We start from the raw sequence: 114,689 nt of genomic DNA on the forward strand, positions 1-114,689 counted from the left end.
TTTGCATAAAAGCCGCATAAACACAGCATTGCATCCTTGGGCGTGATGGGAAAGCTAATAATTTGTTTTCTATCTAATAAGCTTACACACCTGCTTCACAGAAGATGTCAGTGAACAAGCGAGTACATTCAATATAATACACTCCAACTATCAAAATAATCTTCTCCAACTATACCAATTTGTAACAGATGACGTTGGGAAGGCAAACAATAATCATAACAACCTTTCATGTGTTGTTCATGATTATCGATACCTCCCCCCCCCCCCTATACCACGACTGCGCTACTCATCAGAGTTAAGGGTAATTGACCATCATGTGTCTTCACCGCTTTCACGTGTGGACCCCTCAGTAAAACAGCGCAACTATATTTAAAAGTATTGATTGATAATGGTTTATTGGAGCCAACATGCAAAATAGTAGCCCGAAGGCTAAATTATAATGCATCACATAAAAAACGTATAAATTACATCAAACAACAGACATTATATAAACATTTTAACAATATGCTGACACCATTCCTGCCTAGCGGTATATTATCGTACCCTTACTTCTATGCTAGTAGTTTGATTTTGCATTCATAGATTTTTTGGCATCATGAACAATTTGCTTTCATGCTTACAAAATGCAAAACAAAATGTACAAACAAAAGGAATAGACAATTAATGAACATCAGGAGGAGAAAAGAAACCGGAGAAAATTCATGAATGAGCAGTACAAACAAGTTTGCATGGGCACTTACTCTGTAATCCCACTACTTCAGAGTTATTTGTTTTGTTTGTTTTGTCTTTTTTTAAATGGGTGAAGCGACGACCTCGTCTATCACAAACGCATGAATGTTCTTCTAAAGCCCCGGTCACACAGCACTCCACGTCCAAATCACGTACAAAAAGTTATGAAAATCTGGTGGACGTGGTCGTAAGTGGTAATATTTTTGGTCAATTTTGGTTTGGCCGTGCTTTGTACGAGATATGGCCGTTGGCGGCTGTTCCACTGCTGAAGCACTGCCTAAGCACAGCTAACCACGTCCAGCCACGTGTGTGTACGCGGAAAAATCCATTTGTCAGCGATAAGCCGCTAAACACACGCTATTTCCCGTGATACCAACGCGTAACACGCGTCAGATGACCGTGCTCTGCCCATGGCAGACCGCTAAACTTTCGCGTCTCCACCGCGTCTCCCCAAGTTTTAATCACTGCCAGAACACGGATTATCACGTTCGTTTCATGTGTATTGCACGTCTTTACCACGTGTGCCGCCCGTGGAATAAAATTTTGAGCAGTTCAAAACTTTTTACCGCGTCCGACGCCGTTCCGATTTTTCCCCGCGTCCTCCCACGTCTATAAATCGACCGTAGCTCGTCTTAAACTTGACATCAACGCAAACAACATCGTCTGCTTCACGGGAGACCACTTTTTGACGTGTTGTCGCCGTGATTAAGCCGTAAATCGCTGTGTGACCGGGGTTTAAGGTATGTGACTCAAATCTTCGTATCAAGATATAGTTCCGCACTATATGATTCGCAACTGGGAATTTCAGTAGGTTTATGTTTTTGCCTCCCACGGAAACGTAGGATGAGGTCCGTCATACATTTCTTTTTGATTTGATTGCTCTCTGTGCATGTCATTCTCCCTTGCGTATTTCTGTATTTTGTAAGATTTTCTGTGCAAATGTTCCTTCCTCTATTTTTTTGTCGTCGTTTTAGGACATTACACTTGTTTTCGCACACTGCTGCGCAAGTTTACGCTTTAACCCTATAAAGCCCAAAGGGGGGGGGGGGCACATTGTGCCCCTACCAGATTTTCATTCGCCACTCATTCACCCCGAATCCAATTTTAACCAAATTTGGGGATTTTTCCTAAAATCTTATTCGGAACATTTTGACATATAATTCAGCTATATTTGATATTACTGGTTGCCATGGCAACCATAAACTGACAACTATGTCAGTCAGATTTTGCGTATTATTCTGTTCCAATTCCAATTAACAATATCATAATGTATTAAATAGGCGTTTCTTGGCTGAAAGTTGCTGAGGAAGAAAAATGTGAAGTAATTAAGGCCCTGAAATGTTTTTCCTATCATTTCCTAATTTGTTCTTCTGTGACAACGGCATAGACGATAGATATAATAGAGATACTTGAAAATAACAGTATTTTCCAAAGATTTGTTTCATTATGTCATATTTTGTGTCATTTTTATTCCTTCACCCAAGTTCTATACCTCTAATATAATTTGTTTATCACATTATCAATCTGCAAACTTAAAATTCCAATATCATGGGAATATGAAATATGATAACCATGCATGTAACTTTCCCAAACAATACATCACAGGTCTCATAATGTATTTCTTTATTTTGTTATGAATAGCGGCCCCATGTGGTGACCTTGAGAAGTTTCAGCCATAACAAATAATGAGGTTTGACTTGCACATTATTTGTGGCAAATATGAAAAATATTGGTCTATGATAAGACATATATACTGGGGATAAAGAAATTATACAGAAAAATCATGTTTTTCGCATATTTCCTGTGTATTTTTTTATATTTTGGTAAATAGCGCCCTCAATGGGTGACCTTGAAAAATTCAGGTATGCGGTCATGTAGAGTATGAGTTGCTCTACACTGTAAAAACATCGGTGTTAGATTTAACACCACGGGTGTTAAATCTCACACCGATCAAACTTCAATAAAGGACCACACCCACAGGTGTTGCACTGTGATGGTGTTGAAAAGTGTTCACTTGACACTTCGTGGTGTTAATTTGACACTGTACCTTATGTTATTTTGACACTGTACTGGTGTTAATTAAAAAATGACACCACATGGTGTTGATTTGATATTTGCTGGTGTTAATATCAATGGTTTAACACCCTTCCAGCTTCAATAAGGGACCACACCAGCTGGTGTTACTTTGGTGTAAATTTATTTTCACATTTTTTCAAAAATCTAGTATTTTAATGTAAAATTCTTGATCGTCTTGTTTAAATTAAAAATCAACAAGAAGTGCAGTTACTAAGAAACTCTTCAAAAAACAGTTTAAAATTAGGAAATGACACCCGTAGGTGTTAATTTAACACCATAAATGAGCACCGAAAATTTAACACCAGCTCGGTGTTCACTATTTAACACCGGACTTTTTGCAGTGTACCCATGGGCCAAATATGACGATGAAACATCAAACAATAACAAAGTTATATGGGGGGGGGGGGGACGGTGGGCCGGGCAGGGTCAAAATAGCTTGGGCTTTATAGGGTTAAGCAGTTTGTAGTGAAAGTGACGTTGGTTGTGTTTATTTTTTTTTATGACCTTAAATAGACTACTTATGAACAGATGTCTTTTTTGTTATGCATAATATAATAATAAATAGCAGGGCCCTATGGTAGAGCAGTGGCAACACTGAAGAGGTTACCCTGGGTATCAAGACCTTATTATCATCATTATTATCATTATTATCATTGTTATAATTAGTATTATAATCATTATTGTTATTATCATTATTATTATTATTATTATCATTATCATTATTATTATTATCATTATTATCATTATCATTATTATTATATGATATATGTGTCAGGGGTTTTTTAATCTATTTTGCGCTGTTTTGTTTTTCCAAGCTGTCAGATATTATGTTTGCAAAAGTGGGATAGACTAAAGTCCTGTTTGCCTCGTTGATAAGATGTCTCACAGCGGGGAAACTACCGAGCACGCAATGTTTTGGTCCCAGAAACACGTCTAATTTTCAATGTGATAACACCTCCAATCAAAGTCACTCTACACCAGACTCGAATGTTTTTCTGCTCGTTGACGAGGATCACCTGAAGAAAACGCTGCGATTTGCGAATTCGATATTCCAATGTTTGATGCTCCATTGGAATAAGCTCAAGCATCATTACGCTATTCGTGCCTTCTTGGGACTTCCATGCAACATGTGAGAGAGGTCGTATTGAAGAAAATATGTAGTACGAAGGTATGTCACGTATTTCCTTATTTCGATGATAGCCTTTGAAAAATCTTGTGATGTTTGATGTGGTCTTGGACATTATCTATGCTTCTTTTGCGATAAGTGTATTTTCCTGTGATAAACAATGGCTTAGATATTTTCTGCGGTATCTGATTTTGATTTCAAATTGTTGATTGCTTCTGTTTTTTAAAACAGTTCTGACTTGACTGATTTCCGTCGTTCTGTCGACATCATCTGCATGACAAATAATGGACATAGAAGGTGGACGATATTTATCGGGAACGCGACGTCCAGCCAGGGTCTTCGGAAGATGTTGGCCCTGTCATTGCCGAAACGGCTCGACGGGATCGAATGAAGTAGAGGTTCATCGAGGGACTGATCCAAACACCGTCACGGTCCAGATTGTCCTATCGCCTGGTGGTGACCCAACGATCGCCGAAACACTCCGGACAGGAGATATTGGAGCGGAGGAAGCCGAAAATGAGTCACGGAATGGTTCTCGTCACCAAGCTTCGGCATCTGTTTATGTGTGCATGGGAGAGGAAGATATTGTGGTAGACGCAGAGCTGAGCGATGTTTTCCACACCAACAGTTGCCAAGAACATTTGTCTAAGATTGCTCAGACAATAAGTTCACGTGACAGTTTTCACCAGCTAAAGACTGCTCTACAGAGTATCGGTAGAAACGTTTCAGAGGTGCTTTTGACCATCTTTGCTATGCCGATGCGGGTGAGGCAGACGTTGTTTCGCCGCTCTGCCTCCTTTGATGTGCGCGTCAACGTTTCCACACGGCAGCCGTCCGAAGGCGTCACGTCGAGAGCGTCCCTCGATCTTTGTGGATCCCAGAACATGGATGCAGTTCCCTACCAGCTGAGAAGGATCCTGAGCCGTCTGCTCGGGCGCACAACTGTCACGGGGAATGACTGGCGAATGCTCGCCGACAGACTCGGCTTCGACCCGATAATACGCGACTTGGAAGACGTGGCGGAGCCGGTGATGGAATTATTTGCAGTGGCGGATGAGCTCAGATGCCTCTCCAGCCTGGACGACCTAAGGGCCCTCCTTGAAGATATGGAACGTTTCGATTGTGTATACGAAATCGATCAGTTTCGTAATAACCGAAATCAGCAGAAGAAAGAAGAGGAGATGTAGCTCCTCTTCATAACTTAGGAAGGATAGGTGTGATTATTTTCCCATAGTGGTTGTTAATGAAGTATAGCGGAGTAGAGCAACGGAATGCTCATATTATGCGAAATGCAGGAAAAAGGTCGCTCCTGCAAACTACCAACAACAGCAGATTTTGCCCAAAGAATAAAGAAGTGCAGAAGGAACGGAATGCTATCCAAAGGCAGGTTGCGACAACCCCACTTGCTTACACATGCGCGGCAACACAAACTCATGAATGGGTTACCCGCCTGCGATCTTGCTTATTAGAGTATTCATCTTCTGATTAAAGGGAGAAATATCTTTTGTTATGCCTTGATATAAAACTTGTGTGCCGTCAGTCAAAATTTCAATCAGCTCCATCTAATTCAGTGATCTCTTGTGGATGCTAACTTCACAAAGAACAACGTCACCATCTGTTTTAACAATTCTGGAGTGGCGCAGCTCCTGGCTATGTAGAAGACCTGATGATTTACACTATAATCGAATGCTATCGATATACGCAGCTAAAAAGTATACTTGCCTATTGCGAATCGAGTCCTCTCAAACCTCATCTGTCATGTATTCGTTGCTTGAGCACATTCACGCAGTCAAAATTCGGACGTTACATTACAATTAACTTTAATGCAAAAAGGGGGTCGTTCATACGAATCGTCAAATGTTTTAGTGGTATAATGGAAAACTGATAGCCTTGCTTGAAGAAGCCCTTTGTATTTGATAGACGTCATCATCATAATCATCAAAATACACCAAATGATGCGTGGATCAGCCTCAGCCTCAGCTATCATTCCCCTTCTCATTGGGATGTGAGAGTTTAATCTGATTGCAGACATTTGTTTTTACTCTGCCCAAAACTCACAGATCAAATGCATTGCAATGTTCACAGTTTCATGCACTTCAGACTTTGATGGTCATAAGTTTCAGATTTTTTTTTCAGAGTTTTTATGCAAGTTCTCTCCAAGCCCTGAACTTAGCACGTATATACCCTACATACTTCAAAGTAGTTTAAAGGTCAGAGGATTTAACCAACATGCAAGTTGGCACGTGTTTTTGGTGAAAATTGAGTGCAAGTTCCTTATAAAAATTACAGTCATGTATCAATGCTAATCAGCACCATCAAATGTGCACGTCTGTAAGCCAAAGGAATCCAGGCACAGCTAAACAAATTTAGACTTTACCTTTCTTCCATGGCCGTAGATGGGGCTCATCGTGATGTAATACTATGAATACGATTCACAGCATACAGGTCACCGTTCTCTTGGGAAACCGAGTAGTGCTATTTCTCCTTATAATAAAGTTTTTTCACCCCTACGCACTTTCTTTTACCCCTACGCACTTTACAGGGATTGTTATTATTATTTTTTGGTAAACTTTACATTTACTAGTCCAGATCTCACAATAGGAAGTTGCTCCACCAAATCTTGATATAAAAAAAAGTAAGCGAGGCTCATAAAAGTCAGCATTAGCAACTGTACAATTAATAGTTTCATTGATGCTGTGATGGGATGCTATGGAATCTTCACCATAATTATCATAATGGGGTAATAGGCAAACCGGAAAATTGATTGGGGTAATGGTGTTGATAATGATGACGATCACTAAAATGATTATGATGATAAACACTATACAGTGATGACGATTATGATGATGACAATGATACTGATCATATTGGTATTGATAAAGACAGTGATAATAAAGACAGCTATTACTTCAACTGATCTAATTAATGACTTGAAACGCCAATATTCCAAGAGAATCGAAGATGATTACGAACATGGCTGTATATGGTTCCCACTTCCCAAGGAATCGCTCATCGTATTATTCGGGTTTTTTTCAATGAAAATTTGAACCAGTGTGCATGCGTCTACCTAGACGCACAGTTTCATAAAATAAAAAAAGCACTGGCAACATATTCATATCATCGGAAGACGGAAGTTGAGGAGAAGCAGTGGCAAAAAGAAAACACATCATCTTTGAACAGATGGAGATCGCATCTTTGAATTTGTCGCGTCTTTGAGAAGGAAACTCGGGAAAAGGGCGGTCGACAACACCATAGAGTACAAAAATGTCTTACAGATTGTTGCTGTGTGCAGCGGTTGTTTCATCACTCACTCACTTTACCTTGTCTATGTAGTCTGTTTTTAATTTTCTTTAAACCAGACAGCTATATTCTTATAAAGTGAACAATGTCAGAGCATGAAACTATTGCAATAGCACACAGTCAGACAGTGGTCGTAGCTTTGATGTTTCACAAAGTAACACCACATTTATCACATGTTTATCATGACGAATGCTTTTATCATTATTTTGCATAAGAAATAGACTCTGGAGATATGACTTCCCCTGTGGTTAAATAAATCACTGCAACAGCGCTCCTAACTGTCAAACTAGTAGTTGCACATTTTATCTTATGTATGAAGTCACGTATGTTTCTCACACCTTATTGTGTTTGTTTTTTTCCAACAGCGCACCGATAAAACGGAAGTAGGACCCTCGTGAAAACAAATGTGTACTTTTGTTGGTACTCGCTACGGGACTTTTCTTTTTTAATCTGCAGCGTTTTCTTACCTCTAAACATACTGCATACATTGTGTTATCTTTATGAACTCAGGCTTTTGTGTTATGTTTATTCAAGAAGATTACAGAACACTGTTTAATTGTACACATCTTTTGGTTGCTATTTTGTTCATCCATGTCAAACAATGTTCTTCTTAACTTTCAGTGCTATCAAGATCTGATTTCTTTTGATATTTCTTCATATTGCCTTGTAAAAAAAAAAAAATAAGTCTAAAGTTTGGAAGTGAGGTTGTTCAGCTAGTTCGGAATTACCCCCATTTGCTTGGTAAACATGCGGCACAACCACGCGGCTTAACGGTGATCAAGGGACATGCACAGAAGGGAATTTCTTTCACTTATTCTAAGTTAACTTCATCAAAAGTTTAACAGGTTGTAAAAAGTTCATTTACTCCGGATTAACCCCATTTGCATGTGGCACAATCACGAGTTGGTGATCAGGGACCACTGCAAAAGGGATTTTTATTTTCTTTAATCCGCTATTATTGTAAATATCAACAAGTCGCCGGTCGACGATTATAAAACACAACTTTCGTGTTTACAAATATTCGTATATCTCTATAGTTTTCCACATTTACGTTGTATGATGGGTCAAAATACGAGTCAGCATAAATTGCCTTTTTCCCCTCATAGATGTTAAGAGAGAATAAACAAGACGAGTTAGTCTGATGAGTTGAAAACGCAAATGACGGCTTGATCCTCCTCGAACAGTCACAGATGCAACAATGTAAAAAGCACAAATAACCACTTTTTTGTTTTTCTTGCATGAAGAGATACTGAGTTTCATCTAAACAGGTTATTTCAGTGCTACTGTCTCGGCGTGTGTCGGAGACTCTTTGAAAATCTTCGAATACATTGGTATACACCTTAATCATTCCTCGGAACATAATATATCGCATGCATGATCAATTTTGCACGAGAGAGAGTGAAATGTGCGAATAAACATGTATATTTCTTTTTAGATATGTAATGTCACGCCCGTGTACGTTAGTGCGCATGTTCACAAACACGTGATGTACTGTGTATGAAGAATGTGTATGCAGACAATCTTTACAGCAGCAGTTATAGTACCTAAGTCGTGTCAAATTCGTGATATATATCCGAGACGAAAGAGGTTTGCATTCGCTCTGCAAGTAATGAGTGTTATGGTATCATACCATGATGATCTTTTTTTTATGTCACATGAATTGAACGTTTTATAAGCATTGTTGTAGTGTCTGAAAATGAAAAGCCGCACATTATATTGTGTACGTTTACTGGAGTATAACCAAACACAGGGATGGATTTTCACTCGAATTTGATGTCATTATGGATATACTCCAGTTTGCTTGGATAAATGAATATGGTACATGTTGTACATATAGGCCTATCTCGTTTACAGTTTAAATAGAACTCTCTATATCTACTTATTATACTAGAAATAACAGCACCACCACCAACAACAATGATGTGCCGATTGTGGCATCGTGGTCATGCAGAAATCGGAACTGAGTTATTATACTACTCATAGCAAAGCTATTGTTTGCTTTGTACGATGATGTAACTACATGTATCCGTGCCGTCATAAATGCATGAGACCTTGGACAGTGTTATTGCACTATATGGACATAAGAGTTCTGACATGGTATTGATACCCGGGGTTTACCCCCGATGCTTGTGCAGGGATTATGAGCATTATATAGCAAACTTTCGTAACACTTCTTCGCGCGTGTTTTGTATAGCGCAGAAGCACGTCGCGTTTTTGCAAATGTTTCTGCGATACCCATGCCACATTGATCCATGCATTTATCCTGTATATACGGGTATGATATAATAGTGTAGTATATCATTGTAGTGAATGTGAGCATTTATCGTTCACGCCTTATCCTATATCAATGATGTGATAAAAGATATTTTGTCTTTGGGAAGATTAAGTACGATAACAGAGTTGGAAATGGCGACATTATGTTCTCGTTGTGAATTCAACAGCGTATGCGGAGCGTTAGTATTACTGCACACTGAATAGGCAACAAAGTTTTCTGAAAAGAAAAATTATACTTACTATGGCATGAATGACATATGCATGAAAATATGAGGGTCTGACGACTTGGAAAGGACGCCTTTGTTTTCATATTGTCGTGATTATTGTTGTTTGAGTTCTGTTTTGAGTTCTACTTTTAGAAAGCCCCATTGTGGTTGCTGTGTTGCTCATATAACATTCTCCATTATCATGAAAAAAACAAAACTGCACTGCAGTAGGTAAACGAACTTCCGTCAATAGTGAATGATGATTTGCCTTGTCTGGTTCTGTTAATATTTATGTGTGGGATCAGTACTGCTAAAAACTAAAGCCCGCCGCACACTACACGATTTTGCCCCGATTCACCGGTCTTAAGACCTTAAGACTAGAAGTGTGACGTCACAGTCGTGCCAGTTTCTGGTCGTAAGACTGGGTCTTAGCGCCAGTCGTAGAGATTTGACATGTTGAAATTCTACGACTGGTCGTAGGCTTTCAGCCATTCACAATGCAGTAAAATGCAAGCGCACGCAGCGCACTGCGCGCGCTTTACAGTCGGGTCGTATAGTGTGCGGTGTCCGGTCGTACGACTGGTCTTAAGACCCAGCTTGGCTTAAGACTTTAAGACCAGTCTGATCGTGTAGTGTGCGATGGCCTTTACTTGTCGGTGCCGATGTTGCTAACAGTCTCTATTTTTACCATTATGCCATACTGATATTGAAGGCAGAAAAAAAAAAGTTTTCGCCATGTATGACGATCTGGAGGTCACATGCACTCCTCGTTCCGAACATGAAATCTCATGGCTTACTTTAGATTTTGTGACACTTGTGTTTCAGTTTTATGAATCAAATGTGTACAATGTATATATATATTTGTGTGTGAGTGTGTGTATTAGCGTGTGTGTATGTGTGTATGTGTATGTGTGTGTTTGTGTTTTGTATCATGCAATACTGATATTGAAGGCACTGAAAAAAAAAAAATGTTCGCGGTGTATGACGAACTGGAGGTCGTTCATGCAATCCTCATTCCGAAACATGAAATTCCGAAATATGAAATATCACGACTTACTATTGTGTAGCACTTGTGTTTCAGCTTAATGAATCAAAGTGTGTATAGATTACATTTGAGTGTTTGTTTGTTTGTGTGTTTGTTTTTTGGTAGTATGCCATACTGATATTGAAGGTAGAAAAAAAAGTTTTCGCCTTGTATGACGAACTGGAGGTCACGTGCTATCCTCGTTCAGAGCATGAAATGTCATGGCTTATTACGGATTATCCAAGTTGTCCGATATCTTTATTTTAGCTGTATGTATCAAGTCATGTGTATCTATTTGAGTATTTCTTTTCTTTTCGTTTTTTTTTTTTTTGGGGGGGGGGGGGGGTATTATGCCATACTGGTATTGAAGGCTGAATTCAAAATCGCCATGCATGAAGAACTGAGAAGGTCATATTAAGTTTTCGTTCCGAACATGAAATATCACGGCTTACTACAGATAATACATCACTTGTGTTTCAGCTCTATGATATATGTAGTATATAATATATTCGAGTGTTTGTTTTTAATTTGTATTATGACACACTGATATTGAAGGCATTAAAAACGAAGTTTTCGCCATGTATGACGAACTGAAGGTCACATGGAATCCTCGTTCCGAACATGAAATATCACGGCTTACTATAGATTATCTAACAATATTGTCCTTCAGCTTTGTTATTCAGGTGCTTATATATTGGATTTTTGTTTGTATTTTGTCCTTTATTATAATTATAAACAAGTGCATTCGCATGTTTTTGTTATTTTATGCCATGCTTATATTAAAAGGTAGAAGGGGAAAAAAGTTTTCGCCTCGTATGACGCACCGGGGTCATAATATTATTATGCGATCCTAGTGCTGAACATGAAGTATCATCTCTTATTACATTTTCTGTAATAAATGTGTTTCAGCTTTATGAATCAGTGTTCAAATTTTCGTTATTTGTGTCTATATTGTTGATGTAACCATGTGTTTTCTCATATTTTGTGTTGTTCTCATATTTTCTACAATATTTATGTAAGTGATTCTCTGTCCCACCTGTGTATGTAGTTCGGAGTTAGCTCATGGGCGCATTGGTACGAATGACCTTTCTCTTTTCTCAGTCGGTTAGGGGCACTTCACTCGTTTTAGAGCGACATAATGCATAAGTTTTGCAGAACAATTTATGGGATTCACAGTCCTGTTCAAACAAAGAACAGAGTTGCGTAGACCAGATGAGCAGAACGATCCGTCAATTTACACTTGGGAAAGCATCCATTTCATTATTTTGCATTGAATGTATTGACAATCTCTTTCTATTCATATTGCCAAATACCACTTTTGCTGTCAGGTAGATGTGCTGGCAAGCAGCATTTATAAGTATCTCACGAATAATCATTACATTACAGATGCTTATCCCAGTGAATTTAAAAACCATTATGCCTGTTGGTCCGAATGACCTTGTTTCTGCTCATGCGCAAAGTAGAACTACGAACTGGCTTATAAAATAAAATGCTTCTACTTCTAGATAAATAGCAGTACAACAGCAGATACTACTACTGTTACTAGATACCCCCACTTCCATTACTACAGCTTATATTACGACAGCAACTGACAACAGCAATCGAGCTGTCCCTATATAGTTCAATCACTTCTGTATTTGCTCTCAACACTCCCCCCCCCCCCCGTGTTTCTTTATAGAATTAGGCGTATTCATCTCATGAGCATAATAAGGATAATCATGAAGGTAAATGACCATAAAAAGAAATTATTAATTATCGTAACTTGTTATTGATAACAAGTTTTATGAAACGGGGCCCAGGTTTCCAACTTTTTTTTTTTGTGAGACAATGAGAAACCGCTCATGAAATATGAAAGAGCATATCTTAGAGGAATACAAAGTTTATTCGATGAAAAATGGGTTTGAATGGCTCAGATATCCAGAAGCAAAGAGGACCTAATAAAAGGTTGGATTCACCTTTTATTATATAGGACCACTTTGTGTTACGTTGTTTTTGGATATCTCGGCTTCAACAGATGCTCGTCAAATAAGATTCGAATTCCTATTAGAAGTGTACCCTCTTTGCAGACACATGATATTTCATATAAGTTGTATTTCATTAATTATCTCGCAAAAAGTTTAAATCTGAATTCCCACCTACCAAAATTATACCATCCCTTTCATCATCATTGTCACCACTGGACAATATTGTCATTTTTTCTCACCTATTGTAATAATCTTCCTGACATTGACTTATCATTCTCATCCATAACACGATCGTGGTCGACGTAGTTGCCGTCGTTTTAAACTCAAGGAGCACAATTTCATAACCAAAGAATATTACACGCACACACACACTGAACCGTCCGAAGTTAAGTGCAACTGTTACCAGTATTTTATTTTATTCCGTCTTTGCTGCATCAGCGCACAAAAGTACAAAGTCAGAAATAGAGTCAACATCGAAAATCAGTTGTGTAACTACAAGGTGCTCCGCTGTGAGGTGCAAGAAGTTATAACCGAGTTGTTGTTTTTTTTTTGCAAACAAGTAATAAATTAAATTGATTTAGTACATTCTAATTGTGAAGTGATAATTGGCTGCCAAGCACTTCAAAAGATTATGAAACGCAATATACTTGGATAATGATGATAACGATGATAGTAAATAAAATACTGGTGAAAAATCAAAAGAAATGATCACACTGAAACTTCATGATAATTAGAATAATAATAATAATGATGCCTTGTTTATCCAGGGTAGCCTCTTCAATGTTGTCACTGTTCTACCAGAGGGCCCTGCCATTATTATTATCCCAGCGTTGCCAGATACCCATTTATATACAAAATTGCATCTGGGTCGAAAGGGACGTTGTGGGTAAAAACATCTTGTCCAAGGACGTAAGCACGGGGCGGGATTCGAACTCGTGTCATCCCCGATTGGGAGTCGGGAGTCTTATCCACTATGCCACAGTGCCCCGAATATAATCATCGTCATCATCTTCACAATTTAGGCCCTAAGTGTAATCAAAATCAGCATTGCAGTTGAAATTATGACTACAATAGAAAAAACAACATGACTATGATTTTTTGATCCGTTTCGTACTTGAGATTTTATTTTTATTTTGCTCAAACGTTAGTGTCATTATGGCTAAGTTTACTTGAGAAAAGAGCCAAGTAATATGTAATCACCTACCAAGGGACATATCAAATACATAGTGACGCACCACTTGAAGCAGCGCCATTTGTTATTCATATCGGAACATATAAGTGCAATGAACTTGATGGCAAGATTTATTACGGCTAACCAACGCTGCATGTATGCCGCTTCGATTTACACTCTGCTAATCTGGTCTATCGTATCGCAAAGTCATCAAACACAATATGCCAGGTTTTTTTAATTATCATTCTATGTATGCATAATATTGATGGTGGATTATTGTCCATGCAGGGACCTGGCTTTGAGCCCTCTGATCAAGCTATATTCTGTGTCAAATGATATACTCTTAATTTTTGAAATCAGATTTGCTGCCCTCAGTGCTACTAGGTAGGAGAAACTTAGTGCTCCTAAGTCGTTGGGCAAGTCATGGCTGTTGTAAGGAAAAGCCAATGGTTGGATTGACACATGGAAAATCTAACTTGTAGTGAGCCATTGCATTTAAATGATACAGCAACGCTCTAATGGAATATACCTCAACATTTGTGGATTCAGCAAATACAGCAATTATATTGATAGAATGAATCTCTGTAGTTTGAGGAAAATCGCACAACTAGTTTAAAAGTCATGAATTTTGCAATAATTTTGGTGCTGCAATTCACACAATGTACAAAATTACAATAAATCTTTTTTTTAAAGAAAAAATACACATAAGTATTTTCTTCGAGTTACTACTGACAAACAACTATGTTGGGATTGATTGACAATTTTCCCTTCCAACTGAGGGAGGAAAGTCGAGTGCTGTTTCATCATGTTAGAAAAACGAAAACAATAATATGATATTATTACCTTTTTGGGCTATTGATGATAATCTAGATAGCGAGCTGTTGTAGCCTGCTTATTCAATTATGACGGCACATGGATTTCGTAACTTTAAAAATTCATAACTGTTTTGTTTACTGTTTGTTAACTGTTGCCATTTTTTCCTCAAATTACACTGATGTGCTCTGACATAGATTTCTGCATTCAGAAAATTTAGAAACTTGCATAAATTGATAGGCGGAGGCATAACCTGGAATAAGGCCTACCTACTGCTACCTCAAAACATTTGCGTCAAAGCATGGACCTACAACGTTGTAGGTCCATGGTCAAAGTAGGAGCGAAATCAACATCAGTGTTTAGTAAAACAGTGACTGCGCTTTCACAGACAAACTGGTACAAAGTCGTGTACATTAATGCAGTGAAAAATACCATTCTATTCACACAAAGTGCGCAAAACAGAGACAACATATTAAACACAAACAAAAGAATGAATTCAGTCCCACAGCTGAAGTTAAAATACAAGAAACCCACATCAATAAAATCTGTCCTTGGCATTTGAGAGTAGGCCCTAAAAGTGCAGGGATGTTGATCTTTTCCATCTGCTGAAACAATTAGAGTAGGAGAGAACCGCCATGAACTGAAATGCCAAAAGTATAATCGTACACGCAATATCGCCATTGAAAATAACGCCTCTGATCTGGCTCAAAGAAACACAGCTCACGATCAGATCTCGCAGCAAAACAATATCAAAATTAGGATCTGTGGATTCTTCCATGCTGAACACTGTTACCAACGATGGCACAAAGACTAAATAACAAGCATCTAAATGCGAAATGTTTTTCTTTCTTATGCTTTATACACAATGGAAATCACATATTGCTATTCTTATTGTAGCAATGTCTTTGTCAGCGTCATTAAATTTAAGTACTTTAATCAAAATGTTAACCATCTAGTTCCATCTATACCCTGATCTGCTGATAGTGAAAGTGGAATGAGGAAGAAGGAAAAAAAAAACTACACTCAGACTTTTGTTGTAAGGGAATGATTTGCGGTCACAAGTGAACTTGTCTTTACTCCTTGCCGCTAATTTGGAATGTTGGAGACATTGTGAAGTGATGTTTTTATAGGAGTCACAAGCGTTCGTTTTTTCCGATATCTATTCGAAAAGCTCAAACTGTCGATGCTTTCTTGACGATGACTTATTATCTCTATTATTGGTCTTCTTAATCCAGGGTAGCCTCTTGAGAGTTGCTGTTTTTCTACCAAAGGGCTATGCTATAATTAATTGCTATTACTAGCATATCATTGTCAAGTATCCATTCACCTGGGTCGAGAGGAAAAATGGTGGGTAAAAACATTTTGACTACTTAAGTCGGGAGTCTCATCTATTCATAACAGTGACTCCACTTATTACCTGAACATAGCGTTCCCTCTGAGTGGGATTATCATTTTTATTTTAAAGATAATCATCTGACGATTAAGATCTGAATCATTAACCCGACATTCTCGAACAAAAGGATGATTTTCATGATAGAAAAAAAAAATGACAAGGGCTATCAGATGACTGAATACATTAGAATTTAGCTGGATTTTTTTTTCTCCAGGTGTGCGGCAACGAGAAGAAAATATAGTTTATCAGACTTTTTTTTTTAAATCTTTGAATACTTCTGCCTTCTCCTGGTAAGAATGATGACTGGTGATAAGCAATTTGAGTTGGTTGCAAGCTTTTCAGAGATAAATGACTGAATTCAAGCTATAGGCTATAGGCTTCAAGCTCACTGATGTAGAAGTTAGTCAGTCCCCTTCCCCTTTTTTTAATCCTCTTGTATTATCGTCCCAACTTAAAAAGGGTCTGACGAAAAAAACAAACAACCAAACAAACACATCCCAATCACATGCACTTCAATTCATATAACTGCGATGCTTTCATTGTTAACAATAAGTTGCAACGAAGATCATAAGATCATTGAAGATATATTTGCTTTCAGAAGAGTTTGTTTGTTTGTTCGTTTGTTTGTTTGTTTGCTTGTTTGTTTTTTGCGCGCATTGTCAGGAACAAAATGAGGATTTCTTTTTTCCCCACTGGTTTTAGACACAGATGAATGTCAAGCGACAAAGGGCAATGTATACACAGGATGCTGTCATTCGTTACGGCTATAGCGACTTTCTCATTCAACTTGGGATGCTAGCTCGACAACAATGATGTTCAATTATTGAGTACGAATGTTGTTAACAACCTTCGGTCATCACTCAGGCTTGGGATAGAAGATAACAGTGCGCAATGTACCAACATACCGGTAATTATAACTACGGCGAAGAGGGCGCACTTACCTCAATCGCCGTCGGAGCCAAGTATACACAGATTTTTGTGCCAACTCGTTTCAGTTAGCCACAGCATGGCGTATATCTACTACTATATTCCTTTGGTAAATTCTTGCGTAATAAAGGATCATTCTCCAATGATTTTACTCACTGAAACAGACTTTGTGCTAGATGGCTCTGAATCATGTCATTTTGCTTCAGTCATTTCATGTCATTTCGCTTCAAGCATGTCAAGAAGTTAAAGACAAGGAAGCTAAATTAGGGGCATTCAAAGGAATCGTACAGTTTTGGTTGAGACCTATCTTCGGGTTTCTAACATATTTTGGTGAGACAATGACAAACCTCTTAAGAAATATGAAAGAGCATGTAATTCAAGAGGGATCCAACGTTTATTTGATTAAAATTGGCTTTGAAATGGCGGAGACATCCAAAACAGAGCAATCCTATAAAGGTGGGACCCGCCTTTTATTAGGATCGCTTGCTTTACTTTGTTTTTGTCTCAGCCATTCTAAAACCAATTTTCATCTAATAAACTTTGAAGTCCTCTTAGCAATGCTTAGAATGATATGTTGTGTATTATCTTATAAGTGTTTTCTTGGTATCTCGCAAAAAAATTAAAAGCCCATCTTCATCTCAACCAATACTATACAGTACACCATCTCTTCAAAGTATGCTTCATGTTTATGAACACGTTAGCCAACCGGCTTCAACGCAGTCCTGACAGTTGCAATGAGAGGAGTGCCTCCACCTATAACAAGTTCCAAAAAGGTATACAATGTAGTACCACATTTCTACCACTCAAAACATGTTCTGTGTGCGCGGAGAAATATGCGTGAGTGAAATAAAGAGTCGCATGCTTGCTTTTCCAAAGTATACTAATCGACTAAAGTTTGTGAGAGTAGTGGTACGGTACTGTGAATTAAGCCTCCATCCCCCCCCCCCCCCCAAGAAAAATGCCGTATTTATCGGAGTAAAACTGTAAGAGTCAACTAGAATCCCTTCTACTGATCACGTGTTTGGATGGATCTAATAACAGTAGATTATGGCACTTGAAGGTCAGCTGGTCATAAACTAATGAGGTCCCCTAACATCGCTTGTAAAACTTACTTTCGAAAATGTATCGCGTATTGTGTAACAGGAGTTTCATGTCGAGAAGCTGCTATTCAATTCCCGAGATTTATTAACTGCGAGTAGATCAATTTAACCGACAAGACCGATTGTAGAACTGGAAGGAAATAACTGGGAATTTAATGATTATTAATTACTCTTGAAGGAAAACAAAATAAATCAAATGCAGCTGTCTTGAATCAAAGGCAAATGATTGTGTTCTCGTATTGTTCATTGTGATTGTCCGTCCAAATGAATCGGAAAGTACAATGGACTCCCGTTATGACGAAGTCCTTGGGACCGGCAGTTTTCTTTCGTTCTATCGAAATTTCGTTATAACCGAACAATGAAAAAAAAACAGCAACAACATAGAGCAAGTAATGTTGCGGCCTGAATTTTTACCTTGTTGCAACCGGAATTTCGTTATAACCGTGTTCGTTATAACGGGAGTGCACTGTAACACCTTTCTCTATTCTTGGTAAGGTCATGTGTCAACATCATGCCGGCATACAACGTAGAAAGAGTAGATAAAATTAACAGTTATCTAAGTGTACCACATATTAAAATGTTTAGTTTTTTAGGCGCATTATACAATGTGTTAAGCTGCCGTGTCGGGTCATGGCTATGGTGAAAAATTAAATCAAGATCAAGTTAAAGATTTACTGATCGTACATTTCAAAGCTTAATTACTGAGTAACACTTAAATTGAATGATCGCACGAAATGTTCGGTTAGCACCAGGTACTCGATCGTTGCTATGCCTACATGTGCCAGATTGCTGCATGATTATGATCCCTTTGACGAGGGTTTACTCGTTGATGACATCAGCAGTATGTCACTTCTATCGTGGGTGAGGAGAGGACGAGGTGAACACGGCTGCTCTTCAGGTTTGTGGTTGCCATGGTGAGCTCCTCCACTTTCCGTCGATGCCTGGAGGTTAGTGCAAACAAACGAGATACAATGTGAACAGCATTTTGTCAGATAATTATATCAATGTATGAATCGCGAGTGAGGATTTACTGACACAGAAATGTCAGAATGAATAAAGACACAAATTATGTATTACCATTGTACATACAAGATTGCAGAAGCACATATGAGATTCTCAGTGTAACTCTCCCTGTTCTCAGGTAAAGGTGACGTCGAATGTATTAGGAGTGACTCCGGACAGACAACCTTCCTGGAATGTCATTTGTCAACCCAAACTACAACATGAGCCCTCTCACACGGGGTACGGCAAAACATGTAGTATCTCCATAGCAACCCACCATCCAAGAGCCAGCTCGCCGGCCACTACATAATAATAATAATAATAATAATAATAATAATAATAATAATAATAATAATAATAATAATAATAACAATAATAATGTCTTATTTATCCAGGGTAGCCTCTTCAGTGTTACTACTGCTCTACCAGAGGGCCCTGCCACTATTATTACCCTAGCGTTGCCAAGTACCCATTTATACACCTGGGTCGAGAGAGACATGGTGGGTAAAAACATCTTGTCCAAGGACGTAAGCACTGGGCGGGATTCGAACTCGGGTCCTCCGATCCGGAGTCGGGAGTCTTATCCACTACAAGTTGTATGACACCACATGATGGAAATGATGACAGTGGGACAGCTAGCTCATGACGTAGCAGTCATGTTCTGTGGTTATATTTCATTGCGACGCATTCTGTGCAAAATCAATTTGTATGTAAAATATTGCGCGGCAGTACTAAATCTTCTCAAAGAACATACAGTGATACATTTTATCGCTTTTGATCTTGCAGGAAACCATAACAGTTGCAATGGCGCTGAAGATATGCTATTTTGTCTCTGCTTCAGGGATATCACAATGGAAATTATGTTATGTAAATATATAAATTTTTTTTTCATGCTGCCATGTTCATTCTCTGATGGGAATGTTATTTTTGGCGACAATTATAACAATGAAAGATGCCAATAATGATTATAATAATAATTCTTATCATTCTAATTATAACAATGACAACATAATCCAGTTATAGATTTATCGTTAGTACTTATATCAATATCATCATCATTAATGTCATTATTTATTTAATTGAGAACATTCAAAATCGACATTGGATTTCCTGTTTCGAATTAGACTGTTAGAAGATGTCCATTTTCACCAATGGGCTGAGAGGGATGTGGTAAGTGAAAAGTTTTGTCCAAGGATGCACGCATCGGGTAAGATTCGAACCAGAAACCTTACCTTTTTATGTCAAGAGCCCTTATCCACAACACAAACGTGCACCCGCTGTTCAAACCACTTCCTTCCAGTCCTTAAACTCTGTCAGAAAGTAATGCTCACCTCAATTGCATGTCCTCTATTCTATCCTGGCACACTCTGTGCATTCGCAGAGCCTGGGCCGTTTCGTCCTTGATCGCCGCCAGAGCCTTGCGGTAGTTGAGAAGTATTGCGTTCCGAGCTGCATGGCTCTGTATCCAGGGAGAAGGCAGAGAGCCAAATTGAAGAGTATGCGGTACAGAGGAAGAGATGTTATTACTTCTAGTTTGATGTTTCATTTGAGTGGTTACATTTATGTTTACGTGGTTATCAAAGAATCATACCAACAAGCAAGCAATCACGGGATTCACGGGATCGACGGGGTGAGGTTCCCTCTAAAGGACTGGAAAGAATGAGAGTACACGGTCTTCTTTTAAAAAATGAAAGCTGCTGCAATGTTAACCCTGTTCTACCGGAGGGCCCTGTAATCATTATTACCCCTAGCGTTGCCAGGTATCCATTTATGCACCTGGGTCAAGAGGGACACGTTGGATAAAAAAGCATCTTGTCCAAGGATGTAAGCACTGGACTGGATTCGAACTCGGGTCCTCCGACTGGGAGTCAAAAGTTATTCCCTAAACCCTAGCGCCCTCAACCTTCACGGTTAGCAAGGCACTCAAACAACACACAACAATCTGGCAAGATTGAGATTCCCTTGTCCTAATGAGAGAGTGAAAAAAAAAAGTTTTTTTTTTTTTTCTGGACTGTGCCGGTTTGACATGAGTAATGGAACGGTGTGTGCTTTTCAAGATCAGATAATCATTCAGTATGATATGAATATCCCCATCACGGTTTACGGGATATCAACAGTGCTCATAAGATACCAGTAAAGCAGGTTTAGAAATGATGCAAGCGTGAGAATAATCACTTGACCATTCTGAAGAATTCTTTATCATTACTTCTAAAATGGTTATCGTTGTATTCTCTCTGTTCTACTAATGCATTTAACGGATCTGATTTTCTGTCAGATTGAAATGTAATACTTGATTTGTTTTATCATATGAATCTTCCCTTCACTATAATTAGGACAACTATGAAACATGCACTCTTCCATACTCCACACACACACACACAAAAAAAAACTGTCCTTGCTTTTGGATATCATTACTTTATCCTCTGTCAAAATTTATTAACTACTTTTTGTAATCACTAAATCTTTGAGACGTCATTCATTATTGGGGAATAATGTTTTTTTTTTCTTTTTTTTTTTTTTTTTTTTTTGGGGGGGGGGGGGGAATGGGAGTGGAAGGGATGGTAGGGGTGGGCAGAGGCATCAATAAATTAATCATTTCATAGTTAACCTTGATTGAATCGCCAAAGCGAGCTTCTGCGGATAATTCGTTTTCCTCGTCTCTCCTCTTGAATTTCCACTGCCAAAGTTTGTCTCTGTATCTCTTCTTGATTGGAGGGTTGATGTCAGGCTTAAACCTCACGACGTAGAGTTTAGGGACGAAGAGGCAACCACAGAGGGCGATATTCGATATCATGAGGCCGAATGAGATGACGTAGGTTCGATAATGGCGGCCGCTGGGCAGGACGAGGTAGATAGCCAAGATGGCTGTCCACATCATGGCTGCTATGATGAACGAGAAGAAGACGAACTTCCCTTCCTGGAAATTCTTGTCGCGATTGCGGTTGCCGAATGCTACGAAGATCCCCAGGATATCAAGGGTCAACGCGTAGGCTATCAGGACGACCATCCCGTCGAAGTTACCCGAGCTGACGCAGTCTATGTAGACTATGCGCTGGGTGCGGTCCACCAGGTGGGCAACGACGGGCCGACTGGCCAGTATCCACAGAAGGACAAGGAGGCCGTGGACGAAGAGGACGGCAATCATAGCCAATGTCCAATTGTTTAATTGCACGTGTTTGCGATGATATGTGGTGTACGCAGCAATGATAAGGCTTCCTTCCGTAGCAGATAACGGCAGTAGCTGCGTCGCGGCGACGCCAAGGCACGCTACGTCCGACGCGGGAATGACCGAGAATGTCGCGGTTATGAACGACGCCATGATCCCGACCATGATCAACCTCCAGGAACGGGCGAAGGCGTGAAAGATGATGACCGTGTTCTCCTTCAGTGTGAAGATGACAGCGATGACGATGCACACGAGCCACCCTGCAACAGCCAAGGTCAGGGCGGCGATGCTGATCGCGGAGCTGGGCGTGGCATAGCTGTATGGCAAGTCGAAGCAGTCAGTGTGGTTCTCGTTGGACACCTGCTCGTCCTGGCAAATGAGGCAAGTTAAGGCATCAGTTTCGTTGGAGAAGTAATTGTCGGGACACGGGACACACTGCCAGCAGCAGCTACTGAAATCTAACGTAACTCGACGCGTACCAGCCGGACATAACTCTCCACACACCGAGCTAGGAGAGTCTCTCGACCACGCACAGGTGTCTCGCGACGGCCAGTATACATCGTCAGTAATTTCTACTTGTCCCCTATCGTTTCTCCATTCACCGACTTGTCGAAGTGTAAATCTGTTCGAACAAGGGGAAGCTGGCTGCAAGTTGTAGAAATCGTACCAAGCAATGGCCGCCAGATTCCCACTGGGGTCTGGCCGAAGTCTGTATCCAGAGTACCCCTGGAAGCTTACGTTTTTCATGCAGGCGATGAGATTTTCGCCCGTTACAGCCGCCGGTTTTTCCGTACAATCTTTGTCACTACAGCCTAATGTTTCATGCAGCGCGCGGGCTACCACCTCTACGGAATCCAGCACAGCGGATATCAAAGACTCATTGGTGAATAAATACGTATCGTTTAGAGACTCGGTGCCATCGCATACCCTCAAGCCTTCCACATTTTCACTTCCATCGGGTACATGACAATTGAAAACGTTTTCCCAGAACTCGTTGAAGAATGGATCCTTGTACTCGAGAGAGGCCGGCGTCAGGTCAAAGACGTACTCGTCATACGCGGGTATTACTTCCGCGTGAGGAAAAAGTCCCAGCATGCCGTTCGTGACGCGAGATATCACTGGATCTTCCACGACTTGCGATGATCCCCATCCATCACTGGCAATCCACACATAACCTGTGACATTGCGCTCAGCGAAATACGTGAGCAGGTCAATCATGGGAGCCTCGTTAGCGAAGGCGACGATCACTCGCACCTCTGGGATTTGTCTGTAGCGATGGAATGAAAAATGGAAATGGAATCAGACATATCAATGTTATGGTTGTTTCTGGTTGTTGGTAATCATATCCAATGTTACAATGCAAAATTTACCTACAGTACAACTTCTGGCGTTCAGTGCTGCAATGGATGCCGTGCAAGAACTACTACTAGGGCGTGGAAATAGAGAGAGAGAGAGAGAGAGAGAGGGGGGGGGGTGTAGATAAACCTATATACGTGAGCAGTTGTGAACGCACTGACCTGCAGTATTAACGTCCTTGGTATAAAAACGTATGGATGACTAATAAGATACTTACGTGTGGTATGAAATGTTATCTACACAAGTACATTTTTACTCCAGAGCAATGCTAGTTAAGCCCGCCGCACACTACACGATTTTGCCCCGATTCACCGGTCTTAAGACCTTAAGACTTGAAGTGTGACGTCACAGTCTTGCCATTTTCTAGTCGTACGACTGGATCTTAGCGCCAGTCGTAGAGATTTGACATGTTGAATTTCTACGACCAGTCGTGAGCTTTCAGCCATTCACAATGCAGTAAAATGCAAGCGCACGCAGTGCGCAGTGCGCGCGCTTTACAGTCGGGTCGTATAGCGTGCGGTGTCCGGTCGTACGACTGGTCTTAAGACCCAGCTTGGCTCAAGACTTTAAGACCAGTCTGATCGTGTAGTGTGCGGTGGCCTTTAATTGCTCTCTTTCACAGCAATTTCTGAAAGTACTGGTACATTGTAACGCTTGAGCTGCCTTAAAGGTCCTGTTTACTTTTGGGAGCAGTGATTAAAAAAATGTTCAAGATATCACATTCGATGCAAATGTATTGGTCAGTTGTATCACAAAACATCCTACCACATAAAATTTTCGCAATAAACCCTAAAATATAAGGAGATATCACTATTTTTCTCAATAAACCATAGCTGTAGACGGTTTAGTCTGAAAACATATTTATTATAACTATTGTTCACATTTTGCACATTCAACAACACTTAATATGTAACATCGATCATACTGATTCAAATCTTTACATTGGTTGTTTCTATCCCTAATTCACATTTTAGAACTATTTTGAGGTACTAATACTGGGTTTTTGTTTCATCAGCAAATGGTAAATTATGCCTTTAATACTCTTTATGGCACTAATGTTATCAAAACACAATTACAATCTGTTACAGTTCTTTCATCTATTCATCTACTGATAGCCAGGCTATGCACAGTCTCTCAACGGCAAGTGACGCCAAGAAGGACGAGAATTGATAATTATAATATCTATACTTCTGATCAAATGTCCCCCAGATTTACGCATTAACACCTTTTGAAATTGTGGGATTGGTGACTTTATAGGTAATGGGATATACTTGTGGACAGAATGTGCATTGTTCTCGACCAAATACGAATAAACCAGCGAAGGCCGAGAAGTGATGTCAGTAAGTGTTGTCGAAAATACGAGGAAAACGGCACCTGAGGTCGTTTAATATCTCTTCATATCGTAAGCCAGTGTCGTCAGTGTCGAAGATCTTGGAGTAGGCGACGCAGATATTCCGCTCCAGCGCTTTGTCTTCGAACAGGTGAATGCCGCTGACGCCGTAGGCGCCGTCGTCGGTGGCGAGCACGGCCACGGTCTCGAACTGGAAATGGCTCACAAGGTGGGCCATGGCTTGGGCCTGATAGGTGTCCTCGGGAATGGTGCGCGTGAAATATCTGGAATGTCAAGAAATGCACACAACAGAGTTCTTGTAAATAACAGAACAATTTCTGAAGCGAGAGCTAATTTGTGGAATTGTATAAAGGTACCTCTCCTTGAAGAAACCACTAATCTTTTATTTAATATCATGACTTCACAAGTGACAGCTGGTTTCATGTAATCATTTGTTTTTACTTTTTTCCACAAAAGACTCATTCTTTGGCAAGATGGAATGAATACTTTTCCTGAGCGTCCTCTGATGATGGTAGAAGGAAAAGAGCAGACATTTTGCTCTGGTTGATTTAGCTTTCTACTCATAGTTGTTACCTTATTGCATCAAGTCATCTTTCCTGTCATAACCTTGGTCCTTGGTCTCAGAATTGTCAGTTACAAGTGTTCACTTAAAAGAGACAAACATTTTCGACAAAAGTGAAATATCTAGGAATTTTTGTTCATTTTCCTTTCAGCTTTAACTTGAAGCGTGTTCCATTTGTGAAGTCAACATATCAAATAAACACCAATATTTCAAATTCGCAATAAGGTAATGCAGAGGTTTTAATATAAGATATCGATAAGCATGAAGCTACATCCAAGTTTGAACGTTTAAAATGTAGTATTGTCGTTTTGCACATCTTCACATCTACCTTGGAAGTCGTTCTTCACATGACGTAACTTCCGATCAATAAACTGTATTCAGGACTCTTGAGTCGAACCTTCGTCACCGATTGGTCCGAGAGCACAAACGGCATAGGCTGTTATGGTAGATTTTATTTTAGATATTGATAATGGCAACAGCGGCTTTCCATACTCACTCATATCTGGACTCGCTGAGGAAGTCACTGGTTGCCGCATAGCTGACCTGGGGGAGTTTGAAGAGGTTGAAGAGACTCGCCACCGACACCGCCGAACTACTCGTTCCTGGTCCAACCACAGCCACGATGTCGTCAATGTCATTGTCACTGTATATGATTTTGATATACATAATGACACATGTTAAATTATTTGATAGGATTTAACTTCTGAACTTAACATTGTATGCCTGCGTGTGTTTCAGTGTGTATGTGCGTGAAAACTATTTCACTCGCCATCTGTTACAGCTATGACAAATGCATAGAAGGAAGATCCTATGAAACTACCGATATGCCGAGGAGATTATAGCGACTAAAAGATAATGGCTGTTAGGGATATCATTAGCTTAAAAACCCGGATGGAGGAGAAGGTTGGCCATATTGAATCGATCGATCGACAGGGGGCGCTGTGGCATTGCGGATAAGACTCCCGACTCCCAATCGGAGGACCCGAGTTCAATTCCCTCCGGCGTGTTTTTTTTAGACGGCGCAGATTGGGGAACCTAAAAATCTATTGGGGACCCTATCCCTAAACCTAACCCTAATCCTAATCCTAACCCTAACCATCAAACCCTAACCCTAACCCTAACCCTAACCCTAACCCTAACCCTAACCCCAACCCCAACCCTAACCCTAACCCTAACCCTAACCCTAACCCTAACCAAAAACCCTAACCCAACGTTTTTCCCATAGGTTTAACACGCGCCATGCCCCAATCTGTGCCGTCTTAAAAAAAAAAAACGCTTCCCGCCCAGTGCTTACATCCTTGGACAAGTTGTTTTTTATACCCACCATGTACCTCTCGATCCAGGTGTAAAATGGGTACCTGGCAACGCTAGGGTAATGATAATGGCAGGGCCCTCTGGTAGAGAGTGGCAACACTGAAGATGCTACCCTGGGTAAATAAGTACTTATTATCATTGTTATTTACTATTATTTATCATTATTCGCTGCCCACGGAGGTGTAATCGAAAACCACTACCGTACCATTTACCCTTATTCTATACTGCGTCAGAGTCAGGCCAATATTGCAATACCTTGTCGAGCATTATGATTAGCCTAGTTAAAGGAGGTAGACTTATGTCTTCCTTATTTCTTATCCGATTTTGGTCATTATTTCATCGTTCTGTGGGGAATATTTTTCTCTTTCTTTTGAAGTTTATTTATTTCAGGGGTGAATTTCCTCTCTAAAAGAACTGAGAGACAAGAGGGGATGGAACAAGGATCAGTTTGATCATCGTGAAAGAATTCTTCTATTGCTTGTCTTTGTAAAATTCTTTCTTTGCAACCAGTATCAATGAATTTGATCAAGTTTACCAAGTTGAAATATTACGCAAGACTCGTAATAACAACACTGTTGGAGGTCTTTTTATAATTATTTTTTTGCACGGACCTGTTTAATTGCTTTCTCTGTATATTTGGATTTATGCAGCGTTAATGAGATGAACACTAGCTGCTATTGGTTGCTCTGTGTAGGCTCCTATGTATCCGTTTCTTTTGAATTTATAGTTCTTTCATATTCATAAATAATAAATGGTGATGGGTATGACAGAACAATCTGAAGACATGTGTGTGTGTGTGTGTGTGTGTGTGTGTGTGTGTATGATCGTGCGGGCAAGGAGTGTGCAAGCGAATGACATACGAGGTAAAGTAATGACGTATCAACTTTTGCAAACATTCTATTCATGAACCCCATTTGACATCTTTATTTTTTTTTAATCTTATACCAGGTGCGTGGGTGCATTTCATTACCCTAATGTTCCAAGAAATGGGATGAGATCAGAATCTATTTCCATCTCTACGTATCACACAGTTGCATTTTTTTTCATTGGGTGGTATCACCGCACAGGCATACCTCCAGGTCCATTCCCATCAATTTATCATTTTCTATTCGGAAAAAAAAAAGAGTGGGACAAATCTATCGGATGCGCACTGTTAAGACCGGTCCCATTAGAGATTACGGAATATCAAAGTGCGCGCGATTTAATCCTCCGAGAGATTGGTTGTATAAGGTAAAACCGCCAAAATGAGTATGTATAGTGAGTGGTATACGTTGTATACGTCAACATTGAATATTATTGACCCAAGCAAAACAAAAAATACAATAGCAAACGAAATAAAATTCATCTTACGTTGGACATTATAGAGATATGGAATAACGAATTCCGTGCTTTGTTTTTTTTTTAATTATCCATACAAGGAGACCTGTTTTGTTCAAGGAAGATTTATGGAATAACTGTTTGTTGCTAAAGAAAGATAGAATACCCGCCAGTGATTGATTTTGCTTTCACTATCGTAAACTGCAATGACACCACCTTCCAATAGTTGCAGACACTTTTGCTTACTAGGCCCGTACAATGCCCTTCTTGGCATTGTTCTTAATGGATGCTTTCAATGTGCGAGGTTCAGGGACAAAAAAGGGTCTAAGAGGGTAAAACTTCGCAGTAATTCAAGCAATGATGGTAGCCCTTTTGTGATGGACGCACACGATGCACGACGCAAGACGCACGACGCAAGACGCACAACGCAGGACGCAGGACGCATGACGGACAACGGATGCCGGACGATGACGGAGCGCAATTATATCTCGCATGAGCATTTGGCTCAGAAGAGCTAATACCAGCAATAATGCTTTTCCCTCACAACGATAACTCGCAGTTAACCTGACTGCAGCTATAGAAACTATCAGGGAGGTGGATTCCACCTCCCTGGTACTATAAATTATGCGGAATTTCAATAAACCTTCGGGTACCTGAAAAGGTCTTTTCTTTTCTTTTCTTTTCTTTTCTTCTCTTTTGTCTCGGCAAGATTGCACTCACTTTTCGATTCTGTTTGCCCATTTCTTGAATTCAAGTCTTAATTACCTTCTCTTTTTGTCCATTACAAAACCCAACGTCTGCATGGTCTGAGGCTTTGAAAGCGATAGGAGGCATAAGATATTTTGCTATACACGTACGCCGCCACTGTCGGCTTTAGCCTAGACGAACTAAATTGAAGGATTTATCCTTTTATCGGTCTTCATACGGCTCTCATAAAACATAATCAAGAAAACATCAACCCGTCAAACCAGTATTGATGCTCTCTTATTTTACGCGTTTAACGTTTAATGCTGCGTACCTCCCTGTAAACTGCTCGACCACATCAGTGAAAGTGAACCAGTACTGTCATATTCGGCGGATTGAAAAAGAAAAATTGTGGGTAGCGTTTTCCACTATCCCATCTGGATAGATGGTGAACAATCTCCAATAATGGTGATAATAGTATTACTATTATTATTATTAATAATAATAATAATAATAATAATAATAATAATAATAATAATAATAATAATAATAATAATAATAATTATAATTATAATTAGTATTATTATTATTATTATTATTATTATTTTTATTATTATTATTATTATTATTATTACTACTACTACTACTACTATTAGAAGAAGAAGAAGAAGAACTATAAAAGAAGAAGAAGAAAAGACCTTGCAACATACCCGTCACATGATGAGCCTTGAGTCTTGATGAAATGAACCGAGTTTCGGACCGCAATGTTTGGGTCTGCACATGTGTCGTAAATGTCGAAACCTGTGAAATTTTAAGTTGTAAAGAAAACAAAGAGAGACATGTAATCAAACTCCTTTTTTTTCAAGAAAAATTTTGTTAGAGAGAGTTTACTTAAAAGCAAAGTGATCACTTGCCTGACATTCATACAAATTAACTTCCTCGCTTACAATGAATAGCATGATATTCTAAGTTAAGAGAATGAGGAAAACCTGGCATGCATGATGCGAAGAAAAATCTAGACGAGAAATTGAAGAAAAGAAGAAAACGTGTTTAAGGGCAAGCAAAAAGCAAGCAAGCAAACAAAAAGTTTCCGTATGTTATATCAGGGAGGTGCGTTTCACCTCCATGGTTATATTCTAATCAGCATATACTACCACCAGTGATGAGCAAACACACGATCTAGTGACGCCACAGAAGCATCACATCCGATTCTGCGACGTTGTGAAACTCATCTTATCAGTCTCAGTCCCTGAACAGTTTGTGGCTCCGACAACTCGTGCGTTCAAATCAGACGAGTATAGCACATCCTGTGAGCACGTTCATGTGATCGAGATATCGATGTTATCAATGTCATCATTCAAAAATTAGATACGAAATCTTTACATGTGCTGATGTTCTTTTACCCATTGAAATATTGTTAGCCCACTCTCACCTAATGATTCAAAAAAGGGAGCCGAAGAGTTGTGTGAAAGGTGACCTTGTTTTAAGCATTCTTTTTCCATTTCGTAGTACGCTCCTGTCGCACACTTCCTGTCTTTTTCTATAGGCACCAGTATAGATAACAGGATAATGTGTTTATTAAACCTAATCACAAAAGTTTCTGTCAACAGATGGATAGCCTTTCACATTGCGTATAACAGGTTTACATCAGAGGTCTAGATATTATCGCATTGGAAACAATTCATGCAGTGAAAATGCGGACTTAGTTCCACAACATCTTCCTGTGAATTCAAAAAATTGTAGGACGTTTTCAATCCTTTAATCATGTATTGTGAAAGCATTTTTTGATTATTGCAGTCTGAAAATTTTTCGCGTCACCATGATATGCGTTTCATCTACATTTTCTATAATATAGAATCGTTACAATTATGGCCACAGTATCGACGCTTTAATATTGTAAAGTAAAATATACTCGTACCAACATACTGAAATATTTTGCATATTTAACAATTGGAAATTCCTAACGAGAAGCTTGTCAAGTCGTGTGCCCTAGATAGCAACAACTTATGCATGCAAACTAGATTTCAAGTATTGTGGCGAAGACACTCAGATAATTATCATACAAGTGGATATAGAACATCATATTAGTAATTCCCCAGAGCAAGCCGAAAAAAAAAAAATCCATAAATTTGAGTGCACAAGTAAACCGACATAACGTGTAATTATTATCAATCTGCCTGTACGGCTTTGTGACGTTTGTCATGTTAATGAGTGATACAAATGAAGTGAGTACAGTCATGAATAATGTACGAGTTCAAATTCAGCATTGCTTCACAGAGATCATGCTTATTAGTTGCACTTATTTAATCGTTTCTCTCTTGACAAATAAACAGTGTGTTCTTTTCACAGTAGTAGCGCTGGTTTAAAAACCACAAATCGCTGCGAAAGGCCCTGGCGCGAAATATCATTTGCAAATACAGTCAAACCTGTCTTAGCGGCCACCTCTCTATAGCGGCCACCTGCCTATAACGGCCACTGAAAATTCCCCCGAACGCAATTGCTGTATTATAGACCCTCTATATAGCAGCCACCTGCCTAACGCGGCCAGCGGCCACTCATTTTGTCTCCCGTGGTGAATATCAACCTGCGTACAGCGGCCACAAAAATTGAGTTGATCCATTAAATCAGCAATGAGTACGATGTCTTTTACGTTCATTGCGTGATTTCTACCGAGTCCTTGCTCAGTCACAATCACACAGACATGATTGACAAAATTAATGCAGCTCTTTGCCACGAAAACCCATCTTACCACCAACTTGACTAGATTAGATCTAGGCTTCAGTAATGCAGCCCTGAATAGATGCTACAAAGGCAAAGGCAACTCCTAATAACAACTTAGACTGTTACCGAAATGCAGACTTATTAGTGTTTAAGTCCCTTTCAATAAGGACAACATGGTACTTGTCTGGGTATTGTTTCTATAGTTTACGTAAATTTTTACACATTATCAATCCTCCATCGAACTCAGCTCTCGTGAACCCCGTTCATGCCAACCGGTATACAGTGCACTCCAGTTATAACGAAATGCTCGGGACCGGCAGTTTTCTTTCGTTATAACGAAATTTCGTTATAACCGAACAAATACGATCTATAACGAAAACAAGGAAACCACGTATATATATCATATTATTCTGCTTGCTGAATACTCATCATACACTGCAAAGCTATGTGAAATGTGATGAGATAACTGTAATACAATAATAAACGCAAGTTCCCCTCAGAAACTGTGCGTGACACAAGGAGCGAAGACACAGTGGTGTGAAGCGTTCACCCATGCAGAGACGCTATAAATGCTTGTTCCGCTACGTATTTTCGAAAGCAATTCGCATTTCGTTATAACGGAGCACATTTCTTTTGTTTTTCTTTGTCTGTGGCGCTCGGAAAAGACTTCGTTATAACGGAAATTTCGCTATAACCGTGTTCGCTGTAAGCGAATTTTGTACCATAGACTTTAATGGTGATAATTTTGGGACCGGAAGATTTACTTCGTTATAACGAAATTTCGTTATAACCCTGTTCGTTGTAACGGGAGTGCACTGTATAGGGATGAACCAGAGCACTTCTCAGGCCCGAAATATTATTTTTAACATCAAAAGAATAGAAGGAGGCAATGATCAAAAAAAAAAAAAAAAATGAAGTGAATTGTACAACGAAAATCCCCATAATAGCAGAGCTGCTGCACATGCAAACTTATATGTTGGTTGTTTTTTTTTTTTTTTAAAGAATAACATGCGGTATTTTCGGCTACTATAAAATGCAAGTAATGAAATTCAAAATGGCCGCCAACCTGTCTATAACGGCCACCTGTCTATAGCGGCCACTTTTGTTGTTTCCCTTGGGTGGCTGCTATAGACAGGTTTGACTGTAGTCTTAAAATCCTCTGGGGTGCGTGCCCTAGCTTTGTCATCACATCTAAGAAATAAAAGAAAATCTAAATATCAAATAATCCTTGCCCTTCACTTGATTTCTCTTTCGGCGGTGCCGGTGTCTTTAGTGGCCCATCCATTTCATTGTGCTTAAGTCCGCCCTTTTTTTTCTCTATTCCCCCTCCCTTCCACCTCTCTCTCTCCAACCATTCATCTCAAGATCATTCATCCACTCATATGCGGATCCAGGCTTTGCTCTTCCCGAGCGATGGACCGACCGATCGTTTGATCGATAGACGTCGATCTGTTAAAAGCACTTCGAAAATGTCAGTCGCCCGATGAGGGTAATTTGCGTCGACCTCCGACGCCAATTACGGTGTCGTCATTGATGCCAAAATTGGCGCTGATTCATTAACAATAATTATTTTGCTTGCAAATGTTACCACTGACCTTGACTTGGCATGTTGCATTAATAATCCATATACCTGCAGTTCGAATAGGCCACGATTGGATGTTAACGCATGATTTTTTATCCGTTTAATATCTCAAGTTCACTCTCTTGTTTTTAATGGGAGTAAATGCATTTTGTCATTACTTACATTTCATCAGCTGCTTGTATAGATGCCAGTGTACACCGTACGTGGCAATTGCATGCTGACACGCATTATGGATTCCGTTGGTGTATGTGTGCACGTTTTTATTATGAGCCTTGGACTTTATCAGCTTAAAGGGATCGTACAGTTTTGGTTGAGACCTAATTTCAGGTTTCTATTATTTTTGGGTGAGATAATGACAAACCTCTTATGAAATATGAAAGAGCATGTAATTCTATGAGGAATTCAATGTTTATTTGATGAAAATTGTTTTTGAAATGGCTGAGATATCCAAAAAAAGAGCTATTCTAATGAAGTGTTGGACCCATACTTTATTACGATCGCTTTGTTTTACTTTGTTTTTCGATGTTTCAGTCATTCCAAACCCGATTTTCATCAAATAAACTTTAAATTCCTCTCAAACTGGTATTTTCTGTACTACGTCATAAGTGTTTCCTTGGTATCTCGCAAAAAGTTAAAAAGCCCAATTTTCATCTCCACCAATACTGTACCATCCCTTTAAAGTTCAAAATAGTATGTAGACCTAATAAAGCTCCACGAGTTTCATATTGCATCCGACTTTCTTTTTTTTTCCATTTAATACTGCCATTATGTATCGATTTACTTGCCAGTTGAGCGATGGGTATGCATGCGGACATATTTTGTGTCATTATTTTTTTTATATTAGTCGGCATACAATCTTCTTGCATGACCCTTTTAAAGCAATGGCCGATGGATGTGTTATTCAAGCGAATGGGCGTTTAGCTGATGGATAAGTTACGATTTTCAGTGTGACGTTAGGATGTGTCTCGCCTATGAACGGTCAGTTACATCACACACTCGAAGCCTCAATCTGCACGTAATGCGAAAGGCAGGTATATTTACGAAGCTATCTTTGACAGTTTGCGCAGAACATGCTGACTAACCATTAACTTGACATGCAAAATGTAACCACTCGATCTGACCATTTATCGATTTTGCAAAGATCAGTTACACCCCATGGCTGGAAAAATGTAAAGCATATCAGAAAATGGTGTGAAAGCAAATTGTATCGCTTAATGCAGGAGGTTTAAAGTAAACTTTGTTTTGCGTTATATTTACAGTATTCTTAATAAAAGGGAAAAAAGACCTATCAATTTACTGAAAACTGTATAGCGATAACTCACTTAGAACACTAAGGGATATGTCGGACTCAATAAGGATGGCCTACTGCACACATCACTTTCATAAACATATACCAAGAGTCAGATTCTGTCGCGCAAAATTTTAAGTCTCAGCCGTAAATGCAATTTATCTTCTCATTGATTTTTCCACAGTACTTATAAAAAACAACAACGTATTTCTGTATCTCGATTCCGTGCTGAAAAGCTATTTCTTGGTCTTTAACAAAGGACGTTATAGAAAAACAATTTGAAAACATTTGTTGGAATTTATTTACTGCATCTTTTACGAAAAAGAATCATTCTGTAGCCTCTACTATATTTTGTCGCGGTGACACGTTAATAATTGTTTTGGATATAAACTCCAAATTTTATTGTCCAAGAATGGAAATTCATTTTGCCCAATTGATCGTGGGCCCGGCAGCCACTGAGCAGCGCCAGATCGACGTTGCTCTAACCTTTTCAACTGTTGAACGGCAAACAAGGTAGCAGCAACTCCCATCTTTTAACGTCTTTTGGTGTGACGCGGCCGGGGTTTGAACCCACGACCTCCCGATTGTGAGGGCAGCCGCTCTACTCACTGAGCCAACACAAAAGCCCTTAGTGATTATGTCTGTAAATCAATGACAGCGCCCACTCTGTTCATCGACTCTCAGATGAAACAACATTTAGATGCAATTCAAGAGTATGAGCTCTGCGTAAATAATGTAGCAAATTATTCCGCATGGATAGTTCTGCGGAAAGTAAGAAGCCTTTCAGATCTTAGGCTGATCGTGTTTGAGTGTGACAATTAGTACTCAATATGTGCTAATTTATAACCTGAAACAATGTAACTCTTTTGGAAACGTGAATAAGCAGCCTTTTTTGAATACTACTATAAAAGTCATTAGACAATGCATTCATGCTAAGATGTATTTATATCCACAGATAGTTATCAGAGGTTAGATTCATCATTCCACCACCTGGCATTATCTGATTATATATAATCGCATCTGCCCCTGTATTTGTCGGCTTCAGACCTGCACACGTCCTGTGGATTTTTTTCTACAGCATCATCCAAAATAAATATTTGCCGAACGGATCAGACCTTCCACCACGCGATTTCTCGCCAGTAACCAAATTTAACCGAATGTATCAGAGATCAAAGCACATGCGTATACAATGATGGCGAGCACACCGGAGAGTTTTAAAGAGAGTATAATACTAAGATTTATAAAAAGAGATTAGCATAACGTTATTGATTGTGCGGTTTTCTATACCAGTAATGAAAACAACGATCTCATTCAGAGATGGAAGTCACTTAACAATGTGCTTAATGCTCGCGAGTCCTGTCATTACCCTAACACAGTCCATTCTCACACCAGAGTTGTATATTAACCATTTGCAGAAACAAAATCCCAGCTTTAGTGCTTCAAAATAAATTTAAATTGTGAGTTGGGGATGGAAATAACCAATGTAAAAATTTTCATCAGTGTAATCAATATTATGTATTGTTAAATGTACAAAATGTGAATAGTTTCATTAAAATTGTTTCTAGAATAAACCGTCTACCTTATGGTTTATTGAGAAAAATAGTGATATCCCTCGCCTCATTTTTTAGGCCTGATTGCAAGTTTTTATGGCAGGATGTTTTGTGATACTATGACCTACACATAAGTATGCATCAAACGTGATTAAACTCGAACATTTTAAAGTCACTATACTCTCAATGGTAAGGAGCTTTTAGCAATTTGCCTTAGCCAGTTTGTCCAAGATTGTATAATACGCACTGGTACAGGACCTGGACACGGTGTATCTAATGTTGGTTTCATAGGAGTCGGGAACTTATGAAGCAGAACATTGTATACTACGAGAATTAACACCAAGTATCAGTTATGATGATATATAATGAACCTCTTATGACCATACCATGACTAGCGGTATACGTCGACTCCCATTCGAGACGGCAATTACAAGGTGATAGGTTTGGGGTTGTTTGAATTGGGTTTTTATTTCTGTGGTGGTGTTGGGGGTGGTGGTGCGGGGGGGGGGGGACAATTGCCAAATACCAATATCACGATATCAGTTACACGAGCATGGACTCATTTCCCATTGCTGGACTAACAAGGACGAGTATACATCACATCGGATTTTAATCATTATATTATTACTGCATACTGAACGTCGCTAAGCATCCACTGCACATGGAATTTTTTCTTATTTTATCATGTATTGTGATCTCAAATAGTCAATAACTATACATTGACCTTTCCTGCTGGAATCCGTTTGGATTTGGTTTGACTGCTGCGCAGATTACTAAAACGATGTTATGGAATGGCCATGCAGATAATTATACAACCACTGACAACGTTAAGAGCGTCGGAAATTCTTCACGTGACCAACACAGAAACCATTTGATGTTATAAGCAAGCAATCGCTGTCATTCGTTCGATCAAAATGGGTAACTATGATAAATATAGTATAATATGATTCATGGCTTCCTAAAAAACATTTTTCTATGATTGGACCCAAAGGTTTGTTGTAATATTCTTGCGAATCTGTTACTCGCTAACACTTAGTTGACGCATCCCTACCCATACCCCCCCCCCCCCCCCTCGTCACCTCGAATTGTATCGCTAAACTATCAACGTCCTGTCATTCACAAACTGTCATGGACTGCAAAGGTCGGTGCTATTTGCTGTTTAAATGACTTGATGATGATGCAGAGTAATTGTCGAGCAATCACCACGGCAATGCAAATATTCTCAGAGCGCTTAATGCCTTGTTAATGCGGAAGTGCATAGCAGTGCCGTTAATATTTCACAAAACGATCCCATGCAGGCGGGCTTGCCAAGTGCTCCGTTGGGATTTCGGCTGATAATTATGTTGTTTTTGTCTATGTAGAAGGTCTTTGTGTATCCGTGCACGATGTTCCACAACTCTGTCGCTTGATACATTGCATTCGAAATGCAATAAACACTTATGTGAAAACCTTTAGACGAGAAGAATATAGCGCGTGTAATGATCATGAGAATGGCGTGATCGTATGATTACATAGATTAATATTTCAGTTGTATTATTGTGGAACAGTGTTATTTCTTGGAATGTAAGTTGTATGTTATTACAAGACTAGAAATGTCGCTTTGGCGACTGGTATGCCTCCGCCATAATGCATGATTTTCCCAATAGGTCTAGATAGTACATGTGGACAATGTGTGATTACATTTTCACAAAATTGGCAAAATATTGAAATGACAAGTTTGTCACAAATGTGTTGAATGTTCACCTTCCTTGACCTAGGTTTAATTGGATGAATAGGAGAGCATGTATCTAGGGATTTAAGGACTTTAACTTGACTTTGACCCATTCATACATTTAGGCATTGAGTAATTTTCAAGGTACAGGTGTGGAGAAAAAGTGCAATTTCTGAATTGAATAGTAAATTGTTACCATTTTCATCTGGCCCTTGACCCTAAAATTCATAAGATAATCACTTTCAGGTAGAACATGCATAATATGTACTAAGTTTCAAGATAACTTTAGTCACTTCCGAGATATGGAGGAAAAAGTTAGTTCAGCACTTTCACTTGATCTTTGACCTTTTGACCTTTGAGGCAAAAAAAGAAGAAAAAAAAACTTTCCAGAGAATTTCTATTAGGTTACACATGCATACACCAAGTGTAAAGAAAAAATAACCCTGCTGGCATTGCATAAATATGAGGGAAATAGCAAAATTTTGAAGTGTTGCACTTGACCTTTGACCCCTGACCTTTGACCCCATGAACCCTAAATTCTCTAGATAATCACTTCCAGTCAGTACATGTATATACTATGTTCCATGAAGATACATGTACCTTGAACAATTTTCCAAGGTACGGAGAAAAAAAGAAGTTTTGATATTTTTACTTGACCTTTTGACCTTTGACCTTTGACCTTTGACCTCATGACCCAAACTTTCACCAGAGAATCTTAATTGGGTAATACATGTATACGCTAAGTTTCAAGAAAATATCTTTGGGCATTCAATAGATATGGTGGAAATAGTGAAATTTTATGTATTTGACCCTGAACTTTTGACCTTTGACCTTTGACCACATGACCCAAACTTTCACCAGAGAATTTTAATTGAGTAATACACGTATACACTAAGTTTCAAGAAAATATCTTCAGGCATTCAATAGATATGGTGGAAATAGTGAAATTTTATGTATTTGACCTTGACCTTATGACCTCTGACCTTGAGCATGTGCACCAAAAAGTTGATAGGCACAACTTCACCCCCTAATACACATACATGCCAAGTTTCATTAGGATACCTCAACAGGTTTTGATAGTTACCTTGTCCACAAAATTCATTACGGACGGACACGGACGGACGGACGGAAGGACGGACGGACGGACGGACGGACAACCCGAAAACATAATGCCTCCGGCACCACTTCGTGGCGGAGGCATAAAAATAGATAATGAAAATGTTATCTCGAATTAACAAAGGTAATTACAAACTGTAAGTACTCACAAACAGAACACATGATAATAACAACAACAACAACCACAACAACAACAACAATAATAATAATAATAATAATAATAATAATAATAATAATAATTATAATAATGATAATAATAATAATATTGATAATAATGATAATAATGATAATGATAATAAATATAATGATAATTACAATAATGCCTTCTTTATCAAGTGTTTCCTCTACATTGTTGCAACTGCTCTACCTGGGGGCCCTGCCATTATCATCACCCTGTAATAATAATGATAATAATAATAATAATAATAATAATAATAATAATAATAATAATAATAATAATAATAACAATAATAATAATAATAATAATAATAATAATAACAATAATAATAATAATAATAATAACAATAATGATAATAATAATAATAATAATAATAATAATAATAATAATAATAATATTAATAATAATGCCTTCTTTATCCAGTGTTGCCTCTACAGTGTTTCCTCTACAGTGTTGCAACTGCTCTACCAGGGGGCCCTGCCATTATCATCACCCTATAGCGTTGCCAGGTACTCATGTATACACCTGGGTCGATAGGGACATTGTGGCTGAAAACATCTTGTCCAAGGACGTAAACACTGGCAACTGGATTATGGTAATATGATGCACCACAAATACAACGACGTATATAATAGCACACTTGTATTTTTGGTCGAGGTAATTTTGGCCGAAGATTATTTATGGTGCTGGGACTCCCACGTAGGTGGGACAGGATGTTCTCGATATGACGTATATATGACAAATTCAAATGGGATTTATGCAGAGAAGGAACTAGCCTGACACAGGTACGCTTCCATTCAAGTCAGTTCATTTTTATTCTTCTCTCACAGAACATAACATAATAACCATGGATACCAAAATATTTCAGAAGTAATGACCTTTATTAAGTAGTGCACAATAGTTGACTACAGAGGTGTTTAACGAATCAAAAGCATGTGTATAATGGTTTTAAACCAACATAGCAATATCCATGCTTTCAGGGGGGAAAAAAAGGCAGGGGTACGTTAAAAGCAAATCTCTTGTATTATGGACGACTCATACAATGGACTCGAATACTTACAAAGTCAAAAATCTTTAAAACATGACAGATACTGTCTAAGGACAAAAGACAGAACCTCCCCTACACCCACACACACGCACATCAGCACATCCGCCCATAGTCACCGAAAAGATACACATGCGACATTTAAACGAATACATACAATGTAAGTACACAACATTACACGGTTGCTATTTCTTATCAAGAAGGGAACGTGCTGGGTTTGATTCATTGTTTCAATTGGATTGTGCCGAAACGAAAACCGGAAATTAAGAATAGCGACATGAGGAAAAGTAATCGAAAAAGAAGAAAGATGGAAAAGCGAAGCATGGAAAGATGACAGAACTGGAACATGAAGACTGAAGAGACTTAGATGAGGATGTAAACGACAAAAGAAGAGAACCGAATAAGAATTTTATCACTACTTATTAAGGTATGACGACTTGATTGAGGCTCTGAAGCCTATAGGAAAATACACTACAGAGAGAAAGGGTGACGAAAAAGGGAACACACCAGAAAAACAAAGAAAACAGGAAAGTACGAAATTGATATGAAAAGGCAAACGAAATGCAGGAGAGTTATTCATACCAAGAACAAGTCTTTTGAATCTTGAATCACTCTTTGTAAATACTCTCTTGCTATGATGACATACTAAATAGCAGTGTTGTTTGCATACCAATACTATTTCCCACGCATGTATATGAATACACAATCAATTGAGGAAAACAATAGGAATAGTGTCAAGCAATGATCATGAGAAAACAAAGTACTGCCCAGGTTAATATCATACAGGAAAATAATTGTCGGTCTTATGGGTAATTAAGGATCATTTCATACTTGCTTTAAATGAGGATTGTGTGGAGTAAAATTTGAGCTATCAGTTAGGAAGATTATTTCCCACTAATTGGGAACATTGTAAAGCCTCTTTTCTGTGCTTTGGGAAAATGTTTGGATTTGTGAGGTGTGAATTCCAAATTTTGAGTGTTAGACATGCGTGAATAATGTTTTTAAACTGAAAAAGCTTTCAAGAGATGAAGAAACGTTTTTTTTGTTGTTGTTGTTGTTGCAACTTGAAGAGCATTAATATATCAGTCACTTTTATGCAGGCGTCACACTAAGGTTTTATTATCCCGAAAGTGAGCAACCGGGGAACATGATAAAGGAAATGTCCAATTCGGCTGTGATCATAAATCGGGTAATTCGTGAGGGCATCTCGAAGCTATCGTATATCTCTCAGGCCGCAAACAAAAGATGATCGGTATCGGGGCTATAAACTTCGCACGAAATTGAAAATTTTACATTCCTAATGTCATCTTGTACCAATTTCGGTAAAGTGTGACGCCAGCCTTTATCAGCGTTTTCAATTAATGGACTGGTGGATTTTAATTATTAAAGAGGATAACAAGCGAATTGACTTTTTCCCCACAATTGTTGGTTAATATTAACGTTTGCATTTCCTGAATTAAGACAGACGGTGTTGCAATCAGATATAAATGACAATGCCACTGTCTTATACAACAGAAATTGGGTTCTCACGGGTAGAATGATCGAATCTTATCTTAGATAATAATTCCCATGCTTTCTGATTTGGAACTTGTGGTATGACATGATTATGATAGAGCATCCTAGGTTATATTCTCGTCGAAAACATTTCAAATCATGTGTGGAGTTCTGTTGCTGTTCAAGCATGTCAATGAGAAAACTATCAATCTTAATGTTAGCAGAAGTCGTAGCCAGTTTAAACATTACGGTGTTTGTATGAAATGCATATAATGGATGTTCATAATAATAATAATAATAGTCAGTTCTTAGAAACGCATAATACCATAAGATAGTCTCTTATGCGTGTACAAAATAATGAAACAAAATCTATCACATATTTCTCTAATTCAAACATGTAATCAACAATTGTCAAAAAGGTGAGTTTTTAACACAGATTTGAATTTATCAAAATCTGTAATGCATCTAACACTGAGAGGGAGATTATTCCATAATGAGGGTGCCATTTTTCCAAAAGACCTATCACCATATGTCTTAGATTTGACACTTATTTCAGAGAGGAGATTTTTTGATTTTGAGCGCAGATTACGACCAGGATGGTATGGCTTGATGAGTTCACTGAGATATGCAGGGGCATTTCCATGAAAACATTTGAATACAAGGGTCAAAATCTTAAACCTGATACGAGCTCTTATGGGCAACCAATGAAGACTACGAAGAATGGGAGTTATATGATCAAATTTCCTTTTGCGTGTCACAAGCCTTGCGGCTGAATTTTGTATCCGTTGGAGTCCTTTCAGGTGAGAGTCTGGAACTCCAATGAGCAAACCATTATTGTTATCCAAATGACTCAAAATAAACGCATGAACCAGTTTTTCTGTAGTTGCTTTATCGAGAAAGTGTCTCAATTTTCCAATCCTGTGCAGACCTATGGCTGCAGATTTGCATATGTTATTGATATGGGTTTTCATACTAAGATCATCTTGGATAATGACGCCAAGGTCACGTGCCTTAGAAATTGGCAGCACAGGAGTATCGCAAACATTGACGGACAAAGTTGTTGAGGACTTGTTACGAGATCTTACATGCACAACTTCAGTTTTCTCAAGATTCAATTTCAAACCATTTTGCAAAGACCAATCTTCATGATATTTATGGATGATTTGTGGTACCTAAACCATACAGAACCATTCGGTAATCCCGAATTAAGAGTGTTCACTTGGGTTTTGATTTCACTGTGTAAATAAAAAAGAATGTTGGAATCATAATCAATGAAATACAGATAGTAAATCTTGGTAAAAGTGATGTATTAAATGTATCACTAGCATACGAAAAAAGGATTGAACTCAAGATTGAGGATTGCATGTAATAATCTGTTACCTGTTGAGAGATGACGTGATTCTGAAATGCCGTTGAAAGTTACCTATATTTTTCCTTCTTACGTAGTATCGATCCAATGAAAGCTCTTGGCCATGTATAAACGGAATTTACGAATCAAAATTGCATGAATAAGCATGTGGAACATTTTGCCCAGGACTAGAAATATTCCACTTTCATGTTTTTTGTCGAAAAGTGCATTGTATTTTGTCGCAAATCTGTAATAAGGCCAAATCTGTATTTTTCCCTGAAACCGTATTTTGGTAGGAGTTCAATATTTCATGTGTGCTTAAAAAGTTCAAAAATCTTTCGTACATCACTTTCTCAAAATGTATATTGTTGAAATTATAAAGTTAAATGATTGTTTATTATATCAGGCGGATATAGTGTTTTCTTTCAGTAAAATGAAATTGGAGTAACTGGGGCAAGTTTTAGTAAATCTGGACATAAACTTTATAGATTCATTAGACTAGAGTGAAAGTTTGGCTTTGCAATGAAATGGATAATGTGCTTGATAGGTTTGAGCAAGGAAGTACATGACTCTGTATAATATGATCATATTAGCTGGAGTTCAACGCTAAAGTAATGTTGAAAAATTCATTAGATTTGGTATTAGTTAGGAAAAGACATCCTTGTGTCTAACGATTCTGAGAGAAAATTTGTAGAACGCGTAATGTGCGTACTGAAGATTTTACTTGCCATTTGTCAATAGTTGTTTGTAGGCCAATATCGCTGGAAATGATTTGAATGATGAAAGATAATCTGATGTAGGAGGCATTTTGCTCCCATGTATATTGAACTTATCCTTGGCTGATGAATCTGGGTTATTTTCAAAAATTTTCTTAGTGGTATGCAGTGCAGCACTTGCATTTAAAAAGATTTTATTTAGTTTTGCGAGTAATACAGCTTACGATCGAGAGTCACGAAGTACGCATATCAGCGTATATCTTTCGTAACACTAAACATTGTGTTTCAGTTGTTGGATTTGTCAGGTATACATTTTGTAAGAGGGTCCCTCATTTTGATTGATTTCATAATCTCTTTCATTATCCATGGATTTGGGGCTTTCTGGGATTACTTTGCTCTCACAAATGGGATGAGTCCTCCCCCCCCCCCCCTAATGAAGCTAAAGTTTATCATCATATTTTTCATAAGCTATATTCACATCATTTACACGGAGTACATCATTCCAATCTCCTAGACCTAAATCTCGTTTGAGCAGTTCCATAGTCCTCGGAGTTTCTTTGCGATATAGTGGGTGGTTTGAAGCAATATGTATTATTTTCCTGAACTATGAAATTAGGTAGGTTATCGAAAAACTCTGAACAATTCAGTCCTCCAGTAATCTATTACTGCCGTTTGCAAATGATAAAACTGAGTGAAAATGTACAAATTTGATTAAAATCGGGTGGAAGTGAGAAAAGTTCAGATTTTGTGAAGTTTCGTTAATATTTGCAGAACAGTTCTCGTACAGTTGATATGAATGTGCAATCAAATGAGCTAATGATGTCATTACTTCACAATTCCCCATGAAGTGTGGACAAAGAAAAAAAATCAATGTAATTGTAAAACATAGCGTTATTTTCTGGTTGAAAGAATCCAGAATTATTAGTTAAACATATTAAGATTTGAAACTGGGGGGTAGCTATATTATACATTTATATCACCTTGAAAAAAAAAGCATGGAACCCCGACAAAAGCTAGAGAGGAAGCTAACAGGGTTATATTATTTAGTTAAGGCACATACACTGTAGTTTCAAGCACATGTTTTTGCATGCTGCCAATTAGATCAGTAGATCGCGGTTTTTTGTTTGTGTGTGTGTGTGTGTGTGTGTGTGTGTGTGTGTGTGTGTATAAATCCTTCCTTTCAGGATACACATCAATGGGATTTCAATGACTCACACTTGGACAATCGGACGATTGGGGCTTAACCATAGATGGGCCTCAGCTGCATGTCTTTGAATACTTATAAATGTGACAATATTATCAGCAAGGACTAGCATGGTGAATGCAACCTCGTACATCTATACCACAATGTAATGTAAGTGTGATAATCTTCACCACATTGGAAGTGGGAAGACGAGCGGAAAGTGATGGTTGAAACGAGGTTATACGGGTCGATGAAGAAAGTCCGCATGCATATTGTTCAACGTAGGGTGGACGAAGTTATAATGACAACATTTACTGAAGCGGCTTCGTCTAGAAGATTGTAAAAAAAACTGTCACGATCAGGAAAACAGAACTTCTTTTCTTTTCCCTTCTTTTCTTTCCTTTCCTTTCTTTTTCTTTTCTATTCTTGTCTTTTATTTTTGCCATTAGCGAGTGAGGCTCAATCTCGATGTGTTTTCGTGGGGATTTTATTTTCACTGTACAACCTCTAGCACGACGTTTAAATTCACCATGATCACTGGCTTTGAATGTTGTGTGGCTAACAATGGGCATTTAGATATTTTATTAGCAACACCAACTGGGCATGGTAAAAACATATCTGCGTTCATTTATGTATATCAAGAGCAATTGTTAAGTTTGATGCTGAAATCAGATAATGAAAATTATTATGATAATAACGAAAACACATTCTATAGTAATAACAAAATTTTCATTAAAATAACAGCGGTTACTGTCATTTCCATTAGCATAATTAAGTCATAATCATAGAAATGATATCATTGATTATTCTAAACAGTAGCAATAATGATAAGGTGTTAGTCTGTTACTGCAAGGTAATCTTATATCAGTGATAGCACTGCCAGCAAAGAGTGCCGAGATTATAAATCAGTCCATCTGTCCAACGCGCGGGTATTTATTTTTACACCTGCTTCAAGTTGTCAAGACGAGGAAACTTGCTAAAGAAAACTGGCTGACCACGGCATGCCATGACACACGGCAGAATTTGAACGCGGAGCTTTCACTTGAAAGTTTGGCAGCTTAATCAAGTAGAAAGGGATCACATTAAAGTTGTCGCAAATCAATTTAGATTAGATCCGCTGAAGCAAGGACATAAATATTAGCGAACTAGACGTCGTCATGACAGTTGGTAAGCTCCACAGAGTTAATTTCTACATGGTTGCTGGTATATATTATACAGCATAGTCCTATTTTGGGCATTGCCCCGTCACGGAAATGATTTAAATGTTCACCATTCACGGTCTCATGCGGCCGTAGATACTTGGAAATGTGATATATCTGAGGGTATACGCCTCGTATGTCTCTTTGTGCTTATATACTGTATTCAGTAAATTGCATATCATGTGACAATGTCAGCTTCGTGTTTTCCTCATTTTAGGGAAAGGTAAGAAGGTAAAGTTTGCCTTATACTTTCTGACGAAGGAACTAATCAGCACTTACATCTTTTGTTCTTCTTTTTTTACAAGAGAATTGTCACATTTTCTCTACTCTTATGGCACTCGTCATTAATCGCTCCATTACTTTGTGTCCGGTATTTTTCAGCTCCGTAACGCAGGACGAAACATACAGAACTAAATAGGAGTGTCATCTCTTTCATCTCTTCAAAATACCACATAAATCTCCACTTCAAATGAAATACAATAAAACCTGCCTTAGCGGCCACCTGTGTATAGCGGTCATCTGCCGTATATGCGGCCACTAAAAAATCCCCTGAGAGAAAAGCCATGAATAAGGCCCTGTCCATAGCGACCATCAATATTGTTTTCCTCGGTAGATTTGAACCTGTCTATAGAGACCACAGACCAAGGCAGAGCCGCAACTGTAATGAGCCGATAATTCACTGTTTTGTTTAGTGTTTTTTTTTTATTCTCTCTGCTTTGCCGATCATGGCTAACAGCTGTTAGCTCAGCAATCGCCACCGCTACATTCTCTCGCCGTTCAGTCATAGTAATCCACTCGCGAAAAGGCTTGCTTGCTGCACTCATGCTACTGTGCAAAAACTCGATCAATGCCAGCATCGTTCAATGCACGAAAATGCACGTGCATATAGGCCTACATTATACAAACACATAGGCCTACATACTTATGGATGTATACAACAATAATATATTCACATGTCGGCACGAGCACAAAAAGTGGGATAATCTGTCTAAATAGCGATCACCTGTCTATAACGGTCATTCTTTTCATCCCTCTTGAGTGGCCGCTGTAGACAGGTTTTACTGTACTTGAAGTGACAGCCCTTTAGGTTTAAACCCAATACCTTCCAATGATTTCCTTATATCTGACACATTATAACAATCGGTTCTCGTACGCAAAGAAATATGGATAATAAATCATTGTTGACGGTGCTCTTCGTGAAAGTGAAGAGAACATCAACCGAATATAGTACGAGGCAACTCGACAATGTTCCCTCTTTTCACAAGTTACGTGTTCTCACGGAGGATCGGCGATCACATGGCATTGATTACTCCAATTGTATCCGTGAAAACCATGCAGTAAGTGCATGTACGGGAACTGTATACCTACAACTGTAGCGTATTAGACCAGTCTTTAAAACCCGACATGTTTGGAAAATGTCTGGAAATTTGACACCGACACTGCTGTGATCTTGTGATTTTTCTCCTTGCAAACTGCGTGTCTGAATAGCATTTTCCCGTTGATAAGTGGGAGAGAACAATATATAACTGAAGAGGGCGGCTAATTTGTTTCAATTCTAAATTCCGTTTTGTTTGTTTTGGTGGTTTTTTTTTTTTTTGGTATTGCTTTGTCAGCCGATATCTATAGTCTACACACGGACTGCACGATATGGCGCTCACTATCAAAGGCAACCATTTAAACTGACGTATATAGATGGTAGAACCCGCAGGGAAACAAATCGATGTCTAGCCTGCTCCGGTGATCTGTCTCTCGAAAGTGTCTTGGTCGAGTAATACTCGTATCGAGAAAAAGGAGTTAGCTCGACAGACTATGTCCTTTTTTATCTGTATTTTTCCGGTGTCGCTGCATAATGACAAGCCTCTGGAGGGCTGGGTTTCTGTTTAACTGTAGAGCAGAGTTCCATCACGGAGCTATTTAGTTCCTCTACAAGTTGTGACTTTTCTATGACGTTTAACATGTTTAATGACAACGATGGTGATAATGAGATACACCAGTGTATCCGTTGTTCAATTTTCGTGTATTGCAGTGTTTTCCAGATTTCTTTTGCCCCCATTTCGAGGTCTATATACAAGGTATATTACGTTCTCCTTTGAATAGATTGATATTAAACATAAGCGTATACTTCGAAGTGCTTTCTGTGTATAACACTGATATAACTATTAACCATCACTGCCTTGGAAAAGACATGTGAAAATGTAAAAATATGCTTTGAGCATGTGCAAAAAGAAGCGTGGGGAATCTTATAGTGTTATTAGGTAAATTGAATTATTCATGACTGATATCAGCTTCATTGTAGACAGCGACGAAGTGACAAAACTCGTTACTCACAAACAGGTAGACTGTGCTATAATTGGAGACTTTTCAAATACTCTTGACGGGAAATCGTCTTCCTCGTGCCAAGTCGAATCAAATTACATTCAAAGGAACATGACCGTCTGGAAACTTCAATTTCAAATTAATTCGGAGCGATTACACTCGCTGCGCTCGCACACACCCCTTCAATTAGTGATGTACCACTTTGCTTATACCGCGCGTCCACTTTGATTCGCGGCGCAAACATTAGGCGTTAATAAAGTGAGAGGAGCACGATATGAGACCGGGTGGCTGATTGGATACCCCCTGAATTCCTTGGTGTTCTGCTATTGTTTTGGAGTTTGTTCAGCCCTGCACCTGTCATCCGTTTTCAATAGTAAACGTAGCTGATTGATGGACTCCGTTCTCGTGAGCTACTGGTATATCTTACTCAGGACTCTCTTGCCGAAGGGGCTGGCGGCTTTCTCAGAAGGCGCCGGATTTCGAAGTTCCGTGGCTGACCGTGCATTTTTCTCTTTCTTTGCTTCCATAATAAAGCTGATGAGTTCCTGTACTTGCATGCGTAAAATACACACCCATTACATTATCCTGACCCACTTGCAATATTATTATTATATACTGGTACCATTATCTTCATAACAGATTAACTGTGATGGCTACGAACCTGTGCGCGTGAATTATGCAAATTGGTGGTTTAAGATTGTTGGTTTAAAATGATGAGAGAAGGTTACAGAGAATCTCTTTCCTTTTTTGTTTGTTTGCATGTCACTAATGTGTTCCTGTTTAAAGTCGCCCCAATGACTTGCCTCGAGATATCCTTTATAGAAAAAAAGTGATCACATTCATTCTAAGTTGTATGGTGTGCGTGCGTGTTTAAACAAAGACAAGTCATAATCATAGTCGTACAGTGAAAGAGAAAGAGAGAAGTGAAAGAGAGAGGAAAGAGAGGGAAACAGCGAGAGGGATAGACAGACAGACAGACAAACAGACAGAAATAAGAGAGAAGAAGAGAGAGTTCGCTGCTACCCAAGCAAAAATCTCTGCTTAAATGCATCGTTGAGCTATCACATCAGTCATGTTTGAGCGGAGCACACAAGGTGACATTGTTGTCGCGTCGCTCGAAGTCGAGTCGCATGAGAGAAAAGTCGATTTCTTTTTTACCACGCTCTCTCGCGGGCTCTTTTGCCCAACCTATTCACTTGAGCAAGCGAAGAGAGAGAGAAAAAAAAATCGGAAAGGAAATCCCGGAAATATTGCTCTTTGATGTGTGAAAGGAATCTCGTTTTAAATGCTCCTTTGAGTAAATGACATAATAGTTATATTGTGTATAACTCCCATCGCAGGATGTCGTTAATTCATCTGTTCACGGATGATCGTGGCGACATCTTGAAATTAAGCTTTAGCTGTTGAATTATATTCATGGTGACACAATTTGCAATCAGTTCCTGTACATGCATGCATAAAAAACTAAAAGACCTCCTCTGAATGAGCGAATTGTCCGGTGGTGTGAAATGATCCCATTATAAAATCTTATACGGAGATGACTGCATGTCGTATTGGATCGAATTGATGCCATGATAACATTACATCCTCCCCTTCCCTTCCTTCCCCGAATGAAGCTTTTTTTTTCGGACAGAGAGAGAGAAAAAAAAAATAGGCGACAATTAGGGATGAGGAGTAGGCACGTACACTTTCAGTTTAGAGAAGATATCGCATCAGGCCGATATATATATTTTTTTTAACCAAGCCTTTCTCGAAGTGTTTGAGTAGAAACGACCCAGCGCGGAAACAAAATGTCAAGAAGATTTAAATTGTGGACACTCACGCTGTACCAAAAAAAAAAAAAAAAAAAAAAAGATCTAAACACATCTATGGACAGATATTGTTGTCGTATGAGGGAGGGGTTTTTTCCACCATCCTGGTCAGTGCCGGTTGACCTTGTCTTGGAATAAGTTACCATGTGATAGCAATTACTGTATCTTTTTTTTTTAATCGCTACTACAGACTGAAAATTGTATTGGACGAATGTTTCGACATTGGCCAGCACCTATCTTGCTATCAAGAGAAGATATGAACCAACCAAATCTTACATCGGTTCTGAGGGGCTTGGATCTGATTAGCTATCGCTAGCCTTCTCGGTGTTTCCATCAAGTTTTATGTGATCAAATCATAGATGATGCTGATTTTTTTTTTTTCACTGAGCCATAATCCCCATGCATAATAGGCTATCGATAAAGTAAAATGATAATTATAGACTGAGTGAGCGCATAGGGACATTATCACTTTGTGTTAAGCGCTATATAAGAACTGTCAATCATTATTATTATTAAGTGCATATCACGATGCCTTTCACAAAGGACGTAGGGTAGAGATCTCCTTACACAGAAAGTAAGAACGTTCCTTCGTTGAGAATGTAATTTTTCACGGGTGGACTTCACGAGTTCGACAACCACGAGACATAAAGCCCACGAGTTATACTGCCCAAGAATCATTATACAATGTAGTTCAGGAGATAGACGCTATTGTGAACAAGGCCCATGATACGAGCTCGATATTACTTACGTAAGTTTGCACTTTTTGCCTGTTGTGTCGAGCTCGTGGGCATTATTCGCCTAGTGTCGAGCTTATGGCCTATCAAATTTGTCCGATGTCTAGTTCACGGGCCTGTTTGAGTCTATGAGCCTGTTAATACCTGGTGTCTAGCACATGGGATGTGTGACTCGTGAACCTTTTTTCAATGTCAGTGGAATGTATATCTCGTGTGGGTCGAGCTCGTGGGATGAGCCCTCTTTTACGTCTCTCTCTCTATCTTTCACTCACCACCCCCTCTCTCTCTAATTAAAAGTATTGTAGTGAACATGCAGTCCGATGAACTTCATTGCAAGCAGTGCATGGTGATGCAGTAATCTGTTAATGGGAGGTGAATAGCTTCAAGTTGAAAAGAACAGATTATTAAAGGGTCATCGTGCCTGCATGCTTACATTATTGCTCTGTGATGAATTCATTTTCTGGATTCCAGACCGTTACGTGCATGACAGTGTGTTTCTATTTACGGCTATTTGTGCGTCAAACTGAAATAATTCCCATTTCCTGCGACCAAGCCATTTCATTATGATGATGGCCTGCGTGTATTTTTCTCATTTCAGTTAAAAGTTCAGGAATACTCTGTACTAAGCACACAAAATAAAGACAAAAACAAGTGGAGAAAATACTATTTAGATGCAGTTTTTGCGGTCTCTTTGCTTCCTATGTGCTTACAAAAACAGATGAAACATTAGATGAATACAATTGCAAAGTCACGGGTAGCTCTAAGTCACCTTTGCATGTGTTACAATGATGATGTGTATACTATTCTTTTGTCTATAAAGGTTTTACCCGTGCACTATATTACTCCCCGTAGTACATCCTGGCTGGCGGGGCATTCGTTATGATAGTAATAGCCATTATGTATAGCACAAAACTATAAAACGTACAAAGCAGCATTAGCTTTTAGGCAGATTCAGCTACCTTATCATTCCTGCGTAACAACGGTGTTGACAAGTGCTAAAAGGACGCATATACATTGTATGTGTATATCATAAATGTCGATTTTCTTTTTATGCGCTTGAGAATGAATATCTGTGAGATACTCAAGCTAAGTAGTAAAGGGGACCAGTCCAGACTAAAGTTTCCGCTTTTATAGGGATAAAAGCAAATGGCGCTGAGGGGAAATGAACTCTCAGCAACATTCGTTATTACTTATTATGCAGCTGTTTTTATACCATTTAAACATTCTCGCTTGTACGGCATGTCAAAAGTATGTCAACGTACTGCTTGTCCTCATTCACGATGTCCTTGTCATGATAAAACAAAACTTCAGCATGACTGTTTACAGTGCTCATCTCTATGAATGCATTTCTCCCACCCCACCCCACTCTGATGCCCCAAAAGAAAAATAGATAAAGCGATGACAAATAAACAACTCGTCCCAGAAAACATGGAAAAAGTCAATGCACTTTTCTGCATTAGAACTGAGGAGCCGAGTAATAATAACAAATATGCTCTAGCTACGCCTGTAATCGAGAGAGATGGATAACAGATATAAACTGGCTGATATCTGAATGTAACACTCTGAATCATATTATCCAGTGTTTCATTCATATATTAACCCGTTTGTATCTATTATCTCGCTCTCTCTCTCTCTCTCTCTCCCGATCTCTCCCTTCCTCCCTGTATTATTATATATATATTTATGGTACATGATTATCATTATAATTGTATGATATATATACAATTATAATGATAATCATGTACCATAAATATTTTCTTTTGTGTTGGATGTTGCCGTCTTAGTATGTACTCTTTATACCGTGAAGTGAATTTATTATTTTTTACAGTTTTATCAAATAATTATGAATATATAGTATGTATGTATATAATTATTATGTATTGTTTTCATCCAATAATGGCATTTCATATTTTATTGTATGTCACTCCGCAATTCAGCCATTTGGCTGCCATGGCAGTATATTGTGAATAAACCAGATTGAAATGAAATGAAATGAATTATGTGTATAAATACATCGAAAGTGTTCTATTCAACGACACTATCTCTTTGAACGTTCAAAAAGATTATTTGCCTCACATTATGCACAGGCATGTATTGGGCTGGCAGTCATTGTAATTACAACACCCTGTGACGAACATAGCGATGGGTGTCAATCTCTGTCCTCTATGGATGTGTATGATTATAGTAGTTAAGCAAAGCCTACGGTAAATACTTTGCACCTGTCGTATGGCGTTTTTGCCGCTGGGACACGTACGAAATCCTCTCAGCAAATTAAAAGATCCATATTTGAACAATGGATGTGAGATGAGAGAGAGAGAGATCCCCCCCCCCCCCATAAAATCTTGATAAATTTTGTGAGATTTTGGGCACGTTTTCTGATAAGGTTGACAGGCTTCTCTGCCAGGTTGGTAAATACAACAAACTGTCTGTCAGTAATTTCTCTCAGTCAAAAATGTGCAAATGACAGAACGCATTGATATGCTTTTTTGTTTGTGAAAATGATTCATCGCACAGCGCAGTTGAACTAGAAAAAAATCAGAAGAAAATCACAGCAGAAAGTATATTGTGTAACTTTTAGAGGTGAGTTTTGTTTGGTATTGTCTTCGTTTTTTCAGTGCAATTATACCATGTATACGAAAATCTCATTCCCATGAACCATTTAATAACATACCTTAATCCAGCACGCTTGTACAATTATGTTCCACTGGTATGTAAGGGAGATTGAGACGTGCACGAGCCAGTAATGACACTTTCACTTTCAAAATCATTCAAATCACAAATCAGTAATGCAACTTCCTTCAGAACCAATTAGTGAGCTAATGAGTCAGTCAGTCATATTATGAGCTCTATGTCAACCCATGTAAAATGGTTGCAGGTATAATCTTTCTCAAATAATGTTTGCTTTGATATCGACACCAAGTGGTTCATTAACTTTGTCTAACAATGGGTGTGGGTGATAGAGGCATTCTCAATTATTTGTTTTCGCTTTTGTACTACGCTTGCTTTCTTTGGTAGCTTTGTTTTGTGTTCATTCTTTGCTAGATTCTTTGCATTCAAACAAACACTAGGCACGCAGAGGACCATGTCCATATCATGCATTCTTTTACAGTTCATCTGCATGTTCTCCATGGATGATGCGAAAGGTCTTACATTTCCCTGACCATTAACGATTCCACCCACAAGTCTATTTCGGTGACACTGTTGCCAATGAAAGAAAGCGTGATTCACAGACGAATCGCCACCCGATCTGCAAAGTTTAACCATGCATTCACCTGCGTCAGTTTAAAACATGAGCAAACACGTTACAAAAACAAGCAAGCAATAATGTAACAGGGCAAAAGATAACACTGTGCCTGCCCTTGCCATTCTCTTCCTATCCGGATAAAGTTTGAGATTCCTTTCAAGAAAGCTGTTGCTTGGTTTAAAAAATACAGAGACAATTTCAGAAAAAGCCTGTGTAATCTAGCTATCATTACTGTCCCAGAGACACAGTGACAAGGCATCGAATAAATTCATCTATTTTTGCTTACTTTTAAAGATTTGTCGTACTTTGTATATCCAGCTTGTATTGGTATTGTTTCAGCTTGTCATATATACAGGCCATGTTGGGCGGTGCCAGGTAAAAATGTCAGAGGAAAAAATGTCAGAAGTAAAAATGTCAGAGGTAAAAAAAAAATGTTAGCGGTAAAAATGTCAGAGGTGAAACTGTCAGAGATATTTTTACATCTGACATTTGTGCCTCTGACATTTTCACTTCTGACATTTTTAGCTCTGACATTTTTAGCTCTGACATTTTTAGCTCTGACAGTTTTATCTCTGACATTTTTGTCTCTGACATTTTAACCTCTGACATATTTTTTTGCCTCTGACATTTTTACCTCTGACATTATTACACCGAACCATGTTGGGCGGCCAGAGCATTATTGTGGTAAGAAATAGCATTTTGCTTCATATGTCTTTGGCATGACTACTGCAGTATATATAAAATGTAAGTATACACATTGTAGGTCAGTCATATGGGGGGGGGGGGTAGGATTAGAGAGAATGTGTGTCATTGAAAATGTATTGACAAAAAAAACACCTTCAAAAGTGGTGTGACTTTTTGCATATGCAATCAACGTTATTTTTTTGTTTCCATTTTATAAGCCACTTGTCAAATTTTGTTTCATAATCTTACCTTCATTTTAGAAGTCAGTTTTGTTTGGTCCTGCTCATACCCCCCCCCCCCTCCTCCTTGAGAAATCGAATCCTCCGTATTTACTATGCAATATTGTGTGTGTTGTGAAAATACAATGTCTAACGGCAAAACTGAGGAATTACTTATTCCTTGCTTCATCGTTTGCTCGATAAGTTCATTAAAACAGAAGTCCTGTTTAAGAATTACGCCAAGAGGTAATTCGAGTCTGTCGAACCCGGGCAATTAATGAGAATATCATATTATGTTGAATGGCACGCATCATGTCAAACAGGCCAAAGTCCTATTCTAATTCTTTTCAAGAGACCCATCAGTCAATACTACACTATTATATACCGTCTACCATGGTCTACAGAAAGCGTGCTAATGTTCCAGCAAAACTATGAATTCACGCCATATAATCACCCATTTCAGCTCTATTGTAGTAATTGTTTGTTTTTCAGAGAAAGAACGGAGGGGGAAGGGGTAGTAAAATATTCATAAAATTACGTTTCAATATACGTGCTCATAACCATCCACGTCATAATCATCCGCGAACTATATATGAATAATTTCTAAGTGCAATTACACAAATTGTTGTGTCGAACCCGGGCAATTAATGAGAATATCATATTATGTTGAATGGCACGCATCATGTCAAACAGGCCAAAGTCCGATTCTAATTCTTTTCAAGCGACCCATCAGTCAATACTACACTATTATACCGTCTACCATGGTCTACAGAAAGCGTGCTAATGTTCCAGCAAAACTATGAATTCACGCCATATAATCACCCATTTCAGCTCTATTGTAGTAATTGTTTGTTTTTCAGAGAAAGAACGGAGGGGGAAGGGGTAGTAAAATATTCATAAAATTACGTTTCAATATACGTGCTCATAACCATCCACGTCATAATCATCCGCAAACTATATATGAATAATTTCTAAGTGCAATTACACAAATTGTTGTGTCGAAACATGAATAAATTGTAGATTTTGTAATCATTTTGGCAATAGGTCATATCTACGAGTTCGACGCTGCATACAATTGTCCCTTTCGGAGTTGCATGCACTGATTACCAGAGGACTGTAATATGGAGAGTGGAGGTCATCAGAAGACAATAAGTGGAGAAAAAAAAAGATTGATAAGTTTATTTATTTCTACTTTTCTTCCACTTGCTGAGCGTGAGACAGACAGGAGACAAAGGGACACGGGTTACGTGATTCTGGAGAACTGATGGCGAAAGTGGTGGAGACTAAAAAGTACTGTGGTCAAACCAGACATTTTCGCGTCCATGAAACTTTCGCGAATTTCGCGAGGAACCATGCAGAATTCGCGAAAGTAAGATGCAGGCAAAATAAGGTTTCGTCTATATAATTATACACAATCACAATTGAATACCAGTGGCAATTCGCCAAAACTTCATGCCGCGAAGAAGGCCGTCGACTTGACGTGTTATGGTTTTAAAGTACGGGCAGTATATCTTGTGATAGAGTGAGACATAGATAGATAAGAGGATATCATTATAATATTTTAGTGGTAGACTGATAAGCAGGTAGGTAATAAGTGAGAGGGGGCGGGAGAAAACTAGTGAAAGAGAAAAAGAGAGAGGGCGGAGAGAGAGAAAGAAGGTGTTGGGTCTAGACAGACACACATACAGAAAAACATACAGAGTGAGTGCTAGATTATGAGAGTGCATTCATGGCATTGGAGATACGTTATCGTCTCTTCAGTGCCAGGACTGCAATACAACTCTTTCTCTACTTTTTCGACAAATCATTTTTTTTTCTTACGAGTAAAGGACTACAGCGTCACGGTGGATGAAGATGTGAGAGCTATTAAGCGCGCTTACTCATCTCAAATACATGCAAAGCTATTAAAAAAAAAAATGCTGCTGACAGTTATTAAGTTATTATGACGAAGTACAGATAATCATATCACATTCAACTGTAATAATGTGAACATACAATGATTAGCATGGTTCCGTGACATTTCGCTCCTGCGACAATTGCTTCCACGAAATACCTGCTCGCTAAGCCAAACACAAATTCTACCCACACACGTAACTTTAACCCTATAATCCTAATCCTCACATCAAACTTAACCTAAAACCCTAAACCTAAGTCATTGGAGAAAATAAGACTAGAGCAATTGTCACAGGAGCAAATGTCGTGTCACCGATTAGCATAGGCCGTAATCTTCACGGCATTAACAATTGTCAAAATGTACTGAGACTCCTTCAGACTTTTTTCTTCTTCTTCTTCTTGTCTTTTATTTTATTTTCCAATAGTCTTGAGAATTTCTGACATGACGGCAATACACATTAAATAATCCTAATGTGTCAAATTTTGATCTTTATCACTATAATAACGTATGACGAATCATCTCTAAAATTACAAACACCTGTTGCAAGTAAATACGTATGCAGACAGCAAGTATGTGATAAACATAGCCTGCATATAGACAGGCAAGCATTGTCATACCGCACAAAATAGACTTATGGAGTTATCCTCGACTTATTCCGCGCAAATGGACCAAGTGCGGAGATCCAATTTACGGGGAAAATAACGCTTGTTATGATAATATCTATGGTAATATGAAAGCGTTATCATAACGGTTGGTTACTTTTTTTTCTCTCTCTATCACGTCATTTGTTTGATATGTAGAAGCTCATCAACTGAATTGCGGCAAATGTAAACGTGTTAGTGGTCACAGTTTTGATTGCATCAAATCTACTTTCACCGAATATTTCCTACACATCGTTGCTTTCAAAATAGATCAATTACATATCTTATACGAGCTTGCGGGAACACGTATTCCCGTCGGGGGTGCGCAGGTGTCGAACTGCGGCCGTTCCCCAATAAATCTTAAACCGGTTTGCAATTAATTGCCCGTGGCCAATGAATATATACATTGTACTTGAGAGTCGGTGGTCATTGCTCTCACCGATCTAGAAGCTTCTTTTTACTGGGGAAAAATAGCGGAACTTGTTCGCGTATAACGACCTCTCTTATCCACATAAAATATACATTAGAATATTTGATCCATTCTGATCTCCCGATAGCCAGTTTAAACTTTAAGTTTCTGCTCTCTATCTTTGCTGGGACACGGAGGGCAAAGTAGCGATTTAGATTTTTTCCCCCTCGAACTGATCGCAGATGTACTAAACTGAATATTGATAGTATTTTAGAGCTGATACCATCTAAGTAACAGTGTTAGAATTTGAAACCGATATTGTCCTGCTTGTAAAAAATGGTAATTTTTTCAGATGTCACTCATTTCAGACTACTCCTAGCTGAGCCATAAGGTTTTGACCCAGACTGTCACCCCTATCTCTCCGGGTATAGGTAAGGGGAGCGCTTAATGTCATCGAGGGGATAACCACAAATTCAGGCTTTTTATGCGGTTGCCCTTTTCAGGAGTTCACAATCAATGACAATACGGGTAGGGAAACCATCACATTTCATTTGCAGATATTTCCCGGAATCACGAAAGCATCTGTCATATCTGGCTCGAACTGCTGACGGGCCAGCCGGATGGCCTTATCAGAAGTTTGTGGCTTTAACATTTCAATGAATAAACGAGGCATTGGCTGGAAAAAGAAATCGTTTCATTGGCAAGGATTTGGTGTCATGTTAAGGCAGAATTAAGATGCTTATAACAAACGCTTGGAAAACTCCCCAAAGTGGTTAGCAACCGAAAGGTAATATTCACCTAAATCGAAGTAAGAAATTTCTGCTGGTTCGGTGACATGAGTTGGAAATATTCAATATAGCAAACTTGAGGCGTAAAAAGGGCATGACAGGTTATAATGCGAAATTCGCTTGAGCTGGATTGAGGCGCGTGTACTGACCCTTACCTGTCAAGCGCTTATAGTTTTAACTTGTTTGTGTATGCGCTGTGGAGGCGTTGACGATGTCCTTGGTATTCTCGCTCATTGGGTGCCATGTGAGCACGATTCGGCTAACGCGATGGAGTAACACTGAAGAAAAACCATGAAAAAAAGGAAAACCCATTTGAACCAAATTGAAGGGGCGTGAAAAGTCAGCCCTCGCTTCAGCATCCTGCAAGTCGCTTTGACTTGCTTCATATTATAAATAGGGAGAGAGCGAACATCAAAAAATTTCGTGTCATTGTCAGCTCTTACCATATTGAACACGTAACAGAGGTGCCAACATTTTACACATCCAAATGAGGTTTCAAAGTACAATCAGAGAGCGTGTGTATCAAAACATCTTGACAGGCAAAATAAAATCCCAAATGAAAGTTATGTTGAACAATCAGAGAGCGTGTGTGTAGCATCTAAACAGGCAAAATTAAATTCCAGATGAAAGTCACGTTTATCATAGGGTTTATACTCTTTTAAGGACATGAGAAGATATCTATAAGTTTACAGAGAGCTTCCTTTAAAATGGTCTGAATTGATATCTTTGGTGCCTTGTGATGGACCATTAAGATCTCTTTTTTCCAATTTATTGAAAAAAAAGCTCTATCATTCTTTGCAGTGATAAAAGTCTGGTTGGGAAACTCAGATTGTTAAAAAAGAAAGGATAATATCATATGAGGTCGGCTCGGCTTTTTTCACTTGTACTTATCAATCATTACGACCCAACAATATCACACATGCATATTCATGATATGACTTGACAGAGGCGGAGGATAATCTACAAAGTTTAATGACCTATCATGGCAAAAATTGCTCTTCATGGCAGCAAACATTACCATGTGTATTCAATTTTTTTTTTTTCGTGTAAAACGTATTTCTTCCCGAAGAGTGAGTCGGCGGCGAAGCCAAAGAACTTTGGGAACATGTCTGCCGGATTTAATGGGTATTGATGGCAAAGATGAGGAGGCGGGCGCTGCCTAGCTCCATTACCCATCTTCGCCGTATGATAGACTTATTCCACTTCCTTGGCTGCTTGCTTGAAATGCGACTGTCCATAACGCAAACCCTCTAATGGGACGTCAGCAATCAGGGGCGAAGGTTAGAAATAATCGGGATCGGAGGGGGGAAAGAACAAGAAAGACAGAGAGAGGGAGAGAAGCTTTGCCCAAAGGCCATGATCTGAAATGATTTCCAGAGAAAATGTCAAATGGCATGGGATGCAGTGCTTCTGGCAGTCGAGTCAAATGGATCGAAATGTCGGAAAAGTTTATCGTCTCTCGCAAGTTTTGGAAAGCTGAAAGCTACTACAGAACCATCCACGCGAAAGGCGCATGCGCTAGTATTATGGATGCATTAAGGCAGAACAGAATGAAGATAAAACCAAAAGCAGAAAGACCAGAGACACACTTCACATAGAGATGTTGGTTTCAAATTATGGCAGTTGATGTGTGTAATAACTTGAACATTTGCAATAGACACATCGGTCGGATCTTGACAGTTGCCACTACAGGGTACGAGCGATAAAGTTGGAATTGGAAAGCAACCCCTCAACTTCCCGTTTTTTTCTGGATGTGGTTGGTTAGCTGCTGTCATCAATGTTATCTCGAGACTTACAACATGAAATAATTGTAAAAATATGCATTGGCACCAGATTCGTCCATCCATTATCCAATCACCATGCAAGAGTTACAGTCACTGTATAAGTAACTTTACACACAAAACAGACGAATAAATTAGAACAGAATTACTTAAATACTTTTCTCTGTACTGAGTAGCTTCTTGACTCATTTTGTTGATGCTCCAGTTGCATTCAAAATAGAAGTGATAGGGTGCCTATTCTAACATCTGCAGATTCTATTCAATTTCAATTTCAGGTTTTTCATGAAGAAGAAGAAAAAATGTTTTTATTCTCTCGGGAATAATCAGTCACAAAACATTTTCAATGAGAAAAAAAAAATGCCAAAGAAGTCAGGAAAATTGCGTTTATGAACCATGTCGATAATAATTTTATATGGAGTAAAGATGAGAAGATGAAATTGTGTATGTAGAGTAGACATGCGTAGAATACGCCAGGCACATTGCCCTTTTTTTGGGGGGGGGATTTCAATAGACTTTGAAAGTCAATAAAATGAGGTATAAACCAAAGAGTAACTGGAAATGTCGCTGTGGCGACTGGTATGCCTCCGCCATAATGCATGGTTCTCCGAATAGGACTATAGCACAATGTCTTGACAATGTGTGATGACAGTTTCACATAACTGGCAAAATATTAAAAATGACAGGTTTGTCACAAATGCATTGAATGTTCACTTTCCTTGAACTAGGTTGATTTGGATGAATGGCTATACTGTCTAATAAGAGTGCAGGTATTTAGGGATATGTAACCAACTTTGGACCCTTTTATAAGTTTAAAGAAGAAGTGAAATTTAGCACTTTCACTTGACCTTTGACCTTTTGGCCTTTGACCTTTCGACAAGAAACTTCCAAGAGAATCTGTATTGATTAATACATGCATACACTAAGTTTCAAGAAAAAATCCTGGAGGCATTGCATAGATAAGAGGGAAATAATGACAATTTGATGAGTTGACCTCGACCTTGGACCCCTTGACCTTTGACCCATGACCTATAAATTCCCTACATCATCGCTGTCAGTCAGAACATGCATATACAATAAGTTCCATGAAGATACCTTGATATATTTGTGAGATATGGAGAAAAAAGTGAAATGTTGACATTTTCACTTGACCTTTGACCCTTGACCTTTGACCTCATGACCCAAAACTCTCTCTAGGGAATCTTTATTTGGTAGTTCATGTATACATCAAGTTTCAAGAAAATACCTCCTGCCATTGCAGAGATATAGGGGAAATAGTGAAATTTTGAGCATTTGACCTTGACCTTTTGACCTTTGACCTTGAGCATGTGCACCCCAAAATTGATAGGCACAACTTCGCCACCTCATACATATACATGCGAAGTTTCATTAGGATACCTCTAACGGATTTTTAGATACACTGTCCACAAAATTGATTACGGACGGACGGACGGACGGACGGAAGGACGGACGGACGGACGGACAACCCGAAAACATAATGCCTCCGGCGACACTTCGTGGCGGTGGCATAAAAAGCGATTAAACATCCCGACTTTAAATCCTCCCAAACACACCAAACCGGAGATTTAAAACACTCAGGGAAAATAAAATCCCAAACTGGGATTTACGAACGTTCTGGGGTTGTTGTCACTTGTTGTTGTCGTTCTGTTCACGCTTGACAGTCAGTATACCTGATGGAAGGTAAATCTGGAATAAATCCCACCCGCTAGTACAACAGTAAAAATGATTGAAAGATGCTTTACTCTCAGGATGAATATTTCATTATTGTTTTATCCACATTTCATCCTTCAAGGGAATCTACAGAATGTCAGCATCGCATGATTAATTTGAAAGGGATTCCATGATATATCACAGGTGAGATAGTTTAGGGATATTTGGCTAAGTATCCGCAAAATTTTATCCTTAATAGTCTTATAGCATGATAAAACTGTTACTTGTCAAGTTTTGCTTGCAGAAAAAAAAATGGAAGGGATAAAGAGATTTACAACAATTCTTCTCTTATTCGTTCTTCAAAATCATTATTCTGGAAATCAATGTCCGCATCCACCAGCCCCCAACCTTCCTGGCTCAAAAATAGGGATGATTTGGTTAGAAAGTAGAAAAGAAAGAGTAGGGAGTGGTAGTGACATAAAAAACAAACGGAAGCTGTTATTGAAACAAGACCTGGGAATAGTCACAATTCAGATTCTTTCTTCCAAGTTCAAAATAGTTGGGAGGTCTGAATTTCGATATAATAACCGCGACATCACAAGTGTTTTTGTTTGTTTGTTTGTTTATTCGTTGTTTTTTACACATTTCTAATGAAATTGTGAAAGTGACAGATCCCAAGATAATAGCTAATGGGTAACCTTTTTGAGAAAATAAACATTCCAACAACACTTATATAGAATTATGTTACTTCGATGTTTGGCGAACTAACGGAAAGAAAATACATGAACTCCTTGTATAAATATTTTACAGAACGATATCATTTCATGTTTCTTTTGTTTCATATCTAACATGGTCTAATAGTTTATGTTTTTGAGATGGTCATTTCCTGTTTTTTTTTCTTTTTTTTTCTTCTCTTTACGACCATAGTAAGATTCTAATAATGGTTTCTGTCTCAAATAATAGGCACGAATGCACTTCAATGGACCTTTATGTATAACACAATGAAGGGTTATCCCAATGTTACAGATCGTTTCATGATTGGCGACGTACGACTATACTGTACCTGCATGAACCAATACTATAGGTATTGTACAAACATCTGAATAGACCGTGGGGCATTTATCTCGCAATGGCTGCGCGTTACATAGTGAGACTTAAGTCAATTCTCCTGATAAGATAAGTGATTTTTTATTGACACTAATGCCCATCTGTTGTGACAATTATCTCCTTGTTCGTTGGCCTGCTTTGTAGAATAGTTAAGGGGGACACACTTGTAACGTTCAGCGTCTTAATAGTGCTATTCAGAAGGGGGAAAGATGGTGGCAACTCAATAACACGTCACTCACACACATCCTCAGTCACTGTGACACCGAACAGATCACCACCAGACTTTCTTGGAGTAAAAGCAACTGAACTTGCATTCTTCCCCTCGAGCGCCATAGTCAGTCCGAAAAGTCTCGAAACGTCCAATGTGGGCTGCAAATAGTTACACTTCATTTACGTAAAATTCATATTCATGACAATATCTTCAGTAAAGACATCCAGCCCAGCAGGAGCATCAGGAAGAAAAGAGCTAAAAATTATGTACGGCGACCTAGGAGATAAATACCTCAATGGATTTTGTAACAATGGAAACATCACTCGTAATAATACCGATGATGAGATTATACAATAATAAGGATAATCTTAAAAACGGCAATTATGGTAACAATCCGAACAATTATGGCAAAAATGACAATGATGATTGTCATTAACGTTGTCAATATATACTTATAAATATTATGTGCTTTATACTTTATCATAAATAACATGAGAATAATATTGAACTGAAAATGTTGTTTTTATTATCAGACAGTTCTATATCAAATGCCTATTATGTATTCAGTGTATGGGGTTCGCGTCCATTAGTAATTCATTCCATGAAGTATACCCTGTACAATTATGGGGGAAGGTCACTTATATTTTACTTTTCTTCCCTGTAAGACCCTCTCAGTTGAGCTTGATCCCTTTAACGTAACGTTGCGACGCAGTAACCATGGCAACTCCGGTGTTATCACTCGAGCGTGCTGATACACTCAGTGGTGGGGGATAACCTCCTTTGAACACAATCAGACTAAACAACAATTGACGTCCCCATTACTAATTTACGCACACCCATCGTCATCCATCTGTAAATGGGGTTAACGAGGTGATAGGAGTTTTGTCTACCACCAGAACTCGGGCACTGCTATAATCAGAGCACCGTCAAAGAAAGGGGAAAATTCCAAGGTGTTAGAGCCTGTGGAAAATACCTCGTGACTATTTTAGTTCATAATCATGTCATCCCGCTCAAGAAACCTCTTCGAGTGTAACTTGCGATGGAACCTAACAGGTCATAGTCACTCTCGACGGAGAAATGATACCCGCGAGAGCCACCGAGAAAGACGGATAAGAGAGTGTGTATATGAATAGAGATACACAAAGTCCCTTCAGAGGACAGTCTAAACATGAGTCCTTGGAGAAGATTATTCAAACTGAATTCAAACGATATTTAATTAAACAAGAGCGAAATGTGAGTTAAGGCTGTGAAAATACAATAAGGTACAAATGTAAGTCTCGTTCTTTCACCCGGCCCCTCCCACCTTCTCACTTCTGTCTTCGTTATCACTGATTTGAAACTTGAACCTTTAATTTTGTTAGAATAATTTTTTTTTGACAGCATGGTGTATACAATCTATGAATTTAAAGCAATAAGGACAACAACGCTATCCTTTGAGCCTAAAAATTGTAGTATCATTTTTAGCTCATATACCTTCTCTGTCTATAAAATCAATTGATTAGTTGTCTTGCATAATGATAAGATATTCATTGCGTAACAATTTGTTTGTCGTCATAATGGATCGCATTATCATGACATGGCCTACCATACCTCAGCCACTCGTGGCAGTTTTGAGACACTGGGATAGCATCATAACGGATGCAAGGTATCCTAGGACATCCAGTAAGAGAAATAGAAATCTTGGGAATCCTTCAAGTCTTTTTTTCTGTCCTTGCCTACGATGACTTTTTGTTTTCCTGAAATTCGACAACTGCTCTAAATTCAAAGACAATATCTTCAAAAGACAAACGATATTGAATAATGTTGAAATAGAGCTTTTAAATTTACTTGAACTTTATTTTTAGGCATCCAAGTTGTCCCTCCCTACTCATCCTGACTGCTATGATGCTTACGCTTGGCAATGCCAATGTAAAGGTCACCACCTTGGAGGTAGGTAGACTATTAATGTCATAACGTTTTACGCTGTACATGACATCATCCGAACGAAGAGATAGTGAGCAGGTTCCATTTTCTAATATTGCGCTCAAGGTGAAATCGTATTCCCAAACTTGAGTTTTATAGCTATCCCACTCTCCCACCGGAACAACATAGATAAAAAAAACAACAACAACGACAACAACAACAACAACAACAAAAAGTTATCAGCTTTTATATCAACCCAAGCGAACACATTTCTTATACAATTAGAAGGTTTTGTATATGTTCATCTGCAAGTTTAAACCGTAATATCAGCAAACTAGATTCACAGAATGCACATAAAGTTTGGACAATTGCGAATTCCATGCCAAACATAATAATACATTCAAGGGATATGGGCTGGTTTACTTGTGATTTACCGTTGACTAGTTGACTAGTAAAGACAATAACATGAAAATCATAGTGGCAAACTATAATGATAAAAGTGGAAATAATCGATTTGAATCCATAATTTATTATTAAAACAAGATCAGTCATTCTAAATGGAACTCACAACGTATTATAATTACATAAACATAATAACAATGATCAACACGTAAACGGACATCTCTCCCTTACACTCCCTGTACATACTTGAAAAGAAAGTGGCTTAAACTCTGGGTATTTCGATCAATTTTACGTTTTATTACTCGAAAGTTATGTTATAATAGTTAAGGTTAATGTGGCAGACATCTTACTGTGCATGCTTGAAGAGGGCAAAAAATCTTTTCCAACTGTGCTTTGTGAATAATATTGATGGACATAAACTTTGTGTTCTATGATCGTTTAGGTTGGTAATTCAAAAGATATGTAAATTGATAGTTCAAGTTTATATGCTGCAGTCTTTTTATTGTTTAGTGTGTGCTTGTGAAATGCATTTTTTTTTAATGAGTACAGACAGTCAGTGTTTCAAGGGTACATTCTGCTTGCCATGTTTCATAAACAAGCCTGTATATTCCCATGGAAAACCAAGCACAGCTCACGAATTTTATATGAACTCGCGAAGGCAAAGTCCCGGCCGTCGTGCATTTTAACATATCCTGCACTTATGTGAAAGAAAAAAAAACACGAAACATAGACTAGTAGAAGAAATGAATAACACAAATGCACCATGACATTCGTTAGTCTTGCAACGGCAATCCTTGTCTGTAATGGCACTGAGCGAAAGCGAAAGTGACTATAGAACAATTTACATACACATGCAAGGTCAATGTGTGGACAAGCAGGTATGGGTAAGCCCTATACCAAAAACGAAAAGGGTGAGGGGGGGGGGGGAGGCGTGCGCTTATCAATTACCATACAAATCAGGAAAGGCGTACTTTATAATGAGGTGACGCTCACAAGCTCCCCCATCGACTGAGGCTTAGTGTGTACAAGGACATCCAGCTTAATTAGAGCAAATATCCTCAAAATGGCGACCCTCGAGATCTTGGCCGTTGCCTGGGCGGGCAGCGGTTTCATATGCCATTCGGGGCACACTCCACGGGTTTGCTCAAAGTACAAACATTTCTGCAAACTGGCGGTACAGATTGGCCAAGGCTGACCCATCAGACACAGTATTTGAAAACAGGTTTTCCTTCTGGCATTTGTCTGAATTGAACCTTAAACATAATTCACCACTATAGGACAGTTTTCATGACATTTCTTTCGTTTTGTATCTGCTCATGTGAACAAAATAATTTTCAGTAAATGTAAACAATGGAAAACAGACTAGAAATTTATCAAACTGATACGTGAAAAATTGCGCAAAGAAAATGGGATTCCAAAATAATGTTTGATAACATGCAAGGGCTGAGTCCTACAGTACGTCAATGTTGTTAAACGTGAAAAATAGTTTGTTTTTCTTTTTCTCTTTTATTTTCACGCATAAATATGTTCATCAATATTTGCACAGAAACATTCGAACATGTGTGTCTTTTAATGATGATAATGGCGTTACAGACTACAGCAGGCGTTCTCTGCACCGACCTCAAACAGGTTGGCGCAAAAATTAAAAGAAAAACTTTTAAAGTGAGAAGCTGTCATGTGACCCCCCCCCCCCCCGCACACACACACACACACACACACACACACACACTTACAATATCTCCACTTCAGATTAACTTATAATTTCTACCTCTCAGACTCCCCCTGTCACCCGTGATGTGGACCTACATTGTACATCAAACTTCACATAAATTCTGCTGATCATTTTATACGGCAACAAAACTTTCTTTAAAATAATTGCATTGAGGTATATCATTCCATTATATGAGATTAATTAAGCATCATGTTCAGGGATGAAGGAAGCATTCATTATAGTTGAACATCGAGTATTTAAAAAGAGGTAGTAGGCTCGCCTAGTACCTCCTTGGCATTAATAAACTCGTGGTATTGAAACGTTAACACGCACGTTAAGCACCCTTTTCTGCCGGTATCTATAGTTACTTTCCCACCCCCCCCCCCCCCCGTCCTCCTTTATTTAAAAGCAATTTAAGAGCTTGCAAGTAAAATCACATAGTCCGGAGGGGAATACGCAAAACGAAATGACCTTTTCCCCCCTTTTCCTACCAGTAAGGCAGATTTGGCCAATTACATGTATATCCAGTAATACCACCTCAATTGAAAGGGGTGTGATTATGATGATGTTCAAGTGGCATCTGTACACGGTTTATTAGTGGTTAGGATCTCGCTATACTGCATTAGCATTTACGGGAATTTACTGAGCGTGAAGTTATCAATAATACTTCTCAATTCCCGAGAGTGGTGCTGCTCCGCGCAACAAGCAGTGAAGGAAAGATTCAACGTTCGTGACTCCCTTATAAAATTAGCAGAAAATGAATTGTGATGCAAAATTTCCAAGCGTGTGTCTACGTTATTATATTAACAGAACATTGGGTAAGATAATGCAAACATGAGCACAGACCCGTACACAACCTCATTTTCAAAATCAAAAGACGCACCAAACACTTATAATATATTTCGCTACACTGTAAAAACATCGGTGTTAGATTTAACACCACGGGTGTTAAATCTAACACCGATCAAACTTCAATAAAGGACCACACCCACAGGTGTTGAAAATGCACTGTGATGGTGTTGAAAAGTGCTCACCTGACAATTCGTGGTGTTAATTTGACACTGTATCTGGTGTTATTTTGACACTGTACTGGTGTTAATTCAAAAATGACACCACATGGTGTTGATTTGATATTTGTTGGTGTTAATATCAATGGTTTAACACCCGTCCAGCTTCAATAAGAGACCACACCAGCTGGTGTTACTGTGGTGTAAATTTATTTTCACATTTTTTCAAAAATCTAGTATTTTAATGTAAAATTCTTGATCGTCTTGTTTAAATTAAAAATCAACAAGAAGTGCAGTTACTAAGAAACTCTTCAAAAACAGTTTAAAATTTGGAAATGACACCCGGAGGTGTTAATTTAACACCAGAAATGAGCACCGAAAATTTAACACCAGCTCGGTGTTCACTATTTAACACCGGACTTTTTGCAGTGTACCATTCTTACTCCAATATAGTTCTTCTGGATTGGTGCATACAACCAAGTTTGTCAATATGTAATTTACTGTATATCTGCCTGAGTATTATGACGCAATAAAGTAGCCACTTCATAACGATGTCCTTGACCACTGATTAATTATCATTGTACTGCAATGTCCCAATGCTGCTTCATTTTTAAAGAGAGAGTGAGAAAGAGACAGAAAGAAAAAGAAAAAACAGGGGGAAAGCGAGGAAAGCGGCGATCATTTTGTATGAATTATACGTTTCGCACAATAGCAGCAATTACGCCACTAATTTGGGACGAGGTGTAGTTTTTCAGTCATCCCTTTGTTGTTAAATCAGTTGAACATATTAATATCAGGCCTGACTAATTTGCCTTCGTTGTTGCAATGAGTCATGTGAAACGCCATCCCGAATGGAGCAATGTGATATGTAATGTTTCATTAATCTCAGGAGAACTCGAGCCCATTACACCGCATTACGCAATTACAAGGCATTCTGCAAAAGTACACGGCAAAGCTTGCGTCATTCAAACAAACAACAGAGCATGATACTAAGCAATAATGATCTCTGTAATCGTTTGTCTCATTTTTATCGAACTTAGGAAGGGGAAAAATTGAACACAGCTACATACTGTTGAGACTTAAAACTTTGTGCGATATAAACTTTGCGCTATAAAGTAGCAGAAAATGAGCATGAGAATCCCCCGAGATGATGAGCTATAGGAATTCAGACGAGATAAGCGTAAGAAAGGGATCAGCGTTTATGTAGATCAATTTAATTTATACTTCCTTGCTAAAAAAAAATGGAAAAATTGTGTACATGTATGGCTCTAAAACATGAAATATTTGTCTTTCTCCCCCGCTTTACGTGGCAGTCCTCTACAAGCTTGGCAAACATCCATGAGCGAGGATGCGGTCTACTTTGAATTCTAAATCTTCGCGCTGATTGGTTAAAACCTTGACAAGCCACTCATTGGATCGTACGCTTGAGACCCAGACGCTCACTGAAAGTTGAAAGTCCTTTCTCCGTCATTGGTAATGAATAATGACAAACACACATTTTGCCATCTCGCCTAATCTAGATCGCTTCTGCAGGAGTCTATAGGAATCTCTCATGGATAGGTAGGTCATTATACCATAGTGTGACAATAAAATGTCTCTGTAATCGGTGGTCGCTTGTTTGTCTAATTATTGTTCCATTTACAATGGCAGCATAACTGATCGTCTGGCGAGCAGTCAACTATTTACCCACAGTTCGTTTCGTGGCATCTTACGATTTCTCATCCCAGCCACGTTGAACTACACGCGCAAATTTTGGAGAAGCATACAAAAAATGACTCATAACGGTGTGATCTATAAAAATGCAGAGGGAAATCGACGAGAATTGGCCATAACCATATGCTAAAGCCTCCAAATGTCACATAAAGGACATCCTCGATACTCCTGAAGAATATTATAATAATGCCTTTGTCTGTATAAACCTGACTGTAACACACACACACACACACACACACACACACACACAAAGAAAAGAGAAACAAAACAACGCCACTTATTGGCTTCGACTTTGTGGGCGAATCGTTCGCGAATGTCACGGTTCTCTCAGGAATGTCCGCTGCCATGTTTACTTTGATCTATTGCAGGGAGTGAAGTGGTTCGCATACGAACGTCAAGGCCGATCTCACTCGGCGAGACCTTCCGGTACGATCAAGCCCGAATCCCAATAGGGCGGCATGCATGCACTCACACACCCATAGACTCGACAAACATTTCTCGATCTCACGTAGATCGCATTTGAGTTATACCCACAGCTACGCATTTCGTGCAATACTCAATTTGTCTGACAGATGAGAATGAAAAGATTAGAAATCTCTTTTGTTCAGGGAATCTAGAAATAGAGAAAACACATAGGCGGAATAGTCAGCCGCGCACAGCTAAGTGTTTCGCATCACATTTTTGTGTGCGTTTATACGCAAGTAAATATCATACATGCTTATCACTTATTCTATTGTACGTGTATGCCGTATGTATCTCGCCCCGCCCCCCCCCCCCCCCAAAAAAAGTCAATGGGACTTTCTGCAATGATAATTTTAAAAGAAGTAATCAATCGAAATGCAATTTGAAGGTATCAAACTATAACTTATATTCAACAACTTTAAAAAAAAAAAACCCATCCGATTTGCTTTAGCGCTCACGGAGAAATGGGGATCCTTGTCGAACAGGTCAAGAATCCCTTCCCTCCAAGTTTAGTCGATTGTGTTATCGATGCCAAGGGCATCCAAGTGATGCTAAACTTTGAAGAAACAGATCCATGACATGATTTACAATGATCCACATTTCTCTGTGACCACTTAACTAAATCAAATGGGGCTTTCTTCAAGAAGGTTATACTTTATTACCCTGAAATGGCATTAAGATTGATTTTTTTTTCTTTTTTTTTTGGGGGGGGGGGTACATATACTGCAATTGACATAAATTTTATTCCATCATTCAAACAATATTGAAACAAAATGCAAAGCATAATTACACTACTATAGTTTTATCATGTTTAAGAATACATAATGATAAGATTCATGATAAACTTTCCAATTTTGTATCACTATATATTACCACCATTATTACCACAAGGTCTTTCCGAAACGTGGAAGTGGTTTGATATTACAGTATCATTGGACACCCAGGAATCATACAGGCCACAAGCCATACAGCCCATGAGTCATACAGCTCATGAGTTTTTACAGTCCATGAGTCATACAGTCCATGAGTCCGACACTAGGCTAAACAAGGCCCACGAGTTCGACACTATCAAAGCAAACAATTACGCCCACAAGACCGACACATTAAGGCCCGCGATGTAATGCCGAAGTAGTGGTCGCTTTTACCTATCTCTATACATGTAGTTTTAAACTCGTCGGCCTTGTTTACTTACACATTATTTTTGTAGTGTCGAACTCATGGGCTATAATGACTCGCGGGCTCTATGACTCATGGACCCTTTTTTTTTGCCAACGTCGAACTCGTGGGTCGTATGACTCGTGGGTGTCGATCTCATGGAATGATCCTTTATCATTCGCCCTCCCTTCATGACTACACTGTAATTTTCATGCACAATGGTATGATGAAAAAAAACAACACCTGGAAATAAGTAGATCTGCGAAAAGATACGAACATTGTCTAAAAAAACCCCTCTCTGATGAGGTTCATGGTGAACTAATCAAGAAATTGGCTTGAATATTTCATTGGAGGGACGTGGTCCACTAAGCCCGCTGCGGACTGGCATGCATAACGCGGGTCTACGATATTTAAAATCTCAACCCTCCACCCAACACAGCGTGAAATTCCGGCTGGGGGTAACCTTGGTGATGATAACGTGACGTCTCCATAGTCACCTGGTGTGGTAAGGTCACGTGTACTGACAACTTGGAAGAGTATTGCATAGAGGACCCCACAGCCTACCAGGTGATCATCTCTTCGCTTTGTGATATGGCGATGATAATGTCTTCATCGCAAACCGATATTATAAAGTAGATAAATGAATGAATGAAAACGGTTGATTAAATCAATTAAAAGTGAAATTACAAGAAAATAAACTAGATAAACATATAAACATACATATATATATGTATATATATGATATGCTATATATATATATACGTTTGTATTCTACTCTAAAAGCGTATGTGTGTGTCTGTGTACAAAAGCAGAATTTTCATAACTTCGAACTGTATGGGAGAGCTGGTTAACTTGTTTCTTTCCATTCTTTTATAGCTAGCATGATACATTGATAGAGATGGATGGCCATTCACAGAGAAAGAAAGAGAGAAAGAGAGAGAGAGAGAGAGACGTTGAAATCATTTCCATCTCAACTTTGTCACGTAACCAAAGATGTTGGACACTCACAAGGTGCTATTTCTGAATGTCTATTTGTGTTATGTCGCACTAACCCTCTTTCCAGCAAGCCCCATCAATATTCTACCAACACGGGGAGATGATTAACGATGCAAGACAGGCATTAGCACTTAAGCATTGCGCGGAAACATGTAAGCAGCGATGTTACTGGAAAGTTTAAACGGCTAAAATCCCTGAAAACAATCAGGGGTGCGAGTTTCATCAAGGTATAGATGTACCGCAAATAGTACACAGCCATATACTCTGGAACTCGCCGTGCGGGAGAATATCGTATTAGAAGGGCCCAGCGGGGAGACAGCTGGGAGTTTCATTAACGGTCTAGGGTTCATGATCATATTCCCTGGATGCCGGATATTGGTCTTCCTTGCAACACTTTAAAAACAAATAGAATAGTGAAAATTCTCGCGTGATGGAACATCTGTGATCCAAATCATGTACATTGTACAAAGTCACGTGGGTGTGATTTATCAATGAATGAAATGTACATCATTCATTCCACATACATAATGAATGCAGAAGATCGATCCTGGTGAGAGTCTGTGAAGATCGACCGAAAATCAAATTACCTCTTAATTATTCATCAAACTGGTGATGAATGGGCTTTCTACTAAAATGACCCGGTAAATGTCCGTCAGTATATTTCCGCATTTACGCAATGAGTTAAAGTGTACGGAGAGTTTCCCTTTCGCCCCATGACCTGCTGGCTTTGCGATGTTTTCTCTCTTTTTTCATACAGCTTACACGTTCTCAGAATTACGTAAGAATATTTTATTCTTTGATTCTAAGCTGCAAATTGTGGTACTATATAGCTCTCTCCATGGTTCCGAAACACACGAAAATTGCAGCCTTGTAACTATGTCAAAAATTCAAAGAAATGACACAAAGAGACCAGGAACGGATTAAAAGAGACAACAGGGTGGAACGAAAACGAAACACCGGATATGCAAGCAAACATTCCACAAATTGTGCCCCCAAGGTCCAAGCAATATTTTAGCTTTTGTCATTAGGATCCGCATAACAATGCTTCGTGCTGGTAGCTATGATCTGTAGTAAAGTATTACGGTACAACAAAAGAATTTCTTTAACCATGCTACATAAATCCTTTCTATGCCAGGGAATTTGGACACTATGTTAACGTTGTTGGGTTTTCTGTGTCAGTCTACAATTGGGTTAAGGGGTGAACACAAAGGGTTAAGTGACTTGTATATCATTCTCCTTCACTATGTCCTTCGTGCTATATCTTATTATGTAACTTTCGACATCCGCAGTGAATAGGTGGAGAGTTATTGTCAACACTGTACCAAAATACAGCAGCAAGGGAAAATAACTGATTGATATTGTTGGGTGTCGTTAAGAACACAGATTTTCTAATGGGACCACATACAGCTGGCATAGTCCTATTTTACAAAAAAAAATCCAGCTAGAAGTTAAATAGTGCTATATGGAGCTATTAGCCACTTTTACTAGTGCTAGCTGTGCACTCCTCGCAAGAATATCTTTACTGCACAATTGCCTCCCAGCGTATAATCCGAGATTCCGAGGTACGCATGCATCCGCAATTGAGTGATCTTGCTCTATAATCATGCCAAAATAATCTTGACAAACTTGCAAAGTTCTCCGTCTCCGTTCCTCTCCTGAGATCCAAGCACTTTGCTGACAATGAAGTCAAAATGTTCACTGTGAAAACTTCCATCACTGCTCAATGTTATGACTTTATTATGACACACACACAGAAAAACATGCATATACACAAAAAACTGTCAAAATATGATAATGATAATTGCGAAACCAGAAGTTAATCTTATTAACACAAAGCAGTAAAGTTCATAAATACGTACAGTAGGTGGTGGCGTTGTGACGATGAATCAAAAATTGGTCTAGGATGGACCTAGATTTTTACCACGTGATCCAGCAATGTCAAAAACCGCACTCTTGAGATTTCGTCGTTTGTTGACGGATTTTATGACAACTAACACATCATCCCGACGCTAGAACCTCTGGCATGTCAGCGTATCGGGGAAGTGTGGCGTCATGTCAACTTATAGCCTAACAAAAGACAGTCATCTATCCTCAAGTGTTTAGTCGTAACCTCTTATGTTTGGAGCGTCCCACATGTCACGATTGAGGCATACGCTCCATGCAGTACGTAAACTTACCAGTGGGTAGGGCTTATATAAAACGAGACAAAACAAGACAATCTGAAGATTGCTTTTGAGACTTTGTTTGCTCCCACATTGCTGGAAGAAACTCAAGATGCTTAAATAATTGCAGATACTGCAAGTATTAACGCTAACCATTATTGTCTGAGCGTGTAATAATGCACTCAGTGTAGGTCATAGTTACCGTGTGTATATTATAAGTCATGTACATAAAATATGAAACCATGATAGTTAATTTCGATACATTTTTTATGTATTATATATATTTCACATTATGTATATTGTTATGTCATACACATGCCCGTGAGAAATGGGGGAGGGAGGGATGAATGCATACACGAGACATACCAGTCGTTATTTCTAGCTCGTGCATGTGCAGTCGAAAATCATAAAGAAGATAATAAACGAGAGATATCTATACAGGTCTCAATCAACTTTGTGTTTTCGTTTAATTTGCCGCTCTGCAATTCCAAGTCCCTCTTCGACTGTCATGTATGACCTCGACTTAGCTTGTTGGTATCACCATGTCTGTTAAAATGCTAATTCGACTGCATCAATGTCTTCTTCATTACGTGGTTGCGAGTGTGTCCGTTTCCTGCCACACGGAAAGAAAAAAAATGTGCGTACAGATTACGACAAATTAGATTCGATATATACACAACTCCAATGTTCAGTCAGAAAACGTGTGAGTCAAAAAAAAAAAGAAGAAGCTTTGGTGGGAAGGGGAAAAAAATGATCATAACACGATCTTGAATAATACATGCACTGAATTACCAATTCGTAATTCCACCACGCTCTTCACGGCACTGCTCAACCGTGTCTACCACAACAGCCGTAAATAAAGTGGAAGCTTCTATTTTGACACCAGACGACATTGGCCATGATGGCATGAATGCAAAGGGTCATCCCTATATGCGATGAATCGACTGGAAATGAGTTGCAAGAAAAATAACGCAACCCATCATCCTCCTTCACTGACGATGATAACAGAGAAAACGAACAAACATGGAGGCTTATTAATGCTCTGCTAAAATTCAGCGAATGACATTCAATTTACATCATGATAAATGACTTGTGAAGAAATATTGGAATTTAGAAGGAAGAAAAATCCACCAAGATATCAGAAATCCCACTTATCATTGCAGATGAAAGTGTTGTGTTTTAATGCATAATGAATTGTGGATCAATCATATAGAAACAGACAGAATCCAACAAACTCCAATGTGATAAAAACCCACGAAAATATCTTGTTTTCATCAGTTTCTTTCTAAAAAAAATATACAAACAGATGACGGGAACATCGATTTGAAAGAGAACAGGCTTAATACTTTCAGAAAAAGTAGCTAATTTGTTGCTTTATTCCGCGACTAATGTATATCCCCAAAGGTGTAAAGATGAATGATGTCTGTCTTCTCAAAGTGACAGTGTTTAATTCATTATCTACATGCCAATTCATTCCATTTTACATTGTGCTTACTTTGATATCTATCACAGTTTTTTGGGTGTTTTTTTTTTTTTTGTCTGTCACTGTAACCATTCCATATGTTACAGATTAGGGATTACACGCATCCCACAGCATTAAGACTATAATGTAGATTTCTTGGGTATCCTGCACATCCACTGCTAGTTTGAATGTACAGAACAATAAAGAGAAAAGAAAATGGACAATGGTACCGAACTGTGCAATATTTCAACATTCATCTTCTTTATCTTCTTTTATACAAACAAGAAAAATCATAGCAGTGGTGTAAAGGGCTTGAATGTTGGATATTTTTCACATGATTTTTGATAGTGTTTCAATGAATAGATTAGTTAGGTAATTGTGATAATTCAAAGGAAACTGCGTTTGCGGATTGTCATCATGCAATGATCATTACGCGCGATATTTGATTTAAATGCGTGTGATCGATCGCATTCTTTACACAATTCGATAAAATAATGTTGTATTTTGTATGTTGAAATTTAAATAAAAATAAAGGATTGATACTTTTTGAACAAACAAACAGTCAGCAGATTATTTTCTTCTAAACCACGATAAAGTCGTCGCCACCATGAAATGTCGTGAACTACCCATGTACTTGCGTTAACTGGCGTCTAAACCCATCATTCTTGTCAGCTATGTATGCAAACAAAAGACTATTTTAAGATGGTGGTCCAAGGTTAACCTGAATGGAGCTACAACACAGCTTGTTTTGTTACTCCATGGTTTAAATGCATTAATTACCTTTTTTACTTCTTTTTTACTTCTAAAATGTGAGTTTCATCCGACGTAAAAATGTTTGTAAGTATGATCAATGTTAAGTACAAATATACAAAATGTGAACAATAGTTATGATAAAATTGTTTCTAGAATAAGCCGTCTACAGTTACGGCTTATTGAGAAAAATAGTGATATTCCCTTATATTTTAGGCTTTACTACAAAGATTTTATATTGTAGGATGTTTTGTGATACAATTAAGTGACCTACACATATGCATGTATATGATATCTTGAACATTTCTAAATCATTACTCCCAAATGTTAACAGTACCTTTAACAGATTATGACTCCCAAAGCTGTGACTGGTCACAGGGTCAAATAAGGGTCATGACGGTCAGAGGACTGACACACATTAGGCCAGTATATGAAATGCAAGAAAGAAAAGTACCGCTTTTCGTGTAGACGACCAAATAAACTCTAAAGCATTAAACGAAGGTACCTCGAAATGCACTTTGTGATTAATTCTGTAAGTGAAGAAAGCGAAGAGCGTTAAGGATATATCTTGGTATATAGATAGGATAAGTAAAAAAATCCGTAAATAAATGGCCGAAGGATCTGCGTTTATTTATCATGACAACAGATGCCACATCATGCCATATACTCCGCTTGAACCCCGTAACCCGAACTGGGATGGTCATATTCCACGCCAAAAAGTGTTTATAAAACTAAATGCCCATTACGAGTGACCTGCAGAGTGATCTTGACAATTTAGCTCAATTAACCTAACTAATCCAAACGAGCTCGATTCAATCGTGCACTATTCCAGGTAAGTCATCGTCACAGTAAGCATGGTAAGCGTCATGTCTATTGTATCTTTCCAGAGCCTTCACAGGTAAATCAAAACGCACAGAGACACATTACTTGGTCCAAGTTGGTTGGTTAGATAAACTACATGTATACGAGATTTTCCCAGGTAACTTCAGTTCCGATGTAGTAAATAGCAGTTCCGTTGTAGTAAATAGCAAAAATACCGTTGGAAATGGGCGTACCAGCAACACGATCCATAACCGGAAATACCGGCCGGCTATTCAAAACGGATGCTTCATTTATAGTTAATCGGTGTCGATCTGATTTATTGGAGAGATTTTCAATTTATTTGTAATTCTATATACTTCATGTGGAAAAGCGGCTTAAAAGAAAGCTATGCTGGTTAAATGATTTTCACCATAAGAGGAAAACGTGAAGAATTAATCAGAAGGTATGGCTCGTATCATGTGGTACAGTATCTTCAATTTAAATGACAGACATTCCATGTTTAATGTACATGTATAGTGACTGTAGGCTTATCTGTAGGCAGCCAGTGCATGAATTACCTACTGTATTTAAGTATGGAAAGAGTGTACAGTTGTACAGTTGTTTGTGTCTGTGAATACCATGCGTGTGATATTTCTTTGCTTGAATGAATAATAGACTGTATTGCATTGTTTGTACACGCCCGAATTATGTGATCATTCTCCACCCAAAGTAACGCGACACGGCTGGCAGGGTTTCAATGATCCCTTCGCCTACGTCACCTCGCAAGGGTACTGTTATGTATTGACCCTCTAATTGATACAGAATCATTTTGTTAAATAGATACAAATCAGAATGGAGGTGAGTTCACTGTCTTCAGTGCTGATTTATTTTGTAAAAGCCAAGTGTCTTTTGCCGCAAGTTACTTCAGGTCCCACAGGATTTCACCTCGTATATAACCAAAGAAAGACTGACGCGAACAGTCAATGTTACGGTCCAGGTCCTGAGACCCCATATGATTTTTTTTTTAAACAATTTTTGGAGAAAAAAAAAATCTCTTTATGTTGTAATGCATAAGGCACCATGAAAACAAAGGAATTTTGTGGCGAAACGATACTTCACAACAGGTGTTTCGGATTCCATTTGGTTGGTATAAAACATTATACGACTCAAAGGTTGCCATGTAAAACACCTGTGCGATTTATTTGTCGCATTTTTCCTATTGTATTTGTTTATAGTATCAAATGAGTCACATGTGCATTAAAACCCAAACTAATATACAGACACAGGACAAGATTCTCCTAGATTTTTTTTTTTTTTTTTTTTTTTTTTTTTGGAGTTGCGACGATTGTGTTGTTGTTTCTTTGATATTTTCATTCACACACGTTTCCATTCGCCCTGGGCCAGATAATACGACGACTTTGTCGACCTGGTGCTTGACCTTGCGTATCCAATAGGACATTCTTCCATCTCATTGTACTCACGGTTACGCCCACAAAAGACATTCAAAACCAGGGTTCTGTCAATGACATATCTCTTGTCAACCACAGGTAAAACACTGATAACATTGATAAAAGACAATGGAATGCACCTTTCTCTAGACTGAACATAACTTGCATGTTTACCTAAAATGTCCTTTCCTAATAGACTGGTTCTGTATAATGTATTCAGATTCCATGCATGCCTTTTTTTGTTGTTTGGTTTGTTCGCAAAAGTTGCCCTTAACAACCCTTGGTAACAAGCACAAAGCTTGCCGGAGGCTTGTTCTGCCTATAGCGGGACAACTGAACAAATTATTGCCATGAATCTAATGGGAGGGAGGTGGATGAAAGACTTTATTAAGAGGCTGTAAAGATGAAAAGAAACATCAATAAATTGTGATAAATTACAGAAAAGGTCTATTGTATGTGTAACATGAAAACATGCAGGCTAGGTTCAGTCTATGGAAAGGTGCATTCTGTTGTCTGTTATTAATCATATTTGTACTTTAGTAGTGATCACGTGATTTTTTGGTTGTTGTGTTTTTTCCGAAGTAATATGAAGGGAAAAAAGTTGTGGAATACATGGCATAAATGACATTCATCAGAATGTCATGAATAAATACAAGTCAACAGACATTTTGCATTCCGTATAAGTCCCATGAAGAGAAGGTCGTTGAAGTTCCATTGCATGCCATATTTAAAATGACTTTTGATATAAACAGAGCAAAATAAGATTAACAGAATGGTAAAAAGAATGAAATGTCATCAAGATCGGACTAGCAACAAGATTTGAGAAGAAAATATTAAACCTCTGCATTTCTATTCACGGACTACTGATGTTGTTCGCAAACATTATCATGCCAAATGTTTCACTTTGGAAATAATGTCATCAACTTACACCTTTCCCATTGATTTGCGCAAGCAAACAAAGTCAAATGTTTGTTTTGTTGTTGTTATTTTGTTGATAATGTAGCCTCTACAACTCTTTTCCTTCAAGAAATGTTTTTAAAAGTCTTACTATTTGGTTATTTTCCCACAATTTTGACGCGAGAAAAAGATAACATATCATTTTTTCATTTTGTCAGCGTATCATTGAAAACAAGTGAAACTCTACAGAAAAAAAAATATGGGCTATCCAGCCATCTTCTCAGATGGAAAATGAACAAATAAATAAACAAGTGAAAATCCATAACTATTTGTAAAAGTTACATTTCGCTACAATATGTATACTGGTCCTCGTGTTGAGTTTCCTAAGACTTCTATCTCTGACTGGTTTTCCCCCCTCATGACACTTTAACCTCCGGCATTGTCACTTTGGACACTTTTAGCTCAGCCATGTTGACAGCTGGGATTAAACCTGGCACCATGCATGTACGAAAGCCAACATGAACATCAAGTAAAATTGCTTATTTCATTCCTTCGGTATTAACTTTTAAAGAAAATTGAAATTAAAAATGTCGAAAAACTAATGCAATCCATTCAAGAAGTGTTCGGAGAAGGCATATCAAGGTCTCTGTATGAAGTAATAACTGAAATCATATACGATATTGCAAATGATACAAATAAGTTTATCCGTCCTTTCCTACACAGGCCTTGCATTCAAAACTGGGTATCGCTCTAATTGCTCTTTCTTTTTTCTTTTCAAATGAAATATTTCATGTTGTTCTTTGCCTTTGAAAATATTCACGATAACTCGTGCTTTGGAAATTGTTGTTTATAGCTATGTAGCTCTTTCCTATTAATTGACAACGACGTCACAAACATTTGACTATGATACAAATCGTCTCATCTTAAACAACAAAATTAATTTGCAGTAATTTCTGTTTTAAGAAAGAGTGGTAACTTCCACGACGTTTTTGCAAAATAAATCACTTTGAACTAAAGACTAACCAAATTTGCTGTGGAAACGATATAATCAAACAATATCGTGTAGTTATAACCCAAGAATAGGAAGTTAAAGAAAGAGAAAGGGTGTACATGCAGCTATTGACTGCGATAGGCAAAACTAACCCGAAGATGTTTTTCAAGAGCACATTCAAGTGACAAGTAGGCCTATATATACAAATTGTATGTCTAATGAGAATAAATGCTTTATTTGTTTGCTTTTTCCAGCAGCGTGGGAGTCACCTACTCGCAATCACACTTTTAATCAGTGGCAAAGGGACATACTGGGCCACGTTTTATCACAAGATAAAATCGATTCTAAATTTCCTTACCACACAGGCTGCCATAGACTTACAGTTGAAATCAACTATATAATCAATTTTAACTCTTCATAAAACAGGGCCCTGATCAACCAGCCATGACTTGATAGATTCTGCACGGGAACATTGGGACACATAGTGCGTGAATAAAAAGAGGAAAAGAAAAGAAACCGTGTTTCCCACAGCTGCAACGCGGTGTTTCATACCCCACACAGAACGTAATGATTATTCTCACTCACTCTATCACTCACAGTTACATCAAGTCACAATGAGGTAAAGGCAGTTAAAGAGAAATTTCCATACCATGTTCAAAATTCACCTTGATAAGTCAAATCAGACAAACAGAATGGTATTAAGCTTCATAAAAATCGGACCTGAATTGAGACTTTTACGAAATGCTAAATTTCGGTATTTCTTTCAACGAAATACATGTACTGACACTGATCAGTGGCGGATCCAGAGGGGGCGCAAACTGCACACGCCCCCCCCCCCTTATTTTTCGTTAAAAAGAAAAGAAATAAAAAGAAATGAAATGAAATGAAACCCGGAAGTGGCACCAGAAATATTAGTTGCGTCCCCCCCCCCCCGCCCCCCTTTATAGATTTCCTAGATCCGCCCCTACTAATCACAACCACATACTGCAAAATACGTTCAAACCTGTCTTTGAGGCCACCTGTCCATAGTGACAACCTGCCGTACCGCTAACGACTATGTCTATAACGGACATTTTTTGTCTCCTAGGGTGGCCGTTGTGACAGGTTTGACTCCAACCGACCTTTTTTTTAACAATGCCGTCCACTAACAACTCTCCCACTGCTTTGTGCACATACACAAAAAACAATGAAGAAAATTAAAATCATGTTTGCGCACATTTTTCTTCCTCTTTTTTATGTCACTGCATCACTGATGTAAACATAATAATTATTATCAAACTGTGCAGAAAATCAAAATCTTGTCTTTCTTAACATCGGTTTAATTTCGATAAAACACCCGACATCATTCCATTTCTCTAAAACCATAATCTAATATTTCCCTGCTGCCACCTGTAAATATTTCCCTTGTTTCAACTTTAATCTTTTAGTTTGTTTGAATTGGTGTGTAATGTACTTCAGGGGTGCACACAAACATGGGTATATATTCATACCTTTTTCTCACTCCCATAGACATGTTTTATTGTGTCTGAATAAGTACAATACAGTATAATACAATTTTACCCCTAACGTTTGTACCTCTGACATTTTTAGCTCTGCCATTTTTACATATCCTGGCACCCACGTATAAGTTAACTGACTATTTACATGAAGTGAGATTGCACTTTAATCCTTCAGAATTAGCTACCTTTTCAATTATGAAAAACGAACTCATGAATTTGTAATACACTCACAAAGTGTTCGGAGAGGGCATGCTGCTGTTTAAAGTGTAAATTGATATCTGGAATCCTTTTTAGCAAATGATACTGCATATCATACGATAAAGCTAATAAGAACATTTTCCATAGCTCTCAGGCTTTGCCCTAACAGGTCGGAATCAAACGTTTTTCAAGAGTTCCGTGAATGTGTATGCCTGTGCTGTGTGTGTGTTGTCACTATTTTTTCAGTGAGACTGAGGGCTTTACAAAAAAGTTTGTTATTCTTTGCCTACAACGTGTTCAGGAATAATAATGAAACTAGTGCTTTGATAATGTTTTAATCAGTTTACACCTCTTTTTTAACTGGCATTGACGTCACGTTATGTAACGGTGTCGAGGCAATCAGACATCGATACAAACTTGTCACATCTTCAACAAGAGAATTGATATTTAAGCACTTTTGTCAAAAGAAAGATTGGCAATGTCAACAGATATTTAGCAATTTCTTCATTGCAACTCTCTGTGACATCAATTCGAGCTAAGATTAACCAGGTCTAATATGTAAACGATAATGATATAATGAAAGGATATTATTTATGATAAATTCCTTTCAAGTTAAGGAAGGGTGATATAGACCTAAAAACTACCATGGTCTGCAGGCCTGCATGAATACAAATATCCTGTGGATTTTTTCGTTCAAGTGTGACAAATATGCAAATATCTAGTGACAATGAATGTTTTATATGTTTGCTTCATCACGCTGAGAGCAGTCACGTAATTCACAATCGCAGATAATCAGTGACAAAGGGGAATCTACGCCACAAAATGGTCACCCAGCCGTGACTTGAAGGCTCCTGCACCAAACGACGGGACAAATGGTGCGTGGAAATGTGGAGTTTTCTTTTCGTTTTAATCACAATGCACAGTGACTCATATCGTATTCGCGTATATTTTCCCAATGCATCATGTACATTCATCGCTATGTGCATGTTGGGGACATTCGAATACGACCACCATAGCAAGCTATCTAGTGGTCTCCCAAATGCACGACCACTTTCGATTCGCTAGTTTTGTTGTCTTTAGTTTCAAAACTCAGCCAAAATATTCTCGGTTCCGGAATTAGACCACTATCACTCAAACATTAACGCCACCCGTGCCAATGAGTGATTACTCGGCCTATTTGCATGATTAGGGCCTCACTTTACTTACCGAGTAGTCTAGACTTGTAGTCAGTATTCGGGGATATAAGAAGAATCAGTGTAAAATCAACATCTCTCGCAAACGGGCTATCAGTATCAACTTTGAATGGAATCATCCCTCCCATGAGCAGTGAAAAAAAAAACAGAAAATTTTGCTTTGGCTACTGGTACACTGAACTCCAGATTTCGCCGACAACACAATCTTATTGTATTTTAGTCTTCGTTCTTTGCTTTCTAGCATGCAAATGTTAGTTTTCATTTAATTCACGTAGAGCAAGTGCACGCTCGACACACTGGTAATAACGACAGTTGCGACAAACTGACATAAAAGCATTGAGCCCGAAGAACGCTGCATCTTATACAGACACACCCCCCCCCCCCCCCCCGCTTTAAAAAATAGAGCAATTCATATGAATCGATAGTAAATTAATTATCGCAATTTTCATGCTCGGCACACTTCCGTAGAGTTTCATTAAGAACACAAACACAATCGCTGCTGCTGACTTACCCAGGGAAATGTTTGGCAGAATGTCACGTCTTGCGTTGATTTGATCGATGGCAAACACCATGGCGTACATCCACTGCAGGCCACGTGGGTTGAAGTCCCCGCATTCCCCGTCCTGCGACTGGTGCATATCGAAGAGGCCCCCGAGCACCAAATCGCCGTCCTTGCGGTAACTGTTCGGGACGGCCCCCGCCGCCGCCGAGCCCTCCCCGTCGCCGACGCCGGTCGTGACCGTTTCGAGAAATTCCGTGGTGTTAAGCGGATTAATGGTGGAATAATTCTCTCCTCGCGCGAGATAAAGCAGGGATAACCAGACGATAAGGGCAAGATAAGGCGGGAAGTTCGCTATCTTTAACAGACGGTAGTGGGTGACGTACGGTCCCATGTTGTGCGCCATGGCTACATGTTGTTTGGGCCTATGAGAACGACCAAATAATTCACTCGATCAATACTTGTAGTACTCAGTCATAGCGCTGCAAATTTTACGGAAACTGCTCGCTCTTTGCAGAGTTCCTGGTTATTGATGAATTCAATACACACATCGTTCCTGTCTGCGAGTGTCACCACGCCGTGGGCAAAACTAGGCCTTCTGTCGTCACATAATTCCATTTTGAAGGATGATAAAGTTCTCCGGCTGTATAGATTCACATTCATCTATTCATTCCAAAGATCGGGCTGTATCCAATAGCAATGATTGTAATGATATTCATCATTCCGTCGAACCGGTGTGCATACCAGCAGGTAGGGGTGTCCGATGAGCTTCAATACACTCCCGCTGCTGTACTGGATCGGTCTCGTCTGTGTATAGAATGACAAAACACGGGAAAAAAATAACAAATGAGTGTAGGGATGTGCGCTCACAGCTGCACACACATCTGTGCTATCGAGCGGATAGGCAATTGAGCATGCGCATTCGCACTACGAAATTGCTAAATTTCTGATTGGACGTTGCCGTGAAAGAGTTTGACAAGTTTTCCTCATCTTCGATATGTGTTACTCGTGAGGAGGAGTTTAGGTCGGCGATAAACCTTCTAACAATCCTCATCCCAATTATTACACCGACAATATTTACCAATAGGTTGCCGATTGGGGGTGTTCCTCGTTAAAGTTAGCTGTGCATTGTTTGCGGTGAATGCGTATAAACGTTGCCTCTGTCATGTCTGTTGTGCTCGGTGGAAGACGGGAAAGTTTCAGCTATTGCAATTTCCTTGATAAGAGGTAGTTATCATAGCATTGACACAAATCATAAATCGAAAGTATGTGTTTGTAGGAAATGGTTTAGTAGGATAACAAAAGAGCATGTTTTTATCACCATCTTGCAAAAACACTCCAGAACGAAAACACAGAGAATCTCCATGTTTTCGTTCCGTAGAGATAATTTTCTATCTGGCGTGCCTTGTACAATATTTACTGTTCTTATATCAATAATTGTGACTTCCCGTCCCAACTTTATGTCGCTTCATACATTTGGCATTGTCCCTGAAGACAAGTTAAATGGTGCTTTCAGGAATTAGTAAAAAAAATACAGATATAGATGACGAAGATGATGATGATGATAATTATAATAATAATAATAATAATAATAATAATAATAATAATAATGATAATAATAATAAAAAAAACAATAATAATGATAATAATAGTTATCATTATTAACATCATCATTATTAATATCATCATCATTATTATTATCATTATTATTATCACTATTATTATTATTATTATTATTAATATTATTATTATTATTATGATAATGAAGGGGGTACATATTTAACCTTTCCGATCCTATACACTATATACATCGGATATTTGCGGAACAGGTTTTCGGTGGTAAGACAAAAGTTTATGTCAAGTTGTTGGTTGTTACTGTTGTTGTTTTTTGCGCTTCAGTGAAAACAAAACAACAACTCTCCCTCTCTAAACAAAAGCTTGACAAAACTTGGGAGAGAACTTCTCAGTTTGATGTCTTTGGTGGTTGGGTATTTTGGATATTGACCATTTAAAGCAGTTGACTTCTCTGTTGCCTTCCAGAAAAGAGAAGAGCATGAGAATGAAAGGATACATAATGTTGGAGACAGATATATATATATATATATATATATATATATATATATATATATATCATAGGGATATAGAGAAAGAGAGAGAGAGAGATAGAGAAAGAGACAGAGAGAAATTTATACCATTTCTTTGTGTGTGTGTGTTTGTATAAATCCGCAACACTGACAAGATGTACTTTGCTATTGTTACGTTTACCTACATGAAAAGGTGAAAAGTGTATTCAACTTACAGATACACGTATTATTCCAGTCATGTGTAAATATCCGAACTGTTAAATACAAACAAAATGAAACGAGAGCCACGAAGTCGATTGAATAACATCGAAAAATTGACAATAGATTTCCACTAGATGCCCAATTGACCATACTCCAGTTATCAGATAAGCGATAAAAAGCTTTCGTATCATGTTATACAAGGACACATAAAGGTCTATTGAGTCTCGATAGCGCCACCACTTAATTCTCTGACTTACCAAGGATGCTTCTAAAATGAAGTGATTGTCTCTGTAATGTAATCAGTGATTTTTGTGTGTGTGTGTGTCTTGGACAGTATACAGGCTTCTACTATCGTCTACTATAATCAGCAACGTTGAGTATAAAAGAAAGATAAGGAAAAGGGCAGTGCACAAATTCGTTTTTTCATCTTCATCGTCTCCTTTTACTTCTTCTATACTACTACTTCTTCTCCTTCTTCTTCTTTTCTCCTCCTCCTCCTTTTTTGATCAACTACTTGCACTTAACTGAAAGATAGGAAATACTTGCGCAAATAACACAGTAACTTTTTGACGAAAACAGAAAAAAACCTCCAAAACAAGTGTTTCGGAATATGTGGTGTTACCCAGGAAGTTGCCAGAGTTTCTTCACTAACCTATTCTACCAGTGAGGCCCGCCATTATCTGCCATTATTATTGTCCAAGCATTAGTAGGTACATGTATCTCATTTTTACACCTGGGCCAAGAGGGACATGATATGGGGAAATTATCGGCTCTTGTCCAATTTAATCATATGATTGCACAGAAGTCGAACCCCGGGACAATCGGTTTAAAGACCCCACAATCTTAACCACAGGACCATGACATCAAAACATCTCAATTCTGAGGCCAGAAAAAAAAAATGCTAACAGTTCTATTGTCAATAATCAAGGGTTAGACAAAGAAAGGCAGCAAACCGTTTTCATTTTTACTAATGAGAGCTACCAATGAGGGCCACTTTGTTTTTTGTTTTTTTTTGTTGCTGTTTTTCTTGCTATAGTTGGAATACAATGCAGCTCTTTTAGATGTCATTTGGAGTACATCATCATAATCTACTGCAAATTTTGAGAGCAAAAAAAAAGAAATGTATTTATTGTAAGCTATTTTTTTTTCTCAATAGCCACTTTCTACAACCCAATATGACTCCCAGAGTCATTAAAAATCCATCATAAAAAATGTCATCCTAAAAATCCAAACGTATACAGCCGAAACTTTTATCTCTAAAGTGCATCTCACGTCATACTCTGAATATCTGTTTGGCTAATTGTCTCTCCCCCCCCCCCCTCCCGCCCCTTCTCTTGCCTTTTCATATCCCCCAGTCATCTTGACTCCTTTCTTCACTAATTATTTTCGATATTTGCCGTGAGCGACTGGAGAAACGCTAACCATCTCAGCCGTGGCTCCAACCTTTATCGTTTTTGACAAGCTCCGAAGAGGTTCCGATTTTATTTTTTTTTTAATCCGATGATACAGCAACCATCCCAAAAAACTTGTACTGCTGCAGCTTTGGAAAAAAAATGGTTTACAGAAATACACCACATTACCAACGGAGGACGATGTGTCTTGGGGGGAAAAGCTGTCTGCAGCACTCTTTTTGCTTCTTCTTCTTCTTCTTCTTCTTCTTCTTTTTTTTTTCTTCTTCCTCTTCTTCTTCTTCTTCTTCTTAAATCTGGCAGTAACCAATATACCGTTATAAATCTAATGAGTGATGCAATGTATACTAATGAAATAGAAAATGGCTAGTTTTATTTTTCTCCGGTAGTTTGTGTGTAGAAAGTAGCTGGCCTACCAGTAGAAGTACGTACGATGGCTTTATCGTAACTTTCATGTTTGTTTCCTTTTCATAAGTGAGCTCAAGGATACCGGAAAAATAGCTGTATCGTAAAATCAATTACTTTTCAAAAACCTGCCATCGATTGATTGTTATCCCGTACTCTTGCAAAAATTAAACAAAAACAAAGCAAGAATAAAATCCTATACTCACTCCCTCGCAGAGTTATTTGACTGTGATTATATGTCTGCAATTATTTTCCTACATTATAGTCTAATAAGAAATTTATTTTGAAACCGGTTCAATTGATTGCCTGCATCGCATCACATCGTAAGTACAACAAATTACAGTGAGAAAACGATTGAAAAGAAACGTTAAAGAATACATTTCAATCAAATATTTCTCCGTCCCCCAGCATCATTTTTTTTTTACTAGTTGATAACGACGGCACAGTACAGTGTCCCAATCTACACAATTAAATGCTTAAACTATTTAAAACATAAGGCTGTGCAATTAGTGAGGCAAGTCGTTAGTCCCAGGACATATTGTGAAATGAAATCGGGTTGTCGATATGACATTATTCAGGGGCGGAACCAGGAATTCCGTAAAGTGGGGGGGGGGGGGGGGCTTTACAAAATCAAAGGGGGCTCACGTACGCCCCTCCCCCATTTTTATGCCTCCGCCACGAAGTGGTGCCGGAGGCATTATGTTTTCGGGTTGTCCGTCCGTCCGTCCTTCCGTCCGTCCGTAATGAATTTTGTGGACAGGGTAACTATCAAAACCTTTTGAGGTATCCTAATGAAACTTGGCATGTGTGTGTATTAGGGGGTGAAGTTGTGCCTATCAACTTTTGAGTGCACATGCTCAAGGTCAAAGGTCAAAAGGTCAAGGTAAAATGCTTAAAATTTCACTATTTCCCCCATATCTATGCAATGCCTGAAGATATTTTCTTGAAACATAGTGTATACATGTATTACCTAATTAAGATTCTCTGGTAAGAGTTTGGGGTCATGAGGTCAAAAGGTCAAAGGTCAAAAGGTCAAGTAAAATGTTAAAATTTCACTTTTTTCTCTCTATCTTGGAAATTGTTCAAGGTATCTTTATGGAACAAAGTATATATGCATGTACTGACTGGCAGTGGTTATCTAGGGAATTTGGGGTACATGGGGTCAAAGGTCAAGGGCAATACTTCAAAATTTTACTATTTTCCTTATATTTATGAAATGATGGCAGGATTAATTTTTTTTTTTGAAACTTGATGTATGCATGTATAACCCACTAGATATTCTCTGGGATTTTTTTTTTTTTTTTTGCCAAGAAGGTCAAAGGTCAAAAGGTCAAAGATCAAGTGAAAGTGCTGAACTTACTTCTTTCTCCATATCTCGGAAGTGGCTCAAGTTATCTTTAAACTTAGTACATATTTATGTATGTTCTGCCTGACAGTGATTCTCTTATGAATCAAAGGCCAGATGAAAATGATAACAATTTACAGTTCAATACAGAAATTGCACTTTTACTCCATACCTTGAAAATTACTCAAGTGCGTAAACTTATGAAAGGGTCAAAGTCGAAGTTAAAGTTCTTAAATCCCCAAATACATGCTCTCCTTTTCATCCCATTAAACATAGGTCAAGGAAGGTGAACATTCGATACATTTGTGACAAACATGTCATTTTAATATTTTGCCAATTTTGTGAAAATGTAATCACACATTGTCCACATGTACTATAGACCTATTAGGAGAATCATGCATTATGGCGGAGGCATACCAGTCGCCATAGCGACATTTCTAGTTCTTTTTATTTCTTTTGTTTTAACAAAAATTTACTGGGCGGGGGGGGGGGGGGGGGGGGGGCTCCCGCCCGGTGCGCCCTGCCTGCATGGATCCGCCACTGATATTAAAGGTACTGTTTACCATTGGGAGCAGTGATTTGAAAAATGTTACAGTTATCACATGTGGTGCATGTGTGTAGGTCAGTTGCATCACAAATCATCCAACCACATGAAAATTTTGCAATAAAGCCTGAAATATATGGTGGTATCACTATTTTTCTCACTAAATCATAACTGTAGACGGTTTAGTCTAGAGACAATTTTATCATAAATGTTGTTAACATTTTGTATATTTAAGCAATGTTTAATATTGATTATACTGATTTACTTTTTTACACTGGTTGTTTCTATCCCTAACTCATATTTCAGAACTATTTTGAAGCACTAAAACTGGGTTTTTATTTCACCTGCAAATGGTAAATAATGCCTTTAAAGTGAATAAGAAAATCATTATGCCCACAGCATCAGACATGCATTCTGTGAACACCAGTAACATTTCAAACTGGAACTGTGCGTTGAGCATATATATGGCGGAAGTTAAAACCAAATTATCTACACCCTGTGCTGTCGTAGAAAAGTGGCAGTTGATTGGACGACGCCACGATATTATCATTCGTGACGTTGTGAATGTCCTTTTGATCGTAGTTTATCTCTCAGCAACAGCTGATAAACATATTTCGAAGGAAGGAGGAGTAGAATTAAGATGATGTGAAGTAGGATGTCCCTCAAGATGACTACTTCATAGAATTGATAGATGACTATAGCTACACACTGATAAGATTAATCGGAAGTTTGGCGAGACATTGGTTTTCATATTGAAAAAAAAAGTGCCAATGCTTTGAGGTATGACAGGTTGCTGGGACATTGGTGGATGGTGCCGTCTGCAGATTATCTAACTGATGCAAAAATCTGGGAAGGCTTTAAATTTGACTGCGACCATTCACTCTGCCAGGGTTCTACTCACTCTGGTTTTATTAAAGATCATGTGATAAAGAGATGTATGCAGATCCCTACTTTCCACTTTCCATGCCTGACATGCGAACGCAAACATTACCCAACTTACATTGGCGCCAATGATAACGCAATGATTATTTTGTCATTTTTTCAGCTTTTGCTACTGTATGAATGAATACAGTCAGAGCGGTTATTATCAATGTTGTGGAAGATTGATGTTAAACAAACATCAAATTACATACACTGTACATGTATTAGATTACAATGTCTTGTACACAGTAATTGTCTATATCATGCATAACGTTTAGATGTATTGGTTCCCGTGGTAACCCAGCTCTAAAATTCCTTACTGTGTACAACGTCTTATCGGAGGCACATCTGTTTGCACACAAGTCATTTGTGCATGATTTCGCTGGGACGAAAAAAAAAATCGCAATATCTCTATAATATAAAGCCAAATGGAGAGTTATCTGTTGTACATCATGGTTGTGCTACAATAAAAAAAAAATTGCCCATGTTCTTTTCTTTTGTATTCGTTTGGCCAGTTCGTACCAATTTCTGATCTCCATGTTTTCTGACCTTCATTTATCGACGCTAAAGACTTATATTTCCTTGGAAACCTATTGTTGCTACATATTACTTTAGCTTTTCGTCGGTTTCCTTCAGTTTTCTCTCTCATATCAATTCACAATGTCAGCATTGAATACTACTTTTACTGCATATCTCTCTCAAAGAGATTTTGGGATTTTGTCTTTTTGTACATGTTATGTATAATATGTGACCACTTTTTTATTATTTTTTGAGAAATGTACAAATGAACTTAACTAGATCAGAGACTGAAAATTACTATACTGCTTTAACAATGTCCTATCAACCAGAACATTGGTTATATGACATAAAACATAAATGTGCATATCACCTGATTAGATTTAAAAGAAATATGAGATATATGATACAAACTTGTCTCCATAAAATCAGCTCATAACTCTTGCAAATAAGGGCGGCTAAAAGCCTTGAAGACGATTTCCCTCCGAGTCGGCTGTCTAAAGGTTACACAAAGACCCAGCAACTTGAATATTCATAATGTAATAACAATCCTTTTACGAGTTCCTATTGCCTTCTTGCTCCGTTATCATGCCAAGGACCAGTAAAATACATTCAAGTAAACGATCTACGAATAAAAGTGCGCCCGCAACATTATACAGACATTATCTTACAGCACCTTGAAATTGTGCACGTGATAAATCTTGATTTGATACACCTTAACATAAATCTTAGGGGCAGGGAGACATTAACATATTTAAGCATTTTTTGAAGTCAAATTGCGTCCTTAGAGTCAGCTCACCTTGCGTCTGCTGGATATAAAGTGTTCAGCAGAAGAGCCAAGGGCTACACTAGCTGAGTCCGGTGTGTACACACACTCGTGGACCAAATATTTGGATATGAATTAAATATGATTGACGAGCGGAAGACATGGTCTGCTTCGGCCAACCAATGTGTTTGTATATACAAACACGACATGTTGCGAGAATTGAAGCGGTGGTTAATTAGGACACCGTATAGCTGGAACTGTGTGTGCTGTTCAATCAAGAAATGAAGGGAGGGAATCTCTTTCGCGGTATAGCATCGTAAGCATTACAGGTTCCTGGCTAGTATGTCTGATCGTCTGCCAGTCCGTTTGTCTGTTTGTTACGATCACACGTAAATCAAGCGAACCGTGCTTACAGTGACTATAATTGGGTGTAGGGAGTGGGGAGCAAAATATATTTTAAAAAATAGAGAAAAGAGACATGAGAGGGATGGAGAGAGAAAAAAAAACAAATTACATTATATTTTGTATTGTGAAATCATTCCGGAGAATTGTTAGAAAGTATATCTTGGCGAAATGAAAATCCTCTGTTGTCTTAAAGTAGCAAAAGAAAGAATGCAGTTTAGGACATCGAGAAATTAAATGAAAGTTGTAATTGCTTTCTGTTGAAAATGTTTATGTAATATGTGTAATGTGTTGGAATTGACAATGATACATCTTATTCTCGACGAATTACAAACTACAGTGTATATTGATAGCAGTGTATACCTGGAATATTTTAGGGTCCATGATAATAATTATCATGTGCATTATATAAGCTGGGATAAAGGGAGACTTGTGGCTATCTAAATATGGATTATTCCGGTTAACATGCAATCTCCGTTAACATATCTATCAGTCGAGGATGGAGCACATGATTTTCTCTCAACCCGTTTCCTATGGGAACCTAGAGGCCTGTATATTAAGTCTATTGGGATTTCAGCATTCAGTATTTACGATATGGGTTAAGTTGATTTTCCAACACTCGTGACTCATCATCAAACACTAAATATGTATTTACAATCATAACTTGCAAAGACAGGTGTTTATACACGCATGCGCAAAGATTTATTCATTTGTTTATGCATTGTACAAGGAATGCAAAACAGTTACAAACAATATGATAGTTTACGCACAAATGTAGTGTAAATCCTTACTATTACACTTAAAAAATTCTCAGTCAAGATTGTTCGCATACATGCGTAAACAATATTTGTCGCTAACCGTATAGCATACTATGTGAAAGGAAAAAGACGATAATATGAAATTTCCTGCTTTAGTGTTGTCATATAGAGGCGTATATGCCCGAAAGGGAACTAAAATGAAACTTAAAGTTCGATAAACTGGCAATATTGCCACAATCATGAGCAGGAAAAATTTACCACCATCTCATCATAGCACGGAAGTTTCCCCAGCGGTAGATCCGGTTTCCACTTGTTTTAATGTCTCGTTTTCTAACCCAGTCAACTCTTAGACATTCGATATGTCTGTCAGGCGTTATACAGTTTGTATGCACAGTTATAAAACATTTGGCATGTGTAAAGATGCCAATAACATATACATACTATATGCATCGTTTTAAACAATGGAGTCAATATATTTGTCATACAGCGATAATAAATGCAGTTATAAACATTCTCTGTGTCTGTCATGTTTGAAACCATATGGAGACAACGACAGACCCATCCAGATATACAGCAGACCATCCGTCACCATATCCGTGTTTGTGACATCGAGAACAAAATTAATTACAAGGTCCCAGAGATTCACATAATTATAGCGATAAGTACTGCTCCTAAGAGTTACTGCGTATTAATACATGAAATATAAATCATTAGTTATAGGCCTATAAATGCCGATGATTGTTCGGAGAATGTCTGATGTTGTTTTCTCAGCATTTTATGATACTCAAATACAGAATATACAACTCTCAGAATGTGTGTTAGCGCGTGCATGATTACATGTTTTATATGTGTGTGTGTGTGTGTGTGGTGCATGTTTTTGTGTTATCATTGTGTTATTTTCACTTTGTGTATTATCATTGTATTATTTTCACTTTCACTTTCGCAACGCGAGAACTAACCTATTCATTAGTTATAAATAGCCATTGATAGATCAACACTTTACCACCCACTGGCGTAGCCAGGGGGGGGGGGGGGGGGGGGGGGGGGGGGCGATGGGGGCGGTCGCCCCCCCCCCCCCCCCTAAGATTTGGACCGGGGATTTGGGAGGCGGAAAAAAAAAAGCGTGTATACTGTATGCATGCACATGAAGCGGGTCTCCTTTGCAACCTTTCATCAAATAAGATATTTTTTTTTTGAATATTTCACTCAAAGTGTGCACCAGATCGTTGAATTTCAATTCAAAATATGCAAAATCTCTTGTGCTTGGGAGGGGGTATCCCCCTCCCAAACCCTCCCCCTCTGTGCCTCTTTCCCTAGCTAAGTACACTTTTTAGATTTACAAAAAATTCTGAATAATTCTGAGTGCACAAGACTTATCACTTATATTCCGAAAACTGAAGGTTCCCTCATGTTTAAGGGGAATTTCCCCTTTTAATCGACCCTTTCCTCCCTCAACACCCCCCCCCCCCCCAATTAGGTTTTTTTTTTGTGATTTCCCAAATGTTGATTCCATCAAATATGCGTATACGAGATATCTCAATTTCAACCTTAAAAAGATAAAAGCTCCATCGGAAGGAGGGTGGAGATAACACTCGCCACGCCTTCTCCCTGCTCGCCCCCCCCCCCCCTGCCATGCAAAGAAGTAGACTGTGGCTATACCCAGATCGCTTTATTTCAATTCTAAAAACGCAAAAGCTCCGCGAGCGGGAGGGGGAATCCCCCTTCCCCTAAGCTCTACCTTACTAGACTTTATACATACGCACAGATGGTGCACATTCAGAATAAGAGCTAAATTCCGTGAATTTAACACTTCGATGAAAAAGTATTGCACCAAAAATTTGCACCAGATCGCTGAATTTCAGGTCTGAAAACGCAAAATCACCTTCGTGAGGGAGGGGATATGCCCCTATCTACACCCTCGTGTGCATGCTTTTTTCTGTTTGATTGCTGAACAGACAGCGTTCATGATATTCAGTGTAAGAATTAATACAAGAAGACTAGTGTATTTAGATTATACCATTTTATAGGCAAATTGTTCAATAATAATCTACACTATATACTGCAACCTTAAACAAGTGGGACTGTTTCAACTCGTTAAAACACGCTAAAAACATGCATAAAATTGCACCATTTGCAACATCAAAATGCAAAAAGTTCTTACCGTGGGAGGGTGGACACCCCCCTCCCACACCCTTCCCTCCACCCTCGCTCGCTCCGCTCGCTCGGGTTCAGTCGCGTTCATGATATTCAGTGAAAAGAATTAATACAAGAGGTGTATCTAAATTTTACCATTTTATAGGCAAATTGTTCAATAATAATCTACACTAAAATATACTGCTACCTCAAACAAGTGGAATGCTTCACGTCTATAAAACGCGCAAAAACATGCATCAAATTGCACCATTTGCAACATCAAAATGCAAAAAGTTCTTACCGTGGGAGGGGGACACCCCCCCCCTCCCACACCCTCCCCCCTCGCTCGCTCCGCTCGCTCGGGTTCAGTCGCGTTCATGATATTCAGTGAAAAGAATTAATACAAGAAGTGTATCTAAATTATACCATTTTATAGGCAAATTGTTCAATAATAATCTACACTAAAATATACTGCTACCTTAAACAAGTGGGAATGCTTCACGTCTATAAAACGCGCAAAAACATGCATCAAATTGCACCATTTGCAACATCAAAATGCAAAAAGTTCTTACCGTGGGAGGGGGACACCCCCCCCCCCTCCCACACCCTCCCCTCCCCCCTCGCTCGCTCCGCTCGCTCGGGTTCAGTCGCGTTCATGATATTCAGTGAAAAGAATTAATACAAGAAGTGTATCTAAATTATACCATTTTATAGGTAAATTGTTCAATAATAATCTACACTAAAATATACTGCTACCTTAAACAAGTGGGACTGTTTCACGTCTATAAAACGCGCAAAAACATGCATCAAATTGCGCCATTTGCAACATCAAAATGCAAAAAGTTCTTACCGTGGGAGGGGGGACACCCCCCTCCAACACCCTCCCCTACCCCCTCGCTCGCTCTGCTCGCTCGGGTTCAGTCGTGTTCATAATATTCAATGAAAAGAATTAATACAAGAAGTGTATCTAAATTATACCATTTTATAGGCAAATTGTTCAATAATAATCTACATCAAAATAAAGTGCTACCATAAACAAGTGGGACTGTTTCACGTCGATAAAACGCGCAAAAACATGCATCAAATTGCACCATTTGCAACATCAAAATGCAAAAAGTTCTTACTGTGGGAGGGGGGAGTCCCCCCTCCCACACCCTCCCCTCCCCCCTCGCTCGCTCGGGCTCGCTCGGGTTCAGTCGCGTTCATGATATTCAGTGAAAAGAATCAATACAAGAAGACTAGTGTATTTAGATTATACCATTTTATAGGCAAATTGTTCAATAATAATCTATATCAAAATAAACTGCTACCATAAACAAGTGGGACTGTTTCACGTCTATAAAACGCGCAAAAACATGCATCAAATTGCACCATTTGCAACATCAAAATGCAAAAAGTTCCTACTGTGGGAGGGGGGACACCCCCCTCCCACACCCTCCCCTCCCCCTCGCTCGCTCCGCTCGCTCGGGTTCAGTCGCGTTCATGATATTCAGTGAAAAGAATCAATACAAGAAGTGTATCTGAATTATTCCATTTTATAGGCAAATTGTTCAATAATAATCTACATCAAAATAAAGTGCTACCATAAACAAGTGGGACTGTTTCACGTCGATAAAACGCGCAAAAAACATGCATCAAATTGCACCATTTGCAACATCAAAATGCAAAAAGTTCTTACTGTGGGAAGGGGGACACCCCCCTCCCACACCCTCCCCTCCCCCCTCGCTCGCTCCGCTCGCTCGGGTTCAGTCGCGTTCATGATATTCAGTGAAAAGAATCAATACAAGAAGTGTATCTGAATTATTCCATTTTATAGGCAAATTGTTCAATATTAATCTACGTCAATTAAACTGCTACCATGAACAAGTGGGACTGTTTCACGTCGATAAAACGCGCAAAAACATGCATCAAATTGCACCATTTACAACATCAAAATGCAAAAAGTTCTTACCGTGGGAGGGGGGAAACCCCCCTCCCACACCCTCCCCCCCCCCCCCCTCGCTCGCTACGCTCGCTCGGGCTCGGTCGCTTCGCTCCCTCGCAGACTAACCGCCCCCCCTAAGATGAAATCCTGGCTACGCCGTTGTTACCACCATCATTGACCATTGGAAAAATTATCATGGAGTAGACATGGTAGAGAAATTGAATCGTTGGTTTATGGGTACGTCCAAGAGAGTAGATGATTTGAGACGAAATTAGCCGCTGGACCATGCATAAAGTAAACCCCCATGAATCATGTATTAACTCCCCCGTTGCGACGACAGAGATTGAGCGATTGAAATCAAATTTTATCGGCACTTTGCGCCACCTAGTTTTCAAGAAAATTGCCTCCCAAAAGCCAATAAACACCGCCTTCAATATCTCAATTGGCTCGGTGTGCCCTGCACTCTTGGCAAAAGTGTACGACGTAATCTAATCTACAATGCCGTAATATTTGGCTTACATACATGTGCTTTGACTGCTACGAATTTATTCAACATTGTTCAATCTAACGCTTCGGAATATGCAGTGTCAAATTATTATTATCTTTCTTTTTTTTTTCTTTCTTTTTTTGAAGAAGAAGAAGTGAGTTTCATCTTCTGTCAATATCTTGGTTCAGTTGTAATGCAACAAGAATAGATCATAACCATCACGAAGTAGTTGCCATGATAGCATTGCACTCACTCCATTATATACTGTATCGCATGTTGTATATGAAATATACACTTGTATATTACATTTTTATATTACACAATTGTATTGACGACAGCGTTCGACAAAACAGAATCATAACTAAAGCTGTATTGTGGTTACTGCACAGCGTAGTCTCGATGTCTGCGAGTACAGCTGTTATTGAATCGAGCTGCAGGTCAGAAGTGGCAGCTGCGACACTCTATATGAATGGTTGCCCGTCCTTAACTCTCTTCATACCACTGGCACCTTAAATGGTATAGATATCAACAGTGCGTTAAACTAATTCTCCAGAGAGGGTTAACAACTGGTTAAATGCCCTTGCTCAACGTTTGCAAGAATCGTCATGATCATATACTGCTAACTTAGATGTTGTTGTTCCTAAGTTTACACTGTTTTAATGCTAACATTCCACACAGAGGGAGCAAACGTGCCTAACTATCGGAGAAGAATTGCTTTAAAACACTTTGATGTTGTTGTTGCTCTTTATATACGACATTTTATATCGCTCATTTAAGAGTCTTGGTGACATAACGTCATGGTGAAATTATATCAACATAGATGCATGAATAGAGTGTCATAATACACGGATACGCAAATAGGTATATACTATATGCAAATACACGCATACACATATGCGCATACGTTACAACAGTAACACGAAATGAATCCATGAGAGATATACTATATCAATATCACGATTGGTAATTAGTTGAATCGGTGCCAAGTGACATCCTGGGTTCTACAACAATAGATTCTTGCAATCTGAGAATCGGCGTAAGAAAATACTCAAAATAGCAAAGTCTACAGAAACATGATAGATGCCTAGAGTAGGCCTATATTATGCTCTTTAATATTGACTGCACGTTTGTCAAAGAGTTACCCTCAGTTTTCCTTTTTTTATTTCTGGTAATTTTGTACTTATGGTGCATGAGATTTGATACACTGTAGTTGAGACAAAAACATCACGTTGATAGCTTTCAGTTTTGAGTCCGTTTGTGTTGATGCCCCTGCCGTATTTCCTTTTTTCTCTCTCTCTCTTTCTCTCTTTCCCTCTCTATCTCTCCCTCTGTGACTCTCTTTCTCTTTCACACTAACTAGAAATAGATAAAAAGATGCACAGTATTGTGAAAAGTTACTTTAAAAACCTGTTCTCATTATACGCCGTTTTAGAACAATAGCATGGTATTTGGTGGCAGGTGCTGCTGGGGGTCTTGCATTTTTTTTTAAAGATTAAAAATACAAACAAAACCATCTTTAATTCAAATTTTTAAAACCTGAAAATCATGAATTATTGGTACTAACCTAAACCAGCCCATCCTACCTTTTTGGTATTAGCTGCCATAGACGTCTTCTAAAAGAACCAGTAATACACGCTGTGTTTTAAAACAAAAGAAATGTCATGAAGTATTTGTGCACCTCTCGTGTTCGCGAGAACAAGCATTCTTCATCCGACCAATCTAAAAACGAAGTGCAGTTGCCATGGTGACGAGACGATTCTGGTACGTATGCCCAAAATATACATGAATGGTATAAGCAAGAAACGCATTACTTGGACTTGTTGGAGGGTCTGGGTGAGGACTCGCCGAATAATCAAGAAGAATGATAAGAAAAATCTCCGTCATGTGACACGTATGAAGCAAGCTGATTGGCTGATTGGTTTTTGTTCCTCATTTCGTCCCTTATTTTAATTTGTCCACTTCCACAGAAGAAGAAGGAAGAAGAACAAAAAGAAAAAAAAACCCGTCTCACTTGTTCGAGAGTGCTTGCTGTTCGGTTGGCTAACGAGCATTCTGCAACCTGACCAGTCAGTTTCCATTTAGGATGTGCAATTTCAGCGAAGATTGGACTTTATTGGATATACTCTACCGCGTTCGCCCCTGCATTAGAGCGTCCAAATAAAGGCAATGGCTCGGACGGTACATCGACGCGAATCCGTCACCTGAAATACGCTGATATTATGCTGATGAACTTATTTATATTCTCCCAATTTTTCTCTCCAGTCTCCTGTGTGTCTCTATTTCTCACCCCCCCCCCCTCTCTCTCTCTCTCTCTCTCTCTCTCTCTCTCTCTCTCTCTCTTTCTCTCTCTCTCTCTCTCATAGGTATTAAACTACAGGATGTACAGGTATATGTATGTAGATACCGTTTACCAGTGGGAGCAGTGATTTAAAAAAAAAAAAAGAAGAATGTTCGAGATTCACATTTGATGCATATTATGTGGAGGTCAGTTGTATCACAAAACATCCTATCATAATAGATTTCGCAATAAAGCCTGAAGTTCATGTATAAGGAGATATCACTACTTTTCTCATAAAACCATAACTGTATATGTTTTGGTCTAGAAACGTTTTTATCATAACTATTGTTCACATTTTGTATATTTAACATTTAATATTGATAATATTGATTCAAATTTTTTATAATGCTTGTGTTTATCCCTAAATCACAATTTAAATCACATATATTTTGAAGCACAAAAGCTGGGTTTTTGTTTCATCTGCAAATGACAAATAATGCCTTTAAATGACAGAATCGCAGACACACATCCCGTGGGTGCACAGACAGACATCGATGTAAAACAGTGATACACGGGAAAGTGGTGGATACGACGCGACGGTGCCAGTGGATGTTGCGCTGTGTCATATCTTAATCCATTCGCTCAAATAAGATTCATTTGTTGCAAAACGAAGAGAATGGAAAATGCTTTATACCTGCTTTGTAGACGTTTGTGATACCATTGATAGGATATGATTAGTTACGTCAGACCTTCAAACTCGTTATCATCATTTCCTTTTTTCATGAAGGGGCAGATGTTTTAAGAATGGAGAGTCTTCGCACATTCATTCACTCCTTCCCCATGCCCTCCCCATCCTCTCTCAACCTTTCTGGGTTTTTTTTTCTGTGTATCTATTTCTCTACCCTTCTCTGTCCCTTAAATCTTCCGTTTCCGTTGTCTTTAGATGCAGTGTGAGCGAAGATAGGAATGAGGAGCATGCTTTTGGACAGAAGAAAAAAGTTCGCAGGATTACTTCGCTTCCTTACAGCCGATCGTTTCCTCTTGAGAATTCCGCCAATCTTCGAATTATTACCAAGATTGTCAACGGCTCAATTCACTGCAGAAGAATGAGGGGCCAACCAGAGAAGTGTTAGCCTCATGATGTATACTGTATTCGGCAATTATCAATAAATATAGGCCATCACAAAGATGAAATTGGTGGATATAGTCGGCGAGGAAACGAGAAAAGGGCGAAAGAGATGAATAGGATGCGGCGAAGAGGTGACAAAGAAATCCTTGTCCCTGAAGAAATAACGAGACCACGGGAAAAAAAATAATCAAGATGATGTATAGTAAACTCTTTTGAAAGGGGAAAAAGTGCGTCTTCTTTTAATCATGAAATATATTTGTGAGTTTTATATTCCAGAAAATTTCAGCTTATCATAAATTGTTCGTTTACGTTTCTTCATCCATATTAATTGTCTCAGTGATATCAGCTATTGCATCGATGTTATATTCATTCATTCGTTACTTCCATTCATTCATTAAGAAATTTTAAGTTATCATACCGTCATCGGAATTTGTGTTGGCTATATGGTTCGATATCTTCACATTATGTTAAAACCCAAGATGTCTTATCTCACCTGTCAACAAAGGAAACATTGCACAATCTTAATTCATTCTGTCCGGAATTTTAGAAAAGGTAAAATAGTCAAGCTATAGATATTCTTTCCATACAACATAATTTGCAGATAGTCAGAATATTTGTCAAGGGAATGTGGAAGTATCGATCATCAATTGATTTTAAGAAGGCTATATGGGTGAAGCCAAAAAGTAGCAAGATATCCAAAGTTAGCGTTCTGTCTGGAATCAGAAGATGTTAAAACATTCTATCAATGAGAAGCAGACAGAGAGAGACAAAAAAAAAATTACTTTCATACGTCTCCGACGAAGATCATAAAGATTACGGAGGCAAGGATATACCTAAGAGCTGCCCACAACACAACGTTATATATTGACATACAAGCAATTACGTGTTCTTCGTGTTCGAATATCATTGATTACACATTTCACCTGCTTCTTTTTCGAAGATTAGAATAAAACATCGATGAGATGGCTAAAAGGGAAGTAAATTTATTGCACAATACTTAAAGCGATTCACCGCCGAATAAATGCCCACTCCTTAGTCAAAAGCCACATCATAATTCACTTGTCGGCATCACTCTGAGGAACGTCAATTCAAATAAAAAATACTGAATAATATTTAGCCCTCCATAGCACTTTACAAATGTATAATTTAACCTTTCAAAAAAGCAGGACGATTTTGTGTTCGAGGTAGAAGGTTAATCTTTCTAAAAAGGGAAATTTCCTCGGCTTGACGTGCAGCCTCGTATCGTAAAGTTAGATAAGCTAAATCTACAAATCTCTCCCCTGAAAACTCCGTTATAGTCAATAAATATTAAAGATATTCGGACGACCTTTCCAAAATGCGAAGTCCGTGAGATTGGCGAGCTTGGCGTAATCGAGTCCCATGCGCCGAAAATGCGCTCGAGTTGGCGATTAGAAAAGAACTGCGATCGTCAATTTATTAGTCGACTGATGTAGGCCGGTAAACCCTGATTGTCCATCACCGGAACATCATCATTCGCTCTCTCTTTTTCTACCTCTCTTTCTCCCTCCCTCTACGCCACCCCCCCCCCCCCTCTCTCTCTCTCTCTCTCTCTCTCTCTCTCTTTAAAGCCACTTGAAAAGCTGTATGATCCGTCCGTAGAAAGGTAGGGCAACACCTCTGAACACCGGTAATGTTTGAATTTTAAACTAATGAAATGGAGTTAAGCGTTGCTCTAAACAGCAGTTTGCTGCCTGATAATGGCCAAAGTATAGAACAAGTTGTCATAGTTGTTATATAAGCTACTGTAATCCTTGCATGTGATTGTCTTAGAGCAAATTTGTCACAGAAATGTGGCATTTGTCACTGATAACAAGTTTTATGAAATGAGACCCTGGGCCTCAACTTTCATTAGGACCAGCTCTTTTTTGGATAATTATGTCAGCCATTTAAAAATCGATTTTCATCGATTAACGAGTTTGATTTTCTTTTATAAGTGTATGCTCTTTCATATTTCGTAGGTAGTTTCTCATTACCTCGCAAAAAACCAACAACACACAAATCTGAAACCCCATCTCAACAAAAGCTATACCACATCCTTGTAAACAAAGGGTCATGTGACGTCCTTAGAGTTCAAGTTTCAATCACTGTCTTTCCGTGATGTTTCATTGGCGATACATGTATTGTTCTTGAGCATTGTGATCCCGCCAACTGATAGCTACTATCTGTTAAGAGGTTGATGGAAAAAAAGATTAACCTCCCTTCTTGTCGATTTTAGATGTTTGCGATTAAGCCTGCTAAAGATAACAAAGAAAATGATCGGAAGATACGGCTCCGAACTCAAAAATATTCCTATAGTTATGACACAAGTTATATAGATATCATTGGAAAGGCTTTTTTTTTGCTTCATCCGATATTTTCGTTCTATGGTGATTACGATGACCTTACTTGAAAATACATGTATGTACTTACTTTAAAGTGTTTTAACGTGGCATTTAACCCATTTTGGCTATTTAACTCTTCATTTGCTTCTAATGTAAAGCATGCTTATCTCTTCTTTCGTACTTGAAGTGAACACACATAGTCCGTCTGGCTCAATCATGATTTATACACTCATTAGTTGATGAGTTCTTTGTCAATATTTGAAGATTCATTTTTCATGTCTGATAGTTTGTCCGAGTTCATAAAGAGTCTCAGGGGAATTGGCTTATTGTAATTTTATGGATTCCCCACTCCTGAGGTTATAGTGGAGGCTTCATAATAAAAGATACACAATCCCAGCAATAGCGCGTATTCGAAAATAGCGTTGAAACGATGAAAATGCATTGGAAAAAATGATTTACAATAACTTAATGGTGTACGTGTATGGTTGCATGTTACAGGAAGGTGTTGCTGCAGAAATTAGTTGGAAAGTCAACACATGTATGACATTTATTAGGGGTACGTTACGTTTTAAAATATCCGTCTCACCATAATGCACCCTATATCAATGACACACTATTTGCGAAACGTAATGGATTGCCATTGAGTCGCATTGACTCGGGTACACTGGCTTTTCAGAGTTAATAGACAGAGGGGAAAATCCCCCGTCTCGATTTTAATACCAACAACACCAGACGTTGAGGGCAGCCGTCTATATTCCTTACCAGAGCCTTCTATAACATCTCATGCAAAGAAGAGCCACCGATTTTCTTCTATTCTAAAATAGATCAGTACTTCATGGTACATGTTAGTGCATTTTATTTATGATTTATCATGTTTACTTTGGGCCGTCAGAGAAAGGATGTACGTAACGACACGCTATCTAGATCCTCAGTTTGATAATAAACAATGATTATGCCAACAAACGGAGTGACTTAGCATTAAAACTATCCCATGATCATATTGCGTTCTTCAGAGAAACAGCAACTCATTTGGATGAAATTATATAATATTTTCATATCATATCGCGTGTACTGAGGTCGCACATGACATGGAAGGGGAGAAATTGCATTTCATTGTAATACCCAGACATGATTGTACTGAAGCATGCTATACATGAACTCGGCTAGAAGGTCTTGAATTGAAATTCACTAATCGTTTACACTATTATTCGCAGCACAGAGATCAATTTTCACTGTTTTCTTGTCTTGGATCACAATTTAACTTTCTTGTCAAAGTGTGTAAAATGTTTGGAGTAAAAGAACTCTCGAAGGTCCTATGGATTCAACGCAGCGACTATGATTTTGATTATTATTATTTGTTTCTCGAAAATAAGATGATTGATGCTCCACCTCCATCACGGACAGTTGATGTCGTTCCCTATTGATAGAGGGCTGGTGTTATACCATTGACATTTACACCAGTAATATCAAATCAGCACCATGCGGTGGCATTGATGAATTAATACCAGCGCAGTGTCAATATTCCACCAGCTACGTGCAGTGTCAACTTAACACCAATAAGTGTCATGTGAACATTTCTCAACACCATCACAAGGTACTTTTTACACCTGACGGTGTGGTCCTCTATTGACATTTGATCGGTGTAAATTAGATTTTAACATTCATATGCACGGTATTATATCTAACACCGATCTTTTCGCAGTGTATGTTGATGACTACACCATCACTTACACTGCGAAAGATCGGTGTAAGATTTAACACCACGGGTATTAAATCTAACACAGATCAAGTGTCAACAGAGGACCACACCGACAGAACGCTGATATGTAGTGATGGTGTTAAAAAGTGTTTACCTCACACTTTGTGGCGTTGATTTGACACTGTAGCTGCTGATATTTTTGGCACTGCGCTGATGTTAATTCATCAATGACACTGCTTCCTAAAGTGTAACCTGAGCAAGTGCCCATCTGCCATCAAGACAGCATGTTACAACATTCTTGTCCGACCAATCGTGGAGTACGCCAGCTGCGTTTGGGATCCTCACACAAAGACGAACAAAACTAAGGTCGAATCTGTCCAACGCAATGCCGCCCGCTTTGTCACAAATAACTACAGTCAAACCAGGGATGTGGGCTTCCAACCCCCCTGGTCAAACTTGCCTATAGCGGCCACCCAAGGGAAACGAAAAAAGTGGCCGTTATAGACAGGTGGCCGCTATAGGGCTCACACCTGTAAATAAAATGGAATGTCCCAGATCCCTTCACAAATTCGTACCAAAGATACCAAAATAAATGAAGAAAAAGATTAATTAACAATCATTAATACAGTTTGGCATAAAACTAAATAGCTGCAGATATGGAGTATGAATTCGTCTACAAACTGCATTTTGGTTTGAAGATGAAAGCTTTTCTCATGGAATTTGAAGGGACTATATTTCATTGGGTGCGTGTACGGGAAATGGGTGATTTTTTTTTGAGTGAAAAGAACTCGTAGTCTGGTTTAGCGGACCCTTGGACAGAGTTTGAGCCAAAGAACCTGCCTTGGAAATTTTGATGGATGACAGGGTATAGCTCACTTATACAGGTTAGTGAAGATGAAACACCTCATTTCTCCCAGCTATTTTACAGATTTTTTTTTTTTTTGTATTTGAATTTTAACACACGTCTCTATAGGGAATTATTTACCCTTGTGAGCCCTATTATATATATAGAGAGGTTATCCAACTTTGTGTGCATTGCCAATACATGTACATGCACACGTATCATCGTTGTATACATTAATGTACATGTAGGCCTACATGCGTATACTGTATGCACACGTGTGTTTCATGCATTAAACAATGCCGGTGTTCATGAAATCGTTGCACAGTAACGTGTGTATAGTCGTGAAGAAAGCTGAACACTAGTGCATTATCATGGCTGAATAAGTGATGAACGCAGTGGTGGCGATCACTGAACGTTGCCCACGAATGACTGGCACGACCGCAAATCAGAAAAACACGCTGAATTACCGGCTCTGTGGCCGCTGTAGACAGGTTAAAATCTACCGCGGGAAACAAAATTTGTGGCCGGCGGCCGCGTTAGACAGGTACACGCTATATAAAGGGTCTTTAACAGGACTTTCTCTCTGGGGGATTTTTCAGTGGCGCTAGAGACAGGTGGCCACTGTAGACGGAGAGCCATGGTCAAAACCACCATGATGTTCCGCATTGCCAACAACTTCATTGACATCCCTGACGATCAACTCATTCCCCCCAACACTCAAACTAGAGAGCACAACAAGAGGTGAACTCAACATAACTTGACATCTTCAAATCAAAGATCAAAGATGTCAACTTCAACTTTAAAGACCCAGGGCAACGCAGAAGGATTTTAACATTGTACATTTTTTTTTTTTCAGAAACATGTAAATATTTTGGGGGATTTTTATACCTGGAGTCTCATGTCTGTCTCGTAGGAGAGCCCACCAAGTGTGCGAGTATACTCTTAGGAGGTTCTGCAAAGTATAGGAAGAAGAAGAACTTGATATTGCTGGTGTTAATTTCAATGGTATAACACCTGTCCAGTGTCAATAGGAGACCACACCAATTGGAGCTACTGTGGTGTAAATGTATTTTTCCCCAAAATCAAATACTTTATCGGGAAGTTCTAGTTCGTCCTGTTTAAGTTCAAAATCAACAAGAAGAATATGAACTATAGTATACTTACTTAAGAATAAGTTTTATAATTTCAAGTGACACCACCAGTAGGCACCCGAAATGAAACACCTGCTTGGTGCGTCATATTTAACACCGAACTTTTTGCAGTGTACTCTCACTGGACTTCCGATCCCAGTTTAGCTTTTAACGAGCTGATTTAGGAATTATTTCATCAAGAAAAAGAAGATGTGCTGTTGTTGGATTTTTCGGCAAGCAGCAAGTGCGTGAGAGATTGAACGATATCAGACGTAGCTGAACTAACTGTTATTCATTTCAAACTGTGCAACTTTCCTTCCTAAGATAGAGTGCAAGAAAAGATGGAAACTCGCTAAATAGTCCTCATTATGACAGTGCACTTATGGAAGTTCCTAGCGATGCTTACCGAAGTTATGGTCTTATGTGAAAGCAGGGGGTATAGAACATTCAGATTAATGCCTTCAATTTATACGACGATACTTACCGCAATACTGTGGAAACAAGAGATGTGAGTGTAAACGTGTGCTGCTCCTTTCTACGGTGACGAAAGAACATAGCAACAGCAATATTACTCCAAGATCACATTCAAAATGATTCTCATTATAGGTACCATAGACACTGTTTCCATGAGCACAGCTAAATGATGAAAATTCCGCCTCCTTGTTAAGCGCTATGTATATACTGGAACCAACGGGATGATTAAATGGCGGAACATTGCCGTCACTCTTGCGGTGTATAACTACTAAGACGTGAAGATAAGGAGAGAAAAGGCGAAGAAAAAAAGAAGAAGCTTAACGCGGAAAAAAGAGGCGCAAGAATGTAGATGGGGTCATGCAGGACTAGTTTCGCAATGATGATCAAAATCCTGCCGCGAGCGATCTCTCCCGTTTGAGAGGGTTCCTATTTACTCACTCTCCGCAAGTCGTTCACTACTCGGACAGCTTTTGTTCTCGGGAACAGCGCGACAATCCGACAAGACCATCTTCAATTGTTGTTGTTGCTGTTTGTGTGAGTTTCATTTTTCTACTTACCCCGGGTCTGGCGGATAACGTCACTAGTATACTAAAGCAAGATCACTCGCATGGAACAACACGCTGGCAAAATATATCCCTTGTAATTCACGAAGACAAGATGATGATAATGTGTCACAAAGGAAGAATATTCCAATCAGTCTTTAAGTCATCATCCAGGTCCCTTGGCCGAGAGGTCTGCTTATACACATCCTCCACCCATCCGTCCCAAATCTCGCCTACCCCCCCCCCCTCTCACAAATCGAGCATTACAATATTTGAAAAGCAATGGAAATCTTCTTAGCCATTGTTAAGAGTCGGAGAAAGAGATGCAAGAGCTAGATTATTGAGCAGAGGGGTGAAGGTTGATGTGTGAGGACTTTTTTTCCCAATGTGTCTCCCTTTACAAGTGAAACTCGTAGAGATCCCAACTGCTGATCAATAATTTTAACAAAAATGCTGGGGAAAAAAAGGTATATGTTACGGATTAACTTTGTCTCGCTTGTTCTACAAATTGACAAAGACAAATTTGGCTTTGCTTGGTCCATTCGTGAAGTGACAGGGGAAGAATTGTTTATCATATCGTTAGAACACCGTGCTTATTTTCGCACCCTGTAGGCATAATAGATTTAAGATTACTCAATACTTCGAAGTTCATTTCAGAGCTGCATTATGTTTCCCAATCCGTCTGCTCGAGAAGATTGTATGTATAAAATTGAGGGGAAAAAAGAGAAATCCTTCCAGTCTGGATTGATGACAGTGGAATGCGTTATTGATAATGTACTGACGAAATTAATTCCCATACGCGTCAGGCATAATTTCGTGCATCCGAAGAAATTTCCGAAGAATCTCGTAAATTTAATGTGCTGTTCATGTGTATTTACATATTATATTATACATATATGTCTCTAAATGGTCAGTGCCTGCCTGCACTTCGTTTACACTGCTTTGACACTCACGGATACTGGTACAGGGGAATCCCGTTACAAGGAGATCGGATACAACGAGAATCCATAACGAGATAAATCGTCCAGTCCCAAATAAATTTGCGTGTTAGCCTATGGAGATTCGGAGTTCCGGTTATTGCGAGATAATTTTCGGGCCTAAAAACAAAGACGAATTTGTGCGGATATAACGACAATTTTTTTTTTGAAACCGAACTAAACAACGGGCATAATCACGCACTATATGAAAACCAGAAAAGGTTAACTCTCAGTGAATTATCGTTGCGTGCAAGCAGAGACTAACATCTGCCAGTGCCAAACAGAACGCAATCGCGGTGACGCGTCGCAAGTTCATAAAGTCTCTTTCCGAGGGCCGTGATGGAACAGCATCGGAATATTTAGAAGCTATAGTCTTCGCTGTTTATGCCTAAATGTTATCACAAAAGCTACAATTCGAATTAGCGTTCTTCAATGGTTTAAACAAGAAAGAATGGTGTGCATGTATTGTATCGAAAATGTTAAGTTAACCTTTCCAAAGATACGTAACGGGAGTATCTAACTGCGAGCAGCGAACGCAGCGAATTTAATTTTTGGGAGAAAATTAATTTTGAACATCTTCGCGATAAGAAAAACTGGTTGCAAAAATGAAAACTGTTTTCGAGTTTGATTGCAACTGTTACCGAGCCTTGACGAAATTCAAAATCTGTTATTATTCGTTGCTTTCGCAAACATGAGCCGCTCAGTTTAGATACCCATTTACGTAAGTTACGAGAGAAATTGAATTGGATGTCAAAATTAAAATACGAGGGGGTTGTGTGCTAAAATTTGAATTAACTCAACTCTAGCTTATCGAAATACAACTACCGTTTCAGTCGATTTTGCATTCCGCAGTTACCGGGTACTGGTTTTTGTTTTCGTAAACGGCATGCACCCGTCAATCTCGTCGGGTAAAACATTTTTACGCAAAGCACGCATTCAACCTTACGCATCGCAAAAAGCTGGAAGCACATGGCGCTCTGGGCTCATCGCACTGTACAGTAATAGCGAGAGAATAAATAGGATGTTGGGCACGGTTTCCCTGGAGGAAATAAAAAATGAGAGTATAAATTGTGGTGTAAACTTTCACCATAATACATGTGGTTTATATCAATAATTTGTCATAGAATGAAATATAAATTCGGATTTTAGTCACAGTTTTCATCCACGCAAGTTCCTCGCTAGTAGCGTTGATAGCGCGATGACCTTACCTGTAGTTGCATAAATTTACTTCATCTCTCTCTTCTCAGATGTGCAGATTGATTAGCATGCGGATAACAAAAGACAGGTCCCATCTACGACATGATTATATGATTTGTCAAATCTGAAACATTCGATAACAAGCGTCGAGAAAAAAAATAATTGTAATTATCGCGAGAATGCTCTCGCATTTTCCTGTCGCATTTCATGTTTTTCTGTTCATGAACATGACGTCGTCATTATTATTCGATGCATTTTACCAATTTTAACAACATGTTTATATAAAGTGCACATTCTACAAGTGTTCGGATACTACGAGAAAAATCACCCGGAACCGACGATCTCGTTATAACGGGATTCCCCTGTACATGTTCATTTCGCGTGTCAAAAGATTTGTGTCAAATAACTTTGGAAGGGTCTACTAGCCAGCAAAGAGCGAACTAAAAAACTGTGCCAAAATTAAAAGCTTTTTGAGAAGTTTTGTAATGTATAACAATAGTAATTATGATAATATGTGTGTCTGTGTGTGTGCGTGCGTAGGTGTGTGTGTGTGTGTGTGTGTGTGTGTGTGTGTGTGCGTGTGTGTGTGTTTGTGTGTGTGTGTGTGAAACGTGTGCAGGGGGGGGGATACGTTTCTAAGTTTGGTGTAGTACCCAGTCAATGAGGATTTCATGATGATTTTGAGTTGTTTCTTGTATATGAAAAGTGAGCCCAGGTTCGTTGTCCGATGAAAATTATGGTGTGTTTTTTTTTGACTCAATAATTGAACGCTTTACATTCCATCATACTTTGAAACTTAAGTTCATTCTTCAAGAATATGATATTCGTCGAAGAGAAGAGCGTAGCGTGTGAATATTCTATATGAATATCTATGATTTTTTTTTTTTTTAATCACATCCCTTCCTTAACTCACATACAACCAGAATGATACTAGTACTCAGTACCTGGTAATCATGTGGTAGTGACCATGATAAAGTTGATCATAATGATGATGATTGTTTTCTGCATCAAATCGCCCTCCCCCCCCCCCCCCCAAGAAAAAAAAAAGTCATACTGTAAATTTACACATGGCCGGCGGAACGACGGGGAGGGGCCATGGGGGCTCGCCCCACTGCGTAGCCAGGGGGGGGGCGGGGGGGGCGATGGGGGCGGTCGCGCCCCCCCCCCCCTAAGATTTGGACCGGAGATTTGGGAGGCGGAAAAAAAAATGCGTGTATACTGTATGCACATGAAGCGGGTCTCCTTTGCAACCTTTCATCAATAAGATATTGTTTTTTTTTAATATTTCACTCAAAGTGTGCACCAGATCGTTGAATTTCAATTCAAAATATGCAAAATCTCTCGTGCTTGGAAGGGGTGTCCCCCTCCCAAACCCTCCCCCTCTGTACCTCTTTCCCTAGCTAAGTACACTTTTTAGATTTACAAAATATTATGAATAATTCTCAGTGCACAAGACTTAGCACTTATATTCCGAAAACTCAAGGTTCCCTCATGTATAAGGGGAATTTCCCCTTTTAATCGACCCTTTCCTCCCTCAACCCCCCATTCTTTTTTTTCTTTTTTTTTTTTGGTGATTTCCCAAATGTTGATTCCATCAAATATGTGTATACGATAGATATCTCAATTTCAACCTTAAAAAGGCAAAAGCTCCATCGGAAGGGAAGGGTGGAGATAACACTCGCCAACGCCTTCTCCCTGCTCGCCCCCCCCCCCCCCCCCCCCGCCATGCATAGAAGTAGACTGTGGCTATACCCAGATCGCTTTATTTCAATTCTAAAAACGCAAAAGCTCCGCGTGCGGGAGGGGGAATCCCCCTTCCCCTAAGCTCTACCTCACTAAACTTTATACATACACACAGATGGTGCACATTCGGAATAAGAGCTAAATTCCGTGATTTTAACACTTCGATGAAAAAGTATTGCACCAAAACTTTGCACCAGATCGCTGAATTTCATGTCTGAAAACGCAAAATCACCTTCGTGTGGCAGGGGATATGCCCCTATCTACACCCTCGTGTGCATGCTTTTTCTGCTTGATTGCTGAACAGACAGCGTTCATGATATTCAGTGTAAGAATTAATACAAGAAGACTAGTGTATTAAATTATACCATTTTATAGGCAAATTGTTCAATAATAATCTACACTAAAATATACTGCAACCATAAACAAGTGGGACTGTTTCAACTCGTTAAAACACGCAAAAACATGCATCAAATTGCACGATTTGCAACGTCAAAATGCAAAAAGTTCTCACCGTGGGAGGGGGGACACCCCCTCCCACACCCTCCCCTCCCCCCTCGCTCGCTCCACTGTCTCGGGTTCAGTCGCGTTCATGATATTCAGTGAAAAGAATTAATACAAGAAGTGCATTTAGATTACACCATTTTAAAGGCAAATTGTTCCATAATAATCTACACTAAAATGTACTGCTACCTTAAACAAGTGGGACTGTTTCACGTCGATAAAACGCGCAAAAACATACATCGAAATGCACCATTTGCAATATCAAAATGCAAAAAGTTCTTACCGTGGGAGGGGGGACACCCCCCTCCCACACCCTCCCCTCCCCCCTCGCTCGCTCCGCTCGCCCGGGTTCAGTCGCGTTCATGATATTCAGTGAAAAGAATTAATACAAGAAGTGTGTTTAAATTACACCATTTTATAGGCAAATTCTTCCATAATAATCTACACTAAAATATACTGCTATGTACCTTAAACAAGTGGGACTGTTTCACGTCGATAAAACGCGTAAAAATATGCATCAAATTGCACCATTTGCAACATCAAAATGCAAAAAGTTCTTCCCGTGGGAGGGGGGACACCCCCCTCCCACACCCTCCCCTCCCCCTCGCTCGCTCCGCTCGCGAGGGTTCAGTTGCCTTCATGATATTCAATGAAAAGAATTAATACCAGAAGTGTGTTTAAATTACACCATTTTATAGGCAAATTCTTCAATAATAATCTACACTAAAATATACTGCTATATACCTTAAACAAGTGGGACTGTTTCACGTCGATAAAACGCGCAAAAACATGCATCAAATTGCACCATTTGCAACATCAAAATGCAAAAAGTTCTTACCGTGGGAGGGGGACACCCCCCTCCCACACCCTCCCCTCCCCCTCGCTCGCTCCGCTCGCTAGGGTTCAGTTGCCTTCATGATATTCAATGAAAAGAATTTATACAAGAAGTGTGTTTAAATTACAACATTTTATAGGCAAATTGCTCAATAATAATCTACACTAAAATATACTGCTACCTTAAACATGTGGGACTGTTTCACGTCGATAAAACGCGCAAAAACATGCATCAAATTGCACCATTGCATCATCAAAATGCAAAAAGTTCTTACCCGGTGGGAGGGGGGACACCCCCCTCCCACACCCTCCCCTCCCCCTCGCTCGCTCCGCTCGCTAGGGTTCAGTTGCCTTCATGATATTC

General features: G+C 38.8%; 2 protein-coding genes across 2 annotated transcripts; both read right to left on the reverse strand.

Annotated features, from left to right (window-relative positions):
• Positions 1 to 18,730: 18,730 nt before the first annotated feature.
• LOC139725625 (uncharacterized) lies at positions 18,731 to 21,903 on the reverse strand. The gene is made up of 3 exons (XM_071636715.1): positions 21,714 to 21,903; positions 20,437 to 20,564; positions 18,731 to 19,044 (listed from the first exon to the last, which is right to left on the reverse strand). Exons 1-3 carry the CDS (start codon positions 21,897 to 21,899, stop codon positions 18,939 to 18,941), a joined length of 420 nt encoding a protein of 139 aa, XP_071492816.1. The 5' UTR covers positions 21,900 to 21,903; the 3' UTR covers positions 18,731 to 18,938.
• A 76-nt stretch (positions 21,904 to 21,979) lies between these two features.
• LOC139725662 (extracellular calcium-sensing receptor-like) lies at positions 21,980 to 85,146 on the reverse strand. Its single transcript, XM_071636753.1, has 6 exons — positions 84,753 to 85,146; positions 29,566 to 29,656; positions 26,037 to 26,183; positions 25,002 to 25,241; positions 22,062 to 23,538; positions 21,980 to 21,985 (listed from the first exon to the last, which is right to left on the reverse strand). Exons 1-6 carry the CDS (start codon positions 85,144 to 85,146, stop codon positions 21,980 to 21,982), a joined length of 2,355 nt encoding a protein of 784 aa, XP_071492854.1.
• Between the last annotated feature and the right edge of the window lie 29,543 nt (positions 85,147 to 114,689).

Source organism: Diadema antillarum, unplaced genomic scaffold (assembly GCF_040938485.1).
Source record: "Diadema antillarum isolate AM-2024a unplaced genomic scaffold, OU_Dant_1.0 seq00000053_RagTag, whole genome shotgun sequence".
NCBI classification, from domain to species: domain Eukaryota; kingdom Metazoa; phylum Echinodermata; class Echinoidea; order Diadematoida; family Diadematidae; genus Diadema; species Diadema antillarum.

Coding starts and splice junctions, on each gene's coding strand:
- LOC139725625 (XM_071636715.1), bottom strand. CDS start 21,899: ATGATATCGAATATCGCCCTCTGTGGTTGCCTCTTCGTCCCTAAACTC. Junction 20,565..21,713: donor GCTTTGGCGATTCAATCAAG/GTTAACTATGAA, acceptor CCCTGGATACAG/AGCCATGCAGCTCGGAACGC. Junction 19,045..20,436: donor ATAGAGGACATGCAATTGAG/GTGAGCATTACT, acceptor ACTAACCTCCAG/GCATCGACGGAAAGTGGAGG.
- LOC139725662 (XM_071636753.1), bottom strand. CDS start 85,146: ATGGCGCACAACATGGGACCGTACGTCACCCACTACCGTCTGTTAAAG. Junction 29,657..84,752: donor TCTGCCAAACATTTCCCTGG/GTAAGTCAGCAG, acceptor AAAATTTCACAG/GTTTCGACATTTACGACACA. Junction 23,539..25,001: donor GAGATATTAAACGACCTCAG/GTGCCGTTTTCC, acceptor CCATCGCTACAG/ACAAATCCCAGAGGTGCGAG.